Source organism: Phaethon aethereus (assembly GCF_964289735.1).
Source record: "Phaethon aethereus genome assembly, chromosome: 23".
NCBI classification, from domain to species: domain Eukaryota; kingdom Metazoa; phylum Chordata; class Aves; order Phaethontiformes; family Phaethontidae; genus Phaethon; species Phaethon aethereus.
The window spans coordinates 1,992,533-2,136,711 of record NC_138599.1 but is presented as its reverse complement, the minus strand read 5'-3'; the positions used below and the strand labels follow the sequence as shown (position 1 = coordinate 2,136,711).

The window sequence follows — 144,179 nt, the reverse complement described above, 5'->3', positions numbered from 1 at the left end:
GGCTCAAAGTTTCTCTTGCCAGGCCTCACAAAGGCTAATATATATTTTGCAAAACAATTAATGTCTTTCTCCACATTTAGAGTGTTCCTATACATATAAACACAACTTCGTTAGACTAATTTCTTATAAGCTGAAAGGCAGTTAAAATTCAAAGGGAAGACTGTGAGAAAAGGGTGGCACAGAATTTGATTTCTTGCATTTTCTATGCATCAGATTTGAGCTGGTTTACGTGGAAAACTTAAGTGGGATGCTTTACAGAATCATTAAGGTTGGAAAAGACCTTTAAGATCATCAAGTCCAACCACCAACCCAACACCACCGTGTCCCCTAAACCATATCCTGAAGCACCACATCCACACATTTTTTGAATGCTTCCAGAGATGGTGACTCCACCACCTCCCTGGGCAGCCTGTTCCAATGCCTGACCACTATCTCTGTAAAGAAATTTTTCCTGATATCCAATCTAAACCTCCCCTGGCGCAACTTGAGGCCATATCCTCTCGTCCTATCACTAGTTACTCGGGAGAAGAGGCCAACACCCACCTCACCACAACCCCCTTTCAGGTAGCTGTAGAGACCGATGAGGTCTCCCCTCAGCCTCCTCTTCTCCAAACAACCCCAGTTCCCTCAGCTGCTCCCCATCAGACTTGTGCTCCAGACCCCTTACCAGCTCCATTGCCCTTCTCTGGACACGCTCCAGCACCTCAGCATCCTTCTTGTCGTGAGGGGCCCAACACTGAACACAGGATTCAAGGTGCGGCCTCACCGGTGCCCAGTACAGGGGCACGATCACTTCCCTGGTCCTGCTGGCCACACTATTGCTGATACAGGCCAGGACGCTGTTGGCCTCCTTGGCCACCTGGGCACACTGCCGGCTCATATTCAGCCGGCTGTCAACCAGCACCCCCAGGTCCCTTTCCGCCGGGCTGCTCTCCAGCCACTCCTCCCCAAGCCTGTAGCGTTGCATGGGGTTGTTGTGACCCAAGTGCAGAACCCGGCACTTGGCCTTATTAAACCTCATACAGTTGACCTCAGCCCATCGATCCAGCCTGTCCAGATCCCTCTGCAGAGCCCTCCTGCCCTCCAACAGATCAACGTTCCCACCCAACTTAGTGGGGAAATGTTTGGAAATAAAAAATTATATTTGTTTATGCACCTGAACTGGTTCCATGATTTAGTCCTGCAGAATGGAAATTCTAGCCCCAGTTTGACAATAGAAAATGCAGTACAAACCTAGAAATCAATAGTAAAGCTTTTACTTCCCCTGTTGAGAATATTAGAGTTGTAAATTACCTTGTGACCAGGTTTTTAGTTATGTACAGGTCTGCCTGCCATATATGAGCAAATGGAGGTGAAAATATAAGCTGTTCAATTGCTGAAGACATTTCAGTACGCAAAACGTACAGTTATTATGAAGGATGCTTCTCTGAAACCCTAGAAACAAAAAGCGTAGTGGAATTTCCAAGGAAGTTCCTTTGGTGATGTCTCAGCAAAAGTAGTACTTTGAAAAAAATACATTTCCTTCTTCATTCTGAACAGGCACAGTTTTTGCTAGGGCAACTATCTGTACAGCTGGAGTTTGAATCATTAGTGTTTCAAAAATCTTTTCATACAGAATCTCTTCATTGCTCTCAGATCTAGTGATGATCTAACTCACTTAGAAGACTGCTCTCTTCACGGAAATACAATGGATAAACACATTCAGCAGGCATACTATATGCAGTCAAAATATGCACAATGGAAATGGAGCATTTGTTTTTGAGCATTTAACCTTATATTGCTGTCAGGTCCTTTAGTGAATCAGGAATTAAGTAACAGTAGTTTCACAAAGCAGCTACTACTTTTTCAATTTTTCTATCACCTCTGGTTCCTTTTGAAAACATTGATGAATTTAGGTAAATTGGGAAGCCTGCAGATTCATCAGCACTTTAGAACTAATTAGTGGCTGTTTAAACAGCAGGACTGCATGAAAATAATTAGTACATATAGAACTAAATAACCTCTTTTTTTTTTTTTTTGAGACAGTATTGATTTTCATTTCAGTATCAGTATTTTAGCTCGTGTAACTTGACTATTTCCAGCATAACAAAGGGTGGGGTTATCATGATAATATTTCCAGTACAAGAAGATGGAGGAAACAGTCAGTTTCATTTTAACTCAAATAGACTTGCATTATTAACCAAAATTAAATGAACCCAAGTAAGGAGATGTGCATTTTCAACCTCTTTTCCTCTAAAATAAACCCCTGTAGAATTCCTTCATCAACTGCAAGCACCTCTTAATTTATCTGTCTGGAGCAAAATGTTAATTGGTAAGTATGCCCTTAGGGTTTTTTCCCATCTACTCATTTATGCTTGGGACAAATTCTACAATGGAATTGACTGTCTGAATAAGCAGCGAGAAGATTCTATTGAGTTAAAATTTATCTGCTGTTGAAGTTTATTTGCAGTTGAAAAGGAACAAGTGGCATAAACCAGCTTTCCTTTCTCAATAAACAATATACACAAACTTTCAGAATTCTGATAGCCAGATCAAGGTGACTCTCAAGGAGTTATGGATAAAACACACTTTTTTATTAAAAATATAAAGCTGTAGAACACTCTTTTTGTGGAAATGTAACTAGAACAGACTGATAAATGACTTTATGAAAGGTTATTTGGTTTCCTTCCAGCCAGGAACACCGCTACTTTGCCTAGAGTTAAGGAAAAAAAAAATCCTAAGTGTGTAATAGGGTTTGACTTACCCAAAATATAATGATTCTCTCCTGTTTCTTCTACAGGCTACTCATCAAGGAGCTTTTTAAAAGCACCTACTGCTCATTCAGAGGCATTAAGGGCTGAAGCAAGCCAGGAAACTGCTTCAGCTTCCATAGTATCACCTGTTCTGTCCACTTCACATTCAGAAAGGATCAGCCATGTACAACAAGAAATCCAGACAAGGTAAGAAATTCTTGTTCTGCCTTGTTTAATTACCCCTGCATTTTTAGTTACAAAAATATATTCTTTGCAAGTTTGGAGGGCTTTCTCCTCAGAAAGCTTATATTTGGGGTTTGTCTGTGGCGCAACAGAAGATACCTGTTACAGTCTACTGCTTGTTCTCCAAGCAATATATGTATGAGCGTGAAAGCGCCTCACAGTAATGACTATATAAAAAGTAGTGATCTATCTTAGTCCTGTCTCATGCATATCTCACTGTAGGTTTTTCTTTGAGAAGCATGCTTGTGAACTGGCACATATGGAACTGTCCTTATTGACTGAAGAAATAAACACTATCTTTTCCTTTTATGAATCATCCAGAGCTAAGGAAAAGGAATACCTCAAAGGCAATTGGGTAAGGCTGGCATTGTGTCAACTTAGATTTCTCAGCTGATACACAGGAAAAGAAAGTTTTCCATTTCCTTTTTGAATTTCTTTCAGCTTTCCCACATCACTTCCAAAAAGGAAATTGAAGCAAAAAGGAGTTTATTAAAGAAGAAAGAAATCTTCTGTTCTGACTACCACAAGGCAAAATAGAAACTAAATTAGTTTTCCTTTCTCAATGTTAAGGCACAAGAAGCAGCGGCCTTATTTTTAGTAACTCTTTGGTGCTTAATCTCACAGCAAATCAGGCTACTTATGTTACTTAAATGAACATGGACATCTACTTTCTGGCTATGTTTTTTAGATCTCAGGCGCAGTATGACACAATTCTCATTCCTTTGATGTTCCTGATCATGAAGATGTTTCAGCTGGTATGTCTATAGTTTCAGGGGATGAAGACCAGTAAAGAAACAGAAGCAACTGGCACAAAGGATTCACTGCTGAAAGAACTGTCAGAACACCACCACCGCTCTGAACGAGTCCTCCGTCAGAAACAATTGGAAGAAATCAAGCATTCAGGCCTCAGCCCTGACTTAACAGTGCCCAAAGAGACCCTGCATTTTCTAGAAGAAATTCCACATCTGTTGTCAATTTGTCATCTTGGCTTACAAATCCCAAATTCTAACTTTGTTGAACAGCAAGTGAGTTTAAAACATTTTCTTTGTGTTACTCCTGCTGTTGTTACCTCACTGCTTTGCAGAATGAATGTAATCTTCACTGGATGATACAAACATACACGTTAGCCACATGGGTGGATGTGTTATCCAGAGCAGCTACAGGCATAATTTAAATGTTCCATGTCTCCCTGTACTGGACTATATATTTTGCTACCTCAGTACAGGAGGCAAAGCACTTTCTTTATGAAAGAAAAACACCTCTAAGTTTTAAACTATCATTACCCAAGCAAAACTGGTAAGTGACATTACCAGTATGCAGCTTTTTTTTTCCTTTAAAAAAAAAAAGCCTGTTTACTGTGTTTACTGCCCACGTTCGTTTCCTTTCCTCACATGCCTAAATATAGATTTTCTTTTTTCTTCACAACCTGTCTTTTGGATTTTGATGCTTTAATGGTCCTCGTTCTATCCCCCAGTGTCTTAGGATTTTATTACACAGGATGATTCTACAACTATAACATGCTTTTCCTCCAGCGTGCCCTGGGTTTTGCTAGGAGAGTAACACTAAGAGACAACCATTGAGGCTTTGGCAGTAGAAAAGCTCCCTCTTCTAAAAATTTTTCCTCAAAACGCTTTGAGTTAACATCTCTTTTACATTCTTTCACTTTTTAGATAGGCCCACTGGCATTTCTGTAATCTGAGTGCCCACCAATGCTGGGGCCTTTTAGCTCTTACCACTCCATGTACGCACAGACCTCATGCTTCTGTCTGACAGAAAAACATTGTTAGAGAAAGCTTAAAAGATGTTTAGACAACTTACAGAAAGTACTTCTGTCGTGGGTAAATTCTACCTTTGCTATAACCTCATTTATACAGGCAACATTTATACAAGCGGCTTTTAATATGGCAGAGAGTCATTCTACAGTCAGATTCTATAAATCTGCTCTGGGAGCAGATGTCTGCCTATCGCCTGTTAAGCTAATGCCAAACTTTTTAATTCATTTCCCGATTTCACCTAACTTCGCAGGGGCATGGAGGACTTGGAAAATAAACCACAAATTTTATGAAAATGAACAGGCAGGTAGAGAAGAAATACAGACTTTGCAAACCCCTCTGAGGAAAAACTGCAGTGTGACTCCATGCCTTAACTAAGTAGGAAAAGCTTCCCTCGGAGCCTCTGTAACCTTAGAGAAAAGTCTAGTCCAAACTGACTCGCACTTCCAATCGTAATTCTGTAGGAAATTTGGCTTCACTAGTTCTGGTGACCACAGTGCTATTTGTTGGTGTAGGAAATCCCTATCCTTTATTCTCTTTTGCTTAATAGAAACTAGATTCTTTGGAAGTCGAGCATTCGTCAGACTCTCCAACTCAAATGTTACAAGTTTCAGCAGTGAAGATAGTAAAGCTGGAAGCTCTGAAGCAAGCATGTCTGTACAGAGTCCTGGATCTCTACAACAACCTTCAGGTACAGGCATTTCATGCCTCACTCCTCCCTGTGTAAGCCTCACGGTAGTTCTCAAAACTTACAAGCACACAGATGCCCATCCTGACTGACAACCTACAGGGTGTGCAGGGCACATAGGCTGGGGCATACGTGCAGGCACATGGCAAAGTACCGTTACAGTAACCTTCTGCACAAGTCAACCTGGCAGAACCCCACTATTAAAAGCGCTGACAATTATGCCCACTACAAACCCAATGCTAGAAGCAAGTTCATTTCTATTAAAAAAATCATTTGCTCATATCACTATGCTTACCTGCTTCAGATTCTGACTTGCCCAGAAGGTGTGACAAGGATCCTGAACAGTTTTAACTACAAAAATAATGGTGAAGAAGTCGTTCAAGAGGTCGCTCAGAGTAAAGAGAAAGAGCAAGTAGCAAGAGCAGTGGCTTTTCTCCAGAAGCATCATCAGGAAGGGGATTTGCTTAAAGGTTTAAAGGAAGAGTCAGAAGCTGAGCTGAGAAACATGCAGGCACAAATTAGACTGGAACTTCAAAGACAGACAGAAGAAAAGGTACGTCAGCTAAAGTATTGGTATTGTCATTTGCTAACAGCTATAGGGAGGGACGAAACTTTAATAAAATCTCTGGCCATGTTATTTTAGGTTCAGCAATGTTTATGTCATTCACAACTATTTGACTTGTGCTGTCAAGGGAAACTTTTAGAAGTCCCTTTTTAAATTGATGGAATCCATTGTTTTTCAGGATAGTTCATTTTTTCCCTCTGGATTCCTGTTTTCAAACCTGCAGTGAGAATTGGAACATTTCCAGACTTTCACAAGTCCACAAGTAATCTGTAAGACTTTGTAATGTTTTCTTTGCAGATGCAAGCCAAAGAAATGCAAGTGATCCAGGAAACCGAAGGGGAGAAGTTAGGGAATCTTGTGGCGTATGTCGTCGTATCTCAGAGACACCTGCGGCAAACAGTCATTATGCTACAAGATTGCTATAAGCTCAAGAAGATTGCCTTGAGGTCCCAAAAGGAGGGCACAGGCCTGGAACAGCTTGTTGTAAAGTTCTCTTGATAGTTTGGTTTAGAATCTGGAACTCCTCCAGTGTGTTGTTACAAAACTTTAAATTTTACAAATTTCTCAGGAATTGTGACTCTTTATGGAAATGGGACAGCTAACTCCAGATTACAGTATATTACACTGTACATTTTTTAATGCCAAAAATAATTGAAAATATCTTGGGATTAGCTACTATAGATCAGACACTTCATATCCATGTCTTAACATAGATTTACTTAAGGCTGCTTTGAGAATCTTAAATTTATTTTTGATGGCTGTGGTTTTGTTATTTGGGTATTTATATGCAACAACATTAAACGGTGTGTCGGACAGCAAAATACTGTTACCTAGCTTCCACTGCCTTTGATGGCATTTTCAGAAACTCTGACTCTTAAATCTGTTCTCCATGTATTGTGTGTAAAGTAAGATAACCAAAGCAGGTTCACACATTTCATGTTATATTTCACATGACCATTTTATCTTTCAGGACTCATCAATGGATGACACCAGGGATATTTTGCATCTTGTGAAGGACAACACAGAGTATATATTTTTTGTGCTGGAATTTATACAAACTGTAAGATTATTACAACTGAGAGAGGCACAGTTTAAGGAAACAGTGAGAAGCCTGAAAGGCTGCATCCAGGAGAAGGTAAAACTGAACATATATCACCTAGCAATTTTGTTCAGAAAATGCTAAATAATTTGCATTGCTATTGTTAATGTGCAAAGGACTTTGTTCTACAAGTATGACCCTTTCCAGAATAATACCAGGATCTTGTGGTCTGTTGGTTTGTGGGTTTTTTTTCTCATATACAACATGCAGCTTGTGGATGAAGCTAACATCATAGCCAGTGAACTGAAAAAACTCAGAGAGCAGAAAATGAGAAGACTGGAAGAACAGCTGAAACTATTCCAGGAAAGTAAAAGAACAAAGAAGAATACGTCAAGGAATTTTGATCCATTGCAGGTTAGAAAACAGCAAATCCCAAAAGTTTTCTAATTGAACAGGCTGCATCTTATGCACAGTACATAACATTAATGATACAATGCCAATGAGACCATGGTTGCAGCTATATAGTGTGGATTATGTCCTGTACCATGAGATTCACAATAGAATATGAAGAAAATGGTTGAATGGAGAGATTAGGAATGCAATACTTTAAGAAGCTGGAAAGGGATAAGAGAAACACAGCTTTCAAAAGTAGGTTATCCCCCAAGTGAAAGTACAAGGTAACAAAGAAGAAGAGCTTAACGGAGTTTTCTTCTTTACAGAACAAAAATGCCACCTTGAAAACAGAAGAAACAACAGAAAAAAGAAAACACCTCTGGCAGACTTTCCAAGAGGAGCGTCTGGACCTCAAAGAATCTCACATATGGCAAATATCAGATGAAAGAGAAAAGCTGCAGGATCATCTGCTGTGTGGAGAACAGAAGAGCGGGATGAAGCCCACAGCTTTAGGTTCTACAGCATGTACTGAGCCGTATGATAGGGTACTGTGTGACCACTTTCCTTCCCACAACCCCCCTCAAGTTTCTCGTGTTTTCGTTTGTATTCTGCTATTTTCTGATTTGCAGACTTCCTGAAAGATTGTGAGGACTGGTGCTGCAGAAATGCCATATCTAGTACAGAGTGCTAATCATTATAGAGTCTAAGAAATTTAACAGCAGAAAGCACGCTAAGCAGCTAGTGTCTGCCCTAAACAAAGTATGTATTGCCTGAAAATTTCACTCCATGACAGCCTGCTGGATGTCTCTGTATTTGCTGCTTAATATTGTTTCTGGCAATTGAGTAATGCAAGGGAGCATAAATTTCTAAAATACACACCCTAAGTTTATGCAAGGGGAACTGTAAATAAAATGTCACATGGAACCAAATACAAAATCTCCGTTGTGCTTTTTATAGGCGCTTTTACACCTCCTTACTTTTCCTTGTAGAACTTGATGAAAGAATGCAGTGAAACAAAAGCTTTCTTAGGAAAGGATTTTCATCCAGATTTGCAGAAGTTGAGAATGAGATCAGAAGAAGAAATAAAAGAAAAAGAGATGCAGCAAAACAACAGTCCTCTATCATCCACCAGCAAGTTTTTCTGGGTTCCAGGGATACATCATAAGGCAGATGACCGGCTCTTATTGTTCTTGACTAAGAGTAAGTGGTTTTTCAAACTCAAGTAACCTATGATACTTTTTTGGTACTGATGCATCACCTGGGGGTGCATTAATGCTTTGGAAATTGAATGAACAGGGAAGAGGTGGGGTGGAACTCAGACTATAGTTAAAGTATGAGATGAAGAAGAATGATGTAATTCCGAAGAAAATAAAGTCAGTTGCATTCTCCCAACTAACCATCAGCAGGAGAATGACTAAGCACTCCTTGAAACGGAGCAAATGAATAGGAAGATTTTAGATTAAAAGTACATCTTTCAGCTCAGAAAATATCAGTTTTCCATCCTTTCAAGTCAAGGGCATTAACAAATTTCATATATAAAACTGGATACTTACATGGATGCTTGCCTTTTCTAGGACACGAATACAATTAAGTGTCTTACCTAGATGATGTTTATGCATCTCCAGAGGTGAACTTATTCCATCCTTAGGGTTAGCAGGTCTGTGGGGGTTTTCTTGAAACATCAGCAGCTATTTGACAAGTAGCAGAATTTCCTCCTCTTTGGATTTAAAAGATTTCATAGGTATCAGATGAACTATCACTATTGAAATGTGATCAATTGCTTAATGTTTCAGAGTCTTTTCCAGCGCTTTCTCTATGAAGTAAACAGCTGTTTATTTACTCATTAGCTTGATGGAGTGGGATAGCACAATCTTGGAATTCAACTAAACACAAAGAAATATGGCAAAAGAAATTTTAATTTGAAACAGCGTTATATGAAACAGACGAAAAATAATTCCTTTATGCAGCATGAGTGGAATTAAGGAGAGCACACACCAAGCGCATCAAACAGTCCGCTTGACCTCGTTGCTCTCTTATCACCCTGCAAGCAATTCGCAGAGCTTCCTGAACGGGAAATGGTGCAAGAGTCATGTAATTATCAGAATGCCAGAGAAAGATTTCTTTATCTAGCCCCTTGGAGAGATTCTAATACACTTCTGTGTTTTTAAACCTATTCCAAAAATTAGATATTTAGTCAAAAAGTACATTTATTCCTAACAGTTGCTTTTTGAACTGCTGTCTTAGGCTCAAATACTATGTAGAAAAGTCAAGGTTAGCTTATGGGACAATGAGAGGAACGGGCACAAACCCCTCTGGAATTATTTGTAGTCATTAACTAGTATAAACTGTTCTCACAGATATCAAGGTGCTGAAGCAGGCAGAACACCTGATGGCATCCAGAATCATTCTTCTGAATCCACAGTTCAGGACGCCTTCTCTGTATGGTAAAAACCCTTATTTTCACTTTATTGACTACCGCCCCGCAAAAAGCTGCCCAAAATGATCTCACAAGAGGCTTCTTTTTCTGCCAAATACCTCCTTTTTGTCTGCTTAACAACAAAATACATGAGCCACATGTGGTATCTGCATAAGTAACTTGCATACAGCTGTGAATTAGCAACTATGTAGTCCTTATAATAAACTGAATACTGGGATTTAGAGCACTTAAACAGGCAAATGTGATATTCATTAGATGGAAAAAAAAATTCCCATAAATTCTGGTGAGATAGGGCAGCATTTGACACTGATAGAAAGTCACTATAGCATTAAGGGCAGATAGAAAACCTTTTCTTATCAATAAAAATACATCAGTGACAAAGACAACTTTGCTAGGAAAAATTGTGAGGAGTATTCTGTAAGCAGTCCCAACAAGAACAATGGGAATGAGAAGTGGTTGGCCTTGGGGGTTTTTGTTTTGTTCGGGGGTTTTTGTTTTAATTGAACATACTGTTCTTCCTGTTTAAAGAGACTTCCACACAATATTTGAGATATATTATGTTATCCCTAGTGAATGGGATAGCATAGAGAGTTTTGGAGAGAAAGATATTTTCTCTGCAACATTAACATCTTTGCCCAGACTTCAATGTCATGCTCCAAACAGCAAAACTGTTTACCTGTTTCACCTTACTTGTCTACTTGTATTCAAAAAATGTCTTCATGACACTTCAGGACATGGTTTAGTGGTCACAGTGGTGTTGGGTTGATGGTTGTACTTGATGATCTTAAAGGTCTTTTCCAACCTTAATGATTCTGTGATTCTACATAATTACAATGTCTGTAATGTATAAAAATATGGTAAGAGATAGATTGTTTAGGAAAATATTTCCATATTTGTTTACACAGGTGATGATAAAACTAAGTGTATAAAAACCTCTTTTCTTCTTGGTCTTCTGAAAGATGTGAACGATGAGCTCCAAAGTCATGCGGTGGCAGCTGGACTACTAGAAAGCCAAAGGCTGGGCAAAAGTAAATTTCACCTCTGTTCTTTCTTATGTGAAAGTCAGAACTTGAGTGTAATGTGAAGATTTCTGTTTCATCGTTCAGGTAGCTGTTGGTTGTGTTTACTGTGATAAGATTTTGCTGGACAGACATCATAAAGTTACTCTAAACTCTAGCAGTGCTAGAGTGCTCTAGCAGTGAAAGAGAAAGACTCAGAACACATAATCATCTCCAATTTCACTGCTGATCAGCTGAGGCACATATAAGTAATATCAGTTTTCTAGGCCTTAGTCATCGGAGATTTCACTAGGATGACTGAAGTTTTGGGCATTGCCTAGGAGTATTGAGTATTTCATGACTCTCAAAAGAATTCATAATGCATCAGAAGAGCTTCGTTTTATATTGAACAATGATACTATAAGGTGAGAAGTGCAGTATATTATATACTTGTATTGCAGTGTTATCTCTTGGACAAACAAAATGAAAATAGAAACCAGTTAGTCTAATGAAATGCTACTGTTTTCGCAGAAACAGTGAGTACTTCTCAGGGCATACAGGATGCCCTGATGACTCAAGGAGGAGAACTAACAGTAGTTGATCCTGCAACCCTTTCTACAAGAGAATTTGTCATATATCAATATGGCATCTCCACCCTACGGTTTCTTAGATTTCACATTGAGGTAAGTTTTTAAGATACTGATACTTAGTAATCAGCGCTTCCAAAAGAATGACAGTTAACAAAAAAATTCTTCAGTGTCTACCAGTTATAAGGTAAGATCAAGTAGAGAATGACCTGTGCAAATATCAGAAATTGAATTCTGTTTGTTTTCTCCACAATAGCGTAGGACTGATTTGAAGTCAAACCTCTGTCCCACGAGATCCATGGTCAGTTCTTGTATTTGTTGTGGCATCTTTCTTTAGCACATCATTTAACTTTTGCATTACCTACTCCCTGCGTACTGCACAACATTGTGATAAAACATATTTCCTTTATAACTGGGAGCAAGGATTCTCTCATTTTCTTTGTACAGTTCTTAGCATGCTATGGCTTTAGTCTAGGTAAACTCTCCAGGGTCCTTCATCAGTGTATCAAATAATAATAAAAATTATGGTGACTCCAGCCAGAGCTCAAGGGCTGGAGTACACTTTCATTTACTTAATTAGAAAATGGGCAAGATGAACTACTATGATTTGCTAGGGTTTTTTCAAATGGTCTCCATTTTCATGTGGTATTTGTTGGCTCCGTGTACCCACTGCAAATCAAAGCTGACATTTAAATGAACTTCTATCCCATTAGTCCCTCTTTGCAGATCTGATATGCATACACACTTTTTACAGAAGCATTTTTCTTTCTCTTTGCAGGCTCCAGAAATTAACCTGTGCATTGCTTCCAGCATACCTCTTAGTAACGCCACAGGGAATGCCTTCAGAAACTCCTTCTTTTATCAGGTTTGTCAACTTTACATATAGCCAGTCTATGCAATATTTTCATATCCATTAAGTTCTGGAACGAGGAAGTAAAATGCAAAAATGTTTCATACTTTTCAAGTCATAGTATGCTTGATGCTTTCTAGGAAAAAATATTGATATAAGAAATCCTCAAGTGTTAATGGTATGTTCCAGATATATCTGAATACAAACTGAACAGAGCACTTTAGGATACCAAGTTGAATATATGCGTAATGTGAGGGTCATACCCAAAGCACGTTTATTAAATCAGCTCTGGTTACCCAGTTTCTTATGTCCAAATTCTACCACTTCCATTTCTACCAAATTCTCTGTAGGTCAAGTTTATAGATATCAGTAGTGTATCAGCATTTTACTTGCTATGATTAAGTTACAGAATCTGACTGTTTAGTGTTATTTATTTCTAAAACTCTGGGACCTTGAGAGAGAAGTATTCTAAAGTTCATGATATATAACTATAAACCCACCTAGAAACAGAGAATGAAAGAATGTTTTGGATTCACGTCAGAGTATTAAGTGAAGTCTTATGACAATGCTGTTGTCTTGTGTATATGAGTAATCCCCAGCATTCTAATTTGAATCTTTTAACCTGCCTAAAATTGTGACAAACTATTGGAAGAGATGCATCAGCTGAGCTGACTACTGCTGTGCTCTTGTCTCAGCTCTGGATATTTGTTCTTTCTCAGAATTCAAAGAACAAACTATTTGTTCTAAGGGATTGCCTGAATTCTGTAGGAAGTTTCCTTCTCCTCCTCGTGCACTGCTTAGCTCATATCACTGCTGATGACTTCAACCATGACGCCAACCCACTCTTTCTGAGGCTTTTTTATCAGGTACATCAATAAGTTCCAGATGTAATTACGTTATAGCAATGTTTGTAAAAAACCGACCATTTTTAAAGGGGTGGGCTTAATATTAACACCTTTGTACAACTCCCAATAATAAAAATCAAAAGAAGATATGAAATTGATAGTTAGAAAAAGATAGTTGACTGTTACCTGAACTGCCATTACAGTTACACAGCAGCTGTTCACAGGAAAATTAATATTCAACATTCAAAGAACGTTGCTTCACTTTAAGTGAAGGCAGCAGAAAAATCCACCATATCGTGTATTAACATCCTGCCTGCATACAAACAGCACTAACTCAGAAATACCTGTTTGTTCCACTGACAGCTAAAGTGAAAAACAGACAGCTACATTCTAACCATCAGCTGGCCTGTACATGGGAGAACCAGAGAATAGTCCTTCATAAAATCATAGTCCTGACTCAAAGAACAAAGTTATACCAGACACAGGTTTGTTGAGAAAGAAAAATGGAACCGCAGTGTTCTTCCCATGATGATCAACACATTGATGCATTGCCACTTTTTCCATTCAGCCTTTGATAAAGTGCGCTTTTGTATTGCGGGAGATATCCATTATAATCTTATTTTCCCCAAAGGTATATCCAATGTACACACGGTGATTTTAGTCCCCTACTGAAAGCCACTCTTTATGAATGATGATTCTCCTCATAAGTGATAAGGACTACCAGCATTGTCTAGAAACCAACATAGCACAAATATCCCAGACAGGATTCTGCTCATACATAGCACCATGTTCTCATCCCAATGCTGTCTTTAACAGCTGCATATTAACCACATTATGCAGCATATTTGTAGTCTCTATCAAATCCCCATGAGACAAATTAAGTTATTTTTTCAGATGAAATAGGCTTCCAGAAGTGAAAACCTGTAATGTTACCCTACTATTGATTGATTGCATCTTTTTTCCTCCCCTTATTAATATCTCTGTTCAGCTGTAAAGAACTGCGTGCAGGTTTTCAAAACAATTTTGTTTTTCTTTCTAGGCGCTAAAGGCGTGTCTTAGTGAAACTTTTTCTCTCAGACTCCAGCTGTCAGCAGTTCTCCAGGGTGATAAATCTTATGGGATAAATCAGATGTTGCTAAAGGAAGAACCTTTTTCCAAGGAAGAAATAAACCTCATCTCCCAACTTTTTGACGTGAAAGTGAAAAACCTCACAGACGTGGAAGCATTTGAGAAGGTAATAAGAAAGATCATGATCCCTGGTCTGGTTGAAAGCTCACCATTCCTATTTTCTTACTTTATTACAAAATGGTAATTTAAACTGGCTTATAGATGCCTGCCTCTCCAAGCCATTGCTTGGTAAGGTCAGACTCCTGTGGAATGTCAGTAGAAACTATATTCATCATTTAAACTCTTGAGTTTAAAAGTACTCCTAATGTATTGGAAAAGCAAGCATTGGTTTTCTGCAAAGAGGTGTTCATAAGCCAGATAGCCAAAAACCTGTTCAGCCATTCCTTAAGTACCATCTTTGTACAGATGGGATAGCTCAGTAAAACTATGACCCAAACTAGAGCTGGTGAAGTACACTTAAATATCCTCAGGGATATGGATAGGCACAAGCAGTTTGAGCTATTTGTGCATAAGTCAACTCAGCTGGGATCCAGAGGAGAGAGTGTTTCCATCCAGGGGGACCTCAACAAGCTGGAGAAGTGGGCTGACAATAGCCTCATGAAGTTCAACAAGAGGAAGTGTGAAGGCCTGCACCTCAGAAGGAACAACCCCATGCACCAATAGATGCTGGAGGCTGCCCAACGGGAAAGTAGATTTGTAGGAAAGGATCTGAAGGTCTCAGTGAACACAATGTTGAACATGAGCCAACAATGTGGCCATACTGAAAAGGTGACTAATGGTATCCTGGGCTGCACTAGGCAAATTATTGCCAGAAGGTCAAAGGAGGTGATCCTTCCACTCTACTCAGTACTGGTGAGACCACACCTGGAGTGCTGTGTCTAGTTCTGGGCTCCCCAGTACAAAAGTAAAACATGCCACAAACATGATTAAGAGACTAGAGCATCATCCCTATGAGGAAAGGCTGAGAGAGCTGGGATTGTTTAACCTAGAGAAGACTCAGGGGGAATCCTATCCGTGTATATAAACACTGCAGGGTGAGTGTAAAGAGGATGGAGCCAGGATCTTTTCAGTAGTTGCCAGTGACAGGACACAAGGTAATGGATACAAACTGAAACGCAGGATTTTCAGTCTGAACACACATTTTTACTGCGAGAGTGAGAAAGTGCTGGAACAGGTTGCCCAGAGAGGTGGTGGAGCCTGCCTTCTCAGAGGCATTCAAAAGCCATCTGGACACAGTCCTGGGCAACAGGGTCCAGGCGGCCCTGCTTAAGCAGACCGTGTGGACAAAATAACCTCCAGAGGTGTCTCCACCCTCAGCCATTCTGTGATGTTGTGGGAGGTCATAGCCACTGTTTTAAGTACAATGCTAAGAAACTTTTTGCTTGCTTTAATATATTAAAGAGCACACACCCTGAAAAGCGTGCAAGGGTTGAAGTGGGCTCCCCCATCTTCAGCTACAGATAAGCAGCAAACATAACTGTGTTCAAATATAAAAGCTACACAAGCAGTTGTCATTTTCATCTGAAAAACCTCATATCAGGAAAAATAATTTGGCTTCCTACAAATCATTAAGACAGCAAAAAAAAAGTACCATGAAAAATGTATTTACAGAATCTATAAAAATGTTTTTAAATTAATGCTGTTCTTTCTCTACTTCTGTGTTTATTGCATAACACATGAAGAATAGCCTCTTGCTCCATAAAAAATCTGAGGAACCACTAAATGACAAGTTGCTTGTGAAGAAAAAAGAGCATTTCCTTCGTGCCTCAAGCAGCTATGAAAAGGGCGGCTTTGGATGGAGGACACGGTAAGAATAATTTGACGAGAGGTATTAACTGAACAATTTGAGGGGGGTTGATACAAAGCAAGTCATGACACTTCATCATGACCTCACTTCATACTACAAAGCCAATCTCCATAACCTTCTACATCTAGGCACATTATAGAAAGGACAGATCAGATCTGATGCCAGGGTGTATCACAGAAAGACTGATTACTTCTCTGTAAGCTACCATCACTTTCTCAGAGAGAATTTAACGTTCCAGTGAAATTTGTCTTTCTGGTTTGCTCTTGTGAAGAGCCTATGGATATCACCTTAACAGTGGTATTCCTACTATCTGATTTTAAGCATTTCTTACACTTTTTTTTTAGCTTTGAAGAGGAAACCTGCGCTTACTCATCCCCTTCAGAACTTGAGGATAAAGTGGATGTGTTAACTGAAGATCTGGTGCATATCATAGAGGATGAACACGAGTTTTTAAACAGTAAAGGCAATGAAGACTTGTTTTTTTACTACCTTGACATAACTAGTTTGGAGAAAGACTGCTTAGTAAAACAAATAAAGGCATTAGAAGAGGAAATATCCCTAGGTAGAAAGTTGTAATGGTACTCAAAAGACAACTTGGTGGTTTGGTTCTAACCTGGTCCTCTGCATTTATCCCCAGGCTTTAAGCCAAATTAAATCTTGTATTTTTGTTTTAACTATATTTTCCCCCTTTATACTAAAGGCTTATTAAATTTGGAGTGAAAACGATGTAGTTATTTAAGTGACAAGACTTTAGCCTAAATGACTGACATTTCTGGCTATATCCAAGTGGTGAAAAGACAAACATTGTTGCAAAAGCTCAGACTCAGTTTCCAAGAACAGATGCAAAATATGGAAATCACTTATAAGTCTGCTTAGTGTTAAAAAAATATTTTTTTAAACTAGTGTATCACTTACTACTTGTTCTGAAGCCTCTGCAGACATTAGGTGATAGTTACACTTCTCTTCCGAGTTTGAGACAATGAAAGCTATAGCTATGATCTGCCCAAGGAACTGTATGTACACAATTACACATCAAAAGCAAGAGATATTATCTCTACCACTGAAAGCAACTTGCCCAGACAACCTTAACACGTTCTGAAGTTACCATATTTCAGCTGCTCTGTAGTACCACCTCTACAGGAATGCAGGTCCTGGACTGTCAGAGAGTAGCCCTGCTTTTAAACTGGGAGAGGCAGTCTTTCCTCCTCCCAAGTTCAAGAGCTGAACCATGAAACATTCCTTATTTGCTGATCAATGAAACATCACTTCTCTGCTGACCACAGCCTTTGGTTTAAGTAAAAATCAAGTGGGGAAAGAGCAGAGTCACCCAAGATCCTTCCTTCCCCACCAATACAAGAATTCAGAGGTACAGGACAAGATTTGAATTATTTCATGAGTCACTGAATACCCTCAACATTAATGCTGTTCTGCATTATACATCAAATATTCACTGAGACTTCGTTGATTATAACTTCACAAATTGCATATCTATTCCATTGCCTCAGAATTGCTGAATCAATTGTTCACACCTTCACCCCATACACAGATGCTTATTTTAATCTTGCTAGCAAAAAACCCACTACTGATTACAATAATGAGATTAAGCTGCTAGAGTACAAGTTCTATTATCAAAGCTGCAAGAATTAGTTGGAAACACTGCTTCTGACTTACAGTAATGAAGAAGCCTCTCCTCACATCTTACTCAGTTTAATCAACACCCCAGATTGCAATATTCACACATAAAAGCCAAACTTTGAAGCCTTCTAAAAAGGACATCTCTAGTTATAGAAAGTGTACAATTTTTAGTTTTTGCATGAGTGATCTACCAAACCCTATTAATACCAAGTTTATTGCAAAAATCTTGTGCAAAAGTACATGTTATTGATGGGGGTTTGTTCTGAAGAAATATGGACCATGGTAAAGCACGACTGAGACATAACTGCCGTAACGGTTTATTACAGCCCTCGGCCTCCTTCTGGTTATTCCCATCCACATCATATTTGAAAGGTAATCTAAGAAACAGCTTATTGAGCATCTATATATTGACACAGCAAATGTTAGTTTTTCACACCTACTATGAGATTTTAGACAAACTCTGTAGTATAGTTTTAATCATTCCTCTTTGGATTCACTTATACAGGTAGTCCTGCAGTCTTGAACCGGCTCCTAGTTGACTGCTTTTACAGGACAGAAAATGCTTCCCCTTCAGGGCTACTTACTAGCAAGTTTTTTTCCATCATTGCTTATTAGGTAATAATAGTTGGACTGCAACAAGTAGAAATGGCTGCAGAAAGTGACAGCCATAGGTATTTACATGAGCTATTATGTTTTTACAAAGCAGTTTCTGTAACCCTTATGCCCCACAATTTAATCAGCAGGCAATGGAGTAGGTGATAAGTAGAGTCAGTAGGAAGACATATTGCAAGTCAGAGCAAAGTTATGTTAATACCAATTGTTTGAGACCACATTTTTTATTCCGTACTGGAAACAACATCCCAGAATATAGTTTTGAAGGCCCCTAGTATTCCAATCAGTCCTTTTCCATTGAAAAGGGAGAATCCATCTGTCTGGACTTCTGGACTAGCTAGAAGACGGTTTGACTCAAGTTGTCCAGAGCTATGAGAAAAGCTTCCTATGGGCCACAGTACTGCAAATTGGCAGGATAGACATCCTTAGAGATAACAGCTCCATCATTTTACAAGGTGATGTGTTAGCTTACAGCTGTGGAAAGCTACAACACTACATATTTGCCCCTCTCCTGCCCCCGAGGCTGTGTTCTTCTGACAGGTAAGCTATAATCTAGAGGCAAAAGCCTAGCTGGCAGTCTTTCACAGCTGCATATACCAAAGCTTCACTCAAGGGGGAGCATAGAGGTGATCCTGCTTGTGATGTGTAGGTGTTTTGCTCACAGTGCAGCTGCCCTTGCTACCTTTGCCAGAAGGAAGCGGACTATCTTTCAAAGCAACTTGGAGGATATTTTTATCTTCCTTGACTTGCTTGTGTTTTCACCAAAAAGCTTTAACTCCCTTCAGGGCACTGATAGCAGATCAGACAGCTTTTAAAAAAAACATTAGTAGATTTATTGATATATGTATTTCCTTTTTAACTTACAACTAGAGTCTCACATTAGTTTTCAGTCTTATGTTAACATTAATAAAACATTAAAAGTTTATAATAAAACCCCAAAGTTTCAGATGTACAAAGTAAGAGACAGGGATTAGACAGTAAGTGCTTTCTGCTTATGAAACTTTCTAGCGCCAGCCATCCCATACCATAGTTCAGTGTTCCAACAGCCTATAACAGGTGCAGCCACAGATCTACCGCTTTGTATTGATCCAGTGGTATCTATCAACACACGGTCCTGTGAAAGCAGCTGTTGGCCTGTAGACTTTGTAACCCCTGTGCTGGACATAGTATGAGGCATCAGTCATATAGGTCTTCCTATGAAGATACTGAGACCAGGGCTGTATAGATGCCTTGCAGTAGTCACTGAACTAAACATCAAGAAATGAGATAATGTTAAAATGTGTTTGGGAAAGCAGGGAGATTAGTCCAGCCATCAGTTAAGTCTATTTCATTTCTTTATGAGGGAATCTAAAGGGCAGATGCTAGCTCTTACTGAAAGCTACATACCATTATCCCACGCTTACCTGGTAGACACTGTTGGGATTGCTGACAGTAGGGATAGCTTTCGGCTCCTTGTTGAAGCTCTCCTCATCTGAGGAAATGCCAGAATGATAGTCTAGTGCTGCTCTGTCAACGGCATAGCTGATCTGCTGAGGAAGCTCTGGGTTCTCCTCTCCTTCAAAGTGTGCAATTGTGAAGGGCCTGTTCTTCTCACCATATCTGAAAGTGACTGCATTTGTATAATGCAGGTCTGCACTAGCAGCATAAACATTTGTTAGTAGTCAGTTGACACTAGTAAGTATATATACCCTCAGACACTAAAGCTCTAGTAATAGGCTTGGTGTTGATCAAGTTTGTACAGGGCACTTGACATGTTAGTCACAGCTTCTCAACTCACCTGCAACACACCTCAAACGGATCAACCCATAGCGTCATCTCTTTGGGCAAGCCAAGCTTATTAAAGTCCACATTACTCTCCACACAAGCTTGTTCCAGCAGTGGATCTCTTGTCTGATGTTTATTTATCCTTATACACCTAGGTAAAAACAAAATGCAGGTGGATTTAAGATTTCACTGCAACTTTGCAAGTTCTGCTCATACAGAAGTAGACTTAAGTTCACTATTTTCTCAACACTTTTAGCCTGTTGACGCAGGTTCTCACTTTTAGCCCCAACCAGCATGTTAGCCTAACAAGCTGATTTATAAACCCAAATAAGATTGTTTGTTTTAGATAAATTACCAATCAAGCAAGCTGCTGAAGTAAGCGAATTAAAAGCAGTTACAACAATTCCACAAGTCAGTTTAAGACCTCTTGAATTCTGCATTCAAGTCAGAGGGCTAGTCAAAACACTACATGCATATTGTCTTAATATTTCCACCTCAAGTCTCTAGTCATATCTACACAGGTGCACACTGTGAAACCACTTTCAAAATAGCTGCATCTTTACCAGTTAAAAACACTTCTTTCCTCAGGCTTAAGGGATAGTCAAGTGATTCTCTCTCAATTTTGTGTCACTTATTTCCGATTTAGGGGCTCCAGGCACTGAAAGGGTACTCACTGTCTTGAACATCATGGAAAGCCTCCATTCCCTTTCCCCTTCTACTAAAGGTCCTCTTACCTGAAGGCTTGTCCTCTGGATGGATTGTCCAAGTACCAGTGATTCTTATACTTTTCAAACAGTATTGTTGTTAGCTTAGCTGCAAATTTCTCCATTTTATGCTTGCTCAGCTTGTCTTCCCTTTTCACCAGCCTTGTGATGAAGAAGACCGTGGCAGCAATTTCATCTTTCATTGTAGATTGAAGTGCACAATGTGCTTTAGCTGTTGGATAGTCATTAGTAGAGATGAGACACTACACTACAGATTTTAACAACATTAAGGTACTATCAAGTTCCAAGAATAGATATTGAAGAAACCTGCATAAGCCATGACAGATGGAGCCTAAATAAGCCTAATTACCAAACAACTGATGAATTTAGTTCTGGGTAGTGACACCAACTTAATGCAATACTAGAGGGCACTCATACTAAACAAGTTAAGAGTATTAAAAAAAGTTTAAAAGATAGTATTCCTTATTATATATCACATATTACAATCAACAACCAGGAGTTATTATAGTTACGTTGTTCTTTTATATACAACAAAACCCACAAACATTACCTTCTCAGACCAGACCCGTTGAAAATCTGAGATACAGCTTTATAAACAGCTTCAAATAGCCACCAAGGAGGCAGATCTAATTCTACAAGAACCTATGCCACTTATGGGGGGGAAAGACAGGAGAAGCACCCAAATCCTCCCTCACTCTTCCTTTAGTAGAGCTTGCTTAGGGTTTATATAGAACAGGAAATCATGTGGCTCTGAGGAGCGTAACAATATTCAGGTGTGTACCATTAGACTAACTAACATGCTGGTTTCAAAGCTATTTCCCATCTACCTGGTTTTAATCCAATATCAGCTCCTTCTTTTAGGGTATGTTTAATTGATTATATACTGTTTTCTGTTGTATCCATCAGTCTATCTCATAAACATCTGTATTTAAGTGAAATATTCACCATGAGAAAAATAGTACCAGGCTTATTAATTAATTATTAAAATTGCACTTGACTGCTTCTAGCAGACTTTACACAACATGCTTACTTTTGGTAGCCTTACTTCACATTTGGTATTCTTTATTTTGAAAATTATATGACTCTGTGTTTACCATAACATTAATCCTCCTAGTGATCTATATAAATCTTCACATTGTTAGTATAGTTTTATTTTATTTTTGAGGTATTTCATACAGCATGTGAACGGCTCTGTTAAAGAGTTCATACACAAGAAGTTTCTCAAATGTGAGTGTTCTTTGCTTGGAACTTCAGGCAATAATTAGCTGGGGCACATTCAGAGAATAGCTGATGTATTCTCTTTTTGCCTTTGCTATCTCAGGAAGTTGTACCTCCAGTGTCAGATATCAGGAACTGTCAAGACAAAAGAATAAATTAAGGTAAAAAGTGCGAAGTATTTAAACTGGCTCTTAATCTGACTGTAGATGTTGCAGCCAAGCAATTCAAGTGCTTATATTTCAGTCTTGTGAACAGAGTGTGATAAAAGACAGGGGATAAGAAAAATAAAGCACGAAGGCACAAATTTACAGAATTACACATCTTTGCAGTAGTGTACCCTAAACCATGAATTTCTGCCTATTTCTGGATTTCTTTTCTCCTCCACTCACATAGTTAGTTCCTTTCTCTTTACGGTTTCTTTCTGCATCACAAAAAAAGACTTACCAAGGCATTTAGTAGAAACTCTGGTTTTAAGGAATGAGTAATAAATTGCAAAAAAAGATGTCTTCTCTTTTTCTCACATATCAAAAAACTTCCTTAACGAATGGGGACCTTTCAATAACCACTCAAATGAAAGAGTAATCAAAGTTTGAGATAGATAATGAATCTTCAGAAAAAACATTCACCAGAGCCAGGAGTTGAGCTTTAATATAGTACACCAGTGTTTTGACAACATGAGTATCCTTATCATGTACTCTGCACTGCGCTTGGTTGCTTCTGATGGCACATAAAGTTTATGTTCCATATACAAGCCATGAGTCATTCCTTCCCTTTCACATATAGCATTCCAGCATTCTCATCTAGCCACCCCTGAGGTCCCCACATATTATTTCCCCAAGAGATGACAGTTGCTTCATGAAGTATCTTAAATGTCTAAGAATTTTCTACTGGAATCATAAACAAGTATCCCAAGACTTTGCAGAGGAAAAAGCTAGGATACATGCAAAGTATGAGGCAAATGCAATGAACTAATCCCTTTTCTAGTGTCTTTACTTCTAAGAATATGTAACTGCAAGCAACTACCGCAGATTTGTTTTTTTAATTCTGCTGACAAAATGGGTGTCCAGGAAAAGATCAAATGACAGCAAGATTTGCCACCTAAAAATGACAGATAATGCATATAATTATAGTTTTCGAAGTTCTTTGCAATAACAGTTTAGTCCACTCAGGGTTTCGTGCACAATCAGGGATGTGTTGTCTTTCTTACCAAGGCTTAAGAAGTTGCTATTTAGTCTGGTTTCTTTGCCTTCATGTCTTTTTTTCACAATATCAAATTATAATCTAATAAAAGATATTACTTCTTCCTATAAACCTTGTTTTCCTTTTATTCTAGAACTATCAAGGCTAAAATAACATTCACACTGCAAAACAGCAGCAGGCATCATAGGGAGTCCATCCCATGTCCTGGAGTCCATAATTTGGTCATAGTTTCCATGTGGGATCTGACCCTGACACAGTTCAGTCTCAGGAATTATCCAGTTACTGTCTTTCCCTCAATAAATGCCAGGCTGGTTTGGATCAGTGGGACACATCAGCCGATGGGACCTCGAACTGCCTTTCTACTTTTTCCAACTTGTCCAGGCAGGCCCTGTGAATTAGGAAATTCTGTGACAAAAGAGTGAAGTGACTAGATTCCACAAAGAACAATCAAAGAGAAGTCTGAATCCCTACAACACCTCCTTTTGTTGAGTTACTTGTTCCCATAGTTAACATACAAACTGCAAGTCAGCAGTAAACAAACTCTTCACCTGAGAAACCAGATTACAGTAGTGCAATCAGTCATGCAATAAGGTGCTATTTCTCGAATGTTAGGAGGCAAAACCCAGGCCAAACTGCACACATTTGTAACAACAAACACAGGAAAATTTAAGCAAAGTTCTTGGCAATTCATCCTGTTGGCTCTAATTATTAAGGTTGTCATTGATACAGAAGTAAGTTTCTGAGAACTTTTTAACTTGGTATTTTTAATATCATGCAGGAGTTCAAAAGTATTTATTTTCATGGCACAGAAACCAGAATAGCAGAGAGTATTTCCGGCTTCCCATTTCCGTGACAAGAAACACTTGCTCTTTTAATTAGATAGATTCATTGAACTCAAATCCTTCATAATGCTATCTGTTGTCACTAACTTGAAGAAAACATAGCCCTGGGTACTTTATTTGTATAATAAGCAGCTAAGAAATAAAATGTCAAAACCAGAATTTGAACAGTCCATCCCGGTGTAAGATCCGTTAAGTAACCATCAACAAATTGTGCTCCTACTCATATCCAGTTGCATCCAAACAAAAACTGTTAGAATCCCAGGAGATTTTGCAAAAAACATGATGAATAGCCACGTGTTCTGACTGACATCATGCATGAGATAAATGAGACATTTGCACCTTTTGTTAAACAGTGCTGTTGTTTTTTAATACTTATCAGGAAGAGAAAAAAACAAACCTCTCAAAAACACTGTATTACAGTGCCTGGACATTCATGAGACTGGTCCAGAGCTCATTGAAATAAATCGAAATCTGTCCAAAGGCTTCAGGAGGATTCAGATCAGACCCCTAACTCAGCAAAAGCATTCTTAGCCGGATTAAATTTTGGGTCTCCTGGGTCACCAGGCAAGCCTAGGCATGAACTATAAAGGAAAAGAGTCAGACATAGTTTCTGTAGTAACTGCAGGCCAAACCAAGAGCAAACACTGTTTCCCTAAACACACTACTAGCAAGAGTCATCCCTGCAGAATTTTTTTCAGTTTTCTTGCTTTAAAGGATTGAGTACATGGAACTAACAAAACAAAGTGCAGCTTGTTAGTAGCAATCTTTCTTCTACAAGACATTTGATTTTTGTGCATGATGGATGACAGACAATTTCTCCAGGTAAGCAGCTGAAGTTCATAACTATTGATATAAAAATCAGTAAGCCTGAGTTATTTCCATATGGGAAAATATCCTAGGTGACAACCTTGTTAGAAAAAAGGACGTTGCATTTGCTTTGTCAGGCTATATACTGACCTGATTGCATTCAGAAGTATCATGTAACAGCGATGTACAAACAATGGTAGTGCTGCATGAACACAGCACCAATTCAGTTGACCATGCCATTATGTCAGAGGGCAGAAGAAACCTCGTATCTGGATGTTAAAAACTTACATATTTACTTAAATCATGCACTCTCTGTGCAAAGAATTATTTTCAACCGAAACAAGACAGAAACTGATTCCAGCTGAAGCCACAAACTAAAATTTTAATGGGTTGATTGCTCACAATTTTTTCCCTTTCAACTTATATAAGAAAACATTTTCTGGGCCTGATGAAAAGACTTAAGAATAGAACCATGTTCCAATTAAGGCTTTCATCTTTACTTGTTTACTTTGTTACTTGGTGAGTGCTTGGTAAAAACCTAAGTGATTGGTACCTACAGATAATTTTTCTGGTTAAAGATTTTACCAGGAGTACTGGTGCTGGTCTAGCATGTTCTAAAACTAAATTGCAAAGGAAAGACTGCAAAGCTACCCAGGCTTATTTTATGCAGTCTAAGAGCTATTGCTGTAGCCTTTAAATTTTTCTACTAATGTCATCAAGTGTTGATTACTTTCGTCAGTTCTTTGCATTCCATGATTTTCAGAAATGACAAGAGATATGAACCATCCAGCTGGACACAATTCACATGAGCCTTATGGAGGTATGCAGTTCTCAAAGAGGGTAGGATGCCCAGAAATTTCTAAAGGACAAGCCCTTCAAAAGCATCTTGGGTCAATTAGATACTCCAAATCACTAAATATTCTTGAAAGCTTATTCTTACAGTGCTTGTGGATCATATCACCACTTAAGAATCACATCTTGCCACTGTTGCTAATATAGCAGGGAGGAGCACGTTGTTTTTCTCTTGCAGTTCCTCCTCCCACACAAAAAGGAGTAATGCAGAGCATAAAATGTCTTTTCTCCTGCTTTGCCTCAGTTGCCAGTGTGGCTAGCATGGAGCAAAGGACAGCCTGAAGTGGGGACAGTCAGCATTGTACCAATCCATAAGGACATATCTATCTGCCTTCTTCCCCTCCAAACATAAGTGGCAGAAGGATGGGATTGTGTTGGTGCTGATTGTGAGGAAGAAAACAGCAAAGGGTTACTTAGAGAAACAAGACCTGAAATGCAAGGGAGTGAGAGAGCTGCAGTGAGCTGAACAGGCCAAGAGCAAGCATACAGAAATGACTGACTAGGTCCCCAAGAAATAGGGAGAGAGGTGGTGTGGGTCACTGTTGGGTGAAGATGTGCAGCGTGTGCCTCTCACTGCAGCCCAGTGCCAGGAGCACAAGAAATTCATCCTTTTGAGCTGTTAGTCTGTCTTTTTCGTGGCCTCCTTCTATGGCAGCTAGACTCCTGGTATGAATAAAACCAAGCTGAAGCCCCACTATCTGGATACCAGCCTAGAGGCGTGTGCTTGGACTGCCACATGTGACACTAAAGCCTGGATCACCTTTGGCGTCTGTGACACAACCTGCAGCCATTTGTCGACAGGAGCAGGGCGGAAACTCCGCGTGTGCTCCGGTATTGACTTTGCACATAGAAACCTCTTTTGCAACAGCTTTCTATGGCAAGAGCCATCTGTACATTTCAAAGCAATGGTCCAGTCTCCATGTACAAGCCCCAACTGAGTGACCATGACGACAAAGTATACACAAAGGTTACAGGCGTGGGGCTGACCCACAGCCCAGACTGGGAACACTCCAACCCAGGAGTCCCAGGGGAAGAGACGAGGCACCCAGGGGCCACCCAAAGAACCATCCCACTGTCTGCCAGTGAAAGACTGCTGGGTGCTCAGTGAATAGGTTGCTGTGCTAGCCATGAAAAAGGGAAGAAAACGAAGAGTGAAGAAGCCAGCCGTTTTCCCCTTTCATTAAATATTTTTAAGCATTTTATTATAAATGCAGTCCTGAACAGGATTATTACAAGGTAAGCTTCTTGAGGATAAGTCCTGGATTCTTTTTATGCATTTTAACAATAAGGCATTTATGGGTGAAAGCTAGCCAGATTGTTCAATTTGCAGACAAACAGCAGATCTTGTAACCTCACAGACTGTCTCATTCCTGATTTAGGAATGGTCTGATAAATCTATCTAAAAAAGTTTTATCACATTATTAATTGCATACACATGTATTAGACACAAGGCATAATTGATTATAACTACTTACACATATTAAATTTTGTTCTGCAGAACAGATTTGCTAATTTATTTAGCCACCACAAATTAATGTAAAAGGTTTGAGCAGCCTGACATTTGACTACCAGCACAATCTGTGTTCCTATATTTTTTTGAAGTTCAGGGAACTAATGAAATTGTACCATTCTTACTGCTGCTTTAGTTACATGCAGTTTCTTCTGAAAAAGAAGAATGGAAATGGAAATGGCATGAAACCCATGCTGTAGGACATTAATTCAAATGCCCCAACTAGAGAACAAGGATAAGTAGGATCCCTACGACATAGGCAGTAACAGCTGACATGCCATAAACCAGGTAGAATGTTATTCAAGTTGAACATTTTGTCTTCACCTGAATTTGCAGCTGTATTTGCACTTCCAGCTCTGAATACAGCTACTACTTAGTCCACATTCATGCAGCAAGGACTGCATGCCAAGGCTTTTCTCATTTCCCATTTCCATTGTGATGCATCATAATAATTTAAATTTTAGTATTTCATTGCTTTGTCTTTGCACTCCTGAAATCATCTTTGTGATGCATCCACTGCAGTTTTTAATTATTAAGAACAATTAATTTGTGATATAAAGATTTTGGATTTAGTAGAATAACACTAAGGGTCATATGACCAATGTTTCCATTATTGTCAATTGCTTGTTGTTATAAGAGCATTTGAGGAGACGGAGTATGTTAATGTAAGTATTGGAAGTGCTTTCTTTTTTCTAGGTTTGAATGCCATGACCCCATCACAAGAGTAGTGCTTGGTTTGTAGGCAGTGTAGTTATCTGATTGTACCCACTACTTCACAATCACTAACTTCACTGCCATCAAAACAAGATACAGGATTCCCTGCTACAACCTCAGTACAGGAAACTGCACTACGAAACTTTCTCACAACATCCTTATTCCTAGTGCAAAATTATTAATAATGTCTATTCATTTACAGCTTTATTTCCAGAATTTTAGCTGTCCAACAGAAGCATATAGTATATGTTGGTAACATCAAGTGAAATCTTAGATTTCTTGAGGTTGGTGCTAAAATCCTTAGGAACTTTCCTAGAGGAAGAATGTTGACTGTTGAGTTTAAGTTGTTTAGCCACATGAAGACTTACTGTATACTTAATTGTTCATGCACCAAGTTTGGACCAATTTTTTTGGTTGTACTCTTCAGTTTATCTGTCAGGTATTGGGAAAATAATTTTCACTTAGCTTTCATGTCTTATTTAACAAGCTAGTAAGTGAAGAGGGTTTTGAGCAATGATTAAATATTAAACTCACCATATTCTATAAATGTTTTTTATTCTGACAACTTTGCTTAATGTTCAAGAAGTTTAATAATGGAGAAAATACTTACTAGTGCTAGAAGCTGCTCTAAGAGGGTTTTTTAACAAAACCCCAGTCTTCATCAAAGTAGGAGTTGAGAGCGAACTGTCTTTTACATCAGCCTGGTTACTAGGCAGTGTAGTTAGCTGATTGCCAAAAGTAACAATCACTAGCCACACAGCCAGGTAAAAAGGTTTGGAAGATATCTTGACGGAAATCGGATGCATGGGAATTTTGACAACAGAAGGCAGGTAGACTAATCTCTTTGCAGAAGCATCTAATAGACAGGCAAGTCAGTAAAATAAAACAAGTGCAATGTACAGGATTGCCTGTCACTGCAAGAGACATCAGTGCATTTGTCAAGCCAATTTAACTGCACCTTACTGTGTGATACACTTCATTCACAACTGCTTTGCATACAGGACACTAAAAAACATGAGACCAAATGAAAAGGGTTTTTTCTTCCCAAAATTTGCAGACATAAACCCCCGTACTGACTGTGCTCGTCTCAGACTTACACTTGTTTAAGGCCATTGTTTTCACATTTACCTCCATTTACTCCTGTTGAATAAATAAAATTGAGGCCTGTGGTGGCAGCTATGTCCTGTTCGTAGAGAGGCCCGAGGCTAGACTTGAGTGAAAATGGCCTGAAGACACTTGAAATGAGATGTACAATGTGGTCAGCCTTCTGGTCTTCCACGTTTACTGTGACAGGCAGTGTCTCCCTTACCTTGCAGCTGGGTCCAGGCTCTGCAGGCATGTCTGTGCTGCTGCATCCCCTCTGAGATGGCTTCACACCTTCACTACAGTCATCCCTCCTGGCACCCAGATGCCAGCCATGGCAGGGAAAAGGGAAGGGCCCCAGCAGAGAGGCCATGGGTACCGACTGCAGCAGGTGGCAGTGATGGAGACATGTCAGTGGCATCCCCTCTTTCTTCCTTGTGGCCACAGGGCAGAAGCAGACAGGCTAAGATGTACAAGGCCACCTCATGGAGAGGGGACACCATGGCACAGCCCCACACGACACTACAAGGAGAGAGCCAGGACAGCGCCCAATGGCACCCAATGGGCCCCTTGTCTTTGCTTGCCTGAGCCCAGCAAATGCGAGCTGCACATTCTGGACCTCAGCCATGCTCCTGTCACCACTCGAGTCCTGTCTAGGCCCTGCTACCCTGCAACGTGAGGGGACCCTACCCTGTGGTAAGACCCTGCCCTATGAGGGGGCCCTGACCCATGAGGGGACCATGCCCTGTGAGGAGACCCTGCTTGCAGTCCTACACCATCTCTGGGTCTACACACCTTTCTGCAAGGTCCTGCACCTTACTTGGGGCATCATGCTCCTCCTGGGGGCCCTCTCCAGAGCCTCACACCTCTCCTGGGGTCCCCACACTTTCTCTGGGGCCTCACACATCCTCCCAAGGTCCTGTGCTCTCCTGGGGGCCCCACAACTTTTGCCTGAGCCCTGCACCTGCTCCAGACCCCCCCACACCTCTCCAGGGCCTCATGCCCTCCTGGTACCATCACCTCCCACCTTCCCAGGCACCCTTAATGTGATTTTACTTTGCAGAGAGAAGTACTGCTCTCCAGGGCCCACAACTTTCCAGAAGTAAGTATGAACTACTGCATACCCCCGGCTTGCTAAACTTTTGTTGCCTAGGTTTCTGGGAAGAAATAATTCTCAGGAACGAATAATGACTCATATCAATAAGCTCTGGATGAGAGAAGAGCCACAGCCCCTAGTGTGCACAACTGAGCTATTTCAGCTGATACCTACTGTCTTGGGATCCAGACACTGGGACCACCAACGTTCTGAATGTCCCCAAAGTACCCTACGGTTCTGTTGCCCTCTGTGAAGGATGGTGGTAGTAGGAGCAGTTGGTCATTTGCCTCTCATTTGTCTTATTTAGAAAGTGAGGAAAACAGTGAGAAAGAGAGAATCCTGGAAGCTCAAAGCATAGAGAAAACTAAAGTGAATGAAAAATATTTTCAGCAGGTAAGAACCACTGATCCTGACCTTTTTTCATAAATATTTCCATTCACTATGTGTCATTTGGTGGATTATTGGAACTTTGGAAACGACATGATGAACAGTAATGAAAATTGCCTGGACCTGGCCCACTGTGTGGTTTGCATGATGCAGACCATTTTTTGATGATTAGCTTAAACTTATTCCCAATTGGGTCATGCTGGCTTGGGGCAGGGCTGAAAGTAGTAGGCTGTGCACTTATTTTCTTCATAGTAAGCACATAATGTCTGCTCTGATTTAGTATCTAAAAGTAGCCAACTGAGAGTGCCCAGATTCAAAAGTGGATAATTTGGGGGGGGGGGAAAACCACCAGTGCTTCATGCACTTTCACACACAAAGTCCTGGCATAGAGACATTGAAGCATAGCTCAGAGCATTAGTTTATTTCTTGGTTGTCTTAGTTATTAACAGATCTTCTCCGTTAGCCTATGCCAAGCAGCAGCTAATGCCAAAAGTTCATTGAGTGAGAGATGTGGGAAATTTGGTAATGGGCAGTTACTAAATCAGCTTCCATAGAAATGCTTCTGCCTTAGCCTGTCACTTGGGTTTATGTGACATATTTAGAGAGGAACTGCTAGACCAAGCCATTTCAAATTTTGTAGAGACTACTTAAGAGCAGAACAAACTGTAGATTTTAGCAAAAAAACAGCAAAACTGATTTTATCGATGATGCCACCTTTCCAAAGGAAGGTGTAACTGTGATATTGTGGAGCCTTTCAGGTTGGATCCTTCTGGACTGCTCAGAGCCTATGACTTAGTGGAGTTTTACAAAAACTAACATCAATCTGGCATGCAACCACCCACTCAGCACTTTAGTTAACAGTTCCTGTAGTCTGTAATTGGTGGATAGGATCAATAAAACTTAGCATGCTACAAGGTATATATACTCATGTTTATGCAGTGACTGAAGCATTAAATTGGCCATGAAAAGCAGCAGTGACAGGGTATCCAGATCACTGAGGTTCATACCCTGCAAAACAGTGGGATTGGACCAATATATAGAGCATGCAGTTTCTCCTACTACTTTGCCAAGAAAAAGAAGATGCAGACAACAGTTGTGTTTGATATTGAGACACCGATACAAACTTTTACTGAAGCCTCTATTATAACCTAACTGAATTAGCGTTCCACATATATACCAAGAATACAATTACACAAGTAATGGAAACTAAGACAACTAGTATTAAATATTGTAATAACATTTTCAGCCTGTCTCTAATCATACTTTTTTTTCATCGTTTTAGTAAAATGTTCCACATTTTTACTGAAAAGCCTCTAGCCTATATTTGGGAATCAGGCCATAGGAGAGCAATCTGCAAGAGGTGCAGAAAGCTGCTGAGGTCTGCAAGTCTTTCCTGCAAGTCAGCAATCCCCCTTTTCCAATTAATAATTCCAAAATGCATCTCATCCATTATCATCAGTTACCCTTCTTTCTGAATTCTGGCTGAGACTAGCAGCAGTTCCCTGAATTTTCCGTTCATTTTTTAAAAATTCAGTAACAATAGATGACAGCAAGGTTTTGCAGCTTTGGGCATCTGGCAGCCATAAAAATGATTAATTTCAATTATATACAACTACAGGACATGCTGTAAGCCTCACATAAGTCTAAGAAAACTGAAATTGAATGAAATAAGAATAATGTTCACATTATTATCAGTCATAGGTGTCATTTACATTCAAATCCAGATTCCAGACTTGTTTCTTCAGACATTCTGTTCCTGCAGCAAGTCCCTTGGGAGATCAAAACCTGGAAGCTCTGTTGTGTAGGTCGGGGAAGTGAATGTTGTCTCCACAGTGGTACAGGGACATGGTTTGTTAGAAAGAAAGCTTAGCTGCATTAACACTCTCACAAACTGACAGTGAATTCATGTATTAGAAATGCTTATTTTAACTGGTTAGCTAATTTTATATGGTATAGTAGTGAGGCAAATGGCAAAAAAAGCTGTTGTCCTTTGGATGTTTATTTCACTGGACTATTCTGTAATTCATTAATTCCCACAGGCTTTACAGGATAGTTTATAATTATTAACAAAGAAATTTCAAAATTATAAACACTGCAAATCTGAGTACTCAGTTTAATGCATCTAAAATAGGAATGCTTAGCTTCTCTGAATAGATCTTTGTATTGCTAGACATTTTTCCAATCTGTCCACTTTTTCTTTTGATCTTGTTCTTATTTGTCTATCTTTAGTTAGTAAGTTCTAAGGTACCATCACTGAGCCTGACCCGTGAAATGCCTTTCTGAGTTGAACCGGTACTGCCTCATCACCACAAACTTGCCTGATGATCTGGTCTCTGGGTTGAACCTTGTTCCCACTCCCGGGCACACACCGCTTGCCTTACTCGGGTATTGTGCTTACATTAACTCCCCATAATACTGAATAAAAACACAGCTTCCTATTGTGATCTAAGATGTAGGTCAGTGTTGCTTTTCTTTTTATCAACTCAGGTATGTTAATTCCCTTTTGTGAAAGGGAAATAACAGTAAAGGATAAGAATCAGAATTCTAGAATATTGAGCGGGTGTTATTTTTCAATATGAGGACTCACAAGCATCTAGGGCTTGGGCTTTGTTTTTTATGCTGTCATTTACATTAATCTGTTGGGGGGAAGGGGGGAGGTTGGCAGGTTTTGTATTAGGCTTAAAGGTGATTAAAACTTGGAAAGGATTGTTGAAGAAACCACTTTAAATACTGAAGATTGCTTAATTCCTAAAATCAAATTGCATGGAAGAAATTGTCCTCAGACAAAAGAATCTGCTGCAATAAAAAACAGGGGGTTCCCCCCATCAATTTTACATCATCTTTTCTTAACTTCTGGATGGAAAAGAACAAATAAATGCTTTTTCTTTTCTTTTTTTATTAGTCATCTACTGAGATGTGATCCTCTCTGGCATTGTTGAGGGTTTTCCCAAAATACTTCCTGGAATGTCTGTTTCGTAAAAAATTGCTAGGAATTTATGAAAACAATTTAATATGCTTTTACTCAGCTTAAACAGTGATGTCTCACTGTAGCTGAAACCTATTCATTTCCATAAGGCAAAAATATATAGATGTGCTCAGATGTCTGGGAAACACAATACTAAAAAACTCTCAGTAGGAATTTATTCTCCTAGGAAATCATTTTTTCTTACAACTGTATAAAGTAGGAGATTTAACAAGTTCTAGGATGTGTACTTCTCTTCTTGTAGAGAGAAGAACCTGGACCATTGATTGAAAAGAGACATTCAATGTTCTAAATGCAAAACTGGACTAAATTCTATCACCTTTGAAATTATCACAGTTTTGAATAAGAGTAGCAGAGACTGGGTTAATCCAAAGATGCATACTGAAAAGAAAAGTTATCTTTGGTTGCACCTCTCCGATGAAAAGGTTTTTGTAATCAGTCAATTATGCATATGTGACTCCTGAATTACCCCAATTTTATAATCTCAAGATGCTACAGGATAATATTTGCTAACTTTAGTCTGTATATTCATCTTGACATTCGGAATGATTCCTTCTGATTTGACGAAAGAAATTTTATTTCAAACCTCATGTAAATCTAGCAAGAGAAGGTTGCTCTCCCAAGTAGTATGTTTTCAGGATGTCAGAAAGAAAGAGAAATCAAAGTACTATATCCAGTAGCCTGTTATGCCTGTTTCTGCTGTATGTTCACTCTAGTTCTCTGCTTCAATGATGAATTTAAAGTTTTCAATCAAGTTTAGTATTACATGTTTTTATTTAATTACTTTTTCTGACTTTATTGTGGCAAATATGTTTATTTTCTGGCCAGGAGAAGAGCAGAAATAGTAGCTTTCCAGAGGAAATGGAGAGAAGAAAGGATGGTAGTAAGTCTGATTCCTTTTTATTATGGATGCATCTTAAAGTTTGTGCGTGCTTACAATACAGACAGCATTCAAAGGACCATAGTCCAGTGTATAAGGGTTCATGGGGTGTTGCAAACTATACCAATCTTGCATAGCAAAAGCACCTGAGTTTGAACTGAGGAAGCATGCAGAAAAGTTGGCTTATTCAACAAATTCCCTAAGTAAAGAGGATCCTGTAAGCTGTGTGATTCTGAAAGTCTCAGGCCAGACAATAGGAAGCAATAGGCATAGAAGCTAAATGAAGTTTAAGCAAGCTAAATGTGGTTGTTGGACCATTTCCAATCTGAAAACCACAAGGAGTAAAACAGTGATATTATAAATACCTTAAAGTGTTTGAAGATATAACTGAGTGTTTCTTAATGCTACATTTTATTTTTGTATAGGTATATCTATAATTTAGTCAGCTACAACACACTGGACTTGATTACTAGAAAGTAATATAGGGGAAAAGATGGGGGGAAAGATGTTCTGGGTTTATTATTATTATTATTATTATCTTGAAAATAACTACTTAGTTTTATCCTATTTTAATAAGTATTATTATAAAATTTAGACATTAAAATACAACAGAATAGAAGAGTCATGGAGAACGGATTGCATGTCTTCTTGCAAACTATCTCAAAAAGATGACTTAATACATCAAAATTTTCACAGACAATGCGGAGATGCTTGTGGGAGGAAGAGACAAAGCTGACCTCTCTGGTGGAGGCAGATAGGGAACACGGCAAATATGCGAAAGTGTGGAATCTTGACAACTAGAAGAGCTTGGGACCAAGAAGAGAAATAAAGCAGAAGCAGTGACTGTAGTGCTGTCAGAATGGCAGTGGGGACTGTGGCAGCACTTTGCTGAAGGCCTGGATTCTATATACAGATATATAAAGAAAGGACCTCAGTTGCTTAAATTAAACCAATTTTAACACAACTACGTGTAAGTGTCTAAATGTCTCAGTTTAATATGCCAAAGGAATGTTTACAGCCTGTCCATTGGTAATTGCTTTCATTTTTTCCATTGTTGTTTCTAGATATTTTTCCACTGAAACACCGAAACTCAGTTTATAACAAAGTTATTAAACTGGCTGCAGGTTTCACATGCTCTTCTCCCTAAAAAGCTCTCATAAACTAAATTTGAGCAATAAAACAAAAAACTCCATTTAGGGATTTTTATTACTATCAGTAGTGAACTCTAGACTTGCTGATTTATAATGGTTTTTCTTGGCCTGGCCAGACATTTATCAGTAGAAGAAAATTCAAGAATAAGAGGCCTGTATTATATTAATGCACTCTTTTCCATCAGTTGTAATTCACAAGATACAAAGCAGAGATAGATGTGTTTTTAACCCATGTAAGGTTAAACATCTGTCCTCCTAAAGAACTATATATCTAATTAATACAATTTCATTACTCGGTATTAGAGAGTAGCACTGAAATTTTAAAGCCGATAAGTGTAGTGATTTGAGAAGTAACTTGGAAGACAAGATTTCAAAGAGTACTTTCAGAAATGACGTATTCATTTTAGATATAAAAGCCTCCTTTTTTCTTCCTCCTTATTTAAGCTTTTAAGCTGGTTCATATTAAGTACTTCCTCTTTTCAAAAGTCATTAAAATGCTGAACCAAGTATATCTGCTATGTCCAAATTCTATGCCTTAAAGCTAGGCCTGAAACAAAACATGAGCCTCCTTCCTTCTGACAAGTAACTCATATAAGTTTTATACTCTGGACTACTCAGGTAACCTATTAGCACATTAAAAAAACCCAAACTCTTTACTATTGCTAGTATAGTCATTTGTTTCAGTGTTTATATAAAGCTGTCTTCCAGGATAAACAGTAAGTTTAGAATGAACTAGTGATAATTAATAAGTCTTTCTCTCTTTTTAGAAAGAGTTGATTTCTCATCCACATAAATGAAAGATCAAAACTCATCAAGGTAAAGAAAATACTTAAAATAAGTCTGGTTGGTTTTTTTCCCTCTTTCTTTAAATAGTCAGGCCCTACTTTGGAGGAATAGATGTTCTGGTTTTTGTTGTGTTTTCAGTGGTTTGGGGGGGGGTGGTGGTTGTTTTTTTCTTTTTAAATGGCTACTGAAAGTCTGCTGCTATTGCTCTGCACTTTATTTTCTATATATGTTCCATTTATTTATAAATAGATGTTAAGGGAAATAAGTGGAAGCTTAGATATTTGTTCAAAGTTATGAAGACTTTAATTTTGCTATTCTGGTTGGAATTCAAAAAGCCAGGAAAAAGACCAGTTGTCAAGGTGTTTCCATATTTCTGAAAGGGCCGAGAAATATCAGAAAGCCTGTTCCTTTCCAATGCATGTCTGGGCTGAATGAAGGAAGAAGCACCACTGTGACCTTGTCTGTAGCATCACACTGAATGGATGCTTTCTTTGGTTATATTTTTCCAAATTTTAAGAAGTTTCCGTGTTTATTACCCTGCTATAGATCAAAAAATACATCATCAAAATAACATATTACATCATCATGTCATGTTGCATGAGACGACTCATGCAAATTCTTTTGAAAGTCAGTCTTACAAATACTGAGACACGAATCCAGAGCGAGGGTTTGATCCTGAAAATTATTCTGTCTGGATGCACCGCAGCATTCTTGTGGAGCCCTGTTGAAATTGTCTCTGTCATCACACACGTCTGTAAGATATAGCTGGTAAATTAAACCTTTAGGAATACCTGAAGACTTTGAAATGTGTTGGATGAAATGACCTGAACTGGACTTCCCTTAAATTTAGGCCAGTGACATAGGTGCAACAGTTGCTAAACCAGGCAGTGAAGTATTCCTTAACTTGTAACAAACATTAGGTCTGAGAGGGCTGACAATCTAGTTATGTTAGATCAGACAGTTTCCTTTCTGGCATTTGGCTGTGACCTCATGAATGATGCAAATTCTGTTATTTTCCGGTGCCAACAAGTATCTATTGAAATAAACAGGATCCCTGCAATTGTCAGGTAGGGACTATGCAAGCAGAAACACAAGTTTAAGGTCATCCGCTGTTACTGTTAGTCTGGGATTGAGAAGGATTGGAAAACTGCCCCACTAGAACTACAAGAGCATGTTTTGGCTACATGCAGTTTTGCACTTACTTTCCCTTTATTCTGTTTTTGCCAAAGGGATTCTCCCTTTTTTTTAGATTAAAAGGCAGTTTATTTAACTGGCCTTGTATATGTAAGTCATTTTTCAAATCAGGAGAGACGGGATTATTATTTTTAACTAGTGGCTAGCTGATTCTTTTCACATTTACTGCTAATACTTTCCACTCTGTACTGTGAAGTTGAGGCAGTTGCTTTTGCCCTTAAAGTACATCAGTACTGCCCTGTCTATCCCAAAATCTTAATCTCCTTCCCCAAACATAGTTGTGTCAGTCAGTTGGGAGCTATGAGGGCAATCCTAAAAGTGTGTTTGGGCCATGGGCTAAGCTACAGTGTTAAAAGTTAAAAAGAATAGCTATACTTATTATGAAGTTGTTCTTTACTCCTAAAAACCACCTCATCTTTGAAAATGCTGACAAAGTACATCACAGCCCTTGATTCAGAAATTTCTTCCTCTTAATGAATGCCATTTAAATTATTTAAGTGTATTGGGTTTGCGTGGCAAGGTTTTGGTTGCAGGGGTGGGCTACAAGAGTGGCTTCTGTGAGACGCCGCTAGAAGTTTCTCCTGTGTCTCACAGAGCCGGTGCCAGACAGCTCCAAGACGGACCCACCACTGTCCAAGGCTGAGCCCATCAGTGACAGTGCTAGTGCCTCTGGGATAACATAGTCCTGTGCAACAGCAACCGTAGCTGGAGATTCATTGCTTAGTCTTGAAATTGTGATTTTCAGTGATTTTTCACCATCTTGCTTAAACTAGTGCCAGTATGAAAAAAAATGGCCTCACTTAAATAATTTAAATGGCATTCATTAAAAGGAAGAAATTGCTGAATCAAGGGCTGTGAGGTACCTGAATGTAGAATTACTGAGGAATTTGGAATATGAATCCTGTGCAGTACTTCATCTGATGAAATGTGATTTTTCTGTTAGCTTGTATGTTGCCTTTGAAATTTTTCTTAGTGAGTTTTTCTGTAAGTTCTGATACTTGCGTGGGCATTCTTTTGTGTGCATTCTCTGAACTAGTGTTCTGTGATTTTTCTTTCTGTATATAGCTACACATTTATAAGGCACCTCTCTGTTTAGATACACATATACCTGACATGACAACTCAGACTGGGCTAATGAACTCTGCATCCTGGCAGCAACTTCACACTGACTCTTCTCTGTAGAACTGGCCAAAAAGTCAAACCCCATACCGTTTTCAGGACATTAGTGTGCCTGTAACCAGTTGTTGTTTCATGTAGATTAGCTGCAGCTGTTCCATCAACAATTTTCTTTATCTGATATACTTCTGTTATTTCCAGCAGGCAGAAGGTGTCTGAAGATGACCTTATAAATCAAGAAGCTGTAAAGGCCCTTAAATAGTTCAGCTAAATTGTCTGATGGAGAGAATAAAGTGCTTCTTTGCTCCAGAAAAAAATATCCTGCTATCAGAACCATGCTGCTTTGGACTTCAAGCCATGTACATTCATCATTTGAATATATATCTAGTTGCTCCTACTGAGACACGGCATGAATGTGACAAAGGCTGTGGATAGGCTTGCAGCAACTTGTCAGCCTATCTATAAATTGCATTGTTTTGCTAAAGTTAAAATAAATGCTCTAATTCAGAAGCATTTTAAATTATGTAATTTTTTTACTTAGTAAACTGTTAGTTCCTAATGTGCTGTTGTTGATCCTGGAAACATTATGTTTTTTATTGTCCTCTTTGTCGTGGTTTAACCCCAGCCAGCACTAAGCACCACACAGCCGCTCGCTCACTCCCCCATGGTAGGACAAGGGAGAGAATCAGCAGAGTAGAAGTGCGGAAACGCATAGTTTGAGATGAAGACAGTTTAGTAAATAAAGCAGAAGCCATGCACACAAGCAGAGCAAACCAAGGAATTCATTTCCCACTCCCCATGGGCAGGCAGGTGTTCAGCCATCTCCAGGGAAGCAGGGCTCCAGCATGCGTAATGGTTTCTTGGGAAGACAGACGCCATCACTCCGAACGTCCCTCCACCCCTTCCTTCTTCTTTGTCCCAGCTTTATATGCTGAGCATGATGTCATATGGTATGGAATATTCCTCTGGCCAGCCTGGGTCAGCTGTCCTGGCTGTGCCCCCTCCCAGTTCCCGTGCACCCCCAGCCTGCTCGCTGGCCGGCCAGCACGAGAAGCTGGACTGTCCTTGACTACTTAACAACAACTCAAAACATCAGCACGTTATCAACATTTTCTCATCCGAAATCCAAAACACAGCCTCACACTAGCTTCTGTGAAGAAAATTAACTTGATCCTGGCTGAAACCAGGACACTCTTGCTTTCCGGTTGTCTTGGCATTACAGCAGTGAACAATGTATGCCAATAGCTACTTATCAAGGCTCAAAATCACTCTTTGAATTCTGTTCTTATTGGCATCTTACACCAATGTACTGTGAGACAAAGTGGGGGACTCAGTTTACTGCCTCCTCAGAGTGCAGGAAATGAAAATGCTTGCTGCATTTCTGGGTTTTTTGAAGCTGTCAGCATGAAAGGAATATGGCGATAAAGTGCAAAAGTGTCAATGAAGCATTTGGGATGCTAGGAATTCTAGAATTGGAAAGACACATGCTTATATCTTTCTACAAGAAGATAGACTGCATGTTTTCTTCAGGTTTCTGCCAGATATCATCTATTGATATAGCTTGCTTCAGGAAAATACATTTTCTATTCTGGTGATCTCATGTGCTCTCTCACACATGCGTACCCTTCTACCTCAGTTGAAGTACCAATTTTGCCTGGCTAACATTGACGTAATTCTTTATCATCAAAGTTGGCTTTTGAAATATTAATGCTAAAATATTTGGGAGACAAAATATATACCTGGGCAGCTGTAGACTTGTATTCGTGGACATATGTGCTCCTGGGATTTTTGACTTGCAGGATTTAAAATCTTCTGAACTTACTAGACAGCTTTCAAATGGCACACTTCTATGATCTGAAGGGGCTGTTAAATTGAATATATGCATTCCATGTGTGCTAAATTTACCAAAATTATAAATGGAGAGCAACTGTTCTAGCTATGTTAGGAAATTTCTTTACAAAAGTAGAAACCAGGTCAAAAGGAAGAGTTTGTGGCTAGTAATATTAAGGTTGCACAATAAAGACACTAAGTTTTGTTATCGAGTGTTATACATAGTGTTTGAATGCTTGCAGTTGACCTTTGTTAAAAATAGATCAACAAAGGCTTTTGTCAGCTATTGCCATTTTCCTCTTGAAGTTAGCAAAGTCTTTGGTAATCACTTTGCTGCTGTTGTATGACAGTGTATTCCTCAGCTGTGCTTTTGATATGGGAGAGGCTGTAAAATGCAAGTGACAGAATATTTATTCACCAGTAATTCAAGAAAGCATGTTGATAATTCTGCTACTACTTGCCATGGATATATTCCAGTGTTGGGTTTTTTTTCCCTCAGAGCCATTACAGAAATACTTTCCAATGGATTTAGATATGCTGAAAAATATGAAAATAGATTTCAAATATGCTGAAAAAAGGATAGACCGCCAAAATGATTAGCACAGGAGTTTAAGCTGTGTTACAAAAATACCTACAGCGGTAAAGAATGTGAGATTTTGTCTAATTTCGAGAAACTCTGTAATTATTTTGGTTATTTTGGTATGAAAACAAACAAACAAACCAAACCAAACAAAAAAAACCCTCCACAAATAGGATTTCCTTTGTCAAAAGTTCTCCAAGGAACAAATGCACTAGTGGAACTTCAAGATAGTGACGATTGGCTGACAAAGGCTTGACTTCAGTCTTAAAACTCAGGCTACTGCCAGTCCAGCTGCTCACTTCTCCCCTGTATTTGAGGTATTTCCAACTATATTACTTAACAGTTTGAAAATAGTTAAAAGTGTAGGTCATTTTTATGGACATACCTCACTTTGAGTTGTTTTGTCTTCTAAAATACATGAAATTAAATGCAAAGCTGTGTCACCAAAATATTTAAATTCATGAAACTAGTTAAATTGCTTTTGTCTGTAAAGTTGCTCAAGTGCCTAGTTATTTACTAAATCCAAACCTTGATCACCAAGAACTTAGGAAATGTAAAAGTTTGGTCCTAAAATACCATTGATGTGTGCCTTTCACAGATGTGCCACAGGCTGCAAAGCCATAGCCTTAGTTCAGCTCCAATACCTACCTCTGAGATTCCTGACTTCTGGTGACCTGGAGTGGAATGTCTTCATGATATTTTAAAGCATCTTTTATTGTTTAAGATACTGATCTCAGAACTAGTTTTTCCAATTGGGCTCCGAAGAGTTGGTCTAGGGTTTAAGTCTTTCATGAAATCATCCATCTATTTTAAAACATCGAACCCAGCTGGTATGTGTCTGAGCAGACACTCTAGCTCTTAAAGCTCCTGTATTCGTTCATTTTGGTGCCTCGCCCCTTTCTGCAACCTGCAAAAAGCTCTTCGAGACTGAGCCATTAAAATCTTAGCTGGCGAGCTAGTGTTCGCGGAAACAGGTGCACACCAGCTTCCTAGCCGCCAGGAAGCAGGCTCAGCATTGCTAATGTTTGAAGCAAAGTTCCCGTGTTCTGTTTTCAGCCTTGAAGCAGTTTCTTAAAGGCAGCTGCACGTCAGCATGGGGAGGGCGAGCCTGTGGTTTCTATCACTCATACGTTGTGATGGATGGAGATGTCTCCTGTGCTCACGCCTTGTCGTTTATGTGTGGGACAGGGGAGTTACAAAGCTGGAGCGGGGGGGACACGTGCAGGGGTGGCGAGGTGTCCGGCGTGTGGCATGGGGTGGTTGAGAACGGGCGCAGCTGCAAGACGCAGCGTGTGCCCCGCAGCGAAGGGGCAGACGCCTCCGGAGGAGAGATGCGCAGCGCGGGAGGCGGGTCCCATCCCCCGGCTTTGGCCGGGGAGTCCGCGCCGCTGCCGCCTCCCACCCGCTGGCCCGGAGCCCGGGGAGGGAGAAGGCGACGGCTCCTCCCCGCTCCCTCCCCTCTCTCTCCCCTCTCGTCCGGCGGCCGAGCCGCCGCCACTCGCATGGGTCGGGCGGCGCAGCGAGCCGGGCGCCCAGAGCACGCCGGCGGAGCCGGGGACGATGCTGGCGGCCGCGGCCCTGTGCGCCGCCGCGCTGGGCTGGGCTGCGGGGGCACGGCTGTTCAGCGGTAAGGCGGTGCGGGGTGGCGGCCCCTCCGCTGGCCCGGCTCCGCGGAGCGGGGTCGGCGCTGAGGGTGCCGGGGCGCGCGGGGCGCCGGACACGGGGCTCGCAGCCCGGTCGAGGCTCGTCCCGGGCCCGAAGCGGGCACGTCAGCTCCGCCGGCCGCTCCCCTCTCGCGCCGGGGGGGTTTGGCTGCCTGGGGCAGCCGTTGCGACATCGGCAAGGGCGTGTGTGCGCTGCCTCGTGCAGTGGTCGTTCCCGTCTCGCGCCGCAGCGGGAGCTGGCCCTGCCCTGGGGAGACCTCCACATCCTCCGCGCTGCGTGGGAGCACCCCTGCGTCCCCCCGTGAGGGGGCACGCCGATAGTCCACTTCCATTTTCTTCTTCCAAAGAGAAACCCGTCCGCTTTCTCTGCTGCGTTTCTGCCTCGGTTCTAGGAATCTTCAATAGTGTCCTCGCCAACAGAACTACTCTTGTCAGCCAGCCCTCAGTGGTAATTACCAGCCTGGCTGAGTTTCCAGCCCACGCTAGGTTGTCCTACTCTTCCTCTACAAAATCTCGTTTGATTATCAGTCTGTCCTTATGGTCTTGTGCAAAGGAATATCGCCTACTTGGACGCCTTTCATAGGAATAGATACATGGCAGCTCAAGGTTGGACCAGCAGTATTTTTGTGTGTAGTACCCGAACTAGGCAGTCTAGTCTGGTTTTAGGGCACAGAATAGCCAGTCTGGGGCAAGTTTCTGTCTGACTTCATAGGTTGATATATTCAGCAGGAAGCCTGAACACGGTCACCCATGAAATGTTCATGTTATTCCAACATAAGGCAAATAGTTTTATTAAATCTACAAATATATTTTTAATACTGCCATGCTCTTGTCTGCAGTAGGACTTTTGTGGGAGTGAGTTAGAGGGCTCAGCTGCCAGCTGTGAGGTCGGAGTGTATTTCTTTTCATGAATTTTTACTTCTCAGTATAATTGACTCATCCCTAGTCTTGCATTACCAAGGCTCACTGAAGTCAGCAGGCTTTGAGGCAGATCCCATGTAGGCAATGAGGAGATAAGGGGAAAACACAAGGAACCCCTTCAGCGTTCGTTAGAGCTACACATCCAATTACCTAAACTATATTTGGAAACCTAACTAGCCATGAAGTCTAGACAGTAATCAACTACAATAAATTTTTTCCTTAGCTGAAAGCAATGGCAAGTTTGGCTGATGAGACAGAGATTTTCTGCCAGTTACTGGGGAAAAAAAAGTGTTTGTGTGTCAGAAAGGAGCCCAAGTGCAGTTTGTGACGCTATTTCTGGACAGTTGCTGCAGCTTTTTAATAACAATGTGCTGTCTGTGTTTTTCCTGTGTCTTTCACAATAGCAGTGGACATATCCCTCAGAAGCGGTAAGGTTTTTTTGCCTTTTTCACCAAGCCTGCATGAGTATTACAAAGAGAAACACAGGTTATGCCTAGACATGCACTTTTAAATACTGCTTTTGTAGTAGAGCCAGTTTTAATTTCTGTGTTAAATGTTAGCAGACTCTGTGATTCCGAGTTACTGAACTTGTTCAAAAATTCCAGTACAAAAGGTGTTTAAATCCCCGCTCTTAGAGTGGCCACGCAGGAACATACAACAATAAAGAAAAGCCAGCATGTATCCCATAGAGGGGCTTATAATGACCTGTCCTGACATCCCATTTGTTCTAAACACATTACAAATGTTGCTAAATGTTTTTCTTCTGTAAAAACTGTAGGTTAGCAGATTGTGTCTGCTATGTGTTTGAAAAGAAATATTTACTGAGTAAAACAAAACTGCTTGTTTCCACAGTCTAAATATTGGGACTCCTCTGCTGAGAAACATACAAGTGCATAGTTTTAGATTATGTGTCATTTCACTTCGATCTTTACTTTCCTTGTAATCAAAATAAGCCATGCTGCTTCATGCATGAGAAAGTTCCTTGGCTTATGATAGACTGAAAACAGACACTGTTTTTTTCCTGGGCAGTCAGTAACATTACAGTGCAGAGCAATGCTTAGTATTGGACTCTCTGAACACATCTTGATACACTGCAGTATATGCTCCGTGAAACTATTACATATGCCCCAGAAGATAAGTTATTGTTATCTCTGCTTGTGTAAGAGGATCTCTAATTTTAACCATTTAAATTCCTTAAAGGAAAAAAAAAAGTTGTCTTGAACCCTTGTAAAGGAACTCCCTTTTTAAAAGGTTGCATGTGTCAGCTGGCTCTCTGGCGCAGCATCGCTTCTTTGTAAGAAACTCCTAGGGTCTTCAAATTACAGAGGGAGATGAGAAGTACAGGACACGAAAGAGCAGTGCTGTGCAGATCAACCTAAACTGTTATATGTAGTAAGAAAAATTTGGAGATGCCATTTGCCAGTCCAGGAATACAAGAGTTTTTTTACCTATGTCGTATTTTCCATATAAACTATCGTATAGTGCAAAACTCAAACAAATGGAAGTATGAGCATTCACTTTTGGTATTAACCGGCATAGTTTCTATAACAGACTTCTTTCCGTTTCTGCAGGACAGACAGTTTGCTGGGGTGGAACACAACGACCATGCTACAAAATAGTTTATTTTCATGATGCTTCACGCAGGATCAGCTATGAAGAAGCACACCTTGCCTGCAGAGCTGATGGCGGACATCTAGTCAGTATTGAAACAGAAGCAGAGCAAAGACTGATTGAAAAATTTATTGAGAGTCTCTTGGCTTCTGATGGAGATTTTTGGATAGGGCTTAGGAGGAAAAAGGAGGAGGAAGACAATAGCACAGAGTGTCAGAACTTCTACTTCTGGTCAGATGGCAGCTCATCCAAGTACCGGTAGGTACTCATGAGTGAGAAGTAGTTGGAAGCAACCTGGTCAGGGACTGTCACCCACCTTTAGCAATCAGAAAGGATTCTTTTAAAAGAATCAAGCAGTGTTGTCCCAACTGTCATCTTTGTTCCTTCTGCAGTCACTGATGAGTGGTAGTATCTCCAGAGAGTCATTAATCCCATCCAGATATGAGAGAGAGAAAAATAACCCTCTAGAGACCCTGCTCTCTCTCTGTTGCTCTATATGAGAGACCTAAAGTGTCTAGCTTGGGCTAGATTGATAATTTTTGATTGCTAAAAGGAGGTGGAAGCGATCTGGTTTTAAAAATCTCCCATTAGGTATGTACAAAATATGTGCTTTGACCTGAAGGTTCCTGCACTTCAGACCCCCTGAAGTTTTGTCCCCAACGTCCTGAGTGATAGGCCCTTCTCCTTCCACCTGCTGAGTGAATAGCAATTTTTTTTCCTGTGAGACAGTAAAATCAGAAAGCTGCAGTATTTATTGTAGACATGAAAAATTAAAATTTTCACAACATGTGTTAGATTTCTGCCTCCTTGTTTTAAGGCGAGTGGAACCATAGCATTTGCTGTAATTAAAATATAAAGGCAACAACATTTACAACCATTACAAGTTCGCTAGAGTTTTTTCCACTACTTTCACATTTCTGTTCAGCATAGAACCAAAATGTGTTTAGCCTCAAACATGGCACTAGGAGAGGAAGGGAGTAAGGGAGGAATACAACATTGTAATGATTGACAAATTACTGCTTTAACATGTGTGGGTTTTTTCCCATGTTGAATACCTTGGTATATCGAATTATTTATATTGTATGGATCAGCTTTCAGAAAGTGCTTGGCATGCAGAACATTGCTTGTTCCAAAATTAGTGGGCATTGAACATTTTTCAGAATCAGGACACAGTCTTAGAAGTGTTTCTCTGAGATGCATAAAATAGTATTACAGAGTGCTAAATAGTGAAGCCTACTTCTGGTGTACCACTTGGAAAGACCTACTCAGTTTTCCAGTGGTAAAGTTTATTATTAAAAAAAATAAAAAAACTGCAAGACAGGGTTTTTTCATGTTAGTGTTTTTCTAGACAGAGAAAAACAGATCCTTAGCTTTTTAATTTTCTTATTAAGTAGGTGTCAAAATTTTGCAGTCATTGGGCACTGAGGCCAGAGAGCAAAAATAATTTTGTTAGAGATTTTGCACAGGTCTAAAATTGTGTAGAGAAAGTCAAAGTTCTCCTGAGCTTTTACTCAGCCTTGCAGAGGAGTTTCAGGCAGTGAGGTACTCAGATCTTCGCTCCTTAATATCTGTTGAACGTCTTGCTCGCTGAGTTTTCTCTGAAGGTTAAGAATTCCAAAAAGAGGAGATACACTGTAAATAATTGTATGCTATTGTTCCTACTTTTACACAGTGGAAGCGGGGGGTAAGGGTGGGGTGTGCTGAGCTGTAATCCTCTTTGATTCTGCCCTCTGTGGTGCCCTGTGTGCTGTATTCCCATCTGAGCTTCTGCAGTACCATGGAAAGTGACATCAGGTCTTAGATGACATGTTTGTTGTATTTTCTTAGGAACTGGTATGTAGATGAGCCATCCTGTGGGAGTGAAATCTGTGTTGTGATGTACCACCAGCCATCTGCCCCACCAGGTGTCGGAGGTCCTTACATGTTTCAATGGAATGATGACAGATGCAACATGAAAAATAACTTCATTTGCAAATATTCTCTTGGTAATGAGTCATTCTGTAGCTTTAAAAACTAACCTGCTCCCAGGAGGTCACAGCAACACATAGGGAAACTGTTTTCTTAGCTTCACTGGAAAGATCTGGTGGGAGACAGATATCTTTAAATTTATGCAAGTCCTGGGGAAAACAATCTCAGAATCTAATATCTGTAGCTACTTGCCTTGTGACTTACATGAATTCTTAGAGGATTTTTATAAAGTATTGGAGATTTCAAATGGGGCCTGGACGAGAGAGAACACTAAAGAAGGATGCTCATTTTATTTGACTATATTCAGTACACTTGGTCTCTCTACTCAAGCTTATGAGGAAATTGTGCATATCTTTTTTTTTCTTTTAGAGAAGCCAACGAATGCTCCAATAGAGAATTCTCAAAGAGGTAAGTTACAGATATTTGTTTGGGGCTTTTTTAAATGATATTCTAACTTTCAGTAGAAATACTCTCTGTTACATACATTGTCAAGGACACTCCCAGACTGAAAACTTACTGAGCAAGAAGCTTCCTTGCAGTTTGCACTTTCCTCGCACTCTTCTATAATCCATTCTGCAGGAACAGTGTCTTGCTGTTGTTGATGCGGTATCTGGGACTGCTGGTCATGCTGCAGAAATCTAAGCCAAAGAGCACCAGTACACCTTATACATCTTTGCAGCTGTCAGTCTCTTCAGTCTCCTCTCACCCTCACTTTCTATGATTCTTAAACTCTTTCAAAAAACGTCTGCAATATTAATTAAGCTGCTTCTTTCCAGATGTTGCAACAGAGCCCTTGAACCCAGTATTCCCAGAAGTACGCCGTAAGAAAGATGCTAATGTAACAGTTATAGAAGCCAAAGGTATGTTGTGCATTCAACAGCTGGCCTGTTCTCTCTCTAACTATGCAGGCACTCATTTCTGACAAGTGGCTGCGAACAGTCAACATTTCAGTTTGAAGTGTTTGACTCTAAGTGCAGAAGACTGAATTGAGAAAACTGCGTCTGAAAAAAAACCCCAAACTTCTCTCATCTTTTCCAGTACAAACCTAAACTGATTGCTTTGGCTGTCAAAATGTTCTAAATATAAAGCTGTGCAAAGTATTTGGGGTCTGAAAAAGGTAATTTTAATTTATTGAACCACTTCTGAATGTTCAAATTTTAATGTTTTCTTAGTAAGTCTATTATTAACTACGAAAACCTTTCCATTTCTTCTTACCCACTGACTTCGCTCCTACAAATTCCCCGATCATAAAAGACATTTTATGAAATCTTTTGGCTGAGGGTTCCTAAGATTTTAAAAGACAGCATATCACATTAACTTTCACTACTGTTGCCACCTTACAGCGAGACAGTGAGGCTTGTTGGTTCTTCATCTTAAGGATTTTAGCTTATTTTACTTTAGCCTGCTTAACTGGCCTCTGTTAGACTTGCTGCCTTTGAGAAGTAGATACTGCTAGATTATGAACAAGAATAGAATCCAGTTGATGTATGATGACGCTGCCTTTTGCAACTGTTAGTTTTTCTATGAAGTTCTGTGCATGTCAAACTCAACTGGAAGTGATTAAAAGCTCTAATCTAAATGTTACCCCTAGAACCTGTTCAGAGTCTTGCCTACATCCTTATTCCCAGCATTCCTGTGCTGCTTCTCCTGATGGTCATTACAGCCATCTTCTGGTTTTGGCTTTTTGTGAAGAGGTAAGTGACATTTTTGTATAATAAGTGAACCTGTGGTATCTTGTTCTGGCAATCATTTTACAGCTAGCTGCAGGATTCTGTAAGATGCTCTGGAGAGGATTGCTTTCAGCCACATAAACATTTAAAAAGTGGCATGGATGCTCCAGGATGAGTTATTTGTGAAGTAAAATTTTAAGTAAATCACATTATGCTATTTTATTATGTTCACAGACATATGGTAGTTAGGGAATAGTATAAAACAAGATGATGATTTTGAAGTGTTAGCATTTAAGTTTTCTTATTAAAGAAAAGATTTGAATTATCAGAAGATCCCCTTCAAAAGTGAAAAACATAGCGATAGAAATAAATAAAAAAGGATATATGTTTGGAGCAAATAACGTTTACCAATTTCCTCTCCTTGTTTTCCTTGTGTGCACAGTATCTCTGGTGGGGATGCTAGCTAGCTGTGGTTTTGTGTCAAGTTTTGCTGCCTCAGCATCTCAGCCAGCAGCAGGGTGCAAGGGTACCTCAGCAGGTCCTGCCATGGGACTGCCCCAGGCGTGCAGCCCGCTGCCACACACCTGGAATGGCAACTAATAACAAATGCCATCCTGGGTCCAGGCTCTGAGTGTCAGCTTTCCTCAAGCATCGTCATTAAATAACTGTAAGAGAGGTGTGGTATTATTTTGTAAAAAAGCATAGTATGACTTGTCCTCTTTCCACCATCCCTAAGGAGACAGGAGCAAATAGATGCAAGCCCAAAGGAGGAAGATGCATGGCTCTCTAACCCCAGGAGGAACAGTCCAAATCTGGATATTTACAAAGTAATCAAGAAGCAATCAGAAGCAGATCTGGCTGGAACTAGGCCTGACACTAAGAATTCTTCCTTCCGTACACAGGAAGATAAGGTGCTTGACAGCCTCTCCAGGGATTATGATGACATGGCAATGAATACATCAACAAGTGGCTTTGTGACATTGGCCAGTACTGAAAGTGGCTTTGTGACCAATGACATCTATGAGCTGTGTGGAGATGGTATGGGGAGGAGCAAGGAATCGGCCTGGGTGGAGAATGAAATTTATGGATATTAAGGAAATGGACAAAAAAAGCCAGGAATATGGATGACAAAGTGAATATCAATGCAAGTTAACCTGCCCTCCCTATGCACTTGTTTTAATAATAGTATATGTGATGTTTATCCTGGTTTTGCATCGTCCCTATGTTATTCTCTTTTTTGAAAGACTATGGGTTTTTAAAGATACAAACTGAAAAAATGTACATATTTTGCTTTGCATCGAGCCCCCTTTTGCCCCAGGAATGGCTTGTTAATTGTCTGGATTCTTTTTTGTACTCCAAAGATATGCCTTTGAAACTAAAGGAAAATCCAAAATCCCTATTTATTTAACTGACCTACTCACTGTCAAAGGTGTTGAAAGTCAATCACTGGTCACAGTTGGTTTCTCATAGGTGTCCCCAAGAAAGCTGCCATGGTTGTGGGCTGGTCATTGTTTCCGTGTCAGCCCATATCCCAGCTGTGTTGGCCTCCCTCCCCATCTGCCTATGACACTGACAGACACTTCACAAGGAGAGTAGTGTGGTTTCTGCTTCTTTCCCTCCCTAGTTCTTGCTGCCAGGGCAGTGCATGTGAATCACAGCACGTAACTGAGTGGTACTTAAGCCATTAGGTTCGTTGTTAAAGAATCCCAGTAAGTGCTTTGGTGTCATAAGGCTGTGTTCCCTCACTTATCCTCCGGCAAAAGGAATCACAAAACAAGGAACAAGGGACTTCTCTGCAATGCTAAAGGAAGGGAATGGGGTACTCCAAAACGTTCTGGTCTTGGGAATTATAGCAGCCTGGTTAGCTGTCCAGAGATGTGCTAATTTGGCTGAAATGACAAATTGAGTACCAATTCCTTTCTTGTAGAAGGAAGAGCCAGTAGCAGTTTTATTCTAGATCTTTTTCCTCCTCGGGCCTGTGACATGTATTGAATTCCATGAAGACTGACATCCTGATGTTAATGTCCACAGAGATGGAATTTATGAAAAGGTAGGTGAATGTAAAGAATTGGATTAAAACCAGCATTTTGACAGGTAAACTGAAGTATCATGTTAATCAGTTATAATAAATTATCTGTTGTCTATTTACGGGGCCTTCACATATTCCAGTACATAAATTAAATAAGTATTAAGGTGGGGTTCTGAGGATAGTTCATGGAATTTCCTCTCTGACAGTGTGAGGGAGTGGTATCTTATTTTACCATAGTTTTTAAGACATCTTTTTGAAGCCAATATTGGATACCTCCCATTTTCCTGCACCTCTGGAGGAGTGGAAATGAATGGCAGCAGGACATAGCAATTGCCACACAACTAAATATAAATTCAGGTGAAATGAGAATTTTCCTGTTAGATATGGGGAGCAAGCAAGAATATGAAGCAACACCGTTTACCTCAGAAAGAATTCACGGTCTGTAGTTCACTGTTTGACTTCTACGGGAAAGAGACAAGAGCTGATCTTGCACACTAAGGGTTTTCTTCAGATCATTATCACTGTTTCTCTGTTATTTGCAAGCACGTTTAATAACACTGTTAAGGAGCTAGGAGAAATTGAGAGTATGTATTTGCCATGGAAGTGGTATGAAGGACCTGTCCAAACGTCTGCAGAAGCAGCTTCAGGCTGGAGTTTTATCCTCTCTAAGGTGTATAAGGAGCCAGAGCAGGCTCACAGGATATTCTAAGAGTTGCACGGAGTTTAATTTCACTTTTATTGAACAGAGAATGTATAGTTATTTTAGCCAACTGTACATAAATATGGGAGTTCTGGTGTAGGAAGTTAAAAACAGCTGTGATGAACTATTCCAAAACAAACTGAATTTAACTTGGTCGTTGATATGTTTTAAGGCCTTTCAAAGCACACCTTAGGAGATCACTTGTATCACAAGAATAAGGAATATATATTGGAAAAGAGAGAAGGGTGGTCCCATGCATCTTTCTTCACAGCACTGTCTTTTCTGCTTGGGAGGATAATGTCATTTTTCACTGAGAATGCAGAAAGGCACATGTGGAGTCTAGAGCACAAGTTCTGCAACAAGTGGTAGATTCTAAAGCAAAGTCAGTGGCCATGAGGTAATGATAGCAGCAGTGTGGCCTCTGGATTTTTTTCAGTAAAGAGCTAGTCTGAGTTTCTTATGTGAATTGAGTCCAGCTGTTAACACTGACCTCATGAATATGCTTAGAGGTTTGCATTCAGAGTGGTACAGCTTCTTGCTAGGGATCTTTGCACATTCGTAGTTGTGTATGTATGGAAAGCACTGCAAAGTTAGTCCTGTCTGATCTCGTATCTATCTCAGCTGTTTCATACATTGGTTTATATATTCTCAAGGCGAATATCTTCAGCTTTGGTTAAACCAGCACATTTTGCTTTGTCTGCACTTACTCTGTTTTCAAGTATCCCATCAATGGAGCTGTTCTTTAAAACTGGAGTTTTATTTGATTGTACCCCATTAAACTGAGAAAGAAGTGAGAGTGTCACATAGAGAACCAAGTACCTTGAACACTGGGCATCTGGACATCTGCACTGAACAAAAGAAAGCGTTTAGGACATTATCATGTATCTGGGACCATGTGGATTCACCTCTGTACTCTGTCTCAGTCTGATCTTAACTACCAAGTATCTCAGTCCCATGTGAAAAACAGAAACAACAGCATTTCGCAAGCTTCCAGGGATGTTTGGAATCTAAAAACGAGTGACTCTGAAGTGATTTTGAGACTGCAATAATGAGGCCTTGCAATTGACAAAATTTTAAATTTATTGTCCAGCAGATCTGAGCAGCAATTTTGAAGCATGTCTAGACTAAGTCATTAAGTATAAAAATGTATTTGATTAACGATACGGTTTGGTTGAGCAGTTCTGGTACCTGGCCCTGTGTACAGCAAGTGATCTTTATTACTTTTTCTGTCAGATCATGTTTGACCTTTTCACAAGCCAAATAAAAATAGTAAATGCCTGTTTATTTATCTGTCTGTGGATTAAAAAAATCCTACAACACCCCAAGTTTTGCCATTCTGTATTGGTTGCAATTATATCAACTTTTCAACAAAGTTTTTGTCCATAGATCTCAGTCCAGCACAGGACTTCTGAACACAGGAGTACTTACTGCGATAAGACAAGAACTACCTGAACTACAAGATCACTGAAGTTAGTCTTCAGTGTTATCATTTGAACAGACAAAGGAAATCTTTAAGCTTTATAGCCCTGTCTAGACTTCTCAAATCCTTAGTTCAGATCTACTTAGTGGAGTCTTAAGTAATCTTGAAGATTGACATGTAACTGTCAGTCATTTCTCAGCCAAACACCCCTATTTAATAGCCTGTGTTATTGTGGCAATGAAAGATTTCTGTTCACCTCCTATCCCTGGTTGAATGTTTTCATTAAGAGTATTTCTTCTGTTTAGGATATCTGGTGTACACCAGAAATGTGATGTGATGGTGAAGTGCCAGCTGGATGAGTTTTGCCTGAAGTCATACAAGTTGTAATGCAGAGCTAAAAGAAAGGTGCAGTTTGAGGCAATCTTGACACTCTGAAATGCTTACTGAAGCCAGAACTCTTCAGAATACATTGTTAAAATCACAAAGAACTATATCTGCTTTGTCTGACTTTACACAGGAGATTCCAGGGGTTTGCTAAACTCCATGTTTTTGAGTTTAGCATCTGGATTTTGATTTTGGTTTTTTTCTTCTTTGATCAGAGACCACGTAATGGAGGGTGGCATTAAATGACCAAGCAAATAAAGCATGCCAAGCAGGAATACAAATATTACTCACCTATTGCTCTGCATGTGAGTATTTCCGGCTCTAGGCGAGCAACATTTTGCTGCCAAACAAATCTGTCTATGAAGCATCTGAAATGAATTTTGCTCTTGTCAGGGTTCCCTAAAAGTTTGCTTTTCTCCATTGCATGGAAATAAATAAATAGGAAAATGTAGCAACACCAATTTGCATAAGTCACCAGGAAACAAAGGTGTGCCAAAGGCTTTTTGGCAGAAGACATTTTATGTAGGACTTAAACAACAGAAATGAGAGCACAACATGGCCATGAGTGCACTCTGCCAATGTAAATATGCAGGAAGACGTTTCTGGCTCTGTGTGCTATTGCTGTCTATTGTAAACATGGAAATATTTTGGTCAGTTGCCACAGCTGCTTCTCTCATTTCCTGAAGGTGAGGCTGATGTGCACAATGGCTCTGTCCTGCATATCTGCAGTATCACAGAGTGTATGCAAATCTCACGCTGTCCCTCCAGCAGACAGTGGTGCAAGATGAAGCCCTGAAAGAAGTAATCCCTTTAAAAAAAAAAATCTTCTACCTGTTTTGAAAATGACACCCAGTTAGAACCATTTCTCCTGAAAAGAAAAATCCTTGTATAGCAGAGTAGTCATTGCATCTGCAATGTCCAAGGTTTCTAATGCAGTAGTGTTCTTTTATCAAGCAATTGTGTGTCTATCCACTTTTACTCTTGTATCCTTGGTCTCACCTCTTTTTTTTTGCAGGCACTAAGCATCCTTTAGGTGTTGAAAAACAGGAAATGAGAGGAAAAAGCTCAAGCCAGGTGTTGGAGCTTAGGTATGTAAACATGTAAAGCCATATTTTGGTAACTAAGTGTGTGCCCTTATCTTTTGAGCTGCTGGCTTATTGAACTCAGGCAAAGTCAGCTGCATGTGCTCAGCATCTCTGGAAGTTAGAAGAAGATGAGGTAATTTTACAATCTCTTTCTTTGACATCTGCATTTAGTGAGATGATGATGATGATGATAATAATAGTAATAAATTCGCAGTTGTAGTGTTACGTACAGGAACCCTGACCGCAAGAGGGCATATGTGCTCCACAGTTTGTGTCATTCAGCCACTCGTTGAAAACGGCCTCGAAGAGCTTCTCTGAACCAGTGTTTGTGAGAAGCGCTTGAATCGCCTTCCTTGAAGTATAGCAAAAGCCATCAACGGCCGTTGAAGGCTGCTGTACAAAGAATGTTTCTGTGACTGCAGTTCCTCCAGCAACGTTATTAAGAAATGTTTTTGTAATCTGAGCTTTCAGGCCAAAAATGGCATCGTAGTGTGAAGCACAAGAAAGTTTCTGCAAAAGTTTCTGCAAAAGTTTTCTATTGCAAACACAAAATCTGACATAATAATTGATTTTGCACGAGTCTGGTGAGATTTAACATAGATCAAAGTGAGCAGGAAACAAATATTTTATTACTAATTATTTTTTTTAAATAAAGTGACTGAGAAAGAATATTAGACAATATTTTGCACAATGTAGAAAAAGTTACTTTTAACACACCAAGCTTGCATCATGCTAGAATTATTGTTTGGCCAGTGTTTCAGATTTCTGAAAAAAATAAAGCATCGTATAGGGTGAAACAGGAATGTAATTTCACAAGTAGCAGCTCGGGATAACACCGTTTTCTATTTAAGTAGGATTATGGTAAGCTTGCTCATCCACCTATCAATCATTTAAAAGGGTGGATGTCTGACTAACTCAAGTCATCAGTTAGTCATTGCCAGAGCTTTTTAAGGGGATAAATAGAACAGTAGTGGCACGGTTATTATCCATAGCAGTCTAAGTCAGCAGCATCATCTCAAAATGTCATTCCATAGAGGACTCTCATGAACTGCAAGTGCAGTGAAGGACAAGTATTAACTTTTCACAGAGGTCTTCAGTTCCCTTTGCAGAACAGTCATTGCTGTTTGACACATAACAAGTTTAACCAACTTTACACAAATATGAGGCAGCTTTACATGTAAGATATGTATACAAATGGAAAGCAAGAGACAGAAGTTTGTTTCTTGCATTCTTCCACTTGCCGTTTGTGGCCATGTTCTGTTTTGAGCTGTGTTTGCGTCCACTGCATTCTGTGTTCATAAAGGGTCTGTGACTGTTACTGAACACGCAGCTGATTCAAGAGACACGTGCACTCTTGTACCATCAGCTTTTGGATGTGCCTTGTTTAGTCAGTGGAACTGAGCAAAGACTCCAGGGGTGATTCCTGGTATCCAAATGTCAGATGATAACAGTCCTCTGCATGAGATGGACCAGGGAAGAGTGAGCGATCAGAAAGGGAAAGGCATGAACTGGGAGAGGAAAGCTTGCTGCAGAGTTGAAATTAGTATGGCATTTTTAAAATGAAAGCAAGCTAAAGCGTATGTTCAAACATAAAGCAGACTAAGTGGACTTAGAACTGGTAAGGTAATTTGGCATAAAAAGTATTAACTTTTTTCATACTTCCACTTCCAGCGCCAGCTCTGCAGGGCCTCTAACCATTTTATGTCAGGGGGCCTAACAAAGCTTCCAGATATGTCTTTCCAGGTGTGTGGGAAATGAATAGAATAGAATAGAAGTAGTTCAGTTGGAAGGGACCTAAAACAATCATCTAGTCCAACTGCCTAACCACTTCAGGGCTGACCAAAAGTTAAAGCATGTTATTAAGGGTCTTGTCCAAATGTCTTTTAACCGCTGACCGGCTTGGGGCACTGACCACCTCTCTAGGAAGCCTGTTGCAGTGTTTGACCACCCTCTCAGTAAAGAAATGTTTCCTAATGCCATCTGAACCTCCACTGACACAGCTTTGAGCAATTCCCACGCATCCTGTCCCTGTTCCAGGCAGAAGAGATCAGCACCTCCCTCTCCCCATCCCCTCCTCAGGAAGCTGCAGAGAGCAATGAGGTTGCCCCTTTCCTCCAAACTAGACAAGCCCAAAGCCCTCAGCCGCTCCTCACAGGACATGCCTTCCAGCCCTGTCACCTGCTCTGTTACCCTCCTCTGGGCACATTCAAGGACCTTAATATCATTCTTAAATCATGGGGCCCAGAACTGCACAGTACTCAAGGTACATAATGCTGATGGGGATTTCGGGAGGCTGATGTACTAAGAAAAGGCATCTTTCTGATCTGGAATAACTTGGCCCACTGGAAATGCTGCTCACTGCCAGGGAGAGGGTGTTTCTGCCAGGAAACTATGTAGAGCACCCACAGAGCCCCTGACCCAGGCGCAGCAGCCCAAGCTCTTACTGTGCCCCTGGGGACATGGAGGCCCTGCTTCAGGGCTGGAGGGACACCTGGGGCAGACTCGTAGTTGCTCCTCGTCCTGCTAACGAGGAACACCTGGTCACCTCACCTCCCCTCTCCGTTAGCCCCGCTGTGCGCGCAGGTGCGAGGGGCGACAGAGCTGAGAGAGCGGAGAGCTCTCCCCTGGCCGCAGCGCAGAGGCGGAGCTGGGAGGGCACAGCTGGGGCGGGCATCCCCACAACAACGCGGGGTGGCCTAGAGCAGCGCGGGGGGTACACAGCAGCGCAGGAGGGCGCGGAGCACGGCGGGCGCCACGCGGACGCGCCACCGTGCCGCAGCTGGGGACCACGCGCCCCGCAGCGCCGCGGGGGCCGCCGGGGAAGGAAGCCCGGGCGGCCGCCCCGCCGCCGTGGCTGCCGTTGCTATGGCGAGGCCCCGCCCCCGCTGACGCGCGCTGTGACGCGCGGTTGGTGGAGGAGGGCGGAGGGGGCGGGGCGGGGCGGCTCCAGGGCGCCGGAGACAGACTCGAGCCGCCGCCGCCGCCCCCTGCGCCCAGCATGGTAATGGCCGAGCCCCGGCGGCCCCCCCCGCTGCTGCCCCGCGGGCTCGGGCCCGTCCGCGTCGGCTTCTACGACATTGAGGGCACGCTGGGCAAAGGCAACTTCGCTGTGGTCAAGCTGGCGCGGCACCGCATCACGCGCAGCGAGGTGAGGCGAGACGCGGGGGCCGCGGTCGCTCCCGCCCCCTGCCTCGGTCTCGGCCTAGAACGGCCGCGCCGTCGGGCCCCTCCCGCGGGCCCTGGGCCTTGCCCGGCCGGGCCTAGGGCGGCGCGACTCGGGTGCCCGCAGGTGTGGGAGCTCCCGAGGTTTGGAGGTGCGGGGGGCGGCGGCCGTAGGGCTGTGGGGCGCTGCTGTAGTGTCTGGGGGGAGCTGGCCGTAGGGGCTCCGCTCAGCGCCGCGGGCGGGACGGCCGGCGTTGGGGTTACGGGGCTCCGCTCCAGGGCACGGGGCGGGGGGGCTGGCCTTCAGGGTGGTGAGGCTCTGCTCAGGAGCTCTGCTGGGGGGGTGGCCTGGCTGGCTCGGCGGGGGCGTGCAACAGCGCCCTTGCAGGCTGCTTGCTCCTTTTGTGCCTTCCAGCGCTGGAGCCTCCCCCTCTGGGGGAGGGAGGGATATTTTATTTCCTTGAGGTGTTCGGCTGCGGGCAGGCTTTGGAGCAGGAGTCCTGGCCGCCGTTCTTGTGTGTTTTCTTGCTTTCCCCTTCCTGGCAAGGGCAGTATTAAATGCCTCCTAGTCTGGCTGTAGCGGAGTCCCCCTGTGGCTCAGGCCACGGACGGTGTGTTGCTGTCACAGTAAGGATGCTGAGGTTGGGAGCGTGCAGGGACCAGGCAGCTGTTGGCTTAGTTCGTGAGTGTAGCCATCAGATAGTGATAACCTTCTGTTAATAGGAAAGGTTCAAACATTGTGTTGTGCTTGCTTTCATGTCCTGAATATTTTACGATTTTCTGACCTGGCCAATACTTGTAGATGAGCAGTTCTTCTACCTTGGTAATCTCTTTTGGCAAAGGAACTTCTCTCTGTGTGTGTCCATGTCCTGATTTCTTCAATACGTCATTCTGCCAGTTAACCAAATTGAACCATTTTTAGTCTCTTTGTTTAACTGACCCCAACTCCCCTGCCAGGTGTGTTACCCAGTGATTACTAGCCTGTAGATTGTTAGTACCTTATGCTTTACCTAAACCAAAGATGATTGTAAGTCTGCATGGGTAAAATGTAGTCATGTTCACTTTTTAAAAACAGGTATCTGATGAGAATAACGGCTTTGAAAGATCAGCTTCCTCTTATATTTTCTTCTTAAGTAGTTTTAGACACTACACCTAGAGGTAAGGTTTTGGTAAGGCTCTGTTATGGTTGCTTTCATATTCTACTGAAGAAGAGCTTACTGTGCTGCTCTGTACCAGACAAAAGTAAATATTGTCCAAAGTACAAGGTAAAAAAAAAAAAAAAATGAGAAGACCTGTGATTATTCAGTTATTGTGGTCTTGTGTGGTAAAATCATTCCTTACAGGAAGCGAAAATGCCCTTAGTTTGGACTTCAGTTAAGGAAAACAAACCTGCAATGCTAACATTGTTCTGGCCATGCAGTGATAGATGAGCTTTGCATCCCACGTATTAAGAGAAATTTATCTTATTGTCTTATTTTTCCAAGTTTCATAATAAACTGTTCATTATTTCCAAATCCTTCCTTGCTATTACTGAAGAGACAAGCAAAGACCTTGCAACATTAGTATTCTGTTCCCAAGTTTGATGCCATATGCCCAGCTTCTAAACACCTTACTTGAAGGTAGTAAGTTGTATTTTACTTTTTAGTTCTCATTACTGTGGCAGACTTTGTGATGGAGATGAAAACTTCAATCTTTATTTGTCATTTTAGAAAGTACATTTGTTTAGTGTTGTTCAAAGTAACAAAGGCTACAGATAACTTAGAGCTTAACAGCTTCCCAACTCCAGTATGATTTTTCCATCTGTGTCCGAAGAAATTGCTGAATTCCAATGTGTTCTAATACAGTTTTGCATTTTTTTTAAACACCTTTGCTTTTCTGAGGAGCCTTGTGTCCTGTCTGGAGCCTTTTTATCTTCTGCATGATTTTTATGTCAGATTTGCCTGTGTTGGAGATTTGTGTCAAGGTCTTTCATTTTTCAGTAGAGCTACATTGACTTTCTGCAGTAAGAGATGCAAGAATGTTGCACCTGGAACTTAAATGTTGAGTTAGTTGCTGGAAGTGTTTAGGAGGCCTTTGAGGAAGAACCCTATTAAGATCACTTCTAGTGATGTCAGGGGAAATTAATTTTAGCCAAATACTACTTTGACTAAGCACTTCAAGTTTGGACCACCTCAATTGATTTTAGGATTAGTTCATTATGCACATGAAGTGGAAGTCCTGCTTGTTAATGTTTCTACATAGAAGGCTGTTCATATTTCAAGGTTGTTCTAAACTGTTGCTTAAATGTCTTGAGTTGCACATTTCTCATATTCATGTGTGCCTTTATTAAACTAACAGTGTAAGAATATTCAGCTTATTAGGTTCTGGAAAGACTATCTATGTGCCATCAGGTCTGTACAGCATGAGGATCTGTGCTGTGTTGCTGTTGGGACTTGCTCAGAAAGCCCTTTTAAAAAGGACTATTTCCTTGTCTGGGTTTCTCCTGAATCTCCCTATTTGAACCCTTTAAATTTGGAACCTGTTTGGTTTTGGGCTTTTTTAGCATCGGCACTTTGAAATTGTATTTTTTATGGCTTTGACCTATAAAACTATTTGCCTGTCTTTTTTTACATAACTCTGACTAGCCAATAACTGTCAAATTAAAAGATGAGATCTTGTTATCTTGGACGGTCAGCACTTACAGATTATGTACAGAATCCATCCTTTTTATGGAAAATCTATGTATCAGAATATAAAATTGTAATTTGAACTGAAAATAATAAATATAGTTGCTATAAATTGTTAGTGAGGTGTAGGAGAAAAGAAAATGATACCCAGCATGAAGCAGAAGATGCACATAAGACAGGGGAGTATGCAAAAAACCCTCAGAAATCATAACTTGAATCCTGTATTACCATAACACTAAATTGCATGACTAAATAGTCAAACAGAAAGAAGTGTGAAAGTTAAGAAAAATGGGTGGATTGATAACTATTTGTAGTAATAGAGTTAGTGCATGACCCTCTTTGACAGTCCATACAGGGTGCCCCAGAAGGGGACTACATGGTTGAATGTGACCTTTGCTTTGCTTGTTTTGTGTTTGTTGCCATTTAAGTTAATGACACATGCTTTCCTGCCACGCTAATTTATCCTGTTGCCGAGAAATCCTGTGATCTCAGGCTAAATTCTGTTAATGAGACATGCACAAATAAGCAAAATTTTTCCTTAGGAGGAGACTAAGAGAACAAAAGTAATCGGAACCATAAAGTTCAAGAAGTTAATATTTGCTTCGTGAAATTTTAAAATTCATATTTTCTCGTGAAATATGATGACATGTGAAATAATGAATGGTAATGAAAAGATCTCAGAATAGATGAAGGTACTACTTGGAAAAAAGCAATGCACTTTAAGGATAAAGGAAAGTCTTTGTGAGTAGTCTATGTGTGAAAGAGTCATGTTCCGCACCCAGCCCCAAAACTCTGTAACTAATACCCCTAAGGATTAGTCATCTACAGAAGAATACTAGCCATTGCTACTCAGATGAAAATGAAACCCTTCCGACTAGTATGTCACAGAATCACTAGGTTGGAAAGGACCTTCAAGATCATCAAGTCCAACCATTAATCCAGCGCCACCATGTCCCCTAAACCATGTCCTGAAGCACCACATCCACACGTTTTTTGAACACTTCCAGAGATGGCGACTCCACCACCTCCCTGGGCAGCCTGTTCCAATGCCTGACCACTCTCTCAGTGAAGAAATTTTTCCTAATATCCAATCTAAACCTCCCCTGGCGCAACTTGAGGCCATTTCGTCTCGTCCTATCGCTAGTTGCTTGGGAGAAGAGACCGACACCCTCGTCGCCACAACCCCCTTTCAGGTAGTTGTAGAGAGCAATAAGGTCTCCTCTCAGCCTCCTCTTCTCCAGACTGAACAACCCCAGTTCCCTCAGCCGCTCCTCATCAGGCTTGTGCTCCAGACCCCTCACCAGCTTTGTTGCCCTTCTCTGGACACGCTCCAGCACCTCAACATCCTTCTTGTAGTGAGGGGCCCAAAACTGAACACAGGATTCGAGGTGCGGCCTCACCAGTGCCCAGTACAGGGGCACAATCGCTTCCCTACTCCTGCTGGCCACACTATTGCTGATACAGGCCAGGACACTGTTGGCCTTTTTGGCCACCTGGGCACACTGCCGGCTCATGTTCAGCCGGCTGTCAGCCAGCACCCCCAGGTCCCTTTCCGCCGGGCTGCTCTCCAGCCACTCCTCCCCAAGCCTGTAGCGTTGCATGGGGTTGTTGTGGCCGAAGTGCAGGACCCTGCACTTGGCCTTATTAAACCTCATGCAGTTGACCTCTGCCCATTGATCCAGCCTCTCCAGATCCCTCTGTCCTTATGGTTCACAGTTAAGCTTTTAGCTGTCCAGTGTGTTACAGGTGGTTTGTACTTTTCTCTGAAAATTACCAGCTCCTGGCACAAGACGTGATACTAGTTTAGGTGTGGGTGTCTGATCAAGTGTGCTTAGGTATGCGTACAAGTGAATGATACAGGCAGAGAGAGCAGCTCCCTGTGCTATGCAGCACACAGTTTGGGTTAGTGGAGTAATTCAGCGGGAAAATGACACTATTGCCAAAAAAAACCCCAAAGGCTCAGGGTGCTGATTTAACTGTTTGCAGCTGTGGGCTCTCTAGATCTGTTGCAAGGAGGAGAGGAGGAACACATCTGGGGGCAGACAATGGGAGCTCACAGGTAGATCAGGTTGAGCATAGTGTGCTGCACCATACGGGAGGTTAATCCTTTTATAATCTGTGATATCCAAACACTTTGCTGTTACAAGTTGGAGTTGCTCCAGAATGCAGGAAATTGTGTCTGTTAATTTTAATGCAGTTCAATCTACTTTTAGGATGTGTTCAGTTAACAACTCAAATCTGCATTTTTGTAGCCTACATGAAACCTTAAAGCTTGCACTGACATGGACAAACCTCTTTTAGTATGTTAGGCCATGTTGGGGGGGTGTTGTGTTTGTTTTTTTCTAAAGACTAGTCAGAATTATATGAATAATATTAAAACAATGAAAATTGAAAGCTGGAATAACAGAGGAACTTTCATCTTTTTCGACAAGCGTTTCACCTTCACTGCTTGACATTTTCAGTTCTCAGATGTCAGATGAGGATTGAGCAAACTCCAGTTCTCTAAGCCTTTAGTAAAAGAGGGAAGGAAATGTGTGCTATTCCTAATATTTTTAGAAAACACGTAAGTTGCAAAGATATTTTGGAATATAAGTCTTTAGGCAGCAAAAACTGGTGATGGGGAAGATGAAGGAATAGGATTCCCTCTTTTTTTTTTTTTTTTTTTTGGTCATTTGAAGTATATACTAATATTATATACTGATGTTTGTTTGGGGGTGATAGCTACTAAAAAAAAAAAAAAAAAGCCAAAACTAGAGTCACAGAACTTGTGTAATTGTTCTTAATTTGGCATGGGCCAAACTAGTCAGTTTGCTTGTGCTGTGGCAATGACTGACCATACTAGAGAGAGGAGAATTCATTTCTGTGTGCAGTCTCTGCACTGTCTTCAAAAGATTAAAATGGTGTTCCAACATCTCTGCAAGATGCTAGTAGTTGTTAGCAAGCTGTATATTCAGGAACAAAACACACTTTTCAGATAGGAAACTGTTCCCCATCTTGAAGCAGTTTCTCCACCTCTAAGAATCACTTTCCTTTTTCCTGTCATCATGACACACCTGAGATTATGGACAAAAGAGAGCTGTTGCTGTTGAATGCACTGTTCCTTCTCACATTGTTATGAAGAAGTTGCTGGATTTTAAGCATTCCCAAGTGGTTTTTCTCTTAAGTCTTCCATGGCCTCGACAAGATGCATGAAAACTGAAGATTCAGAATAGACTGAGATATCTAATCTGCATTTGACTGTAGAAGCAGTGGTGCCAGCTGCTACTATGCTGCTTCTGTAGAAGCCCACCACTGTGTGCACATATATAATATATGCATCAAGAGTTGTACAAGGATTCCAAATAGCAAAATTTTTTCCTTCAGTTAGGCACACACTTTTACTCTGTGTGTTCAGAAATAACCTCTTAAGAAGACCAAATAACTCCACATTGTAAGACAATACAGTTTTATGTGCTGTGCTGGGTTTTTTAAGCTAAAAATGTATTTAAGCTGGAAATAGAGCTTGTTTAGTTTGCATCTCTTCCTCTTGCATATCAAAAGATATTCTTAATTAGTGGAGAGCTGTGCTTAGAATTATTTCAGCTATCTGAGAGACCAAGCTAATGTGGTTACACAACACATACTTTTATGAATCTATGTGATAGCTGTCAACTGAACGATCTAGCTAAAGAAGTCTTGTTTGTCTTTTTTTGAACAGATTGTCAATGTAGCAGCACAAAATGTGTCTCTTAACATGATGACAGAGGTAACAAGTAACCTGCTGAGACAGCGGTTTATTCTGTAGCGCTCCAAAACAATTTGTTTTTCAACATTCACAGTGTCACATATAACGTAATTTTTCTAACTCCATAGTTGCCTGCAGGAGTTCAGTATTAACTGACTTAATAAAGAGCATTTTATTAATGTTGTCATTATTATTTGGTGATATCTTCATAAAAACATTTTTGTGAAAGTATTCACCCAAGTCCTTGCTGCATTGTTGTACCTGAATGCCCAGTGTGTAAACAAAACAGATCTTTTCAGACTCGAAAGCTATAAATCCTAATCAGTGATACGTTAGTGTTATAATTTTGGGAGTAGGTGGGTGATTGTATAGACAATATAGGATGTTACTGTGTGCTTCTGTGGACTGTTAACCTTCTGTGACTTGTTCTAAATCTACAGTCACTTTTTACTTCTGGTATGGGGGAGGTAAGGAGATGTTTCAAAACTACTGAAAGAGGATTCCTGGAGCCATTCTGCTCAGACTAGTTTTCTACTAAGTAAATTCTGCTCAGACTAGTTTTCTTGCTCCCACACTTTCAAAAGAAGGATTTGGTTTCACTCTTTCAATGGTCTTTGGGAACTGTTGTATTTCTAAATGTGTGCAGCAAAGAGATAGGATAGGAAATTTATGGAAAAGGGAGAAAGTAGGAAACATCGGGACATGAAGCACTGTTCTTGACCAGTAAGTGTAGTGAAGGTTATAGCAGGATTTGTAGCCATGCTTCCCAGTGAAGTTGGGGAAGCTCTTACTAACATAGTCTTACTAACCTTGGAAAACATAAAACTACAGTAGGCACTGATTATTAAGAAACTGAAGTGGAAATTGAAGTATTTAATCTTTAAAACAGAAGAAGGACAAATGAGTTATCTAGGTTTTTCTAGGGAAATGGATACTTTTGTTGTCTGGGAAAACAGAGTTAACCGTTTTTTGTGTTGGAACTCTTTGTCAATGTTAGAAGCTAGGAGCTGCAGTGTTCAGAATAATGCCTTATATCTCTGGAGAAAGTTGGTAACATAGACACTTAAAGATAGGCTTGGAAGTGGTAACAGGCTGTATTTGAAATATTTGTACTTTCAGTAAAAGGAACACTCAGAATTTAAGAGCATACTGTGGAAGTGCCAAACTACTGGAAAGAAGTGCCAGGAGTCAGTGTACTTGTAAAGCTAGATTTTTTTTTCACTAGGATACGGTGACAGGAGTCACACCTCATTGGAAAAAGTAGCACTATCAAGCCATACAGTTTCAGAACTCTTCCCTCTCCTTAGTAGGAGGGGGTGAGAAGTATAGAAGAAGGATGTATAAATAAATATAAGTTGGTCTCTTCTCTCAAGTAACTAGTGATAGGATGAGAGGAAATGGCCTCAAGTTGCGCCAGGGGAGGTTTAGATTGGATGTTAGGAAAAATTTCTTCACCGAGGGGGTGGTCAAGCATTGGAACAGGCTGCCCAGGGAGGTGGTGGAGTCACCATCTCTGGAAGTGTTCAAAAAACGTGTGGATGTGGTGCTTCAGGACATGGTTTAGGGGACATGGTGGCGCTGAATTAATGGTTGGACTTGATGATCTTTCCAACCTTAGTGATTCTGTGAAATATTTGTGCTAATCAAACTGATAAATGTGATGGATAGATAAAAGTTTGGCATGAACCCCAGAGAGCAGACTGCTGTTGGGTTTTTTGGTTGTTTTTTTGTTTTTTTCTAATTGTTTGAACCCCGCCTTATTTATTGCTTTCACTTGTGGTTTTTTCCCCTCTTCTATGATAGACCTAACCTCTTTGCTTTGAGATTCAGTATAGCTTTGCTTTTATTAGCTCTTCTGTACTGCACACGTCTTATGTGCAAGAAGCGTAAGTAGGAGAAAGTTACTGTATTATTTTGCTTGCATTTGAAGAGAGCTTCATAAAACACCTAAGAATGGGGAGAAAATACGAAGTGACTGTGAGGTGAAATTAAATGAACCAGAGACAGCGAAGAAGGCAGTCTTAAAATTTGCAAGTGTTGAAAGTTCTAGGTAAAGCTTCTACACTGTGTTGTCTATGTGAAGAAAGAAGGAGGTGAAGAAAGAAGCTACTGTAAATACCTCAGGTTACTGAGGAGACTGATGTTGTCTGCATAAATTGCTATTCTAATTAGATTGCTATTAAACTTGAAATACCAAAAAATGCAGCAGGATTTTTTTGCATTATTCTAGATAGATGAAGGATCTTAGACTTAGACTTTCCTGAATCACAGAATCACTAGGTTGGAAAGGACCTTCAAGATCATCAAGTCCAACCATTAATCCAGCGCCACCATGTCCCCTAAACCATGTCCTGAAGCACCACATCCACACGTTTTTTGAACACTTCCAGAGATGGCGACTCCACCACCTCCCTGGGCAGCCTGTTCCAATGCCTGACCACCCTCTCAGTGAAGAAATTTTTCCTAATATCCAATCTAAACCTCCCCTGGCGCAACTTGAGGCCATTTCGTCTCGTCCTATCGCTAGTTGCTTGGGAGAAGAGACCGACACCCTCGTCGCCACAACCCCCTTTCAGGTAGTTGTAGAGAGCAATAAGGTCTCCTCTCAGCCTCCTCTTCTCCAGACTGAACAACCCCAGTTCCCTCAGCCGCTCCTCATCAGGCTTGTGCTCCAGACCCCTCACCAGCTTTGTTGCCCTTCTCTGGACACGCTCCAGCACCTCACCATCCTTCTTGTCGTGAGGGGCCCAAAACTGAACACAGGATTCGAGGTGCGGCCTCACCAGTGCCCAGTACAGGGGCACAATCGCTTCCCTACTCCTGCTGGCCACACTATTGCTGATACAGGCCAGGACGCTGTTGGCCTCCTTGGCCACCTGGGCACACTGCCGGCTCATGTTCAGCCGGCTGTCAACCAGCACCCCCAGGTCTCTTTCTGTTGGGCTGCTCTCCAGCCACTCCTCCCCAAGCCTGTAGCGTTGCATGGGGTTGTTGTGGCCGAAGTGCAGGACCCTGCACTTGGCCTTATTAAACCTCATACAGTTGACCTCAGCCCATCGATCCAGCCTGTCCAGATCCCTCTGCAGAGCCCTCCTACCCTCCAGCAGATCAACACTCCCACCCAACTTGGTGTCATCTGCAAACTTACTGAGGGAGCACTCGATTCCCTCATCCAGATCATCAATAAAGACATTGAACAAGACCGGCCCCAGAACCGAGCCCTGGGGAACACCGCTCGTGACCGGCCGCCAGCCGGATTTAACGCTGTTCACCAGAACTCTCTGGGCTCGGCTGTCCAGCCAGTTCCTCACCCAGCGAAGAGTAAACCTGTCTAAGCCAGGAGCCACCAGTTTCTGCAGGAGAATGCTGTATCTGAACACCTGACCTATACAAGACTGGAGATACCTTGTTGCTTGACTGAAAGATGTATTACCATTTTGTGATGGTAATGCAAGATTGCTACAGATAAAACTTTTCATTGGTCTGTAAATAAGAAATAGTGGGCTCCATTCCTCTTCAACCTGGAGGTCAACCAAATAGTGGGTATAAACTGGGATAGATGTGGAGAATGAAGGAGAAACCAGCTTGTGTTTCCGATTCCAGAGAGACAGTAGAAAATAAATTAGAGGAAGTGGAGAAATGTGACACATGGGTTGTTTTTAATAAATAGTTCCTGATGTATGTTTAAGAATTTGGTCTGGCTTTAGTGGTTTGGTTTGATTACTTTGACATTTTGTAGCTTTCTAGTTGAAGTGATTTCTTCCTAGGCTGATAAATGGTGCCTGCAAAAAATAAACAATAACCATAAGTCACTTTATTAGGTGTGATCTTAAATTAGGCCAGGGAGACTTAAATGTATGGTTTTTGTGTGGTGTTTTCTCTTAAGCTGCATGTATGATTGTTTGCATCCTCTGCTGCCGCATGGCATGTAATCAGACAAAATAAGGAAGCAGCTTGCTGCTCTGCCTTCGCAAGTGAGCGAAAGGGGACCTGCTGAGCGGAGGAGCAGTTGCTGTAGGGAGTAGTCAAAGGGAGTGCAAATCTGGCAAGACTAAGTGGGAAGTATGCATTTGGACAGTCAGGTTCCAAGCGTATTACTGTTCTTTTGTCTGTCCCTTATTCCTTGCATGTGTGAAGCCAGGCCTTTATTATCAAGTTTTATACTTATATCAAGTGTAAGACAGCAAATTAATATTGTAGTTGGGAAGGACTGGGAATAGGATGAGGGGTAACAAATGGAAGCAGAAGCAGGTGATCCATGTTTTATTTGCATGGTGTCTTCATAGTCAAAAGACAGAAGCTTTCAAAGGGAGATCTGTCATCTTTGATGACTTGCCATCTTGAGCATTACTGTTCCTGTATGCTTCTTGGTGTGCCATGTAGTATAATGTGAAAGAGGGCAGAGTAGGTGCATTATGGAGAGAGCTGTAAATACAAATAGCTAGCAGAAGACAGCGGGGGGGACGCATGTTTTGAAAACACCAGGCATCGGAATCCCCTAAATTGCTGTATGTGATACCAGAATACAGGAAAGTTGCAGAGAGCTGGGGAGGAGGGGGGCAGTGTGGAGTGGTTGCGTACCATTCTAGGTACCGTTTCTTCCAAAGTGTCCTCTGTTATATTTTGAAGAATAAAGGCTGTGGAGTCACTTGTGGAAAATGTTGTGGGATGTGAACCTTTTTTCTTTTTTTCTTTCTAATGGCTTTATATATCATGATTCTTTTAAATGTGTATTGGTTTTTGATAAATCTAGTTTCAGTGAGTTCCATGTTAACAGGACATTGTTTAAAAAAGATAACCACCACCACAACTATCTCTTTTCAAAAAGTTTTTAAAAATCGTTTGTTTGCTTTGGAAAATAGTCTTGTTATGCTTCAGCTATGTAAGAGTGCATCTTAAACAAAAGTTAATTTTCACTGATTACAAGGCTAGATAAGTTATTCAGTCATAGCAGAATCTCATTTTTTCTGGTGGTTGGAAAGTGGCTTTTGAAAAGGTTATGAAGCAAAAGCGTACTGAAATGAAGTCAGTAAATAGTTAATTCTGAATTCAGGTGTGTATATAATCAGCCTTACTGGAGATAATGAAGTTCACCTCCTGTGGATTTTTGTCTCCTGCATAGCAGCTGTCTCCTATAGTTCAATGGTTTGTGAAATGCAGTTATAATTGGAAACATTTGTGTGATGTATATTGTTTGCTCTGGCTTCAGCATTAAAAATATGCTATTTAGGGTGAATAAACACCATTTATATATACAATACTCTTTTTAGTGTTGTGAGCCTTTGCATGGTTTTTATTGCAGCTATATATTTTTTTTTTCTTGGTTTAATTTTTGGGGTTTTTTTTAAATGTCTTCTGTTTGAAATTTTTAGTCTCCTAAGCATGTGTAGTTATCTGTAATTAACTTTGTAGATGTTGGCTAAAACCAAGGTCAATTGGAGCAAGATTTATTTTTTCAACTAATTGAGATCTGTTTGCAAAGTTTGACAAACGTATCTGTACAGAGTTTTTTCCCTGAACAGATGAACTGCAGATGTCCTTATGGAGTAGCATGTTAATTACAGTTACAATAAGCATGTAACAGTTGAAACTACATGGATCTACCATGTTTTGATTATCTGTGTTGAGCCAACAGTTTTTCTTTTAAAATACCTTTTTGCATTTGTGGGATTCAAATAGGCTACCTTGACTCCAGAAATAGGCATCATTATGCTTCTTAAGAAGACTTTTGTCTTTACAACACTGCTCTGTGAATGGTGCTCAGTTGTTCCCACCTGCTACTGACATAAGAGCATTTTGTACCTGGGTTCCTTGGAGCACTGTCTTCCACCATGTGTTCTGTTTTCCATTTCTTGTAAAACTTTCTTTTTCTGACATGCTGATGTAGGTGATAGTCCTGCAGCCACCTAGTGGGACTGCATTGTGCTGATGTATTTTTAAGTGTGGGATGTGTATTTCTGAGCTAGAAGAAAGGCCTTGGTTATCTGGGGTTGTATTAGCCCCTTTATAATGAGGATAAACTAATGAGGAAAATGTTGGGGAGTTTTAGTCTCACTTTTGCTGTTTGTGTGCAGGTGGCAATAAAAATCATTGACAAATCTCAGCTGGATGCTGTGAATCTGGAGAAGATCTACCGAGAAGTGCAGATAATGAAAATGCTTGATCACCCACATATTATAAAGCTCTACCAGGTATGGTTAGCAGTGTCTTTTTTTCCCTTTTCCCCCTCTCTTGCCTCTGTATGAAGAGTTCATTCTACACCAGTGACTGTGTAGAGTGACAAACTCAGCTTTTCTGGAATTGATTTGCATTGGATAAGTGTTTAACTGTTTTTGAAAGCTTATCAGTTGTGGTCTTTTTCATTCTGTGGTACCAATTAGGCTGGCCATGTTAGATACTGAAGGGTACCTGAAATCTGCTTAAAATACACAGCAGGTTCTAAGTTTTACATTAGTGAAAGAGTGGAGTTGGAAATGCCCAGCGATGGGACTTTGCCGTCTGTTAGTAGACAAGGTACTATTTAAGCTATAGTAGGGTATAAATACTCATCGTAATGTGTTTACAGTGAGTACTAGCTGTGAGGATCTGCATGGATATAGTGGTTTCCTTTACTTGGGTCTTTGCTCAGTGTACAGACTGAGCAGTACTTGCAGCCTTTTTTTCTTAACCAAAGATGGTAAGACATGAGGATATGTAAATCCAGATTCTGCAGATATGCTTGTGATGTAAATGCATGCACCAAGCAAGAGCTTCCCAAACACTTTATCTTGAAGAGTATTTACTAGGAGATGGATAACTAGTTTTTTGTATTTATTTTTGTTGGAATCTTGCATTTCACTTCTGTTGTGGATATGGACAAATTGATATATATCCTAAAGTGAATTATGTACCTTGTGGAATTGAATGCATTCCTTTATAACATAAAGGATGAATAATTATGGTACAATAATGTGTATCTACATAAGAGATAAACCTGCACTTGTGAGAAAGCATACAATTGCAGACAATGAAAACTTTTGAACATTTTTTTACTTGTGACTTTTTTTAGTGTGCATAGTTTGTATAGTAAAATATAGGTTTGTTTTATATTGTTTCTCTTCTATGTCATTTTCTGTTCCTGCTAGTATAGGGTAAAATGTTTGAGGCTGCTGGCATTTCTGCTTCAGTTAACTCTTGCTTTTAAGGCTTTCCAGATAATAGTCCCTTTGGGGTCTGTTCGTTAGTGTTCCGTTTAACAAATCACATGGTGCTTCTGAGTTACTCTCTTGCTTCTTTCAAATACACCTAGCTCAACAAACAAATGAAGACTTGTGCATGCTAAAACTAAACATTGAATTTAAGTTCATTTGATGGCATCTGTGAAGGCAATGTAAGCACAAGGACTTGGACCTATGGTGTTGGATTTTTCAACTGAATAAAGACGAAGACCCTGATTTAGACTTGTTTAGCTTTAATTTCACCTTATGGGACAGAGACTGGTGCTTCCTCTTCAAAATATCGATTCACCAAGTAGAGGTGGACCTTTGGGAGTTAAATTTCTAACTAGCTAGAGTAATATCTACCACAGTTCCTTATGAATGAGTGACAAAACACAAAAATGGTAAAGGAGAGTCAGAATAGTTAAGCCTGAAGATCAGCAAGATCACTTGAAGAGAAAGGTAATTATTACGTAGTGCTTACCCCTTTACTATTAAGGGATTGGCTTGTTAGAAATGCATCTGATAGGTGAGTTTATTTTAAAAATAGCCTTCAAATTGTCTAGCTAGTTTGCTTGTATAATGTGCCCATCACTGTACTGTGTCCATACTACAAATTTCTGAATTGTCTCTTGTCAAGGAACTACTGAGGATTGTCAAAGTTAGGTAATGAAGCTAGTAATCTTGGCTTGATTAAGAATGGTTCCATATATGTGTAGTCCACAGGCTGTTGCAGGTTCTTGTCTCCAAATGTTGGTTTAAAACAGTCTTTCCAAACTGTTTTGCCTTCCAGATACAGATATTTCAGTCATAATATGCTCAGCTGTTGTAAAGTGCAGGAGAGACTGAAGGATTGCCATCTTGTTCTGTCTGCTGGCTTGTCAGTTTTTTGATAATTCTTCTGTTATTATAACTATACATCTTTCAGGGTTTGCCTTTTGTTTTAAAGCATTCCTCTAAAAAGTTTTATTTGTGAGCAGTCTTCTAGTACTTTTTAAGCTTGTGCATAAATAAAATGCAAAAATAAAATTCAAGAAGGTCTTGTCCATGGATGGCTCAGGCTGCACTATTTTACTGTGGTTACTGAAATAGGCCCAAAATGTATTGGGTGTTGAAATTGTTGTATTGTACTGAGGGGAAGTCCTAAATGACTTTTTTTATTTTGAAGTAGAGGATTTTTCACTTTCAGTGTATCTTTGATTATGCTATTTGTACAGTGCATTCCTGAGTAGCTGTTTAAGCAATTGAGGAGTAGATCGTTAGGAATAAAGCTGCAAGATAACTGACTGGGCTGCGTTTTCCCAACTTATATCATGGAAGTATGGAATTTTGAATTGTTGGGTGAAATCTTTCTGTTGAGCCTGTGAACACAGCCTTGATGGAAAAGTTTTGAAGTCTTCCCCTTACCCTCTTTCTTTTTTCCTGTTTATCTCTCTCTATTCCTTCCAGCCTCCCATGGTTTTTGAATTGTGAGTGGTCTGTTCTTAAAATAGGAAGGCTGGAACTTACCAGAAGATAAAGTAGAAGATGCTTAAAGTTTTGTGGGGGTTTTTGCCCTCCCCCACCAGAGGATATCACATATTGAGGATGTGATAGTTCTGTAGCTGTACTGTCCGATTGTACAATGGGATACTGTGACGTGGTGCTTTAACTTGAATTTTTCCAGGTTAAGACTGATGCTTACCTGGTTTTTTTTCTTTCTATAACTAGAGAACTGTTGGTAACAGATGTCTGTATTATTCCTGGTATTCTTTCCCAAGCACCAGCCAGGAGCATGTTAGAAAATTTCAGCAATTGAATTACTTCAAGGAATCTGCATAAAGGAAAGTCTTTAAACTAGCTGCTGAGGATACTATTGTTTTGTGTTTGTCACATGTGGCTAAGAATCCTATCCACTTCCTCCAGCCACTACACTGGCTTTATAAAGTATTTAAAGCTTATCCTTGTGCTTAGCATGCAAATGCTCCCTGTGAGATTGCTGAGGTAACTTCAAAGTTGAACAACAAAGTGATAGATTGTGGTAACTGTATGTGCAAGGCAAAGATTTTCATATCTTTACCAGAAGAGAACAATGAAAATAAGTATCCATTTGGGTGTTTGTTTGCTTTTTGCTCTTCCTGCAAACAATCTCATGTGCGATTTCTCTATCAACAGGTGATGGAGACCAAAAGCATGTTGTACCTTGTGACAGAATTTGCCAAAAATGGAGAAATTTTCGGTAAGCAAGAGAATATTTTCATGTTCAACATTTTAATGTTAACTTCTGAAGTTTGTCAATTTTATTTATCTTGCCAGAGGATCCCTTTTACTGTAGTATGTCCCTTTCCTTTATTTGTCAAGAAATGTGTGGTAACTGTCATTTTTTCTCATTTTAGAAATAAGAAGTTTAGGGGAAACTGTTACAGTATACACTAGCATAAGAAAAAAGTTAAAAATTACTGATGTTCCTTTAGCAGAAGACATAGCTTGTTAAACAGAACAGTGCAGGATAAACTCATCTCAGCTGACAGAATTAGCAGGTTTTCAGCATTGAGTTGAGATGAAAAACTATATTTAAGTGTTCATCCTGATAATGAACAGTGGCCCAGACAGTATTTCAGGTAAAACTGAGGAAGCTGTTTCTTGTGCAGCTGATTTCTTGTGGTACTGATTTATCAGACATGACTTTTTTAATACATTTTCAGGAAGAACTTGGTGGGCAGAAGAGGGTGTCAGGGTGGTGTGGAGTAACACTCGTAATAAAAATTTTAGGTTGTCTGTGTTGACCTGCGTGGTCAAATTCACATTAATTCTTGTTCTTTGGCTAAAACTCATCACTCAAGCAGGACTTCAGTGTTAAATTTATGTGAAATACAGTATTTATTTTTTTTTAGTTGTAATACTTCACAATGCATCCTTTTTGTTTTGTAATGCTCAGCTTGGACTACAGTAGAGATTTCATTCTATTTCTTTGGAAAAAGTTGTTACTTAAATCAGTGCAGGACAATTGTAGTATATAAATATTCTGAGCAGATAACACTTCACACTTGCTCAGCCCTCTCTTAGTGTACATGATTATTTAAAGTGCAGAGCAGTACAGAATCCCTCAGTATTTTGAAGGCCCAGAAGAATTGAGGAAGCTTACTAAATTTTAAAATTTTCTGCTGATGATTATGTGCAAGGGAATTTGTGAAGAGGCTGTGCATCAGCCTTTAGTCATCCTGAGGGCTATGGAGTGAATAGTAGAAGCGATTCCACGCTCCTGAGGCTTGTGTTCTAGTACTAAAGGTGGTTCCTGCACATTCTCACCCTTCTTGATTGTGGTAATGGGTTCTGTTAAAAAAAAAAAAAAAAAAAAAAAATCTTCTACTTATATGTAATACAGACATGGTAAGGACAGCCAGGTTGTAGCCTTTGAGCTTTCCTTGAGTGTAGCTTGAATACCTGTCATAACTCTCAAAAATCAGGCTTACAGCATCTGCTATGCCATTATCTGTTGTCTCTAGGGCATTTTGTTTTCCGTGATTGTACTGTGCATACAATGTCCCAAGTTATTGTTTGAGACTTTTCTAAGCTATTGAGGCTAGGGTAGCAGTGAAGTTCTCTCGAGGAGGGACAGGCTGAATTTTTTCCTAGAACTAGCTATGTATAGCAGTACTCCTTTTTAGGCCACACTGAAGAAACATGAAACGTGACACTAAGTACTTAAGTGCATTTCATTTTGACCTGTGTTAGTGCCTTTAACTTTAAAATGTGTGTTAGTGATCAAAATAATAATTTTTTTTTTTCAGCTCCCACACATGCGACAAAAATTTTGTGTAAGCCTGTGTTCTTCTGACCAAAGATGAGCTTGCTATTCATAAACTTGGTTGAAATGGTTCACAACCTGCAGAATAACAAGACAATGTTCTAATAAGGCTGGGATGATAAAATACTGAGAATGTTACTCTCATTTCTGTATACAGCATGTTAGCATAGGTCTGTTTTGGAGTCTCGTAACCTTTGAATATCTTGTGCATTTCTCAGGAATGTGGGTTTGGTTGTTTTGGTTTGTTGTGTTGTGGTTTTTTTCTGAAGGAACAGAATGAGTTGCTTTACACTGATTACCATCTGGAAACACTGAATAAGAAGAAAGGAGATTCTGTTTTTCTTGCCTTCTAAGCTGCTGTTCTCAAATCAGTGCTCATCTTGAAGCCATGAGGTGCAGGCTGGCCAGGAGGTACAGCCTGGCCCACAACTTTTTTTTCCTTTCTGAAATCTTTCCATTCATCTTATTAGTTGCTTTGGGGACTACAACATTGGAGGTTGTTTATCGTGCAAGATTTGTATGCAGAATTGTGTGATTAGCATAAGCCAAAAATCTGTCTAAAAATTACCTTTGTACCTACATAAGGTTAAGTTTGTGTATTTTGTGTAGTTTTGAGGTTTCATATACGAAACATTCTCAGTACTCAGTCAAAATTCTGTAACTATTAAGTTGCACTTACATGACCAGAAGTTTTTTTGCTGCTGCTTTATGTGAGAAAGTGACGCGGTCATAGGGAAAAACAAATTAACAGAAGGCAAAAAATATAAAACTAATCAGCGTGGCTAAATATTTTAGAAGTAACTTTGATGGTGACTCTTTTTGGCATCTTATTTGTCTTGGCTTTAATGTATAATTGTAGTAAAATGTATGTTTTCCTATAATTACAATATATTATAATTATAGCATAATGTAATAATTTCCTGTAAAACTTTGAATTAAACTCTTAGTTCGTTCTGAAGAAGCAAAGCCTTTTGGGCTCTGAGACTTTCCCTGTTTGCAGATCCTCTAATGTATGTTTCAGACACAGTTTAACTAATTCTCTTAGACCTTGATTTCTCATTAAAATAATTAAGGAATCTTTCTGGGTCCATTATTAGAGACTTCATTTCTGTATTACAGGTTTTTTCTAAATAAGTTTTTTCTGATTTATTGGAATGATTTCTCTGAGTGACTTTTGTAATTAAGGATGGGATGTTATGCTGTTGTATGTATTTGTCACTGTTATATATATATTTGAAACAGGAAGCAGAAATGAGGTAACGACAGAAACATGTTAGAAATTCAGAAGGGGGGAAGTCTCTACTGTTTTTTTTCCTGCAGACTATCAGACAGAACATGCACTACAACAGTAAGTGCTAGGTGAAGAGCAAATGATCACTGTGTAGCAATATATAATAAGAACTTTAAGTTTGAATGGTACCCAGGACAATGGGGTTATTTTCCATGAATTAATCTAGCATGTCCTAGTAGAGTAACAGAAGAAAGGAGTAGAAAAATAGCAGAGTAGCAGAAATGTTCTCAAAGGTTAAAAAAATGTTTTTAGCTGGAGTATTTCATACATTGCAGGTACTGTTGCTTTGTTTAGGAATTGGACTGAGGTGTTGAAGTAACAACCTTTCTTGCTAAATAAAAGCTGATTTCATGAGTTCGAGGCTTGGTGGCCAGGCACTTAGAGTTTTCACATGCATTTTAGTTGCAATAACAAAATTGGAGTTGCTGAGAAAGTTTCTTTCAAATGGTCAGTCAGCATCACCAGGGAGAATGAACTTGGAGGGCAATGGAATAGAGTTCAGCATGTGGCCCTGGTGATTTGAGTGCAGAAGAGGTGGAGCCTGGCTGATCTTTATTTTTTACACTGGGGGACCAGTGAGGGGGGAACAGAACTCAAATGTTCAAAGTTCTTTCTCGCTGTCTGGGTTATCTCTTCCTCCCCAAAGGCCTTATCATTGGACTGCTTGTGTCATAAGCAGGATATTATGTCCAGGACAACTTTGATGTAACTGGAAAGTAGAAAAAAGCAGAGTAGTATTTAAAAAAAAAAAAAAGTAGGAAGATTACTCAAACTATATGAGCTTTCTCTCCTTCCTGTCCTGATCCTTCTTTAGGTGTACTGAATTTGCCATGTCAAGTCTAACAATGTGTGAAATAAAGTATCCCTTTTACAACATTAGTTTTGAAACAGCACAAGTAGTGGGATGCCCTTCTGGAGTCCTGTACCCAAGTGTCTTTCAAAATTTCTAACACTCTACCATGCATCCTCGTGCTTTTGGGGGCATTTTACTTTGTTTTCTCTTGTAAAGCAGGATGGTTAGGAACCATCTATTTTCTAGTGGAACCTGTTATTTCATCTAAGCATTATGCTCAGTTTTATTCTTTGACTAACCTTTGATTGCACTTGAAATGAGGCTTAAAAAAAAAAAATTTTTAAAAGTTACAAACTCCCAAACAAAAACCCCTCACTCTAGGTTTGTGAAAAGAGCAGCCTACTTAAATTTTTACTCAAAAGCTAGTGAGGTGGAAGAAGTATAATGAGAAAGGCAAACTTCAGTCTGTTGGGGCTGATCTCCCTGTATGTTCCCACTGTAATAAGTGAGGAGTGAGAGGCCTCTCAGAGGGCTGGTTCAGAGCTTTGACTCACCCTCCAGAGGAACCTCTTTTTCTTCTCCAAGTACAGGAGGAGCTGAGAGCAAGATTAGACTCCTTATGTTCAAGTTAGCTTTTGTGATAGCTGTTCTGAGTAACTTTGCTACTCGGTGATATACAAAATCTGTGAAAGTTTACAGAAGTTCCTTTTGAATAAGATACTTTAAAGAACATAGTGTGCTCTTCAAGATGGTTGTCAGTAGTTGGTAACTGGTAGATCTTCTCTTAATACCATGACAGGCTTTCAAGTTCACTGATTAGTGTGGTATTAAACCTCACTGAGTCTTTTCAGCTCTGCTAAACCATCATTTCATAGTGCTGACATGGACAGGATTATTTTTAACCCCTATGCTAACATTCTTTGCTGTCTTTGTAGCTTCAGTGAAATTTTTTATGCTCAAGAGCAGTTTTGATGTGCCTTTTGCCAGTTAATGTCATTGCAGTAAATGTGTTTTAGCCTAGACCCTTCAAATGCTGTTGCATTTTAAATTTGTTTTTTAAAAAGGTCATTAGACTTAATAAAACATTTAAATTAAAAATGCTTCAGTTGTGCTTAATACTTCACAGATCTACAAAGTTTTTAAGTAGCTGTTTCCATTGTGTGTTTTAAAAAGCCACCATCTTGTAACCTCTCACCTGAAGTCTCTAAAACAGCTGAGATGCAGATTATCTATTAGCTAAACTAACTACAGTGAACCTGTTCTGAAGGGCTAATTTTCTAGCTTCTCATCAGTGACTGTTTGTTTATATTAAAACAATCCAGACTGTGGAGGGGGAAGCTGACTGTTAAGCCTAAAAACAACGTAATCATTCAGCAAGGGGAAAGGGAATATCCAAGCTTTTGGTTTATGGTTGTTTCTACCCCCTCTTGTTTGCTGTCTGACATACTAGATGTGCATTTTAAAAGCAGTAAACATGACCAAACTACCAGCTTGTGTGACTTATGTCTAGCTTAACAATTGTAACTATTTAAAGGAATGTGCTGCTTTTGGCTGAAGTTCAGGAGCAGTTATTTTGATCTTGTCCTTCAATTTCCTCATGTGGCCTCCCAAGTGATGATAGCACAACTTCTTCATATGGACCTCCAATACAACATTTGACACATGACAGGGTGACTACCTATTTATGTACTTATCTGATACTTCCTTTTTCTACTTCAGCAAGAAATGTGAAGGATAGAAAGACTAAGGAATAGTTAAGAGGCAAACATTTCAACTGCCAGACATGGTGCCTGGGAAAAAACAGCTTAACTGCATTTGCATACTCACTTTGTTATCTTGCATCTCACAGCTGACTTTCTTGATTAGATGTACCTTACAACCTTCAGTCTGTTTTGCAATTGGACAGTAGGTTGTGAGGACCTTGCTGCCTTTTAGAGAACCTACAGGAAGTAATGGGATATGGTCAGGCTATATTCTTGTGCTAATACTCCTACTTTTACACAGGGATCTGTCTGCTTTACTATGAAGAAGCATAAGATTATTCTGATATTTTTAAAAGCATTCACGATGGAAACAAAATGTATTTCTTACACTTGCCAGATGCCATCCAGGGCATCCACCACCCCATTAAAAAAATACTTTTGTGGAATGATAGTACTGCACAGAAATAAAAAATAAGCTCTTTTAGTCGGTCCTGTGTATGCTCTGTCTTTCTTGTCCCAAAGGGTACCTTGGGACTTAAGCCTGTTTTTGCAAGAGGCTCTTGTGCATTCATAGTGTGTGCCCAACTGGGCTGACCTCATCTTCTACACATGCAACATCAAACATCCCTGAGAAGTAGTAAATCTCAAAGTAAGTCTGATTTTTGGAATAGCAAATCACTGAACTTGCAGAGAGGCTGGTAAATATTTGGAAAAAAACATTTCTTACACAAAGCAGCAGCTACTTGTGAAAACATTCCTATGTTAAGTATGTACAGTAACTAGTCATGTGAAGTGTGCTATGCTTGTGCAAATGAAAACGTAACAGTGCTATTACAGTTTTATTGACACTTTTCTGAGTATTTCTTTTGGAAACAGGCAGTAACTGATGCACAGTTTAACCAAAGTGACCTAAATTCTGTTAGGGATTTTGTTCTACTTATTAGGGAAGCCAAAATAGTGTTATTTTGTCCTCAAAACAGATTTTCGTGGGAGCAAGATTCCCTTATAACTAGTCCTTTGTGATACTGCAGTATCCCAGCTCAGTCAATATGGAAGACAGTCTTACAAGTTTTCTAAAGTATTTCAGCATAAATGCTCAGCCTTAAGGAGACATGTTTGGTAGTATACACCTCTGTGCTTACAATGTCAACTTCTCAGCATCTTGCACCTGTTTAAGTGAAGAATAAACTTGAAGTATCTTCAGAAATGCTTCCACATGAAGAAGACATTCAGATATCTCTTTGATTTCCTAAAGTATTAGTATTTAACTATGTCTTTATCTGTAAGAGCCTAGCTTTACCTAGTAGTTTTTTCCTGGACAATTTCATACATGTTTTGAGCAGAGATGCAGAAAGCTGGACTGGAATGGGTATGAGCAGCTATCTGCTATGTCCCAGCCTATGTGTAGGATCAGCTGCACCATTCTTAGAAAAGTCCTTGGAGAGAGATATTCAGTAACCTTCCTAGGCAAAGCTATTCAAGATCTGAGGCTTTTTTTATAATAAAGATTTTTTTCTAATGTTTCATGTAGACTTCCCTAGCTGAAATTCTAACTGATTATTACTGCTCCTGTTAATAGTCATTCATAAGACTAGAAAGACAATGTGTCCCCTAATATGGAATTACTTGTGCCTTACTAAGCTTCAGCTGAATGAGTGATGTCTTGACTGCCTTACACTGAACCTAGATCACAGAAGAGTTGAGGTTGGAAGGGATTTGTAGAGAATGTCTAGTCCAGCCCTGCAGCTCAGAGCAGGGTCAACCAGAGCAGGTTGCTCAGGACCGTGGATGGAGACTGTGGTCTTCAGCCAATGTGTTCCAGCATTTGACAACCTGCACAGAAAACAACCCCTGTTTTCGTAGGTTTAAATTTAACTTCCTGTGTTTCAGTAGGTTCTCGCTGCCTTTTGTCCTTTTGCTGGGTACTTTTGCTGAGAAGGGTCTGGCTTTGTTGTCTTCCTCCTGTCAAGTATTTATGCACATGATAAGATTCCCTTCTGCACCTTGTCTTCCCCAGGCTGAACACCTGCAGCTCTCTCAGCCTTACCTTGTATGACAAGCACTCCAGTACCTTAATCATCTTCATTATCCTTCACTGTACTCACTTTGGTATGTACGTGCCTCTTTAACAGAGCCTTAACATAACCAAATTTAAAATGTGTACAATTGTCTACGTAAATAAAGGACCATATTTTAAATGAAAAGCATTGACCACAGGGTTTGCCAGACCATGTCTGAGTCATATGTTTTGAAGTAAATATCTTAATCTTTCAGTTGTCCAGTAAACAAACATACTTTGGACTACTGAAAAGGCTGGACAGGAAGCTGCCGTGTGACAAAAGTCCTGCTGCTTTCTGCTGTGAATCCAGCTGAATCTAAGAGATCTTCTGGTCTCTTTTTTTATTATAGAAAAATGAAAAAAAAACCTGCCATAGAAACTTGTAGCCAGAGGGTATGACACAAGGGTAAGATTTGTCAAAGTATACATTTAGGAAAGCATATGTAGCTTTGCTATTTCAGTCTTTGCAAGGTACGACAGGGTGCTTTGCTCTAGGTGTCTGCAGTACAACTAGAGAGACTCATGGTTCTTATCTCCAGAGGTATATTGGACACATATTCGAACAGTGTCCAGATTCTGGCTATTGCGGCATAATGTCTCTTAGTAAGTTTTAGCTGTCTTAAAGTTGCTTCTGTAACCCAGGGGCTGGCATGCTGCCTGTATCCCAGCCTTTCCTATTTGCAAGCTAGTTAATGCACAAACAGTATCCTTGCACCTACCATCACCTATTATCGATAGACTGTGGTATGTCCTACTTCTCCAGGAGAGAAAGCAGTGTATTGCAGAATAAATTACCTATTCTGTGCAGACTGCTAGACTTGGTGGAATACTTAAGGCCAAGGTTGTTTGGAATCTTTAAATTAAAGTCCTGACAGGCTAGAGCCATAAAAGCAAATGACAGCTTGGATTCATTAACTTGTTTGCTGCATTGCTTACAAATGATGGATTAACAGCTTAAAATGCTGGTTTACATTCATTGTAATTTAGTTTGTGCCTTTGATATCTGACTTCACCCTTAATATCATATGATTTGTCAGTTATTTTGACTGAATGATATTTAGCTTGCAAATATTATAATCTCCCCTTACTGCCAGGCTTTTATTTCTTCTTGTGCTTTACCAAGTTAAACCGGCTGAAAGTGTATCAAGACTTAGGTTGGTTACAAGCTCTGAGGAGAGTTTTCAGACCTGCAGATTCCAGAGATCAGATCTAATGTGCTTTGCTTAAAAATTATTTTTGAGGGATGCGGAAATGAGTATACTGCAATTGAAGTCTCTAGTCTGCTGCTTCAGATGGTTCAGGAGCAGCCACCTCTGTGCTTGCAGAATGTGCTTGGGAGGTAGTAGCAGCAGTGCATGCAATCCTTTCAATCCCACCACAAGTAAAACAAAGTTAAGTTACCTCCGTAATGGGATATAGAACTTATTCCTAAGTGATCACCCTGTAAGTGAAAATAGAATTCAGAAGACACTTTGATAGTCAGTATGACACCATCTAGAGCATATAATGGCAGTGTAATCTAGTGACCCAAGTGGCAGCACAGAACTTGTGATGTGTAAGAATGCAGGGTCAGTGAAGTGGTTGGTTTTATATGATCCAACAACAAATAATTTATTTTTCATGTTTTTCTGAATATCTGGGAAAATCTTAATGGTTTGTGGGTGGGTCTGTGCCCTTTCCTCCTGAACAACATATTTCTTTGTCCTTATCTGTAGTGACAGTGAAGCAGAAGTACATCATGGTGAGGTTTTACTGGAAATGTATTTTCAGGTTTTAGAGTGTGCTTAATGTGAGCTGCTCAGGCCTTCTCTGGTTATCATAAAGAAAGCAGAAAAGCTTACATGAAAATGTTACAAGCGCTTATAAAGCCCATAAGCAATATTTTATTTAAAAACAAACAAAAAACCCAAACCAAAAAAACCCCCACAATCTAATGAAGCCAGGCTTTGTTATGCTTTGGCATTGTGTTGGGCAAGATGATCCTTTTTGGATCACTGGGATTACATAACTAGCTTAGAAGATACGATTAATCATTCTATTTATTGATTTTGTCAGAGATTCTTATAAATAAACAGAAGTAGGTTCAAAACCTCCATTACATCATATTCACTTTTCAACTTGCAGAAGCAGCTGTTTTAATCTCTTAGAAATGTTTGTGTCAGCTGGTCTGTAAATGATGATTCCTGTTGATGGGACTTTCTCTATCAATGATAATTAGGAGGAGATGGCGGTAGCTCCAGCAGTTTAGCTCTTGCTCACTGTTTTTTGTTTCACTTCAGTACCAGTTGTGATGCAGCAAGTGGTTGGAGATTGCTACGTGTGTATATGCTGAGCTCTATATGCTGAGCTCTTGTGTGTGATCACCGGGTACAATATCTATATGCGTTTGCTGCACCTTGGCCATTAACTGCATTCTTTGTAGGATGTCGCAGACCATTCTGAAACCATCCTAACAGTTGATTCTTTGATCTTATGCTTCACAAGAGAAAGAATAGAATTGGCAATAGAAGCTGTTTTTGTCAAGACTCACACAGCTGCTGCTTCACTTGTTTTTGTTCCTGAGGATAAATGAAGTCTTTGGTTTCAGAGCTATCATTTGTTTTAGGGCTAACGTTAGTTTTTACAACATAACCAAATATGAAAACAAAATGTTTTTTCTGCTCGTGATGCAATGAAGATGAGAGAGGTCAGGATGGGTATCTTATGCATACTTGTTTTATCTCCAGAGAAAAAAATACTTTCAGCACCACACAGCCTCTGTTGAGGCTTCAGAGAGAAAAGTGTGGTGTGAAGCTTGTGTAAACTGGTAAGAGGCTAAAGCTTGAAGTACCTCATGATGGTGAAGCCAGTAATTCCAAGTATTCCCCATTCCACGGGAGTTGTGTTATATGAACGAATTTATCAGTAAAGTGAAGTAACTACAAAAGAAGTAACAGAGACTAGAGTTACATTACACAGCAGCTTTTTCATACTCTTTTTTTCCATTCTTTTGGAGGGGAGGGTGTGAGTATAATGGGTTGGAAACTGTGATTGGCTGAAATACTTTTTGAGCTTCCTAGTGCTAATTATTTGAGAGAAATCATTTAGTTTCAGGGTTGTTGCTTGCTGTGTAATCCATTTAAACCTATTTATTTTAACAGATTACCTCGCTAGCCATGGCCGTCTAAGTGAGTCAGAGGCCAGGCGCAAATTCTGGCAGATCCTCTCAGCAGTGGAGTATTGCCATGGTCGTAAGATTGTTCACCGTGACCTGAAGGCTGAAAATCTTTTGCTTGACAGCAACATGAACATCAAAATAGCAGGTACTCAGAATGTAGATGATATTCAGCAACAACTTATCTTTATGAAGGCCTTTCCAGTAATTGCTGCCCAATATATCCTGATGTGCTTAAGGTACAGAAAATCAGAGTGGTAATACGTGTAATATTTTTGCATTATGGATATCGCAGTACATGTAGCTAAAATAATTCCTAGATTAGCTCTATTATACTTTCAGGAAAAAGGAATTAATTTTTAGAGTTACAATCATTTTTTGTGGATGTCATAACATGTCTATAGTGCTGCCAGATGTTCAGGTTAAAACAGAGTTAATCAAATAACTTCTTTCAACATTAGAAAAACTCAGAATGGAAACTTATTGATTTTTTTGTTTTGCATGCATGATTTAATTTTAATTATACATTTAGACACATCAGATGTTGCTAGCAATGGAAATCATTTTGGCAGTTGTCAACTCATTACAATTCCATGAATTCTTCTATACTGACTTTAGCCCAGCAACACTTGAAATTGGAAAGCTAGATAATGTCTTGATTTGGAGGACTGTTGAACTTCAGTCATCAATAATACGGGAGCAGGAAAGGAAGTCTTAACTGCTATAAGAAGTTGGTTTGTATAAGAGTAACCTTGCTAGTTCTGAGAAGGAAGTGTGAATAGATAGCCAATCAAGCTGAGAAAGGTAAAGTGATAAAACATTTCTGAGATCACTGCTGGATTATTTTACCCTTGAATTTGCTCTCTAGCATTTCTGAAATGGATGAGCTGAAAATGTATCTTGATCTCTAATGCTTTCTGTAAGGACAAAATTGCAGAAAAGTGTTACATGCACCAGCAGCTATCTAAAAGATGAGCTCCTTTTTGACTGTGGAGTACAAAGACAGTGTCCTGAAAGATTTTAAAGGAAAAGTTAACACCTGTTTAATTGATTAGCATCTGTTTCACAAAGATTCACCCCTTTCTTTGCAATACTACAGCAAACATTGGGAAGACTAAGCAATTAATTCTGGGGATTAACTTCAGCCTCAGGAAAAATCTTTTAAATCCTACAGAAAATCTACACAATCTTTTAAAATGTGCACTTGCCTTTGAGATGAAAACTATTTCTTGAGCAAGAATTTTATCCTTTTTAAACTTAGAGAAAAGGAACCCATAGTCATTGCTAGGGAAAAAAACCCCCCCACACACACACAAAGAAACACCCCACATCCACCCAACATAGGCTATCTTTGCCTATGAAAACGTTTTACTGATGGACCAAGAAGGATTTCTTATCAATGTATGTATTAATAGAGTAGCTTTCCCAGATCCTAGATATGTTTGTTGCTTTTCTATTGACCTTTAGTTTTTCATGTACATTTAAAACATTAATTTCTTCATTCCTCTACCACCACTTTTCCACCTCTAGCATCTTTTTCACATGATTTACGAGTTTGCAGAGAGGTTAATCAATGGATAAATTAAAATTGAGGAAAAAGAAAATACAGCTATGTGAGTTCCAGAACCATGATTTTTATAGACTGTTAGGCTACTGTTTGTTATCAAATCTGAATGTAAGGCAGGGTTTTTTTGGCAGAAGGAACAGTGTGGTAAACAGATTCTCTGAAGCTAGAGAGGGAAGCCTATGGCATCTTCTTAGTATTTCGCATCTCTTTAGCATCTCACAGTGGGGATTTTACAGCAGGTTCATAAAAGCTGTAAAAAATGTTATTTAACACTCTATAGAAATTAATAGCAGAGTCTTTGCAGTAGTCTCTTTTTAATTTCATTTTATATTAAACTGTTTATGGTTATTTTAATTTTCTCTGTACTCTATTGTGGGCTTTCATATTAACGTTAAACTGTAAAAATATTAAAAGCCACCATCAGATGAAGTGAAAGGGTTTTGCAGCTGTTGTAGCAGGAAGATGCAGTTCTGGTATAAGTTCTTATTTAGGGCATTTGATACATGACGAAAGCTAAAGAAACAGTTTGGGGTGGAGATGATGTCTGGACTTTATAATGAAGTGGCCCAAGTACAATAACTAATAACATTGAGATTGAATTGGTGATGATGTCTCAAAATTCTGAAGAGTAATATGGCCACCCATGCTGTTTGCTCACTGCTGTTGGTAATAAGGCTGTGAATTTGACAGTGAATGGGTTTTGGTACTTTGTTCAGCTTTACTCTAGCAGGTTCATCAGCACTACCATTTGTAAAGTATTTTTACTTTTCTCACTTCTGATTTCAAACTTGCATTTATTTCTAGCAGCTACTGATAGCACCTCAAGATTTATGACTGATGTACAATGGTATTTACCAGGACAATGTATGGCTTCAGTAAATACTATGTCGAAGGGCTGCAAGTCACCTGGACCGTGCTTACTATGAGTAACTGAACTAAATATAAGGGAATTTTTTTGCTATTGTTCATTTATGCTTGCTTTCCTCACCTTCTGATTTTCTGCTCTTCTCCCCATTTTCACCACCACATTCTATCCCTTCAAATTTCTCTTCCTCCATGTCAGTGTTCTGCACTGTAGCTTGTCACATTCAGCCTGGCATAGTTTTTCAGAAATCATTAGGGGCCTCAACTGAACTGAAGCAGGGCCGTATTCAGAGGTATTCCTTTCATGGATGTCCTTAGCCCTGCGGGGATGCAAGCTCCCTGCCTCCCTGAACAGTGCAGTGTGAGCATGACACAGGCTCACAAAAACACTACTTCAAAGGCACCTCAAGAGACCTGTTTAACTGAAGAAAGGTTAGAGACGTGAACTGTACTGTCGCAGGGAATTTCAAGGCATAGGTTCTCCAGGGACTGAGATAAAAGCATTGATAAACGGTAGTTACTAGATTCCATCAGCTGCTGCTGCTGCTGTCTCTTTCCTCTTAGCTGCTCTTGGGCTCTATCTCTGTATTACAGAAAGTTAATTACAGGTGGTCTGTATGTAAGTGATGACGTTAACTGGTGATTCACATAGTCTGATTCTTTCATGTATCTTTGTCAAGCTTTATCAGATTGATAGCATCCTGTGTCCAGCTTTGGTGATAAAGTAGCTGGAGGAAAGTTATGGCTGCTAGAAATTTTGTAGTGAATTGTGCTGAGTCAGTTGTTTTATTTTTCTCTGTAAAGGAGATAGACGATGAATTCCACAGAATGGCTTATCTCTGATTTTGGAGCCATCTGGTGCTGTGCAGATCCCTGAGAACAGTCTCTTCCAGTGGCTCATATTCTTCATGGTTCATTTATCAAACTGTGGAAGAACAAAGGGCAGCCAGGATCCCAATTCTGATAGCTAGAGTTACTCTCTAATTTGAATTAATCTAACTATTCTAGCTAATCTAGCTATAATTAATAATAACTAATCTAATTAAAAAACAACACAGTAACTGGTGAATTATTTTGATAGAGGACTCTGCAGTGTCAGTGTTTGCATTGGGCCCCAGCACCATGCGTGGGGCTGTCCCTTCCTGATTGCTCCAAGCAGCTATGAAATCCACATAGATACTCATGGCCATTCCAGGCTATTCCTAACTTCCAGTGGACCTTTTGATTCATTCTGATGCTTCTAAGACTTTTACTGAGGCTTTTACTATGTAAGAATACAATGTTTTTTAGTCAAATACAGAAACGTGCCTAAAGATACCTCTGTATTTCAGCTACCGAGAGAATAAACTAAGATTCAAAAATAAGTGTTCCTAAACTGTGAGCTGATGAGACTGCCACCTTTTATGCTTAAGCAAGGAGGCTGGACTGAAATTCGGTAGTTTTGTGTTAATGTTGCTCTAAAAGGAAGAGGATCGATAGAATTCAAAGGATCTTTTTGTCTTAGTAACTGGACAAGAAACAGAGGATTCATAAACATGTTGAGGTGAGAGTTTTGCTGGACTGTTATTTTCTAGAAGCTACTTAAGTAGTTGGGAGCAAAAGCCTCAAATTTTAGCATAAGTAACATAAAAGAAAGTATTAATCAGATAAGTTGTCCACTGAAAAAGCTACAGCTGAAGAATGCCATACCAGGCAGCCTCCATCAGGTTTGACATCGAATTTGTTTTTAGCAGTAGCAAGGTAAACCTTCTTTGTTCTTCTCAAAGTTATTGCCTCTTGATAGCTGGATTGTTCATGTACCCTTTACTTTTTGCTGTTTTTTGAAGGGATCATAGGGACTGGATTTCAGTTACTGATCACTGATACGCTATGCTGTCATCAAATAAAACTTGCTCATTGTCTGTACAGTGAAACATCGGTGCATTTGTGAAAATTAAATCCAGTTTGAATTGAGGATGGAATAGTGAGCTTCTCTCTGTATACTTCCAGCCCCACAAAACCACCAGATTAAGACACCTTATAGATGTCTGCAGAAATCATGCCATCTTGATGGTAAAGCTATTGTGTTTGAACCAGATCAGGTAGGAGAGACTGTTATTTTGAAATAGGTTGTAGTGCTGGTTTGTCTCGCTGGTGGACAGTAAAATATGCATTGACGTCAGAATTGGCTGATCAGCATTCAGTTCATGAAGTGGGTCAGGTTTGTTTCTAACACGCTTATACCTTTATCAGTACCTTATCAGTACCTCTCTCCCAATTATCTCCTTTGCTCATATTACTATTATAACAAAAGATCTACATGGCTCTATGAAGCCAGTCAGATTGAAATCTCTTGGTAATTTTACAAGAATGGATTAAGTATAGCTCTGAAGATAGTATCCCCTCTAAAGGATTTTTAGAGGTACAAATTAGAGACTACGTCATATTGCTAGATGCACAGCAGAAGTTGCAGTGGCTCTGGCAGGGATCTTCCATTTCCCAAATTGCAAATGGGTCTGAAATCTTAGGCCATTTCCATTTTTAACAGTAAAACAGATGCGATTTAAATGATATATGTTCATAAAATTATACCTTCTAAATTCAAGATTATTCTAAAAGGGGTAATGAGATTGAGAAACAAAATACCTCAAATGTTGAGAGCCAATATTTGCAGATTGCACAAACACAGAGTTTGTTCAGCTGAACACAATGCTGCAAATGATTGTATTTTTTTTAACGTGCAAATTCAGGCAAATGTTAAGATGATCTTTTCATTATATAATCTCAGTGCTCTGATAATGAGTCCAGTTTCAGTCCTTTTAGAATTCTATGTCTGGCATATGTTTTGCTGAGGGCTGGCACATTTTGCCCTTAAAATCAGTAATGTTCTTAAAATCCATTTCTCTGGAATGAGAAATCTTAATAGCGCGCTTAGGTTAAAAACAATTACCTTTGATCTAGAATGATTATGGTAGATCATCAATTGCAAAGCAGAATCAAGATGGAGGGGTGAAGAGGGAGAATGAGAGACTTGTGATTGTTTTGTGCTTAATTGAATCCTGGCCATTCTAACATTTAAGAAGTGGGACAACTAAACTGACAGTGCAATAATAAAAAATTGAGGAAGCCCAATGGACCAAGCATCCAGTACCCCATCTAAATTCTGAACTTTCTTTGAAATGGTTTTCATGGATGCTATTAATTCTTAAGAAATGGTTTAACATCATTTGAAGACACAAGTGTAGAAAGCATGATGGAAACAAAAAGAGGTACCCATAATGATTTATGTAGCCTAACAAATAATGCTGATCTCCCTGCACAGGTAATTATTTTGTCCATCAATAGAATATAATTGGATTTCTAAAGATAAGAGCAGATTTCTGAAATATGCAACACTGTTGTTGACTCCTATGTGACATGAAAAGGCTAATAAATTGAATGGGTGGGTATGGGAGGTGAGCTCTGTTTCATTCATCTAAATGGATTTATTTATAGTGTACTCTGTGAGAAGTACCTTCATTCTGTCATGGATCTTCTTGCTATGAGTCTCTCTACAGTGTAAAGTATTAGTATTTTGTTATCTTGGGAGGCAGATACAGGAGATCAGGGCACCTAGATTTCCTTCTTTGTTTTGCTGTCAGGATATCATGCTTTGCGTAAGCATTTCTCCTGTACCTTTGAAAGCAAAGCATTTTCCCTCCCTGGAGGAAACTATAACGTGTATAAGTATTTGGGCATGCACTTCAAGCAAGGTTTATGGTTTATCGTTGGACTTGATGATCTTAAGGGTCTTTTCCAACCTAAATGATTCTATGATTCTATGAAAAAGTCCAGTATGAATTAGTAGGTATCTGGCTTTTACTGTGCTTTGTATTGTGAATGCATTTTTTCAGCAGAAATTCATAACTGAAGGATACTGGTGTTCCTTGCCCATGAAAAAGGGAAGAAATTGAAGTTTTAGGACTGCAGATCAAAGACAGAATGAAGGAACCATTTTCCAGGTTTATAAGACACATACTTCCAGACAAGGCGCACAGACCCATAAGGAATTCCGTACTGGGTCAGATCCACCTAGCAGTGACAAGGAGAGTATACCAGGCTGGCCATTTTCTGCAGTCTATTCCCCTTGTGCTTGTCCCTACCCCAAAGCCCCAGCAGCCAGTATTGTAGTAGCGCTTATACAGAGTGCATCCTTGGCTACTGCTTCTAGTATCAATTTATAGACCTTTCATTCATGGATTTGCCTAATAAAACTTAATAGCCTGTGCTGTCACAAGACCATCAGATGCAGGCCAATTGCTGCTTTTCCACCCAGTCAAGCACTGTCTCGACAGCGTAAGTTCTGTAATTCTATTGCTCAGACAGGGAGCAAAGGTAACAGCCTTGCAAGGATCATGCCATTCAGTTCTAAGATGTCCTTGCTCTTGAGCTACTTTTGGTAACCATAAATAAAACTACTACGTGTTATGAAATTAAGCATGTAAAGATAATAGTAGAAAAACCCCCAAAAGTCCTAATTGTAATGTAAACCTGAAGCTTCTCTTATATTGATCAGTCGTACTTAAAGACTCTGTTCTGTCTTTTGCTGTCCAGATTTGTTCATGTTTCTTTTTGAAGTGGCTTCCATGTGTTCACATTCACTAAATAGTTAACTTTAAATCCAGTCTGGATAGGCAAAGAGTTTCACTTTCTTAGGAATTGAAATCTTGTGTATTTCTAAGCATGTCATGCTTTCTATAGCTGTGCTTATAAACATATGTGCATGTACTTGTGAATCTGATATGAAGATTTATGAGGGTGGCACCTGAGCGGGAGTTGCAGTTCAGAGATAAAGATTGATATTTATCTGCAGTACTAAAAGGATATTGAAAATCTAACAAATTCAAGGTAAGTGAAGGGAGAAGTTCAGATTTAATGACACCTACACAGAAGGCAAAATGCTTCTGAGAGAAGAAATTGCTTCATGTCTCCTGAAGTATTGTCAAGGTTGCCAAGCCAATTATGTGTGAAAAGTCTCCTCAAAGAGAATAGAAGAAATTCACAACAAAAGTCTAGCTGTGATAGGAAAAAGGCAGGTGACATACAGCGACTGGGGGATTTTTTTGGCAGAAGATTTTGTTGTTTCCCCCTCTGTTATTACAGCTGAAGTTGCAGTTGTTTCAGAACTGGAGGAGGATGTACAAGGAAGGATAGCATGAATGTTATATTCAGTGTTCCCTATGTAGATTTGGAATCTGAGCTGACCTTGGCTGTTTGTACCTTTGGAGTATGGTGACATGCCAGGACGCCATTGCATAACTGGTCATGCAACTGTCAGGCATTCTGTGTGCTTGCAGAGCATGACACTGTTATGGATCTCCCGTTTGGTCTGACCTTCAAATACTCTTTCTGCAACTGTAGCCTTCTTACTGCTAGGCAGTGGGGCTCTTCTTTGGTTATGGACAGGTCTCAGAAGCTCATTGGTGTGAGATTGGGTATCTGATTTTCTGACTTTGAGCTAGTACAGTGACCTTAGAGTGATGTTGGAGATGTAAACTCTTGAGGGTTCCACCTGTACCAGATATTTACAGTAGTGTAGGATGTTCTCTTGTAATAAAGTATGTTAATTATCTGGAATACAATATTAATTTAGGGACATTGGGTAAAAAGGGTAAAATGAAGCTTAAATATTTGTCTGTCTTTTAAGTTCCGAGTCTGATTGTTGACGATGCAAAAATAGGTGAGGGATAGGAGTATCATGTGAGATCGCAAAAATGACAGCTTATCATTAGCAGTCAGCACACAGATAAATCTCTAAGGAGCTAGAGTGATTGTAGATCTGATTTAATCACTGTTTCCCGCAAACTCAATCATTAATATTTGAACTAGAGTTTGTCTTTTAAAAAGTCCTCAAATTTCTAGTCAGAATTTTAAAGTAAACAATCCACCAAATACTGCTGTGCTTCCCTAGAAGATGATTCTAAATCAAATCTGTTAAGATAAATCATGAACTATAACAGTTTCAAAGTTATTTATGCCCCAGAACCCCTTTACCAAGCAATGTGCTTAAGTCCGAAGGCTCTGATCATCATCCTTCTTCAGTAGATTCTCATGAATTGTTTCTTCCAAACTGAAGCCATGGGCTGCAGCTCCTTATTTGTCACTAGGATCACTTTAGCAGATTGATGTCAGATAAGCCCTGTAGTTCTAGTCTTAAGGGATGATAACAAGGCTATCCAATGACCAAATCAGTTTTCCCAGAACAGACGTTTACTTGTTCGGAACAAAAGCATTTGGGGGAGGAATAAAAAAAGTTAAAACTGCAAGGATATGAGAGATGTATCTATTCCTGCTTTGTGTGAATGTAAATACTGGGTATGGTTAGTTTGAGATGAGAAGTGAAAAGGGTTAATCCTACAACTGCAGGTGACACTGAAGAGCTCCATGGATTGAATTACTGTAAGCAGATCTTATTCACGGAGTGTTAAGCACCTGAATCTTTACAGAATTTTTGTTGTAGAGAAATTGGCATGACAAGTTTCTACTGACTTCAAAATTTGCTATTATTGTTAGCCCTTTATAATGACCTTGCAAATCCCATCCCAGAGGCACTTTTAACTGTCCAGAAAAGAGCAGGAATATTCTATTCCATACTCTCTCTGCTGCGTATAGTAAGTGGGTGTCCCAAAATTATGCCCATGGTTAGGCAGGGTTCCTGCAGAAAATGGTGCAGTTAGTGTTCGTACAATTGTCAGTTGTCTCTGGGAATACATCCTGTGTAGCTGCACTGAGGTACTTTGGGATCGCTTCCAGGACAGATAAAGATCGGATACTTTTTGTCTGCAAGAGGAATTACAAGAATGGCTTGGGAGTTAGTGGCACCAGAGAGATTTAGCTCTTGTCATTGCAGCAGAGCTACTGGACTGCTCATCTTGTTTGTGAAGCAAGACTGAGTTTTTAGAGTACCTGCAGATCCAAATTAGAGGTTTTCCTGGGTGGATAATTGATGGGTTAGGGCAACCTGGGAAAAGTTTTTGATGGCCCAGTATGGAATTATCTGTAATGGGCGCACACCCTGGCCTAGTTTCTTTAAGGTGTCTAGACAGATAAAGAGCAGTCTTTTGGCAGCTTTAGGTTAGACCTAGAAGTTTCAAGTGTATGGTCAGGTAGTTGAAAGTAGATACAGCCTATTTTCCTATGTTTTCAACATGACCTTGCTGATGATGATAATTAAGCCAGTATCTTTATCATCTAATCGTGGACTACCCTGATAGGAGTATCCTGCTTATTTTTAGACTTAATCTCTTATGATAACAAATTCAGAAATATCTGTAATAAGATTTCACAGAACAACTAGTTTATTTAGAAGAAAAGGCAATTTCTGATCAGTTGTTGAGACAGTGATGAAGTATGTGCAGACTATTGGCTTGTATCGTTACAACTGAGGGAAAAACACTTAATGGCAATGTTTACAAAAGGAAATGAGACTTAGCACTTCCCGTTATACCCTCATGTATTTGGGTCACTGGACTGAAATATGTCCAGAGCATGTTATGTACATTAAAGGTGGCAGAAAGTTTCCAGCAGAATTACAGGGTCTAATTTCAGGCTGTGGAAATGTTGAGGCAAAAATTTTCAGCAGTGAGTGACTGATTTCTATTTGCTGTTTAGAGAACGACCAGGCACTTCAGTTATGCTTGGCCCTGGCCTGGGTCAGTCACTGATTTGTTACTTGAATTTGGGCTAGTCTATTAACTTTTCTGTTCCCATGTCCTCACATGTAAAACTGGTATGCTGTTTCACACCCTAAGACCACTGATAAGAGAGACAAATTCCATAATCAATACCTTGAAATTCCTAAATACAAAGAGCTGCTTGATGCATTTTTTGTGGAAGAACACTTGTGGAAGATTACCACAAGTGACCTTTAGAAAAAGGAAGGATAAAATTAGGGCAGAATGACATTGATTGTGTGTGTATAACTGTGGCTGATCTACATTTACCAGTTGCTTACCTGAATCAAATGGACCACCAACACAAGGTGTGTAAAAATGGCCAGTTTATATTATGAATGCCCCCCAGTAATATTGCTGCTAAATAGAATAGTGACGGTTGCTATTACCTTACAGTGCATGTTACCCACTGTAGAGATTTCCATACTGAGAGCTGGATGGTTGCATAGTCTTGATTCTCTGTTAGTGCATTTCATTAAAGACAACTAAAAATATCTGCTTACATTAGTGGTATTGTTTAACACAATGGCAAGTCAGCAATGCAGTGCAGTAAGGAAACACAGGTGAGGAAGGTATTAAAGAGGTAGTCTTTGTAATAAGAATTAACCAGTGGTACACAAAGACTCGAAGTCTCTTTCTAAGTCTTGTAGACTTCTTGCTGAAATCTTTAGTGACCTTGTGGTTAAAAGAATTGATGAAAACAGCCGAAAGGCCTCCGAGATCATGCTGTTTGTGTATGTTTCCCAGATAACTTTTGAACCTGTTGCTTGCCCGTAACCAAATTTGACAGAGAGCATGAAGTTCAGAAGGCAAAAACAATCCTCCAGGTTCATGTGTAGGTGTTAAAGCAGTGGGTGGTAGGTTTTACCTGTGGAAACAGTTGCAGAAAGAGCCATAAAAATGATGAGAGGGATGGAACACCTCTCCTGTGAGGGCAGGCTGAGAGAGTTGGGGTTGTTCAGCTGGGAGAAGAGAAGGCTGCAGGGAGACCTTATTGTGGCCTTTCAAACTTAAAGGGGGCTTATAAGAAAGAAGGGGACAAACTTTTTAGCAGGGCCTGTTGCGACAGGACAAAGGGTAATGGTGTTAAACTAAACAAGAAGGTAGATTTAGACTAAAGATAAGGAATAAATTTTTCACAATGAGGATGTTGAAACATGGGAACAGGTTGACCAATGAGGTGGTAGATGCCCCATTCCTGGAAACATTCAAGGTCAGTTTGGATGGGGCTCTGAGCAACCTGCTCTACTTGAGGATGTCCCTCCTCATTGCAGAGGTGTTGGACTAGATGACCTTTAAAGGTCCCTTCCAACCCAAACTATTCTATGATTCTATACCTTATTACATGCCAGAGAAAATCTTGGAAGATGGAAGAAAAAAATGCTCTAAAAGCCTCTTCAGTTCTGGTGTTCCTGAAATAGCTTCTTCTGCCTATGTTCAATTTTTATATATGTTGCAGGAAGAGTTCTGTTAAAAGAACTGCTGGAGCTCTTGTGTCCTTCTGTTAGGAAAGCAACCAAGTGCCTTTACTGTTAGGCTCAGTGTAAGTAGTCCGATTCAATTGCCATACTGTTTCTCTAAAACAACTCCAGGTTAACTTTATCTAAGCCTGGTACATTTTTGTTTAATATCTCTGTATTGCTTTGATTCTGAGGGTTCTCTTGTGGTTTTATAGCTCATGATGTGTGACGAGAGAGCCAGGCTCTTTCCTCTGAGTAACACAACCTATATAAATAGAAGTAAATGAAGTGCTACCAGCAGTGACTGTATGGTGTCTACTAACCACAGTGTTTATGAGTTTTGCTATCTGCTGATCAGTGCTGCATTGTATTAACATATTTGTCTGAGGTATTCAGCATTTGATAGTACTAAATCAACAGCTTGATTACTGTTTATCAACACTGTTGACTTTCACGGGATTCCTTGAGTCACACCAGCATGCAGTATTACTCTGCAGGAGCCTGGTTAGCGACAAGGGTAGAAGCATTATCACCTTAAGAAAATAAACACCTTCTGTAACCTTCTACTGCGTAGTTTGCTCCAGTGTGGAAAAAATGGCAGGGAACAGTTAAATCATTGTTCACACAGGAGTAGACCAGTGACAAACATAAAAAATATTGCTGTGCTTGACAGTCCTTGCATGTCACTTGCCAATGCTCTGTATTTCCTTCAGAGATACAGCTGACCAGTTAGTGAAATGAAGACAATTTGCTTAAAACCCTTAAATCCAAAGAATATTTGTTCCCATTACCAAATCTCTCTCCTTGAGAACTTCTCCTTCTTGGCTTTAGTATTAACAGCATTGTTGTCACAGAGAACATACAGGATGGCCTGCAATGCAAGAGGACTACAGGACTAAGCAGTACAGCGTGGTAATGCTGGGAGCAACATGGGGAAATGTTAGCTTCATTGAATTCCATGAGAAAACTCCACTAGACTTCAGTGGAGCAAGTATTTTGGTTCATGACGTGAACAGGTGTATCCAAATACTTCGCTCCAATGGCTTTTATTAAAAGCATGATGAATAAAAGCCTTGTCTATTAATACTGAGGAATGTCATGGAAGAAATGTATTCAGAATGGGTATCTGCAGTGGTTGTAGGAGGGACTGTTAGGATTCTGCCAGGAAGAGTAAAGAATGCCAAAGCAAATAATGTATGAACTAAGCAAAGGGAGCGAGAGGGATGGCAGAAGAGGAACTGGAGGATCTGGGCTGTGAAGAGCTCCAAAGACCTTGGTAAGAGTGGAAGGCAAAGCATCACGGAGTGGTAGCAGCCATCCAAAATATGCTGCGTTTTGAAAATAATCCACTTCAGTCATGAAGCCAGCTTCCTCAATATTAATGTTGTTTGCTGCTTGTGTAGTAAAAAAAAAAGTATGCAACCTGGGAGAGCAGCAACAGGGGAAACTAAAAAAAATTGCATCAGACTCAATCTGACTGATAGTGGCTGTCATTTTGCTTTGCATTATTGGATTATTACAAATGGTGACTAATACTGAAGTCCTGTGGGACCCATGTCTGGTCGCATATTAAGCAATAAAAAGAAACACTGAAAAGAACTGCTTAGTTGTGGACGGGTAAATTTCAGTTGTAGATTGAAAGGGCTCTAAGACAATCCCAGTAGCAGAGTTTCCTTCCTAACAAAAGGCTTTGTGTTTTCCTGCGCTTGTTGCTTTTGGCAGAGTTCCTCCCATCTCCAAAGTTGATGCTTTTGTTGTCAAAATTTGTAGTGTATTCAAGGCTAGAGAGCACCTAAAGAAAACTCAGGAAATCTCGGATCCAGTACTGAATCTCAGATATCTCTTGGCAAGTAAATAAGCTTATATGTATGCATGATTGTCAGTTTGTGGAATTCTAGTGATAGCTGTTTATAAACTAGGATTTAGCAAACTGGTAGAAGTTTGCTCAAAACTCCTACAGGTTGTGACAGTTTGGCAGAGTGTGTTATTAATTACATAGTTGTCATGAAAATAGCAGTATAGGACATTCACCATCCCAATAAACATTTTCAGTGGGAGTACTGATAAAAGGATTTGTGACAGAGCCTTTCATGAATGAAAGTGAGCTTTCAGGCCTAGTCCATGCATATAATTATTCTTTGTCATGCAACTGGAGTTTGGAGTGACTTTCTCCTTAATTTCTCAACAGATTTTGGATTTGGAAATTTCTATAAGAGTGGTGAGCCTCTGACAACATGGTGTGGAAGCCCACCGTATGCAGCCCCAGAAGTCTTTGAAGGACAGCAATACGAGGGACCTCAGCTGGATATCTGGGTATCATTATTATTTTTTTAACTGGATTCAAGTCAACTTTTAGAAAGCTGGAACAAAGGAATCATCTTTGATTTTTCTTAAGCTGCAGACAAGCTGTTCCTCTTCAGCTTTATTTCTTGAGTGTCATAAAATGTCTTTTAACATTGAATGGAATTCAAGTTACATACCCAGGTGGCTATTAAATGTACACTGTAGGTGTATGTTAGCCCACTAGAGGAAAAACTGTAGCTCCTCCAAAAAGCTCTCTTGGCTGAGTGCATGATCTTTGCTTTTTTTAGCGCATTTAGTATCTTCTCTGTTAAGTGAGAATTGAACTTGTAAGGCTGTAAGTTCTTGATGAGGTTAAAGGTATTGTGCCACAAACATTTCTGCTGCAGGCAACTGCATGTTTTTGAATTGGTGTTATCTCCACCAATTCAAAACTGTCTCTCCAGTAGTGGAGTGTACTACTCTAATGGAAGAGGATAGAGAGTGCAACCCACATTGTTGTGCAGTGGAAAAGGGACTAAAATGAACTGAAGAAGTTCTGTGCACCTTTCACGCATTGTCAGAGACTACTTTTCTTTCCTAATTTGGTTTTGTTTGGGTTTTTAAATTTAATTTAAAATTCAAATTAAAAAATTAATTTAAATTAAATTTTAATTTAAAATTTTAATTTTAAACCTAATTTGATTTTTTGTTTTGTTTTGTTTTGGATGTGGGTTGTTTTGTTGGTTTTTTTGCTTTGTTTTTTTAATTGTAGTATTCTGATACTTACAATGACTGATTCATATCCTAAAGCAACCAGAGACAGTACAGTTTGGCAGTCTTTTTCTCTGGCATCAAGTTTGCAGTGATAATATTGCATATAGCATAACAACACAGGCACTGACATTTTGGTCAGAGACTGTTACACAAACAGGGCAGTTCATGGAAAGTTGCCTTGCAGCTGCTAATCTAAAGTAAGCTAATTGCATAACAAATAAAAACTGTGCATTTAGATACATATATTTGTGTGTATGCATATATCTGTCTATATACATACACATATATATGTAGCTAGGTATATTTATTTTAAAAAAAAGGCTACAGACTTTCTGAACCTTTAGTAACTGGCAAAGAAACATATGGCAGACCTCAGCTACGCTTACTGTTTCAAGTAGCACAGGCACTGTTTTAATGCCAGAAGTGAATCTCTTAACTTTGGTAAATATTCTTTAAATATGTAAGGTCCTCAGTTGTTAACAGAATCTGCCTGCCCACAGAGAAGCACCCATGTGTTTATATTTAAGATAAAAACATCATCATCTTCACCTATCTTCTGAAATGAGTTAAAGATTCTGTATTCTTTTGCACCATCCAATCACAGAATACATTCTGCTGAAAGTGCTACACTTGCAGAAGGAATGCAACAATCCACAGTTCAGTTTTTGGCAGGTTAAGGAAGGAAGGAAGTAACTTTTAAAAATATGTATTTAATTTTAAAATCTGTGTACTTAAAAAGTTCTAAGGTGAATGCTGAAGGCCTGCTTTTTCCCCTTGATAAATCCAGTGCTGTGGCTATCTATGCCAGCTGATTGGCATGAGAGTCTGGTGTGGTTATTTCATCTAGTGTGGCGCTGCATTTTTTATGGCATATACTGCAAGACTGTTTCCACTTTGCAGCACCAGTTAACTTGCATACTTTCAAAAATGAGTCTGGCAGCTGGAGGAGAACTCTTGCCCAGATTGTCTCCTTTTGCTCGTATTAAATAATCCCCCATGCTCAGCACTGCACATAGCAGTGCAAAATTATTAGTTGATATTCCTGTGAAGCTGACTGTTCATAAAGTTACCAGTGTGCCTCTTACCCAGGCTTTTGCAAATTGATCAATGTAAAAGGTTACAGTTTCTTATTTTGAGCGGCTGCTGTTAGAGGTTTGTTTTTGTGTGAACAACATTGAGATTAATAAACGTATCTCTAATTCTCACTTGAAGTTGGGGCTCACTTTTCAGGTATCATTCAGGCATCTGCGTGGAGCGTCCTGCTAGCAGCCAGAGTCTCTAACCCATTACACTTCAGCTTACCTGCTTATCAGCACAAGGTACTGCAAGCCTAGCCATTTTGGGTTAGCTCAGTGTTCTTAATGTTTAGGGATCTTCCAAAATCTAAGTCCTTTTTGTATAAATTTCCTGTTTCTGCAGAATGTAATTTTTTTCTGTCACAGGATTTGGCTAGCCAACCTCAGAGACTTTGCTTGTATCTTGAAAAATGAAATGAATATTTTCTTTCTTACAGAGCATGGGTGTAGTTCTTTATGTTTTGGTCTGTGGAGCACTACCTTTTGATGGACCAACACTCCCCATACTGAGGCAACGAGTTCTTGAAGGAAGGTTCAGGATCCCTTATTTTATGTCAGAAGGTAACAATGTGTCCTCTTACACTCTTGGTATGGTAAACCTTGAGTAAATTCTAGGATAATCTCTGTTACAACACAGCAAAGGGTGGTGCTTTGCTGTACTGTAACATCTGCAGACTAGATTATGGTATGGCAGACTATTCATTTTGCAAAGAAGCACAAATAAGCCTAGGTGAGCTGTATGCCTTTGCAGTTAGACTGCTGCTAGGCAAACCAACCCATTTTTCCCTGTGCAATGCATGGAGATTGCAGTGTGGCTGTGCCCATAGGCAGGCAGTCAAAATGGAAGCTGGAGGATGTCTCATCCTACTGTGAACAGAAACAGGAATGCAGGGGCAGAGGCACGTTTGTGTAGCAATTAGCTTTTGTCCTACAAGGCCATATACATTTTAATGTGGTAAGTAAATAGGCTGAGAGCAATATCACTGTCAAACCAAAGTTGTGGATTGGGTGCTTCCTGGTTTTTGACCGTGTCTGCTAAACAAAAGCAAAGAAGTGCACAACCAGTTCATATGCCAGGTTCTCATTGTCATGTATCTGGCACTCCCACATGTGACTGAGATCTCTCTCCCTCACTTAATTGACCCACCTGTTGGGTTTCACTCTCCCTCATGCTTGTTCAGACAAGAACAAGTAAGGCCATTTTTACACAGGATTTGATTGGTGTCCTTCAGCTTCGCTGTATTAAAGGGTCTGTAAACCAGATTACTTCAAAACAACCTTCCTGAATCAAATCCTCTTTCTGTGCTTTTTTTTTTTTTTTTTTAAAGGGAGTTAAAAATATGTTTTTACATCCCTGTTGTTAAGGGTTCTGTGGTGTAAAACATTCTGGTCTTATCCTCTTTGTCCTTCTGGTGGCATGTACTCCTGTGCACCCGTCTCTGAAAATAACCACTGCAGTGTAGCTACAGTGCACTTGGTTGCTTTTAGCAATGCCATCATGGCACCATGGCAACCCCTCAGCTTCCTGAGCACATTTTGCAGCCAGTGCTGAACTCTATTGTGTTTCTGTGACTTTGCTGGCATGGGTATGCGAGCTAGATCCAGGTACCTTTGTGTGAGTTGTGGTCATTGCTGTGACTGCAGTGTAGATCGGCTGCTTTGCACACAGTTTGCTGCTCCCCTTGCAGTTCACATGATGATGTGGAGAGTGGGGAGGGGGTGTGCCTCTTTGCAAAACAGTGAAAACAAGATAAACAGGAATAAATAGCCAGAAATCTCTCTCTAAACTATTTTTCAGAACTACCTGAATGGACTGACTCAAAACAACTGTAATGTAGCCGTATCATGGTCAGCTAGAAATGCGTGGCAGATTGATAAGCTCCCTTAAAGGAACTTACGCTGATTTCCTCTCACATAGAAACTGCATGTTCATCTCTCATGACCTCATCTTCCAAAACCCAACTGAGATCTGAAGAAAAATGTGATGGTTTTAATGCTGTCCAGCATGTAGTAGTCAGAAAGCAGCAATGGTTTGGTGTGTTCAGAATTATTCTGACACCTAAAGCTACTGGTTGTGCTTTGGTCCTGGAATTAAAATAGATAAACCTGCAGACCCACTGGCTACCATTCACAGCCACACAGGCATTATTTTTACCTTTTGTTTTTGTGACCACTAGGGTGGAAATAAATTAAAAAAAAAAAAACCCTCCACTAACCCTAGTTTTGCCAATTCCTTGTTTTATGAGTCTAAGCAAGCTATTTCAAATTGTGATGGAGAAGGATGCTGATTAACTCCCCACCACACTTCACAGAGGTTGATTAAAGCTTTATCAGTTAATGTTAGCACTGTACTTAAAAGAGCACAAGTAGCTTCTAAGAGGTATTAAATACTACCATTACCCTCATGTGGGAGCTGTGTAGAAGTAATGGCACTGTTAGCCATACCGTGCATTTAAAGAAGTTGGGGTTTTATCCTTCTTAATGTGACTTTTAATCTTGTTTTGAGGATTGTTTTAGCCTTCAGGAAGTATTTTTAGCAGAGAAGTTAGAAGTGAGGCAATTTCCTGTTGTCATGCTCTCTGTTGGTAGGTGAATATATGGAAGTACCACATATAGCAGGTTGGTATTTTTTTTCCCCCCCGACAGAGTGTGAACATCTGATTAGAAGAATGTTGGTCCTAGACCCATCCAAACGGTTAACTCTTGCTCAGATTAAGGAGCACAAGTGGATGCTTATAGAAGTTCCTGCACAGAGACCTATTCTTTATCCACCAGGAGAGAATGAGCCTTCCATTGGAGAGTATAATGAGCAGGTTTTACGGCTAATGCACAGCCTTGGAATAGACCAACAAAAAACTATTGAGGTAAAACAGACTCAGATATTTGTCCCTGGGGGGAAGGTCTCCTGTTTTGTTTTTATAACTAAAACTTATTACTTGAGTTGCTTGCAACATTCTTTTTTTCAACGGGGGCAGGGGGAAGCAACAAAACTGGTGGTATAATCCACCTGGTCAGACCCTAGCAAGGGCATTTTAAACATGCTGTGCTGCTGCCCCTCTGTCCTACTGATGTCTCAGACTGTGCCAGCAGACTGATCAGGAGGAGGAGAGGAGAGACATCCCTCCAGAAAGTTTCCTAAAGATAATCACTAGTGGAGATAAGGTGTCTGCGTTATGCAAACTGCAGGCAAAACGTTGTGACGTAGGCCCATAGGCAACCTCACCTGCGTGCCTTATGCTGGGTGGCCATACCCAGCTATTCTAGTTCAAGGCATCCTTTGCCCATAGAGGGCAACCTGTCAATGAAAAGGCAGCACCAAGAGAAAGGATACTCTTCTGTGTCAGGAATCCAAATTAGAGCCCATGGAAAAGAATAATGCGTTCTGGTCACATATCCCAGGACTCAGTATTATTATTTCAGTGTATTAATTATTTAATTTAAGCAAACACACATTTCAAAAAATTTGATATTGCTGTTGCTTTAAGATAGAGGACACACAGAAATATAGCATGCACTGTGTAAAAAATGGTAGCCCAATAGGGCTGCCTGTTGCAACGGTGATACTTGCGGCTGCTTACAACTGGTCATTTTTAGAGAGTTGCTTTTTAGCTAAGTTGATTCTTAAGCACAGAATTAAAATAAAGGAGCCGTATTAGGTTCCACACTGTTAGATTTCCTGGGTGGGGATGGATAAATCATTACTTCTCAAATGGAGAAGAGAGGAGGGGAAATTGGAATTGAAAGTAAATCCATTTTGAACTTTGAAGAGGGTGGAAAATGAAAATCAAAAAGGAATATAAAGCAGTTAGCAGTTGAATGTCTCTGTCCAATCCCAAATCATGCTTCTTACCAAACATACATGCTAAGATTCCCTGTGTAGGTAACAATAATTTCCTCTAGGATGGCTGATGCTTTACACTATTGTGGAGGTCAGCAGTTTGAGTACTTTCTGCTACAAGAGGCTAAGTTTCTATACTTTGCAGAGGCGCAGTTCCCTGTTGCTTCTAGTCACTTGGAACAGATAATATATTCGGGAGGTCCTGGAGCTCAGTCCCTTCTCCAGGTTCAACATCTTGAGGGTTCAGAGTAGCACCTGAATATTAGCTACAAGTACTGCTGCAGCCTAGAACATAGCAAGCTCTTGTGAGTTTGCCACTAAACTAAGGTTGATGCTTTTCTTTGCCTGGCAGTCTGGTTTGAAACCTTCTGAATTCAGAACAGCGTTTGCCTACCCCACTGGCTCTTAAATATCTCACCCCCTGCTCCAGATGTCAATTCTTTATTCTTCCTGGTCTTGTAGAATATAAAAGATAATGCATATTTGGCTGCACCCATAATTTTGTGCTTCTCTTTTTCAGTCTCTGCAGAACAAGAGTTATAACCACTTTGCTGCTATCTATTATTTGTTGGTGGAAAGACTCAAATCGCATCGGAGTAGCTTCCCTGTGGAACAGAGACTTGATGCTCGTCAGCGTCGGCCAAGCACCATCGCTGAGCAGACAGTAGTCAAGGTAAGATTTCACTCCTAGCAGAGGTGGGCTTAAGGCTGTGCAAGACATTCTTCTCTTTCAAAATGGTGTTTCTCTGTAAATTCACTTAGAATCCATTGTGGTTTTCTGATTTCTGTAGCATGTAGACTTGCAGCATCATTTTGGAAAGACTTTTTTGGATTTGCCTTCTGTCAGAACTGTATGATGACAAATCAGTTGTCTGGTATGCCTCCTACAACTGCTCCTGCTGCCTCTTCCCCACCCCTCAAAAAAAAAAAAAAGACAAAAGACACACGAGTTTGGAGGGGACTGGATAAGTTTTAAATGAGAAATGGAACGTGACTGCATTCTGAAGCCCAAAATGCAAACACAATGGTTTTGACTTTAATGGGTATCTGCGTGGTTTAACCTTAACTCCCAGTTTATTTCCCAGTTAGAGGGAAAATACTGTGCTTGTGCTTCTAATTGGAACGCTTCCATTTTTTGAGAATTTCAAACCTTTTGCTGGGAAGTCATGGGTTACAATGTTAGAGAAATAACATCTCTGGAGACTGTGTAACACTTGGAGTATCTTTAATGTGATTGACAAATGAGCTGTTGAATTTATGGAGAGCTGTGCTAGCATGGGGGGTAAAAGCATGTAGGCTCTACTTAGTGTTATTAAAAACAGTCACTCTAAAGGGACCTGTTGAAAATAAAATTACTTTCTCCCCTGCTGTTCTCTAGATACACTTTCTGTCTCCCATGAAATGAAGCATGGCAGAGAATAGCAGAGAGGTACCCAAAAGAAAATATTAGGATCAACCTATCAGGTTAAGATGCCAATTCATTGTGATATCTTAAGGACCTGATAAAAATATCATTCCTGTGAGACTCTTAATGGCTCAAGACTCAGAGATTTGTTCTTAAATAATGTAATTTCCTTTAAGGTTTGCACCACTTGGTCCTGTGACCCAGTAATAGAACAATTTCATGGGAGACGTTGCAGCACAGCAACTCGGTCTATGTGTATAGACCCAAGGTGATGACTGACCAATTGGTTTAAGTCTTAAGTATGTCACATGTATTTTATCAAGAGCAGTTCTGGGTGCTCCTTACATCTGGTGCCAGCAGGAAGGCTGTCCGCTTAGTATCTTCTCTTCTGTAATTACACTGACTGATTCAGCACTGGCTCAAAGGCTATTCAGTCTGCTTCTTCCCTAGTCATTTTCTTCAGAAAGAAAGGTCATGTACAGTTTATTCTATCTTATTCCAATAATCCTTAGATTTTTTTACACGTTCTTTTGTTTCATTAAGTTCAACAGACATTGTACAGCTTTTGATTTCTATTAATGCATAACTGGAAACATAAGAGACTTGGCCCTAAGATAACTCACATTTATTGTGGTCTCAAGTATATTATTCTCTCAAGTTCACAGCCTCCTAGGTAATGTATTGATGCTGTGTAAAACAATGCCCAGACTCCACTTCCAGGACAAATCACAACCATGCTGCTCCTTTTTCGCTTGAGACAGCAAGACACTATTTGGTTTTGGATTCTGTTGAAATACAAGCCAAATAGCTTCAGCTATGAAAACGTATGTCCAGGAACAATATGGCTGACAGATTAAAACCAGCTATTTTCTTTGATAGTAGTTCTAGTGATAGAAAGACACAGTATTCAAAAGCAGATTATTAAATTATAATACTGTACTAAAAGCAGGTAGAGGCAGATGAACAAGGAGGAAGAAAAAACCTCCTGGAAGGTAGTTCCTTATTGTACTAAATTACCACTTTTTCCTCAGGACTGCAAGCAATCTTGCAGTTACTCTAAGTAACAAGATAATTTGTTTTCACACATGGTGGCACCACAAGCTCCTGTATAAGGCTGCTTGTTTCCTTTTGGACAGGCAAGTTGTGTGGATCCTGCGCTTCAGGAAATTAAGCTTAAGAAACAGTGAAAACCACTGTTTTCTTAATTGTGCCATTCTTGCCTTCCCTGAGGCACAACTCTCCCTTCCACAGTGCTCTGTTAAAATATCTTATTTCAGATCCAGCCTGCTCTATCCTTTCCTGCACTTTTTCCTGCAGCAATCAGCGCATGTTAGAAAAGTCATTAAAACTAGCCCTATGCCCCACGGTAATATTAAGGGGTTTGGTACTGAATATAAAAAGGAATTCTAGCATGTCAGAAGTTGGTGGGCACCAAAGGGTCTGTCTTTACTGCTAGTAAGTAAGTGCTCAGCTTCAATAAATAGCTAGCTTAATGACATTTGGGCTTTGTTTGGGGTTTCATGTTCATTTATGTGTTTTGGGGGTGGAGGTGCTTTTTTTAAAGTCTAAAGACTAAGAGTAATTCATCAAGAATGAGGAAATAAATCTTATACTTCTCCTGCTTTGGAAATGGGCTAGGTATCATTTATTTTTAATTTGTGACCTTGTATGTTGTTTTCTACCTAAAATTGTTCTGGTTTTGGAGTTCTTAAAATCTTTTTTAGGCACAAGCTGTGGTACCCTCAGTTAACTTGCATTCACAAAATGCAAGGTTATTGCAGTCTCCAGGTCTTCCCTCAGCTTCAGGAGCAGAAGCCTTTTCATTCCCTCCATCCAGCTGCCAGGGAGGGACAGCATTTATGGAGGAAGAAAGAGTTGAGACACCAAAGGTACAGCTTAAAAATCACCCTACTGTTTTGTCAAAAATGATTAAGGCTAAAAAAGATTGTTGCCTTTTAAATTGCTGCCTAGTAAAAGCACAGCTAGTGGTAGTAGCTGCATCTCTTCAATAATTTAATTGAATAATTAATAATTCTAGCACAAAGCAAAGCACTGTGGTGTCAAGGCCAGAGTATTTGCTAATCCAAACTAATGTCACTTCATTGACCTTAGTATGCCTCCTGTGTCTCGACACTTGCAGGTAGCTCAGCTGGAGAACCCTGCTGCTTCTCTCTGCTTTCAGTAGCCTTTTCTTCAAAGACACAATGTTCTAAACCTGCTCCCAAGCACATGCTCTTAAGCATATGCTGTCCCCAAAACTCTGGTCTCCAGCAAGTTCTCATTCCTGGGTAACCTCTCAGGATAGGCAGCAAGTCAAATGTACAAAGACTGACTTTTAGTGTCTAAACACTTGATTTGTACATTTCTTGTACTAGCTGGAAAAGACATATTGTGCCTGTTTCACTAAATTTAAGTATTCTCTGAGCATCAGAATTCAAGGTATTCCAGAGTCTTTTTCTACTTCTGTCTTGCATATAACTTTTAACAGCTGTGTCTTTTTTGATCACTAATCTGCCTCATGTTCCTTGCTTACATTCCAATCTTACCATGCTGTCATTTATAAAAGAAAAATTAACCTACAAAAATGGGGGGGGTCTTCTTCTCAAATATATTTTCAAGAGCCCTGAAGATTCCTCACATGTAGCTTCTAATACAAAGTATTCACAGCTGAGTATCTAGAGTAACCTACTCAGCTACTCATCCAAAAATTTAGACAACTAAGAACAGGAAAACCTTAGCCATAAGCTTTTGTTGCCAGCTAAAGCTGTTAAAATGCCACGCAATTAAAATTCCGCATCTCTGCCAATTTCATAATAAGCTAGCCAAAAGAGTTACATTTTTGTTATTTTTTTGTTGAATGGCAGATAGCCAGCAGGACATTCACACTGTCAAAAACTTTTAGAACTGCAGCATCTCAAATAGGTTGGAGCAGTTCTCAGCTAGGCCATTTCTGTAACTAGGAATCTTGTAAAATCTTCACTGGAGACCATGTAAAATTGCAGGTCTATCTATCTAATGGGTTTTGTTTCCTGTAATCAGACTGGAAGACTCTCTGCAGGCTTTCCACACCTCCACAGTTAACTGAACTCAACTAATAGGGGATGTGACAGCTCCATAGCCTTAAAGTATAGTTACAGCTTAAGTCTGTGAAAGGAGCTATAGTTTGCTCCATTTTGCCATGCAATGTTGAGGTCTGCAACGATACTCTGCAGGGTAGCAAAGAATAAGAGAAAATACACAGGAGTTAGCAGTTAGAGCTTTTGTGAGGAAGAGGAAATAGCTTAAAAGAATTACATTTACAAAGTATATCATTGTCATGAAACTTTTGTTGTCTCTCTCATATCAACATCGCATTATAACTTTAATTTCAGCATATTGTATTTTGCCTGGTGCCAGCTAGGGGTTTGATTTCATGTTTGCCATTTTGAAGCTTTTATTGCTCACTTACAGGTTAGTTACCAACACTAAGACTGTGGCCCTGGTTCTCATCACTGTTTTAAGTAACATCTCTTGTGGTCTCTTAGAGCAAAAAGCAGTTCAAAGCCATTTGGAAATTAACATTTCAAACTTTATTTTGCATCCCCCTTTGCTTTTATAGTAGATGCAGTTTGGCCAGAGTAGGTCAACAAGTGGTGACTACAGTGAGGTGTCAAGTCACAACTGACAAGTGTCTTAAGTATTATAGACCATGTCCACTGAAGAATTCCAAGTTCTGATCCATGTGCCCGTGGTAAACTGCAGAGAACCAGCTGCCAACATGGTATTGGTTCTCTCTTTCCTTTCCAGCGGTTCACTAAATAGTCTTCCCAGTGCTTTTGCTGCCAGATCAGTAGAAGGCATTCGAATGGGAAAGTCACAAATGGAAAGTAAGCTGTGCAAGAAATTAAAGATATAATCCATTAAATTACAATAGAGGCAGCAAGGCCAGAATTTTCCCATGCAAGCATCACCATTGTACCGATGCTCAAAATATTTATACCTATTTCTTGATACTGCGCTAAGTATTTGCCTACTTAGTACTACCACACAATCTGCTTGCAAGAGCATATGTTAACAGCTACTATTAATGTGGTGAAGCTTCTTTCCCAAACACACTCGTTTTCAAAATACCAAAGAACTTTGGAGAAAATTCAGGAATGGTTCATCGACAGTTTTACATAAAATCACCTGTAGCAGTGCCAGGTTTTATGCTAAACGTGTGTGGTGTTTCATCCATATTTTACCCAACCTGATCCTTCCAAATCAGGAGGAGTGACTTGTGCAACAGGACACTAATTAGAGCGTCTAAGGTATTACAGAACAGAATACTTACCCCAAAACTGTGTGACATGCAGGTCATGGTCCTCGAAACACAAGTAGTTGCACATGGCAAAGAATTAGTTAAGGTACAGAAGGATTCAGGACAAACTGATTTGGGGAATAAAACCAGAATTGAAGTCCTAGAAGTATTTTAGGCTGGAAGGGTACCTCTAAAGGCCCTCTAGTCCAGCCTCCTGCCAAAAGCAGGTCTAACCTCAAAGCTAGATGAGGTTACTCAGAGCTTTATCAAGCTGAGTGATTCCAAGGAGACTGATTCCATAGCCTCTCTAGGCAACTTTTGCTGGTAGAGTGACACCATGGATCGAATGGACTTTTGCTGGAAAGGGTGCATTTATGGTATTATTCGTGAACATATCTCTCTGCAGCTCTGTAAGAATGCTGCAGAATTAAATACAAGACTTTTCATAGTGCTTATCTGAGCATGATAAATGAGCATGGTAGGTATAGTAAGGGGAAACAATAATATTGTACATTTCATAAATATTTTATATTTGTGACTAAGCTGGAAGAGGTTTTTAATAACTTAAAAAAAAAAAGCAGCCCTGGAGAACATAGTGCTGTGGAAATAAGAGTATTTAGATTTAAGGCGCTGAGTACTAAGAGAATGTCAGTGGTGATCCCACCTCGAGGGCTTTGTTTGTCATGTACAATTCTCAACAAGTCTTACTTACCTCAGTAGATTATAGGGAGGTTCACGCATTTTAAATATCCAGGCTGCCTTCAGTCTACACGTGATAGGCAGAGATTTCTTGCACTTTGGGGTGATGCTCTGTGCACATAATTGAAAGCTGTCCCTCTTCTTGTGCCATTTAGGTAAATGGCTGCCTGCTAGATCCTGTACCTCCTGTGGTGATTAGGAAAGGATGCCAATCACTGCCTACCAGCATGATGGAAACTTCTATAGATGAAGGAATAGAGACAGAAGGAGAGTCAGAAGATGACCCTGCACATGCATTTGCAGCCCTCCAAGCAGCTCGCTGTGGGAAGCGACGTCACACTCTGGCAGAAGTTACCAATCAGCTCGTGATGATGCCAGGCACAGGTACAGAAGTTAATGTGGACATCTCAAAGCTCATTTCCTGCTCTTGGCATTCCATCTAATAAGCCCACAGTGAAAAACACTAGGTTTTAAGAGTGACACGCACATGACAAGAGTTACTTGGTTTTGTTACTCAGTATTTGCTATAAAGGCCAAAGGGGAAAAAAAACAAACCCACACACAACAAAACACACCAAAACCGGCTGTACAGACAGTATAAAAATCAAAGTAGCAAATGTACAGCTGGCTACAGTCATGTATAACCCCAACAGCAATTCTGGCAATTTGGCTTGTTCTTTTCCACATAACGAAGTGTCTCCAAATCATTCATGCCCTAAAGATGCGCTGGCAGAGGAGGACAGTTGGGAAACAAAAACCTCTGGGTTCTCAGATATTCCAAAACCAGCAAGATGACCAAAGCCTTTCAGTTCAGGCTACAGTCTTGTGAGGATTATCTACAGACAGGAGGGTGTAGGGGGGAGGTGCTGGGGGGAAGGAACCACACACTGAACACTCTCCAAACAAGCCAGCAATCATCATCTACATAGTGTCTTATTGCTGCCATAATGTAAAAACCAGCAGCAAACCCCCATTCTGGTAGTGCAAGTGATAAATTACAATTACTTTATGAAACTTGATTTTTTATTTCATTTCCTCCAAGACAGTCACTGTTGGCAGGAATAGCTTGAGCCTGTGGCACTTCCTTTTGTTTGCTAAATTACCTACTGCACTTTCCTTTTATTCTGGCTTTTGGGTTTTGTCACAGGGAAAGTCTACTCATTGGATGAAAACTCATCTCTGGGAAGTATTGATTCAGAGTATGACATGGAATCCATTCAGAGAGATATTAAATTCCTGGAAGACACCCCTTCCTTGAAAGAAATGGTGCTAACCAACCAACAAGCATCCAGAATGACACCTTTCATAGGTCTGAGACCTGCCAATCCAGCCATGCAAGCACTCACCTCCCAAAAGCGAGAGACCCACAACCGCTCTCCTGTCAGTTTCCGAGAGGGGCGCAGAGCTTCCGACACATCCCTCACACAAGGTAATTATAACCAGTCATGACACATTATATCTAGACACGATAGTAAATATATTCCATACACAGAAGCACAAGCCACCTTGTGACTTCATTGTTACTAAGCTTGTCTCACATCTGTGCTAACTGGATACGAATTAACTGATTTTCTGACAAGGGTTTTGCTCAAATCTTCTCCAGGAATTGTAGCATTTAGACAGCACCTCCAGAATCTGGCACGAACCAAAGGAATCCTGGAACTGAACAAAGTCCAGTTACTATATGAACACATGGGATCAGAACCACCTTCTCTGACATCAACTGCCACCCAGTTGCAAGACCTCATTAATAGTTCTCCACAGGTACTTAAACCAGAAATCAAGCACCATCTTTCAGGTGTTAATATTTTGGGACAGATAAGGAGAGGATAAGGGGTTCTGGAGATCTGAGAAGAGCTAATTTACAGATAAAGTTCCCTCTTCTCTTTTCTGTCTGCTGCAGAATAGAGAACAGGCATTTGCAGGTTAGCCTTCACCATCCTCATGATGTCAGTGAGACTGCCTTGTTAGCTTTCTGAATCCCAATATTTTGTTATTGCTTTTAATCTGAACAATGTTTTAGATTTAACAAAACCCAATAACACCCTCCCCTGTTGGAGACAGTCTGGTATAAGATGTGCAAAAGCCAAATGATAACAGTTAGCCTGATTTGCTTAGTGAAATGCTAAATATCTTCTACCAGCTCCCTAGTTACTTGTTGCAAATGGAACAGGTCACAGCAAACAGGAATAATAAGTTTCTGTTAAACCCCAGAAATAAAACAGGCAAGAAGTGCACAGGCACCGTAAGCACCTCATGTTCCAGATGAAGCCTGCTATTAAAGCTCCAGCCGTTACCTTCTGACTGCTGGAAGACTTCGGTTCTGACAGTCACAAAGTTGTGATGTTTTCACAAGGATCTCTGGCTTGATGTAAACATGGTGCAATGCTCATGGTATTGTCATGACAACAATTCACTGCCCTCCCATGTCAGCACTCTCCAGCTTGCTCGAGATACCCCCTCTGTGCGTAACCTTTCCACAGCTGTTGAAAGCTTTTTGCCTTACATTTTGAAGCTGTGCAATGAGAGCTGCACAAAAGCACATTCAGAGTTTGGACTGTTTTCCAACTCTGTACATTTACTACTTCAGAGGCCAAGTCAGAAAATACATTATATATAATACCATTTTAGTTACAGATGTAAGCCCTTGACATTTTGTGGCACAGATAGTTCAAAGCTTTGTAATTTAGGCTCCTCACCGTGCAGTAGAAGTCATGAGTGACACCAGAGACCAGTCCATATGGCAACTACAAAACCTCTGTCAGGGTAAATTCTGAAAGCCTTTTCTGGGGATGAAATTTGTTCCTCTTCTCTCTGCAGGAGGAATCATCGCAGCAGCAGCAGGAGGAAGCTGTATCTGCTTTCCCTAATGGTGCACATCCCCCATTATTATCCAGACGGCAGAGCTTAGAAACACAATATTTACAACACAGGCTCCAGGTACCATACTTTCCCTCCACCGAATTAACCAGCTTCTGCTACTACATAGCAGACTAGCCTTTTAGATCTTATTACTCAGGAAAATCAGTCAAAGGCTACATTAGTGGAGAACAACTGAATTTTAAATCATTCTGTATTTTTCTTTTGTCAGACACTGACCCTAATTGTGCAAAAAATATACTATATTACTGCTATTTTCCTACTCAGTCTGTTACTATATAGGGTTGTTAAAGCAATTTGAAGTAAGTGCTAGTGAATACCTATGATCTATTAGCCCCATAAAGGTTATGCATCAGCATCTGAGGAACAACTTCTGACCTCCTGGGGCTTACTCCTTCCCTCCCCCCCCTTTTTTTAAAAACAAACAAACAAACAATTTTCATATAGCTGTAGTGTATAAAAAACTTTTTTTCCAGCTTGCAGCTTCTCTTTCACTTGGGAAGAAATCTTTCTATGGATTTTTATGGTACAGTCTATCATGCAAAGATACTCTTTGTCTAAGGGTTAGAAGCCAATAAAGAGTAGTGGCTCTATTTGACAGTAGCTCTATTTGACAGCCTCTGAAAATGGAGCTGGGTATTTACACTGTCGTAAAGGTAGACAATCTTCTTTCACTTGCTTTCTGGACTAATGCATTAAATCAAATGCAATTTAAAACACCACTGCTTTTCTTGCAGAAACCCACTCTACTATCAAAAGCTCAGAACACTTGCCAGCTATACTGCAAAGAATTGCCCCGGAGTCTGGAACAGCAGTTACAGGAGCACAGGTAAGAAGCTTTCAAATTATGCAGATAAGTTGTTTATTCTTACTCTCAAGAGTAATAAAAGAACTGGAACAATCTTTGTCCATTTAGAATTTCTTTGAAAAAGGAAAGGTTCACTTTAAAATTTGTAAAGACACAGTCCTCCCTTTAAAAGAGGGACAAGTCCTGCCACATGTTTACAAGTTTCTGTGCTACGAGCTCTTTATCAGCAAACACTACTAGGGTGCAGGCAAACTGCAAATACCTGCATGCTTCATTTAGTGCTAATGGGCATATATAGCAGCATCAGAGGAAGCTACCTTACTACATACATTGTTGTACTTAATTTCACCCTCATCCTCCCAACCACCCGCTGTTTATAACCTATGTATTGCAGTATTTATGCCAAGTCAGAACATGGATTGTGTATTTCTGCCTGCTGGGAAGCCCTGCAGTCATTTAGGTTATTTCCTGTCTCATTCCCATGACCCAGTAATTTTACGGTAAAGTAAATCAACTTTTTCTTGTCATGTAAGATCAGTTTAGAAGTGACACTCCTCTGAAAAAGTTACAGTAAATAGTGAATAGATTTGAAGTGTCCCCTTATAACTGGACATATAGCAGACAAGATTTTAATTGCCCAGTTAAAGGGCTGCAATCTCTTTATTAGCTCATCATTTGGTAATCATCAAACAAGTAAGCAAGATAGATACTAAAGACAATTACCACCCCTGACTTTTGTAAAAGAATCACAGAGAGGGAAGGGAAAATAACCACCTAGCTGCATGCTGTGTAGACAGAAAGACCAAGGAACATATAAATATAAGGTATAAAAATACTACTTGATTTCCTGAAAGCATGCAATCTGTAGTTGCTTTTTAACTTACAGTCACTCCTGACAACTGTAGGACTGTCAAGAACTTAACTAATGGTATTGAGAGCAGCTTGGTGTACTACTTTAAGAATAGGAGGTCTGCATAGAGAAATACGCTGGGAAGCAATAGAATCATTTTCTTAATGCTGTCAGCTTGTGTCAGTAGTAGGCTTCCTATTTCTGCATGCTCTGGGAATTGCCTGGCAGGAGACCTCCACTTTGTCATATCACAGGTATTTGTCAAAGGTAGCTACAACCTTGCATTGTGTTGTGAATTCTTACTGTTTGTAAAGAGTTAAAACCATGGAGCTTCATAAAAGTTCACAGGGAGCAGTGCAGTTCAGAGAAAAAGAGTATAGGGGGAAAGGAGACTTTGTTCAGTTCCGTTAGTAGGCAGCAATACTTAAGTCTTCAGCTCCCAAGTTCCACAGAGCAGTGAACAGGAGGCTTAAAATACAAATACAATGCATTTTATTCTTAGCAAACAGAATTGAACAATGTGTCGGGTTCACCGAATTGCACAGGAAAAATTCACTAGGCAATTAAAAAGGTCATCAAAAGGAGGCCTGCAAACAACTCAGCCTCTGCACATTTGCTGAAAGGTAAAGATTCTGGTCTGCTGTAAAATTTAACAAACAAGATTTCCCGGCAATTTTCCAGTTCTGTACTTCACTCTCTGCTAGAACTGTTTGAGTCACTAGCATGCAGGACTCATACAAGTGCCTTGACACTTCAAAAGGTGAAAATAATTGCTGCTTATGTCCTTGATTCAGGCTGCATCAGAAGCGACTCTTTCTCCAGAAGCAGTCCCAGCTGCAGGCCTATTTTAACCAGATGCAAATAGCTGAGAGCTCATACCCCAGATCAAGTCAACTGCCACTTTCATGCCAGGAGGAGCAACAGCAGCAGCAGCAGCAATCAACTCAGTTCAGCTTGCAACAGCCTCTGAGCCCTGTAATGGAGCCTTCCTCAGAACAAATGCAATATGACCCCTTCCTCAGTCAATACCAGAAGGTACAGCTGGATCCACTGCCACCCTCTCAGATCACTAGCTCACCACAGTTGTCATCACCAGTTCAGGTGCAACAACCACCACAGTCCTTACACTATTCCTATCAGACTTGTGAATTGCCTGTTGTCACCTCTTCTGAGACAGACTACCGAGACCAGTGCCAGTATTCCATGGACCCAGCACAACAGAGCAGTGTAGCATCGCCTGACAGCCAGAGCAGCTCAGCATCTCATGAGTCCCAGTCAAACTATGATGCATTAACCCTCTCAGAATTGCCTGGACTCTTTGATTGTGAAATGATGGAGACTGTAGATCCACAGCACAGTGGCTATGTCCTGGTGAACTAATACCCTTGGGTGACTAACATGAGAGTGGAAGACAGAGGAAATGGACAAGCATGTGAATTTTTGGTTTTTGTTCCTACCCCAAAGTTCATGGTAATTTTTCAACCCTTGAATTATAGGGGAACTAAAAATCCACCTGATTGGAAAAAAAGCAGGAGGGGGCAAGAAGTGTTTGGCCACTAGCTCCTCTTGCCAGTGGCAGGGGCTAGAGAATACATAGTGCAGTTTCATCCCATGAAGAACTAGTTTCCATAGGAGGCGGCAAAAAACAAAAAAAGTGAAGTTTAGAGGAAGGAGGTAGCCCCTTCTAAAAAAAATGGTGAGTTTGTCAGCATTCATCTAACATTCACTTGGAGAAATGAGAATGAGTGCACATAGTAGTATTGTGCTTCTTGGCAATAAAAGCAATAGTTTTCATTGAAATTCAGGGTAGATTTGGGTCTGCACTGATGGCAACTGTAATACTCAAACAGTAGTGTAAGGTGGAATTAAAGGAAAGTTGCACTTTGGCATCCAGTTGCTGGTTAAGCTCCTGATCTGGAACTACTCCATGGTAAGTCTCTGAGATCACCAGGCATCTCAGGCAGCCTCCACTTCCTCCTGCTAGCAAGTAAACAGCATTGGCCAAGCCTGCCAAGGAACTCTTAATTGTCCACTAAGGGAAGCTTCTGGATCTCTGCTAAGTGACATCTTTGTCAAAAGATACCTGGAACTGACACAGGGCACCACAGTGGTTTGCAGAGACCTCTGGGGTGGGAGTCAGAATACTAAAGGATTAGCTAACAGAGATAGAAGGGAAGAAGTACCATGAGAAAAATCAAGAGCTGCAGCCAATGGCTTTAAAAAAGACAAAACAAAAAAACCCACACACATACCAAAATCCACCCGGGTGGCTTTTGAAATCAATCCTTTTTGCAGGCAGGCCTTTGTGGAGGTCTCTGTCTTGGAGAAGTTCCGATCACTGGAAAGGATCCAGCTGTCCTTCTGTTGCATTTTTAAAAACAAGCAAACAAACTGTGTTTTGAATTTACAGTATTTGTTGCTGGTGGTTTATTGAGCTTTGTATATTTGGACAATTATTTAGGGTTTTAGAACTTAAGGATAAAAACAATGAGCTTAAAAAAAAACACCCCTGTGAAGTGATAGTGCTGTGCCTTTTTCAGTTATCAGCCTATATGCTTTTTTCTGAAGAAAGTAGACAATACCCCATTTATATCCCTGCTATAGCCAAAGTCCCTTCAGAGCACATGTTCCACCATGTGGAACATAATGTTTAACTTTCTTAGTGTTTTGATTGCTCATGTATATGTAACATTGAAAGTATTACAGCAATATTTAGCATCACGAACTGTTGATGTATCAACCATTTCAAGAAATACTAAACTCAGCCAAGCAGTTGTGTTTCTAGGACCTTCAGGCACGAAGTCCAAGTCATAGGAGGATTGTTTAGGAATCTGCAGAAAGTTCAGACATCTCGTTTGGGTTTTGTCTCTAGCCTGTAAGTGTTGGGGGACAGTACAGGATGATAGACAAACGAGCCTCACAGCTAGGCAGTTCATCCCTTTTCTGAGCAAACGCTAAGCACAATTGCAGATTCATTAAAGCACAAAGAATGGCCAAGAAGCAGTGCTGATCACATATTTGTGTGTTCTACAAACACCACTGTTTGCTGGACAGTTTGGTGAGGTAACGTCTTTGATACTACTAATAACGAGGATGTAGTCACCAAACTCAAAGTTTGGGTATTCAGGGCATGTGGTCACTTAAAAATGGTATGGGTTGAACCGGTAGCAGAAAGAACAAACAAAGTACATACTTCTGGTATGCTGGTTCTGTATTTGTCAGATCTCAGATTCTACCAAGCTAGAAAAAGAAGTTCTCAAAGCTGTTCCCTTTTCTTTCACTAAAAAGGTGGATAATCAGCCAGCATTTACAGCAATAAGACCACATTTAGATGTGGAATAGTAGGACTTCAGTCACTGCATTGTAGGCTGTGTGAAGGAGGGAAGAGTTTAACAACTGACAGAAGGCACCTTGCTTCCTGTATACTACAATTAGAGAGGGAAATCCTGTTGCTATGTAGCCTGCTCCAGTACTGGTCCAGTTGTGCAGCTGGACTCAATCCGTAACTGCTCAGCTTCTACCTCCGATATCACAGTGATTCTCAAGGCATTTAGCAAAGGAGAGTTTAAAGAACAGGGATTACATCCATACACTACTTAAGTGATGCAAGATAAAGAGAGGGCTAGAAAGCTCTACTTTAAATAGCCAAGATGATAGATAGAAAAGTTGTTTGTTGTGTGGTTTCCCTCCAAAAGGGAACTTGTCTGACACCCCTATGACACCTTAAGTGACTAACAAAGGGAAGGGAAGCAGCTTGACAAATACTGCAGCATAACAGACCAGGCATTTCACTTCGGGGGGGGGGGGGAAGAGAGGCAACAAAGACCCCTGTCCTTTCATTCTTTCTTCCCTACCCCACAGCATAATAAACACTTTCTGGAATTTTAATATATGACCAAGCTCTCGAGGAACTATGCAGTGAAAACTGCTAGTGTGACACACAACACCTATGGAGACAGGCCCAGTTCTGCTCCAGGAGCTGGGTTACTGCCATACCTGCAACTACTTCCTTCCCCATCCAACTTCAGGATACTGTACATTTCAGGACTCAAAGATAATTCTGTTCTTGAGTTCTGTGGTTCATTTATCAGGATGTGCCAACTACTCTAAGCTCAATCTGAGCTTTGCAGTGCTCAAGTAAGGGGGAAGCTACAGTGTTTTTTAATGTAGACTGACTCTTCCCCTCAACCAAAAGCATATTAAACATTTCATGTAATTTTCTTTAAGCCAATTAGAATAAAAGGCTTCTAATGCCTTCTAATACAGCAGAGTATCCATTGGGCACCACTTTGTACTACTTGGAAGTGGCTTTTTTGGTCAAAGCTGTTATGTCTAACATTAGAGAACTGTGTACACTACTGTTGGAGTACTTATTAGCTTTATTATCTTGTATTACAGATGCCTTTGAAGAGACTTTGGTGTGATGTATATGGGGTAAAAATTTCATATGGAGAAAAGTGCAATACGTGTGTGTGTGTGTGTGTGGTACGTTCTTTAATGTATTTTTTTAAGAAGTTAGAGGGTTTAGTCTCTGCTTTGGGATAAATGCACTAGTTTTTGTGAGCTCCAGTTGCCAAGTTCTTCTGTAGTATTTACATGCAACTGATATGCTGGACTCTGTAAAGCAATTACAGTGTATTAATACAAAATAAAGAATATGTGCATTTCATTTTTAAATACCTAGTGAGCTAAAGCAGCCCCTGCCAGGCATGTGTCCATAGCAGCCTCTTCATGTGTTATATTGAGGTTATTTTCTCTCTGAGGCACCAAGCTACAAATGACAAAAAAAAAAGAAAATTAATGTCTACTGCAAAGGCTGGATTTCCTAGACTTCCTATCATTCTGATGTACTTGGGGTTGTTGATACCACTGACTTTTGAAGGCAAATATAAGTGGACAAAGCATTCCAATAACTTTGGAGCATGCCTCCAACACAGGCAAGGTCATCTGTCAGTGGTGTATCACCTTGACTTGGAAAAAGGAAAGTTATTCTCAAAACTAAATAGCAGGTTTGATATTCTTTCACGTTAATCAGTATACACTACTAAACAGGTGATACAAAAGCAGTTTAATATTGATCATATAATGCTAAATCCTAGGAACACAGTGTGAAGGGGATGGGTTTTGGGTACTGCTGGAGGTAATCCATCATAATTTCCCTAGTAACATAGTCACAGCATGCCACCATGTCATCCTATGCTCCACTAAGAGGAATTAGTCTGGATTTGACCAGACAAAGCACTTACAGAGGGTGCTGCTTGGGAGCAGAATTATTACCTCACAGAAATAAATGGCATTTTTCTTTTAGACATCACAAGACTCCAGAGTTACTGTGAAATTTCTTAAGGTCTGCTGCTACACCAAGTGCAATTAAAAAAAGCTTGTGTCCACAAGAAAGATCTGCTTACCTGCTTTTCTAACTTTCCACATTATCTTTACCTGTAAAAACATTCCTTTTCTGTACATCCTCTACAGTATTTGTTTTAGCAGCTCAGGACAGGATGGAGGAACCTCAAAAAATTAAATCAACTCTTTGCTGAGAAAAACAAAGCTTCTCAATTTCTTACTAAAAGTAACAAACCCAAATAAAAACACTGGTCCTAAACTCTTTAAATTAAACCTCCTTTCTCTGTAGAGAAAAAGGTTGCCAAAAAAAAAAAATTGCTGTAACAGGGACCTTTCTGGATAGCACAAGAGCAGTTGTCAGGTAACAGAGTGTGGGGTTTGTGTTTTTTTTTTTTTTTTAAAAGTTGCCTACATGGGTCTGGACCACACATACTTTCCTCCAATTTAATTCTCTATTAAAAAATACAAGTGGATTAGTACAATGTAATGCTATAGATGCGGTTATACCATGCAGTGTCACTTACAATGGTTGCATTTCCATAGGTGTATGGGACTGTATTGGTTGGAAACAGGTAGCAGTACCTATTACATGGGGATTTTACTGACTGTTCCTAAATTTGGAAAGAGTTTTGGAAAGCTACTCATGCAACAGTAAATCACAACTAGGTCCTACTGCTACCAACTGCCAAGAGTCTGTATTTCTGCAGTCCACATACACACAGAGTTTAAGGCAGACCAAAGAATCAAGACACTGCAGTCTGTTGTAGAGACTGGAAAACTTCATGCCACAAAATTGTTACAGTACTTTCCACTTTCATTAATACAAGACTTATGCAGAATTACTTAAGGTGAGATCAAAAAACAGTAGGCAAAGTTGGGGAAAATTTTTGTTCTGTGGAATCAGCAACAATAAGATCACCCATGTTTTCTGCTCGGACAGCAAGTTTGAATTGGTCTCCAAGAGACCTCCCGAGAAGAAAAGCCCCACTCCCAAGAACAGAACAAGACACACATATTCATGTAGTGCAACCTGTTAGCTACTTTCCTTAAAACCTTTCACCCTGATCTGGGGTGTAATAGGCTTGCTTTGACTTAGCCTATGACAATCTAGGACTTTCCTCTTAGAAGAAAGGCTTTTTTCCTCTAGAACTATAAGCAACAGCAGTGAAAAATCCATCTTACGTGGTTGCTTGAAGCACTACACCACTGTCCTGTTGAGGTGAAAACCAAAAGTGAGCCCTATCTGTTCTCATAATTTAGGCAGAAAGTTTACATTCACAGGGAGAATGGGCAACTCCAGAAGAGGCTGTGGAAAAGCAAAATGCCATGCTCTTCACAGAGGGAGCATCAGGGACCAGAAGACAACTAACAGGGAAAACATGACAGTTCTTCTATGGGACTGCAACACAGTTACATGATGTAAAATGTCACGATGTGTGTATATATGTGGAAAAAAAAAAATCTCAATAGCTCTTTTCTCAACATCACTAGCAACACTCTTGTGACTCTCAGGGTTTATTCAGGAAACCCTTCCAATAGGAAAAAAAGTATGATGCTCAGAGATGTTGAGCAAAAATTAGTGTAGTACCCAGCAGATTCACCTATTTTCCCATGCTGAAGCTGTTGTCTCTCTTGCATTTGTGTAGCAACCTCACCTACAACTCACCAAAAAGAGCTTCAGAGCTGAGCAGTTAGTATGACGCACTGGGACACAAAACACTTTGCAATAGAATTAGTAGCTTGGTTTGTAACAGTACTGACCAAATGACTGATCATCTTCCACATTCCCATGAATCAGAAGTGCCAAGAAGCCTTTAGGCTACACACCCAGACAGCATACTGGTAATGCTGTGCCTTAACTCTACAACAAGCTCAACACATCTCTCATGGCCGCTTTCCCACAAACCCTGTTCCTCTGCTGACTCCTAAAACTCCTGATACAGCCTTGGGCAATGATCCAAGCAAGAAGGGTGAGGTGCCGTATCTGCCTTCATGCCCCACTTAACCAGAGATGTCAGACAGAGATCACAGGATGCCTCAAGCTGCACAGAGACAGGGACTGTTAGTCACTCCTTCCCCAACAGCACCACAAAGAGGCTACATACAGGACAGGAAAAAAGAACGCAAATGCACTTTCCCATACAGACATAGTCTTTCACTGCTAGCAGTCAAAGCAAAACCAGAAAAGGTCACACCTTAAGGTGTTACCTCAACTAACCTTACAAGCTGTCTGGAAGATACACACACACACACACACCCCCGCTCCTGAAATGCAAAGCCTAAGCCTGCCAGTGGAGACAGGAGAAAGCCTTCCCCTTCACTGGGATAAGTTCTGACTTACAGACTAGGTCAGAGCCTTTAAATCCCTTGCAGAGTTGCAGAGTACAGCATTTCTCTGCTGGGCCTCAGGCCAGCAGAGCTTTTCTTTTCAGTGTTATCTGGCTGACAGTGCTCATTTAAGTCCCTGGCAGACAGATCAGCAGCAAGGCTGTTACAGGAACACAATACACATGAGGTCACAGCAGACTATCAGCACAGTTTATGCATGGGGTGAAAGCAGAATGCATACACATCTCTTCTGCCAATTAGGCTTTTACAGTCTGAACATAGCTTTAAAACTGTGTCTGAACATGGTGCAAAACATCGCTATGGGTATGAGCCTCAGCCTCTGTTCACCTTGCACCAGAGCCCTAAACACATTCAGGATAAGCCTTGAAAAGCTTCAGCCCCAAGTCTTCTTTCTATATAGCAAAGTGTGGCAGTGGGGAGATTAGTTGAAGGAAAAGTGGCAAGAAAGCCCATGAAAGAACTGATGCATTAGAAAGAGAGAAAGGGTGAGTGTCTAGGAGAGGGTCACTGGAATAGATAGCCCCAGATAGCAAATACTCTCAATGACAGCTTAAAAAGACACAACCCCCCCACACACACGCACTGCAAAAACCTGATCCTCTGCACGTACACAGCAGGAAGGACTTCTGCAGATCAGAATGTAGACATATGGCCAGAAAAGCTCCAACAGCGATACAGCCAACAGCTGGAAACTTTAGTCTTGCAAGTCTTCAGACAAATCTAGACACTATTCCTCCTAGTGCAGGCAGATTCATATACTTGGATAGGTAAACGGCGCCAAACAGCAACAAGGCTGCATGCATTTACCTGGAGCTATATTGACTTGTGCACTGTGGAAGGACACACCTACCCAGCTGCAAAACAGAGTTGGCCAATTTCCTGACAGAAAGTAAGTGCAGGTTTGTCTGCTGAAGATGAAGACCATCTCCCTCCCCAGCTCTGCTTGCTGAGGTATTAATTTGGAATTATCTGAAACATCATAGACAAGCTGCAGAGCTCAGCGTAGTCCTCAGATAAACAGCATTGCCCAGTCCTGTGCTGCCCAGAAGGCTACTGCCAACCACAGCCATGCTTCTTCCCAGCTCGTGTTGAACCCTCTACCACCTACATGCAAAGCCTGCACACACCAGCCACGCCAGTCTGTGCTTTGCTTACATGTCAGGGAATTTTGACACTTGGAGCCAAATGTTACAGCACTGACAGGAGTCATCTGCTTTACAGCGACAGCCAGTGCAGGACAGCCGACATGCTAGTTTCCTTCCTATAGCTCCTCCCAAGAGGCGGGCCTTCTCCCACAGCAAAACATCAGGCCCATAAAAGCAAGCACCAAAATAATAAATGCTTCACCACACCTGTTCTAGACAGGCCCAACACCCTGCAGCACGAACAAGAACAAGCTTATCTCATGCCTACTGCTGGGCATACCTTCATCTAGCCCTTGTGAGGTGGCAAATGCAATCGACAGAGCAGAGATTGAAGTTGAAGAGCAGTACGCAAGCCAGGTAAAGAATTGTCTCAGGCCACAAGAGAGACTTTGGAGGTTTTACCTCTTGATGAGCTATCCCTTTTTCATTGGGCCCACATGCTTTTTAGATTCAGTTCTCCTTTGCCCCTTCTCAACTCACCCTCCAGGAGATGGGGGGACTACTCCCCTCCTGCTACCCACCAGTCTAGAGAAACACAAGATAAACATGAAGGCTGATGCAAATGGATGGGAACATCCAGGTGTGAGAGCACTGAAAAGAACAAAATGTGAGAAGGGCTTTAAGAATAGAAGGTGTAGGTGGCATCCAAATTAACAGGACATTCAGATCCCAGCACATGGAGAGTAAATCCTGACAGCTCACAGAGTAAGTAGGGGGGGTCCAGAGTGAAGCAGATTGAGAGACTGATCCCCATTAGCTCCTAAAGGGGTCAAAAAGGTACATACAAAACCAGCATCCCACCACCAATCTAAGAACAACCCAGGAGACATATGGACGGTGGGGACAGACTTCTTAGCAGGGCCTATTGTGATAGGACAAGGGGTAACAGAGTTAAACTAAAAGAAGGTAGGTTTACTCTAGATATAAGCAAGAAATTTTTCACAATGAGGGTGGTAAAACACTAGAACAGGTTGCCCAGAGAGGCGGTAGATGCCCCATCCCTGGAAACATTCAAGGTCAGGCTGGACAGGGCTCTGAGCAACCTGCTCGAGTTGAAGTTGTCCCTGCTCACTGTGGTGGCTTGGACTAGATGGCCTCTAAAGGTCCCTCCCAACCCAAACTATTCTGTGATTCTATGAGGATGCCATAGGCATGATCCCTGTCTTCCACCTCCATCATTGCAAGGAATCCTGACCAGATCACATGGATACACACACATTTTGGTGCTTGTGATTATTTGAGAATGCATGTGACATCAAGTTTATTTTAAATTGAAATCATATTTTCCCCCCCTTGTAAGACCTCACATTGTCACAATACTGTTTTCCACGTTAACTGTAGAAGAACACAAGGTGTTGGCAGAATGTGTATAGACTTAATTGCTGGACAATACAAAAGGGAAACACATATGCTAGGCTTTATGCGATGGCTGTTTTAGGAGATTTAAGAAAAACCAACCAACCAACCAGTCTTATCCTAATGGATGTTATTTCCAAATAAGATTGGAGCTGATGGGCAGAGAACTGCATTACTTATAAAAAAAGAAATATTGTGGATGAATTTTGTAATTAATCACCACATCAAATAGCAGCTGGATCCACCTAAATTGGAACTGCTTAAATAAAGAGTTGGCAGCCAAGTCAGATGTGCGCATCCTGAAAGGCAGAGAAGGGCTGCGTTTTGGAAATTATCTAGTAGATCTGAAATTGCTCAACTAAGTTTTTATCCCCAAGATGGACAGAGTGGGTAACCTCTTTAAAGGTTCTTAGAAGATATTTCTGAAGGAGCTGATCCAAGAGAAGGACTTGCTTATTGGACTGCTAATGCAGTTTCAGACATGGCAAACCTTCTAGAATATGCCTCGTTGTCAGTAAATGCTGTTCTATGCAGACACAAACGTGTTACTTTTTATAAAAAGTAAACAGAAAGGTCATTCTCTGTGTCTTTAAGGGCATGCCCTACTAAAAAGGTCAAGACACAGAATATTCTCAGAAGGATTGTTGAAACAAGAAGATACAACAGCAACAGACTGATGATAACCAGACTTCACAAATACTGGAGCAAGGAATGCAATGTAAGATGAGACTTGCAAGTATATTTAGCTGCTGCTACAGAGGACGTGACTGAATGCAATGCTATGTAACAAGCAGGGGGTAGAATTTAATCTCTTAATTTGTGTATTTTCTAACGAGGGAGTAAAGCATGACTATTTAATAATTTATAAGAACAACCTACACATGAAATTGAAGAAGATTTAAGGCTGACTATAAAATTATAGCCCTTACAATAATAGAAATTCAATGTCCAGTAGTGGAGGGGAAGGGGGAATTAAAGTGCCAAACTGGAAAATAATGCATAAATTCTGTAGCCCTGACCCTAATTGAGACAAAATACAAGGAACATTGCCAAGGAGGTCAACTGAGTGTAGAGAATTGTAAGTTAAGACAACAAAAGCATTGTGATTTTCACTGATCCAGATTATTTTCTGATGGGAATATTATACTGCATGTTTAGAGTGGAGGTCAGATGGCAGAAAGCTAATTTTAAATATGATGAAAAGAAACTTCTAACTGTGTGAATTTCGCAGGGCACCAACTGTGAATTAGGTACACAAAACCTCAAAAGAAAAAGAATGAGGAAAATGAATGGAGAAATAAGGCAGATTTAGCTGCTAAAGCAGTAGCCAGTCTGGGGCACATGGAGCCACTAGAAACAGCTTGTTATTTTGGCACAGCAGAAACAACAGGACGAAGGCAGATAGGAAAAGGAGGCATTGATAAACTGATGTCATGACCTTTTACATGATAACTGGAAAAAGACAAGTTAAGTAGCAGTGTGGAACAGCATAGATAGAAACAGATGCCAAGAGATTAGATTCAGAATTAAAATGTACAGAAGAGGCAAGACAAAGAGAAGTCACATCCCTGTGCCACCCCAGCAGGCTGTCAGACTGCATGCACACATACAAGTGCATACAGTGTGGACAAAAGTGGACAAAACCAGCCCACAGCAATGAACATTGTCTGATAGCGATTCCTTTTTCAGAGGGGTTACAGAGCCTTCCAGTATTCATGTGCAAGAAGTAGGAGACACTGTTGTGTGTTTGAAATTAAACCCACACTCTACAGGCTAAATGGAAAGGCCCTTGTGTAAATATAAACAGATGAGCCTCCTGCATTTAACACAAACAACACTCCTTATAAACAAATGCCACAGGTGAAGGAAGACACAAGAAAGAAACTGGAGCAGGACAATCAGCAGAGAGGTAAAAACACATAGGGAGGGAGGAGGGAAAAAATAAGATCCAATTTGAAAGCTTCACTAATCAAAGGAACCTCACTTTCTCTCAGTGGGGATGGATATGCCTCTCACTGTTAATGGCAACTGCAAAATAATGGATGTTTTTGCCTCCACTGCTTTAAGGTATAATCCTGAAAGAATTATAATCACCTCCTTAAAGGAGGTGATTGCAAAGCACCTGTACTATTGCTTACACCTCAAGATACAGAGAATAACACTGTGCCACTGACTAAGGTTCCCAAGTCTAAAGGAATACACTGTGTGGACTAAACATGATATTAACTTGATTTGGACAGGTTATTCTAATTCTCAGTGGCTGAAAATTAGTAGAACAAATAGTAATTATAACAGAGCAGGGACATCCAGACAGACTAAGAAATTTTAGGTTAATCTGAGCATAAAGTCTCAAGACAGATTGGAAACTGAAACCAGGGAAAAGACACGTCTAGCTCACAGTATCCTCTAATTGAAAAGAAAAGGCCCCTAATGAAAAAAATCGAGCCTCTAGTTCTAGCAACAGAGAATACCATTCAGTGCCAATAATCTACTATGCACAAGCTGACAGCAAAACTCCTTATTATGTTAGAACACCAACAAATATTACAGAGCATGAGAAATTAATCCTTGGGGCTCACAGAGTAAATGGTGGGGGCTGGGAGAGAGGTACAGATTGAGAAACTGAACCTTGTCAGCTCCTAAAGGGGTCAAAAGGCATATCCAAAACACACCAACCTAAGAATAACCATGGAGACTGCAAGCAGGATGCCCTAAGGCACCATCCTCAGCACCATTGCAGGGAATCCCAAACAGACCACAGGGATATATACACATCATGGCAACATGCTCATGGACACGTGGGTACAAGGGTGTAAGCAACTCAAGTCAGGCTTGTTTTAAAATAAAAATCACCTTCCCTTCCTCTAAGAACTCACACTGTGGTTTGCTATATTGCCACAACATTATTACCTGCAGCTTATGTGTGGGATCTTCCCTCTTCCACCAGCCAAAGACTGCAGGAATATGCAACAGGAACTTTTGTTACCTCCCACCTGGCCTCCCAAAGCTACAGAGATGAGAGGGGCAGTTCCGTATGTGGCTCACAGTGTCTTGTTTCAAAAATCTCTCTGTAGAGAGTTTTAGACAGCTCTGCTACAGTTACACTCAACTCACATCAAAGCAGCTTTTTCTAACCCAAACTGCTGGAGCCATACTTCTTAATCAAAGCTGAGACTGAAGCATATTACAGCAGCACTGCATGACAATACCAGGATGCCCAAAACACTCTGTCCAAGCCCCAACCTGCTGCTAAAAAGAAAATGGAATTATGCTGTAAGACACAATAATTTCTCTTTGTTCCTCTACAAGCATTGATATCAATAAAAGGCTATTCAGGGAAAGGAGACTCACACACCAGATCTTATCTTTCCAGTTTATTTCAAAAGTTCTATCTCTTCATTTTCCCAGAGCATTCCAACAAGGATTCAACACAAAATCCCTAATGGGAAGGCTCCATTTCCCACAGAGCTGTCACTCAGTGTTAGGAAAGTTCAAATACGGTGGTTTGAGAAGAGATCTCTTTGCTCAAAAAGGTACTTAAATGTGGTAATTTTCTGCAAGGACAATGCCATAATATGGTTTTATGTAACAGTCCCTGCTGAACTGACTTAGCGGCAAATAAAGGCTACAATGTTTTGTTAAGAATCGATGTGGTGGTGTTTTGCAGAGCAGGAGCAAAATGAGTTGCACACGGAAAGCTAATAGGAGGTTTGTTCCCAAAATACACACAAATAGACATTTACTTAGCTGAGAATTACATGCCGAGTTCTGGAAAGGTTAGGTGCATTTAGGGAGTCGGTAAGCTCTCTGCAGCTTGTCTCCTGCAGGCTGCTATAGTGGCAAGAAGCCAAGAGCATGCAGCTGCTGACGTCAGTAGGGTAAATACCGCCATGTACTGAAATCACCTGGGTGAGAGTTACCATTTCCACAGACTGCACATTTCCACAGCCTGGGAAGCCCAGGTGCCTGCTTGCATGGAAAATGCTTCATCAGATCAAGTAAATATTCTCCAGGAACACCCCCCACCAAAAAATAAATACATTGAGACTTTCAGGGCTCAGCGTTATCTCTTTCTTCGAAACCACAGCATACAGCACCGTTGCTCAGGTCATGTACCAAGAGCCAGGTACTGTGATACACAGATACTAAATAGCAAAACCTTCCAGAACAGAGCAAAGGCAACCTTTCCCTATTCCAGGACAGGCTATTCTGTTTGCGCTTAACAGCTTACATCTTAGTCACTTGGAGAGGCCACTTCACTGATTGTCTGGGGAATCAGGAGCTCACATGTCCACAAGGCAACAGAGCTCCTTTTCATGGCTCTGTAACGCCTGTCCTTCAACAAGCCAGCCCACCCGTGTCTGGTCTGCATGAGGGACTCAAAACCATGAAAGGGAACTGCACAGCAGTGCTGACAAGCAAACACCTTCAGTGTCTCAGACCACAGCACCAAGAAAATGGCAGGCACAATAACAGCGGATACTGCAAGCAAGTAACCCTTTAAATACCTGTAAAGGCAGAATCCCCCCACTTCCACTCAGAAAAACAGTGCCAAAGCTGGAAAGCGAGTGCACAGCATCTCACAAACCCCAGCCCAGCACCCTAGCTACTAGGCCACACTGTTTTCTCCAGCAAGTTGGGTCCGCTGCCTTCAGAGCGGGCAAAAAAGGAGCTAAAGCCTGTGATCCTGCCTGTCAGAGTTCAGGCATATGCACTCCCACTCCAGGTTCCCAGCCTTGCAGACTGTAAGCTCAGAGTGTATCATTTTTTTCTGGAGTGAAGAAGGGAATAACAACTGGAACCTCCACACAGAAAACCTGGCTTTAACCTCCTTCCCTGGATAGACTTGCTATGAGCAAAAGCAGCAGGACATTATTATTATTAATGCAGCAAATTAGTGATCAAGTTCTGTTAGCACTGCTCACGTCATTGCAGCTGCATTAAAGGCTGTTAGAGAGACATATGAATTATTCACACTAATCAGAGCGCTGACAGCAAGATCTGGGGGCACAGCCAAGGCAGTGGCTGCTGCTTCCCGATTGCAGTACCTTGTCATGACTGGAGGCCAGCTGCTCCCCTTTCTTGAGAAGCATTTCCTTGGAGCGGTTGCCATGTCAACACATCATCTAGGCCATCCTACTTGTCAAAAGTTTAAAGTAATTTAGCACAGAAAGCCAAGGAAGGTTATGAAGTGCTTTAACTTTTTTCAAGCACTGAGCAAGCTCTTCCCCAGGAAGATGGCTGGAGTGGCAGCAAGCCAGAGGGAATCTGCAGAGCTGCTGATAGAAACAGAAATAGCTGCCAAATTTCCCCTGCCAAGGGATCCACCAACTCCTCTGGATGCAGTAAGGTACCAACAAAAAACCAAAAGCCACCAAACAACACAAAACCCCAAAAAAGAAACCCAAACCTCCAAACCCAAAAACACAAACAAACAACAACAAAAGCACACACACACAAAACCCAACAGCTCTAAACGAGGAGTCCTGGTCTGGCAGCAATTGCCTAGAGCCCAAGTCACAAACCAGATAGTCTTGTGCCCCGCAGCAAATAGTTCCCACTCAGCATAAGCGGCAGGGTCACAGAGAGGCATGCGCTCTGCACGCCCTACTCTAAACCTTAGAAAAACATGCCCACAGCCAGCACGCCTGCACATAGACCTCACCACAGTAAGGCTTATTGCTACAAGGCATATCAACTCAGGATTCCCCATTTCTAGCCACAAGGTAAATCACTCTTTTACAACAGACACAGCAAAGCACTGACAGTCTCCATGAGCACCCCCCAGCTGCAAGATCACGCTGTGGTATCCAGACCCCCACCCTCTGGTCTGATAGAGCCAAGCCCAGCAACCTCCAATGACCTACATGTCTCCAGACAAGCCTGGCTCAAGGACTGGGTTAGGCCAAGTCAAATGAAATGCTGGCTGTGTGCTCCTGAACCAAGTACGCACGCACATGGGACGCTGCTCCTCTCTAGACCTGTTTGACAGATTGCACTAACCTGAAGGAGCAGCTATACCTGGCACTGAAGTGTTGAGGCTCCTACCAAGCTGAACAGGACAGGACAGAAGTTAACTCTGTATGTTTACAGCATTGTCTGTGAAAAGAAAAGTCAAAACACACTTACAGTTTCCCCAGAAAGCCTCTAAAAAGAGAGTTAGAGGCAAGCAAAATCCAACCACGGTATCATGAAGCTAGAAGGTTATTTTTCCTCTTAATACCTCGGGTTGCCACATATCACTCTGATGCCAAGCTCCAGTTAAATAAGCAAGACCCTGACCTCCTCCTAGAACCACATGGCTTTAACTTTTAGCCTTTCTAGTTTAACCCAGGCCCTTAACATCTAGCTCCAAAGCCACTCTTGTGGCCCCAAGCACTTCACCTTGTTTTATTAATGTTTATTTAAAATAGTCACATATTTGAAGAGAGGCCAGAGCTCCGATTCAGTACCAGTCTAAAAAGATTAGATGTTTCTCAGTTCCTCAGAACAATTCAGCCTAAATATTGATGAATGACAATTAACTGGTGCATATAACACTCCACAGAGCGAGATGGACTTAGAAAGCGAACACTTTGAGTGCCATTAACTTCGTTTCAGCAGCAGCAGTTACAATGACAACAGGAATTTTGGGGAAGGCTTTCCAAAATGACCATCAGGAAAGCTCATACAACCTACTTCAAAGAGCCTACAGAGATAGTCTGCTCCCTGAGCAAGCATTTCTTGAGCTCCAGGAAGCCCAAATAACTCCATTCTGACCTGCTCAGATGACATGATTTGATCAAGATAAACACACATAAACACAGCAACAGCAAAAAAACAAGGGTTCATAAGCAGCTCATACATGTATTACCCTTGACTCAGAACTGGAGGCTGAGTGAAAAGTACAAAGTTCAAGAAATACCCATGCATTTTTGATTTATTTTGAATGTGTTGCCTAGAGCCCTGGCATGACATACCCAGATTTTTGTCTTTCCCTGGGGTATTTGTCCCAGAATACCAGTCTTTAAAAGGGCTGATTTTTATATCAACAGTTCTTAGAAGCCACAGTGGCAATTTTTTTTTTTTTTTTCCTCCAAAAGAATTGTAAACTGCCTAAAAATAAGCCTGGAAAAACTCAGAGGGGAAAGCAACATAGGCTTCTGGCAGCTTCATTACAGCACTCTCTGTACTGTGTGGCCTCCATTGTTCCTAGCTGTGTCACTGGGGGATGCGGGAAAACTACTTTACAGGCCAAGAGACCCTCTGTAGTCACTGAACAGCTCAGAGACATTCAGTTATACAGCAACAAAGGGAAAGAGCTACACATTTCACCTGGTAACCAAAAGGACCTATAGGTAGTGGCTACTTTTCCACAGCAACCCTCGCCTCTGAAATCAAGTCGTCTACATAAACAAGGGCATCCTATTTTTCCTGAACAGCAGCTCATGGTATCTGAGTGTAGGTTTTCAGGAGCCACCTCCTAAGAAAGACTAGAAGGGACACAGGGCAGGGACTCTGCAGTCTGTATAGCACCCAACAAAGACATGTTACAAACAGGATACTAAAATACACCACCAGCATCACAGGTTGGGGTTCTAGGGAGTCACTAGTGCTGTGGAGCAACTGTCCTTTTTGCCAAGCACAGCTGCATCTCACACAGCACAAACTCAGAATAAACAAGGCTCCCTACAGCCAGAGGTGCAGCTCTCACTGTCCTGCCAACACACCAGCCCTCAATCCTGTGAGGCAGTAACCTACTTCAGTCAGCAGAGCACTTCTCTGTGCCTTTGGAGCCCTCAGCCCCACTTCAGCTGCCCACTGGCCAGCCAGAGAGCTTCCTCCTCCCAACACACCTCCACTCCACAGTCAAACCCCCCCTCACTCCTCCAGTCTTACCTCCATACCTCCAGCAATCAGCAAACCCACAGAGCACAAAATCCCCACATACTCTACCTGCATCCAACTCAACCACAGAGAAACTTCTTGAGTGCTCTAGTGCCATCCAGGTGGTGGCAATCAAGGCTTGTTAGCAGCAGCCAGGCAGGCGCAGGTGCTCCAGAACCACAGAATGAAGACTGAGGGCTGTGCTGCCCACCTGCCCAGAGGGGCAGGGTACCACGCTTTGGAGGCTGTGCATGGGCTGGCTGCTGCACACCTGCAATAATTTACACATCCTAGTGGCATTCTTGGTGCAAAAAGCCACTGAGGTGAGGCTGACATGATCCAAACATCAGTTTTAGCACGCACAAAGGAGAGCTCTGGGAAGAGACAATGTAACACACATAAAAGCTCTTTCTTATTACCAAATGCCCTAGTCTGTGGAAAGCATCCCTCAGAGTGTGATCTAGGGTTTGGTTCACAAAATAGAAAAAAGTGAGGATGTTGCCCTCACAGGCACTGTTCCTATGCAAAGGGCTTCCCACAACCAGCAAGGCACACAGGATCTGGGTCATGCTGGGTTTCACACAGTAGCGCAGAACACACTCCTCTAGCTCTCTTTTTCTGGAGTGAAGGCAGCATGTGAGGGGTTAATGGGCTAGTACACCAGTTCAGACTGCACCTAAATAGAAAGAGAAACGGTCAAAACATTTCTTAAGAGGAGAGGCAGATGATGGCCAGTAGCATCTGATCTCCTGCTGCCAACAGCCAGTTCAAGGACCCAGGATGTTTGGAGCCAGGATCAGCTGCTGCATTTTGTTTTCAGTACTGCCATTCTCCCTGTTTTTGAAGTAGGTCTCAGCCATAAGGCAGGTGAGGCTAAAAGGTTTGCTGGGAGGGGTTTGTTCTGTCAGAGGGGATTTTGGAGACAGTACTACCAAGTCTGCAGTCTCAAAGGACAGAAATTCTCACTAAAGTAAAAAAAAAAAATTATTTTTAAAAAAGAAAGTAACACTCCCTATTTTCTAACAAAAGAAGATATCCAAAAACTCAACACCAGCTCTGAATGGTTTTAAAAATATAATGTGAACAATCTAACCAGATCATGGGGATAAGGCCTTAGTCGTTAGTGACAAGCTAAGCTCCAGGTACTAATGGTATTTCCACGGTCACGCAAAAATATCTAACAAGTGAGATGGCGGGTAAATTTAGCAGAGTCGCATATTCCCCACTGCTGCATGGCACTTTAATCTGTCTTAGCTACACATTTCTGAGGGTTTCCCTGGAAAAGGTCCACCAATCCCACAAATAATTCATGAAGCAAGGTGAATGTTAGTGAAGGCAGTGAGAACCATGTGCTTTGTGGTACTGGCTCAGAAACAATGATGCAGTTTTGTGGGCCTGCAGCTGAGGACTTGTCAGTTCCCAACAGAGAAAAACTGCTGCTAGCTGAAGGGCAAATCGCTTTCTGGGGATTTCTGGAAAGCTGTGGTATCCAATGCTGAATGGCTCACTTGGGAATTACCCTGTAACTCCAGCTTTTCACGGGTGTACAGACAACACTTTTATCTTGCTGTACAACAGTTCCCTCTCTGCAGCGGTCTAAAAGCATTGACCTGCCTGCAGGGAGTTGCAGACTCAATATAGTCCTGCTTGAAAGACTGTTCCTTAGAGAACTCAGACAGGAACAAAGCACCAGTTGGAATAGGGAAGAGCAACCCAAAAGGATAAGCCCCATAAAACAGATTTTCCAGCTCTGGAAAGCAAGTTCCCTGCCTGCTCTGCCTGAAGGCAGAGAGAAGCTTAAAATTTCTCAGCCTTGATTAATTTAATTTTAAAATGCTGTTTGTAAGAAATGTCTACTCGCATCACACAGTCTGCTTTAACAGCAGATCCTTCACTAAGCACTTGCTCTGTGAATGATGTCACTGCCCAATAGCAGACTCAACTACACGTAGACAAGGCAGCCTCGAAAATAAACATGCCTTGTTTCCCTTTTCATGCTGAATGACTTGTATGTGTTGTACCTTCCAGGAAACAGATCAGTTAGTGGCTATTAAGAATACTCATCTAAATCAAGTGATCACAGCAGCTTAAATACACTCATTCAGAGGCAGAACAAAAGCTCAAGTCCTCAGCAGCGGAGATTTGGCTCCACTGAAGTCAGGCAGAAATTCTCATTTCACTTCAGTGTTCAAGGATTTCATGCTTTGTCTTTAGGGAAGTACAGACTTTGGAAGCGGGGCTGTTTCAAGAGCACTTGCCTTTTTGTCCCATTCTCAGAAAGGAAGTAGCATAAAAACATTTTGTCTTTACAACGTACACTTAACTTCTCAACTTTGCCACTATGCTTTGCTGGAGACCCTGACATTTTGTGGCTCAGCCTCCCTCCCAAAGGCTGTACAACCTCTCTTCACGTTGCTTTCCTGACCTGTTCTCCCCTCTGGATCAGGCAATTACATACTACTTTTATCAATAAAAGAGTTTTTAAGTACCTGGGGGAGCCTGACTGATAAAGGAACCACCTAGCTGAAAGCTGCTAATCTGCACATCTCCTGTGCTATATCTCATAAAAAGTACACTTCTGGACAAGATCCTATAGGTAGGAGATGCCAGGAGCTCTCAATAGGTACATGCCAGCATTGACACACACGTATCATACACAGAAGGTCCCATTCCATTTACAGAATCACAGAATCATTAAGGTTGGAAAGGACCTTCAAGATCATCAAGTCCAACCATTAATCCAGCACCACCGTGTCCCCTAAACCGTGTCCGGAAGTGCCACATCCACACGTTTTTTGAACACTTCCAGAGATGGTGACTCCACCACCTCCCTGGGCAGCCTGTTCCAATGCCTGACCACTCTCTCCATAAAGAAATTTTTCCTGATATCCAGTTTAAACATCCCCTGGTGCAACTTGAGGCCATTTCCTCTTGTCCTATCGCTAGTTACATGGGAGAAGAGACCAACACCCACCTCACCACAACCCCCTTTCAGGTAGTTGTAGAGGTAGCGATAAGGTCTCCCCTCAGCCTCCTCTTCTCCAGACTGAACACCCCCAGTTCTCTCAGCCACTCCTCATAAAACTTGTGCTCCAGCCCCCTCCCCAGCTCCGTTGCCCTTCTCTGTACACGCTCGAGCACCTCAACATCCTTCTTGTAGTGAGGGGCCCAAAACTGAACACAGGATTCGAGGTGCGGCCTCACCAGTGCCGAATACAGGGGCACGATCACTTCCCTACTCCCGCTGGCCACACTAGTGCTGATCCAGGCCAGGACGCTGTTGGCCTTCTTGGCCACCTGGACACACTGCTGGCTCATATTCAGCCCACTGTCGACCAGCACCCCCAGGTCCCTTTCCGCCGGGCTGCTCTCCAGCCACTCCTCCCCAAGCCTGTAGCGTTGCATGGGGTTGTTGTGACCCAAGTGCAGGACCCGGCACTTGACCTTGTTAAACCTCATACAGTTGACCTCAGCCCATCGATCCAGCCTGGCCAGATCCCTCTGCAGAGCCCTCCTACCCTCCAGCAGATAAACACTCCCACCCAACTTGGTGTCATCTGCAAACTTACTGAGGGAGCACTTGATTCCCTCATCCAGATCATCAATAAAGATATTGAACAAGACCGGCCCCAGAACCGATCCCTGGGGAAACACCGCTTCTGACCGGCTGCCAGCCGGATTTAACGTCATTCACTACGACTCTCTGGGCGCGGCTGTGGCTCGGCTGTCCAGCCAGTTTTTTACCCAGCAAAGAGTACACCTGTCTAAGCCAGGAGCCGCCAGTTTCTCCAGGAGAATGCTGTGGGAGACACTATCAAAGGCTTTACTAAAGTCCAGGTAGACAACATCCACAGCCTTTCCTTCATCCACTAGATCAGTCACCTGGTCATAGAAGAAAATCAGGTTGGTCAAGCAGGACCTGCCTTTCATGAACCCATGCTGGCTGGACCTGACCCCTTGGTTGTCCTGCACATGCCCTGAGAGCACTCTCAAGATGAACCGCTCCATGATCTTCCCCAGTACAGAGGTCAGGCTGACAGGCCTGTAGTTCCCGGGATCCTCCTTCCAGCCTTTCTTGTAGACGGGCGTCACATTGGCAAGCCTCCAGTCTTCTGGGGCCTCCCCTGTTAACCAAACACCGCTGATAAATGATGGAGAGTGGCTTGGCAAGCTCCTCCGCCAGCTCTCTCAGTACTCTTGGGTGGATCCCATCAGGCCCCATAGACTTGTGGGTATCCAGGTGACATACCAGGTCCTTAACTGTTTCCTGCTCGATTATGAGGAGTTTATTCTGCTCTCCATCCCCGTCTTCCAGCTCAGAGGGCTGAATACCCTGAGGATACCTGGACTGGCTATTAAAGACTGAGATAAAGAAGGCATTAAGTACCTCAGCCTTGTCCTCATCCTTGGAGACAATGTTCCCCGCCATATCCAGTAAGGGATGGAGATTCTCCTTGCCTCTCTTTTTGTTGTTAATATATTTGTAGAAGCACTTTTTGTTATCCTTTACAACTGTGGCCAGACTGAGCTCTAGCTGGGCTTCTGCCTTTCTAATTTTGTCTCTGCTTGACCTGACGAGATCCTTGTACTCTTCTTGAGTTGCCTGCCCCTTCTTCCAGAGGTGATAAACTCTCCTCTTTTCCCTGAGTCCCAGCAAAATCTCCCTGTTCATGAGGCTGGTCATCTTCCCCGACGACTAAACTAAAAACTAATTTACTGTAGTTTGGTTCCATCTGAGCTGTGTTTTCCTGCTGATGTTGAAGTACCAGATGCCTCCCCTCCAGACAGCATGCTAGAAACCACCTACGAGAAGGAGTTAGTGTTAGAAACTGAAACTCTCTGCTTTCTAGACAACAGCGCAAAGAGCTTTGCAAACATGAACAAATTCTATTTCAACCTTCCTTGCAAGGAAAGCATTTGCTCTATTTTGCATGTTTTGTCAGCAGTAAGATTGGTAACATGATCTTGAGGCTCAAAGACACAGGTTTAAGTTCAAAACACATCCTTCCTGTCATGTGAAACGAGCAATATAACAGGGTTAGAAGATCCTGAGCTCTTCTCTCCCTCTAGAGGTAAGAGAACAAGCAACCTGAACTCACACACCCTGAATAAAGCACCCATCACATTAAAGATTTTCTGCATTTACTAACCAGATTCTTACTGATGTCCTCTACTCATCACTCCACCTTTACTGTCTTGTTTCACTTTTGAAGATATCATGTTTCATTCAGGACTAGATCTGACTCAGAGCACATAGCACCTACTTCCATGGGTATATCCTAGATGCTATGAGCAAAGAAGCTCTAAAACAAACTTTTGTGTCCACACTGTCCTGTTATGGGGTCATCCTGCCTTTCAGTTTGGGAAGACACCTTGTTTCTTACAGAATAGAAACCATCATGAAAGCCAGGCACTTCCCAGCAAGCTAACTAGGCTCCAGCTGCTGAGATCACACGTCGAGGCCAATGGTGGTCTGGGCAGGGTTTTATTCCCTAGACACTGCTGTAATTAAACAGAGGAGCTGCTCCCTCCCCAAGAATATCAATCAAGTCCTACAGAATTATATAGCAACCTTTTTCATCTATAATTAAATATTAATAGATATTATAATAGACTTTCAATTATAGCATCTATACATACTGAAATCCACTATTATTTGTATCTACTCATAATTGCTCATTAATCACACACCGAGTCAACCTAGAATCACCTGGAAAATTCCACTTACGCTTTGTAAATTATCATCGGTCAAAGGAATGTAACCATCCAAAAGTCTGCCTTCAAGAAAAATGTGCCACAGCATTTCTTGTTATTACCTAACAGTATACACCTGTAAGAGCTGGAGAATCCATTTCCCTCCAACGAAACTAATCTGCCCCATGTTGCCAGGGAAGCTGGAGGGAAACAGGAATTGGAGACTGATTTTCTAGCTTGTGAAATTGCTCCCAGTGCTGAGGTATACAAGGTCCCTAGAATAAAGCAGTCAAAGCTACAGAAGTTGTGCCAGAGGAGAACTGTGTACTCCACAGCTGCACGAACAATGCCTATTTCACTTTGCCCCACAGCTGCTGCAAATGGTCCTCATCATGTTCTTAAAATTCAGTCTAATTGGGGTTTTAATACTCTGATAGGTTTAGGGAAACATATTCCCAGCTGCACTACTGAAAGACAAAACAACAACAACCTGTTTTGGGGGCTGAATGACTTAAAATCCCCTCCCTCCCCTGCAAGGGTATAAATAGTACCTGAAAAGGTTCCATGATTTTCCACACTGTTTCTAGGACTCTCTTCAAGGCTTCATAGGATTTATTCTCCACACTCTCCAACCTGTGTGGCTTGTACTTTTGACTCCATCGGTGAAGTTTAAGAATTTATGAAGCTGTGATTTTGAATAAACCTCTCAAAATAGTTAAAAGTGCAAAGGACCGAAGGGAAGGACAGAAGCCAACCAAACTAAAATTGATATGAATTGAGCAAATAACTACCTACAAGAGAGATGAATACAGCTGGTACCAGAAGGTACCAGCAAGTAAACACCTTTTTTATGAATTATTTCTACTTTTACAGTCCTGAGGCAGGGCCATCCCAGAACTGTTAGCCCCACACAGACAGAGAACTAAGGCACAGTTGTCCTGAGCTCACTCTCTGAAGCCAGAGACTGCAGCTGGGGACAGGCAATGAGACTGGCCAAAGGACAAGGAGCCCTGCTGGTTAGCACAACACTGGACAGGTGTTTTGACCTTATGGCATAGTGGAGTTTGGAGGACAGAATGGGAGGCGATTGATGCACTGAAGTGACTTTGTAGAGGACTTTCTAGGGAGTCCATTGGAGCTGCAATGATCAGGGAGGCAGAAGCATCTCAGGTTAGGCTTTCACACTCAATCACAAGGAAGAATGCCATTGCTACTGTACATCCAGATAGATGGGAGGTGATGGTGTGGACTTACACTTACAACCAGTATCATAGGAGAAAAGTTGTATCTTAAACCCTAGACCTGAGTGAGTTTAATGCCTTTAATCACAAGCCAGGGGCTTGTATCTAGCCACCAATACAAACAATGCACACCAGTGAGATACGGTTTCAAGAACTGTCCAGGGCAGGCTCTTCCTCTCTCACTAAAACTCTTTCCAGTCTTGTCTACCTGGACTTTAAAAAAAGAAAAACCTAGTGCAAATCAGCCTTCAAATTAATGTGGAGCTCTCCTGCACACAAAAGCTTTAAATCTTCTCCATCAAGCTAAGTACCCCAGTGGTTATAAATCTCAGGAGAGACAAGCACTTGGAAACAGGCTAACTCAGTGACGAGTTGCAAAGCATGAGGGACCAGTGGGGGTATTTTTTTTTGGCTTCAGCTCCATGGGCATAAAGATAGATTTCGCTTGGCTAAGTTGCAGAATACAATTAAGGACCATGCTGCCTTCCCCTACTAGTGGAGAAGAAAAGTTTCTTACTCGTGCCAAATAACTTTGACCAACTAAATAATCTGCACACTGAAGATCCTCAAGCTTCTTGTTAGTGAACCAGAAAGGCAACAGCAAGTGCACTGAAAGGTAGGGCAGCGAATGTAATTCCTCTCTTTAAAAAATGCTTGGGGATTATAAGAAATTGCAGCAATAAGGGAATTAAGTGTCACAACAATGGAAAATAATGAGAGAGAACTGCTAGACCAAGGACTTGCAGTGACAAAGCTGCAGCTCATGTTACACACAAGTTATATCCAAGTGGCACATACACAAAAAATCCATCAAGACAGGGCTTTGGCCAAGGTTGTCTATCAGGACTCCCAAAAAAGCTATTGGTAGAGAGCATCCTTGTTACCTTTACACTGCAAGTAATGCAAGTGTGGACTGTCATCACCAGAAGCCAACTTAGCATGGTTACAGTATACATGCAAAGGACTTGATGGCATAGAAAAATGCAGCCAGAACTGACCTCTCCAGTGCATGCACTGAGCTGGCTTTTCCAGAACTGTCCTAACCCGTCTGTCTCAGCAAACTATAGGTGCAACACTTTGCTAACTCGATGTATGTTTTCTGTATGGGGGCTGGCTTACGTGCCAACTGCCAAAAACATGGTACCACAGCGGAAATCTGTCTGCACTGGTCTGTTCAGACATGTTCAAAGGAGTTTTTCTTAATTTAGAGGCATCTCTGTTCCCTTTCTATACCAGGAAGACTCATGGTAATCTGAAAGTCTGAAGACTCCTTCCCTTTTTGTAGGAAAGCATTAATCCTTCCATCTAGCAAATACAAAATCATGCTAAGACTACAGATCAAAACCATGCTATAATTCTTAGGGAGAGGGAGACATGGAAGAGGAGTGCCAGCTTAATTTCTATCAGTCTAAGGTGGAACTATCTTTGTAACTCTTACCTTGGCTGAACTGAACTCAGCAAAAAGGCCAGAGGGACAAGCCACCCGCACTCCAGCATCACTGTACTGAAGGACAGAGGAGACAGGGCTTTCCTGATGCCCCTGACACAGGCTGACCCCTCATTCTCACCAGGGTGATGTGTCTCACTTTTTATTATGCGTTCAGTCATCTTTTCAGGGTGCTGTCTTGGAGGTACAATGGAATGCTAGGGCTGCAGCCTCAGGATGCAGTGACACAGCACAAAAAAGGCAGACAGAAGAGGTGGGAACTGCCAAAACCAGACCAGGGATGCCCTTCTCCTGGTAACAGTGGATGAAAATAAACTTCACTGAAGTCTTTCTCATAGATTTCAGTGGAAGCAAGATTTCACCTTTGGATTGAATAAATGATCCTGTGGCTTTTTCTTCCCAAACTCCAGCCTTTCTTGAAGGAGATGGGCTGAAACACACTCCACACTCAGAATGGAAAATGAAAACATGACCTGGCAATCACTGGAAGGCTCCCACAACCTTGTCTTTTATGAACACCCATGTGTCATTGCTACACAAACAAGAGCTGCCAGTGTGGGAGACTTTGGGGCAATATTCCAGCAAGACAGGAGATAGATATAGCCATATATATCTCATATATATATATATGCACACCAAAACAAGAAAGCATCAGCATTTTAGCAGCTTGCCTGGAAGAGTAAATATTGACTGGTTAACTGGAAAAAAAGCCAGCTCATCCTCCTTTTTGGTGAGGGCAGTTCTGGCACAGAGAAGGAGCCCTCACAAGTTAGCAAGCACACTGGGCTTAGAAAACAGTACAAAGAATTTTCTTAGCAAATATTTCTGGAAGGTGGTACTGGATGGCTGATCTGCACAATGGCTCTGTTCACGAACAAAGGAATCCGAGAGCCTGTCTTCAGCCTCTAGAGAGTAAGCTAAAACACACCAGTAATTCACATGACACTAAGGGTAAGCAGGGCTGGGTTCTCTGCACACCTCCCTGTCCCAGCTGAGAAGGATGGCCACAGAGCTAGAACGGATTGCCAGAAACAGCAAGTGCTCCAGCACAGCAGGAAACTAAACCCTGCTCCTCTTGCGGAGATGCTGGACACTGGTCTGTCCTCTTTTGTCAAGGAGTCCTTTCAAGAGGTTGAATGACTCAGCTTTTGCCTGCATCAGCTCTCCTTAGCAGTATTTGTTGACTATACACCATGAGCATTTCAGTCAGCTGATGGAGAACTGGCCAAAGATATTTAGGGCATGAAGACCAAGCACAAAAGCACATCAACAATTTTCATCACCCCACTATTATGTACAAAGTCCACAGAAATGCATCTGTGAACTCACCAGTAAAAAAAGCTAAAATTCACAATCCTTCTCATGCACAGTCCTTTACTAGTATAATTGGAGTGCCCTACGTGGTGACTGCCAGACAGCTGAAGTAAAAAGGTGGCTTTTGGGGGTTGTAACATGTCTCTAGAGTCATCTGACTCTCAGACATCACAGCTGCTCTCACAATGAAAGCTCAGACACACACTTCTATTCCTGTAAATCATTAATGCAGCAGGCATGTTAGAACTTAACTGACACTTAAGAGGCAGTTCCATTCACCCTGAGTTTGTTGGCGAGCACCTTGTAGTCTTTTCTTTCCATGTGTTTAGGAGAAAATACCTCCCTGCCTGAATACCATGGAATATATGCTCTGTCCAAAATTCCAGGGAGTTTTTATGATGTGAAAAAAAAAGCAAAGGTCCTACGGTTAGCAGTTCTGCCTTGTTCTCCACATTCTCATAAAATATAGAAATCAGACCACTCATTTCTTCCCTGTGTAAGTTACTACTACCCCCTCTCACCTGCCTGTGGCCAAAAAAGTGAATGAGGATTGTATCTATTCCTTCACAACGACTCCCATCTCCAGGCCTGCTATTGCTGGGAAAGACAAGTACAGTCTTGGATCCTGCACCAGCTCCCACATGAGGACAACTATTTATTGTGAGCTGCCAGAAAGAAAATATATTTGTTAGCAAATTCTGTAAGATAGAGGGCAGGGAGCCTAATTGAAAGGAAGCAATTAATTGTTAGTTTTCCTTACAGACTTGGATTATCTGTCAATAAGTGTCAACTCTTTAGAGAAAATGAGATCCAGAAATAATTCTGGTAAGGCAGGAAAGTTTTCTGTGTTGCTTTAATGGGAGGGGACTTGCTTTGCCAGAAGGCCCTGGTTCAGCTTCTCATTTCTTGTGCACCGTAGCAAAGGGACCATCAGCAATCCCTGAGCAAGGGAGAACGGAAACTCTCAGCATAGTGGGCTAGCATCAAGTTTCCTCACTCCCTGCCTGTTCAGCACCTCCATCTCCCACCCCACCTGGTTGTACTATCAATAGTGTGTAGCTTTAAATGTCTGTAGAAATCTGGAAAGCATACCACACACTCCACAGGCACTGCAGGGGGCTCTCCCCCAGCTGGGCAGCAGTCCAACATGCACTCACACATATGCTCAAAACTTTTCTACTGACTGCAGAATTTCAGGCAGATCACTCTGCTCTCACTCAGTCCAGCACCCAGGATTTGAAGGTGAGAAGTCTGCAGCCCTTTAGCCTCATGCATGCCACGTGTAGGCAAAGTTCAGACTGCTCCATGCAACAGGCAGCACAGTGCTTACTTACCTTGAATGACTAAGGCCAGAGATGTGAGTGACTGGTGGGATTCTCAGACACACACACACATGCACACACGTGCGTGCACTCACACATGCTAGCTGTAATACAACCTGAGGTCCTCACAGACAGGACCATCACAAGGAAACGACTTTACAGAAGCTACTGAAACAATGAGGAGGAACATGGTGTTCTGGAAAGCTGAAGCACTGACCATACTGCAGGAGACTACCCCAGGGATGTAAAGAGAGGGGTATTCCCTCTCTCCAGCTATGAGCACTTCTGCATCCCAACGGAGGGGCTGGTGCATCCTCTTCACTCAGGTCTGGCTGCCACAAAGCCACCTGGACCAACTCAACTAAAACTCCACTGCTATCATAGCAACAAGGGATACATAACTGTGGTTGCAGAAAGGGAGAAAAACAGTCAGCATCACCTCCTTCTACACATCCCCACTGAAGCAGAGAGGAGGCTGCAATGTCTCTCACTACAAGAAGGATGTTGAGGTGCTTGAGCGTGTCCAAAGAAGGGCAATGAAGCTGGTGAGGGGTCTGGAACACAAGTCTTATGAGGAGCAGCTGAGGGA

General features: G+C 40.9%; 3 protein-coding genes across 3 annotated transcripts; 2 read left to right on the top strand and 1 right to left on the bottom strand.

Moving 5' to 3' along the window:
* Positions 1-19,401: 19,401 nt before the first annotated feature.
* On the bottom strand, positions 19,402-21,002 carry BTG4 (BTG anti-proliferation factor 4; the record flags this gene model as incomplete). Its single annotated transcript, XM_082009878.1, has 4 exons — positions 19,402-19,578; positions 19,735-19,930; positions 20,109-20,246; positions 20,830-21,002. 4 exons carry the CDS (start codon positions 21,000-21,002, stop codon positions 19,402-19,404), a joined length of 684 nt encoding a protein of 227 aa, XP_081866004.1.
* A 21,148-nt stretch (positions 21,003-42,150) lies between these two features.
* On the top strand, positions 42,151-49,977 carry LAYN (layilin; the record flags this gene model as incomplete). The annotated part of the gene is made up of 8 exons (XM_082009964.1): positions 42,151-42,676; positions 44,039-44,062; positions 45,206-45,503; positions 47,073-47,230; positions 47,583-47,621; positions 47,990-48,073; positions 48,805-48,907; positions 49,620-49,977. The coding sequence occupies exons 1-8, from the start codon at positions 42,190-42,192 to the stop codon at positions 49,975-49,977; spliced, it is 1,551 nt and encodes a 516-aa protein (XP_081866090.1). The 5' UTR covers positions 42,151-42,189.
* Positions 49,978-57,499: 7,522 nt separating this feature from the next.
* Positions 57,500-115,890, top strand: SIK2 (salt inducible kinase 2; the record flags this gene model as incomplete). Its single annotated transcript, XM_082009869.1, has 15 exons — positions 57,500-57,649; positions 70,128-70,244; positions 73,404-73,467; positions 84,023-84,184; positions 97,807-97,931; positions 100,189-100,312; positions 102,398-102,615; positions 104,110-104,262; positions 106,719-106,883; positions 110,128-110,356; positions 111,120-111,401; positions 111,576-111,736; positions 112,793-112,912; positions 113,590-113,681; positions 115,305-115,890. 15 exons carry the CDS (start codon positions 57,500-57,502, stop codon positions 115,888-115,890), a joined length of 2,748 nt encoding a protein of 915 aa, XP_081865995.1.
* Positions 115,891-144,179: the final 28,289 nt, after the last annotated feature.